A 133402-nucleotide genomic window follows, 5' to 3' on the forward strand; every position below is an offset into this window, starting at 1 on the left:
CACAGGTCCCAGATTGTCGGGAGAGTGAGATAAGCAAGGTTGAGAGGTTGTGAGAGCCAAAAAAGAAAAAGGGTTTGTGAGATAGAGTGTATAGAGCCGCAGCGTTCTTTCTATTGCACTTGTTTTTCCTTTTGCAGTAGTAGTGAATGATGGCTTCTGACAACTTTGGTGCAACCAGCTATTCCACGTTTCGATGGTCACTATGATCATTGGAGCATGTTGATGGAGAACTTCTAAAGATCAAAGAGTATTGGCAGATTGTTGAAGTTGGAGTAGGAGAACCAGCAGCAGGCACCGTGCTAACGGACCAGCAGAGAACTAATGTTGAAGGGCAGCCGTTAAAAGATAATTATCTCTTCCAAGCTATTGATCGCTCAATCTTGGAAACCATTCTTTGCAAGAACACTACCAAGCATATTGAGGATTCCATAAAGAAGAAGTACCAAGGATCGGCGAGGGCAAAGAGGCAGCAGCTTCAAGCACTTCGTTCGGAGTTTGAAATGCTTCGAATGAAATTAGGAGAGTCGGTTACAGATTATTTTTCAAGAACGATGGCAATCGTCAACAAGATGCGGATCCACTGCGACAAGACGGAGGACGTCGCCATTATTGAGAAGATTCTTCGATCCATGACACCAAAATTTAATTTTGTTGTCTGTTCTATAGAAGAACCTAATGATATTGATGAACTTTCAATTGATGAATTACAAAGTTCTTTATTGGTTCATGAGCATAAAATTATTCATCAGGAGAAAGAGGAGCAAGCATTGAAGGTCTCAACTGAAAATCACTCGACACAAAAGTAGTGCAGATAGAGGATGAGGTAGAGGCAGAGGCAGAGGAAACAATGATTGTGGAAACCAACAACAACACCAACACCAAGATAATCAATTTCAAGGAAGAGGAAGAGGACGAGGAGGCCACCACTCAACTACTTACAAACCAAAGTTAGCAGACAAGTCTAATGTTGAGTGCTACAAATGTCATAGGTATGGCCACTATCAGTCAGAATGTCGAACTAATTTGTCCAAAATACATGGTGAAAAATCTAATTTTATAGAGAAGGAAGATGTGGTATCCTTGTTGATGGTTTTTCATGCAAAGGAGGAAACCAACAAGAACTTATGGTACATAGATACAGGCTGTAGCAATCATATGAGTGGAGACAAGTCGTCATTTTGTGATTTGAATGAGTCCTTTCATGATAATATGAAGTTTGGTGACAATTCTAGAATATCTGTCATGGGAAAAGGAAAGGTAACAATCCAAATCAGGAAAAGTACTATTCAGACTATCTCTAATGTTTTTGTTTGCTCCATATTTGAAAACAAACTTGCTTAGCATTGGCCAGCTTTAAGAAAAGGGATATAAAATCTCTATTAAAGATGGAGTATGTCGAATTTAAGATGCAAAATTGGGCTTATCGCTCATGAGTCAACATGACGACAAATCGAATGTTTTCGCTTTATCTCCACAACACTACCCATTCATGCTTCTGAGCGAAATTGAAGGATGTGGTATGGCTATGGCACTTTCGCTATGGGCATCTGAATTTTGGTGGATTAAAAACACTACAACAAAAGAACATGGTAACGAGTCTTCCTCAAATTACAGCTTCCTCTCAAGTTTGTGCAGAATGTGTTGTTAGCAAGCAACACTGTAATCAATTTCCACAAGGAAAATCATAGAGCGCAAAGAAGGCATTAGAGCTGGTTCATTCCGACCTTTGTGGGCCAATAAATCCATCTTCTAATGGAGGTAAAAGATGCTTAATCATCTTCATTGGTGATTTTAGTCGAAAAACATGGATGTATTTTATGCAAGAGAAATCTGAAGCTTTTGCAGCCTTTAAAAATTATAAAGTGCTTGTTGAGAAAGAAGTTGGTAGCCCAATAAAAATACTTCACAATGATCGGGGTGGAGAATACAACTCACAAGAATTTGCAAATTTTTGTGAATCCCATGGAATCAAGAGGCAACTTATAGCAGTATGCACGCCTCAACAAAACGGTGTTTGCGAGAGGAAGAATCGTACAATCCTAAATATGGTGCGAAGCATTTTGTCAAGGAGTGGCATTCCAAAAAGTTTATGGCCTGAAGCGGTTAATTAGAGCATTCATATATTGAACAGAAGTCTCACACTTGCTGTTCAAAATATGACACCAGAGGAAGCATGGAGCGGACGAAAACCGATTGTAGGTCATTTCAGAATTTTTGGGTGTATTGCTTATGCCCATATTCCAGATGAGAAGAGGAGAAAGCTAGATAACAAGGGAGAAAAATGCATTTTTCTTGGTGTTAGTGATCAATCAAAAGCTTATAAGTTATACAATCCTAGCACCAAGAAAATCATTATCAGTTGTGATGCGTTTTTCGATGAAGAAGGAATCTGGTCATGGAATGAAAATGGTGTTAAACAACATATTCCAACAGATTTTGATGGTGTTGAGAAAAGGCAGCAGCCTATGGAGAATGTACAAGAACTAGAAGCCACTCAAAATGTTCTAGTAGCTGCTCAAAGCCTACTTGTAGCTGAATTAGATGAAGAACAAAGGCCTCAACATGTTTGAAGGAGACCCACATGGATGACTGATTATTAGGTAACGGGAATTGACCAATCTAAGGACCCACTTACACATTTTGCTCTGTTTTCAGATTGTGATCCTACCAAGCGGTTGTCAAAGAATCAAAATGGCGGAAGGCGATGGATGATGAAATTGCAGCCATTGAAAGGAACAACACTTGGGAGTTGACTAATCTTCCAAAAAAGGACACAAAACAATTGGTGTCAAGTGGGTGTACAAGACAAAGTTGAAGGAGAATGGCGAAGTCGACAAATACAAGGCGCACTTAGTAGCTAAAGGCTATAAGCAAAAGTTTGGTGTCGACTACAAAAAAGTGTTTGCTTCTGTTGCAAGGCATGATACAATCAGATTAGTGATCGCATTGGCAGCACAATATTCATGGCCTATCTTTCAGCTGGACGTGAAATCGGCTTTCGTACATGGAGACTTGGAAGAACAGGTATTTATTGATCAACCTCCTAGTTATGTTAAGATTGGAGATGAGCATAAGGTATATAAATTAAAAAAGGCACTATATGGACTAAAACAAACTCCAAGAGCTTGGTATAGTCGTATAGATGCTTATTTTTCTGAGGAGGGATTTTAAAAATGTCCATATGAGCATACACTTTTTACAAAGATTGGAGATGGAGGAAAAATGCTCATTGTTTGTTTATATGTGGATGATTTGATTTACACTGGAAATGATAGGGCCATGTTTGAAAAACTTAAGGAGTCCATGATGATTGAATTTGATATGTCTGATCTTGGAATGATGCATTATTTTCTTGGCATAGAAGTAGTGCAATCCTCTGCCGGTGCTGTTATTTCTCAAAAGAATTATGTGCAAGAAGTTCTAGATAGGTTTCAAATGAAGAATTGCAATCCTGTTAGCACACCTACTGAAATAGGTCTAAAGCTTGTTAGAGATCCTGAAGGAAGAAAGGTTGATAGCACTCTTTACAAGCAAATTGTGGGGAGCTTGATGTATTTGACAGCAGCAAGGCCAGAAATAATGTATGTTGTAAGTCTGATTAGCAGGTACATGGAGTGCCCAAAAGCGATTCATCTCTTGACTGCAAAAAGAATTTTTCGATACTTGCAAGGTACTGCTAATTATGGGCTGTTCTACCAGAAGGGTGAAAAGTCAGATTTGTTTGGCTTTACAGACAGTGATTATGCCGGAGACATAGATGATAGAAAGAGCACATCTGGTTATGTTTTTATGATGGGCTCAGGAGCAGTTTCATGGTCATCAAGGAAGCAATCAATTGTAACTTTATCAACTACGGAAGTCGAGTTTGTAGCAGCAACGGCGTGTGCTTGCCAAGCAATTTGGTTGCGAAAAATTCTTGAGGAGCTTCGTTTCAAGCAAGAATGGCCTACTCCCATTTATTGTGATAGCAGTTCAGCAATAAAGCTCTCCAAAAATCCTATTTTAGATAGAAGAAGCAAGCATATTGATGTAAAATATCATTTCTTGAGGAATCTCACAAGAGAAGAAATGATTGATCTCATCTATTGCATGAGTGAAGACCAAGTTGCTGACATACTCATAAAGCCCCTCAAATTGATTGCGTTTCAGAAGCTCAGGAAGCTGCTTGGTGTTCGTACTTTGGAGAGTTCAATTTGAGGGAGGGTGCAATTGCAACTAATCTTCATTAAACTGATGTTTCAAACATTCAGTTTAAGGGAGGGATTGTTGGAAGTATTTACTAAATATTTATTTTGGTATTTAGTTGAATATTGTCCTAGTCTTCAGGTGGTAGTGGAGTCTTGTTGCATGTATTTACCGAGTCTTTCGGTTTGTTATTTTGTTTGTACGTTGGGCACTTATCTAGGAGTTAGTGGCTGCATATTTCTACTTTTATGCATATAGCCGTTGGGCATTAGCTCTATATCTAGAGTAGCTAGTTGAGTTAATAATTGGAGCAGAATGTAATAGAAGATTAGTTCATTGTCTCTTATCTTGTTTGTCTTTTTATTTTTCTCATTCAAGATACATAACAAGTAAATGGCAAATAACAGCAGAAAACTGTAGTTGCCCTAATTAATGCTACATACATTTTTGTACAGGTAGATGATAATTGTTTGCAAACAGACCCTAAATAAGCTCAAAAGTTGCACTTCTCCACCTGGTGCAGTTTACTCTTTGTAGACTTCACCTTGTCATCGAGGTGACACTTTCTTATAAATTGGATAGCAACAGTGTCAAGGCTCATTATAACTTAGAAATATTAAACTAAAGGGATTGTTAGGTTATGACATTAACCTGGAGATGTTTCCCAAGCCTCCATTGCAGTTCATCTGATATATTCTTCCTGCCTATATGCTCTTAGATCCAAAGTTCTCTTCCCTTGATCATAAACTAAGCTGCTCTTACCCGGTAAAAGCTTGATGAAATATTGACTTTCTAATCATACGAAAGTTGCAAGAGTCACACCATGAAGCTTGATAATTTTCAATTATAATAGCTGACTACCGTGGGATATTTGAGATGTAGTGAGGTACATTAGATCATTAAATTATAATAGCTGCTCAAGATGTGTGAAGTTTGATGAGAGATTCTCTATATGCACATCAACCACGCTGAAAAACTTTTCGGATGCAGGAAAGCGAGGGCAGCCGAACCAGTTTAGGCAAGGTACTCAATGTTTGGCAAGAACCTGGAGAAAATTCATATGGCATACTCCAAATTCTTGAGTACAGACCATAGGCTGCGAAATCAGTGCAATTAAAAGCATTGGATCTTCTGCATCAATTGAAGGGCGATAGTAAGGTTCCAAGCCCTTCAAACCGAATATTTTTATAAAGCTACAATCGATGCTTGGAATTGTAGGTACAAGTAAATTTTGTCTGGGAGTGTATCGCATATTAAAAACCAAACTCAATGGAGTGGTTCCATGTAATTAATCATTTTCCAAGTAAAGGAATTAGCTAAAATGTCGAATTCCAAGTGGCACTTTGATTTTTTTTTTTTTGAACAATTTGATGAGGTGGAATCCAGGTACGCCCACTTCGAACCACAAAAATTAAAAAAAATAATTCAAAAAAAATCAGACCCAGCCTTTTTTTTCTTTTTTTTTTTTTTGGTACAACAATGGTTCACACTTTACGAGTGTGGATGCGATCAACAAAATTCGAAAATAACAAAGCAGAAAAGACTCCGACACTATATCGCGCTCCCTCCAAACAAAACCTTCAGGATGGTGAGCTGCATAGAAAATGATTCAATCAGCTGCACAATCCGTTTTCCTGTATACGTGTGTAGTCTGATGGGTACCACACTTCTACAAGAGTCCGCGAATGTCAAGAAGCAACGGCCTGCTCTCGTCTGCACATCTCTAACCCCTGATCCAATCAATCACTATGGTCGAGTCGTCCTCGAAGATGATGTGGTCCGCACCAAGTGTCCGTCGGGCATAGGATATGTCCTCTCAGGTGGCTCTAAGCTCAGCAAACACCACCGAAGAATCGAAAATCTGTTGGCCCTTCATCGCCAATAGTCTGGAGTCATGATCTCTATCTCTAATGACGAAGTCTATGCCTTCACCTCCGGCCTTTTGGATCCTATCCAGGCCTAACTTGAAAAAGGGAACCCCTGATTGGCCCAAACCCACCAGGTCATGGGGTGCATCGGACAGCCTAATTCCCTTCCAAGACTTCTTCTGGCCCCCTGCTGGCCTCTCGCTTCACCCTATCAAAGGCACCGCCAGAAAACCCGGCATCTTCTCCATTCGATGGCCCTCGCCGCTGTCCGTCTCGACGACGCCGCTCTTCGCTGCACGTATGTTTTTTCTTTCAAGCATCCATGCAGAACAGTGCCTGACGGACGACCCATCCCGCACCGCAGCCTTTTCGACGCCGGACACACCCCCGCGACTGGCATCACCCGTGACGAGGGCCGTCTTCTCTGCCCACCTCCTTCCCCTATGGTGCCGAGGTCTGTCCGCTCCCATGTGTTCGCTGATGGGAGGCGGAAGGCTTCCGTGGAAGTCTCGGGCTCGCCCAAGACCACCGCGGTCAGGCGATCCATCCCCTGGGAGCGCGGATGGGAGCAGCCCCGCGAGGCTGCGCGATCAGGGAAAGGTTGCTCGGCTGGAGATGGGCCGGACGGAGCTTAGGTGCGGGTGACATGGAACGGATGGTGGGAGCATCGGAGGGATTCACCTCCAATGCCTCTCGGCATGGCGGTGATGCCCGCGAGGAGGAGGATGGCTCTTTTGGCTTCATGGAGTTTATTGTGGGCTGATGGCTCGTCTGAGTAAGCTTCTGAACCCCCCCTATCCCCCTTTTATAAGCATGAATTTGAAAGTTCCAGAAAGAACAGGAGTTTAATGTCTCAGTTAATTCTGCATAGCCGGTGCATTGTATTTCGAGGTTTTAAAAAGAACATCGATCTAATGTCTAGTTCAAATCTATTCAACCATTGCATGAATTCGAAGGTTCGAGAGGGTGTGTCTCATTTAATTTCTTTTAGCCATTGCATGATTTTGAAGGTTCGAGAAAGACCACAGGTCTAATATCTAATTCAATTCTATTCAACTGTTGTATGAATTTGAGAGAGAGCATGTTTAGTGTCTCATTTAATTCCTGTCAACCATTGCATGATTTTGAAGGTTCGAGATAGCGTGAGTTCAAGTCTCTCATTCAATTCTATTCAACCCTTGCATGAATTCAAAAGTTTAAGAAATAGCATCGGTCTAATGTTTAATTCAATTCATTTTAATTGCTGCATGAATTCGAAGGTTCGTGAGAGTGCAGGTCTAGGGTCTCATTCAATTCCTTTTAACCATTGCATGATTTTGGAGGTTCGAGAAAGAGCATGAGTCTCAATGTCTCATTTAATTTTGTATAACGGTCGCATAAATTTGAAGGTTCGACAATCGCTAGAACTTTGTTTTATTTAATTTCATATAACCATTGCATGAATTCGAAGAAAGAGCCCAAATCTAAGGGTCTAATTAATTACTCATAACTGTTGCATGAATTTGAAGGTTTGAGAACGAGCACAGGTACAAGTATCTCACTTAATTCGTTATGACCCGTTACATGAGTCTGAAAGTTCGAGAAAGAGCACAAGTTTAGGTCTCTCAATTAATTCCATTAAATCTTTGCATGAATGTGAAGGTTTTAGGAGGAGCATGGGTCTAAATGTCTTATTTAATTTTTTTATAACTATTGTATGAATTTAAAGGTTTGAGAAAGGAGTCGAGATCCTCTCCAATCTAGGGTTGGATGTGTGAGTGCCAGTCATCCAATCACGGCCGTCCATATATGGCACAATGACCATTACTGAGTGGACCCCATGGTATGATGTTCATGTGCTGTGTAGGGCCCACTCAATCATGGCCATATCACCACATGCAAATGGCTGTGATTGGCCGACATGCCCTCTCCAGTCCATAGTGGATTATAGAGTATGTGAACTCTTGAAAAAAGGGGACAACTATTGCATGAATTCAAAGGTTTGAGAAAGAGTGTGACCATTGCATGAATTCAAAGGTTCGAGAAAGAGTGTGACCGTTGCATGAATTCAAAGGTTCGAGAAAGAGTGTGACCGTTGCATGAATTCGAAGATTCGAGAAAGAACACGAGTTTAAATGTCTCATTTAATTCCCTATAACAGTTTTATGAATTTGAATTTTCGACAAAGAGCATGAATCTAGTGTCATGGCATGTATTTTGAAGGTTCAAGAAAGAGCACAAGCCTGATATCTTATTTAATTCCGTAAAAACTATTGCATGAATTCAAATGTTCGAGAGAGACCTGAAATTTGATATGGCATTGACGTTGTGAACAAAACATGATCTCAAAAGAGGACTTGAATTCATTCAGTTCATATTGATGAAGTTGGGGGAAATGGACACATATGAAGACACATGCTTGTTGTAGACAATTGTAGAAAGTATTGTGACCATGTAAAGTGAAAAATATTTTTCTTATTTTGTTTCTCATTAAATATTATTAATAGGATATATCTAAAAAAATATTGAATGATATACATAATTTTATGAGACATAGGCCAGATGTTCCATTAAGTGCATAACTTATCGTAAATCTTTAGCTAAGTGTGTGAATTTGAAGTTTGAATGGTAACTTATATATGGCTTTTCTTTGCTCTTATGTGTCATAAATTTGTGTTTGATTGAGAATTGAAGTATTATGTGCCAATGCATGTTAGCCTTGCACTAGCATTGCAGTAGCATGTCTTGTTATTCCATGCCAGTGCTTGGCACACTTAGTCCATGCTAGCATGACAACATGCCAAGTGCTAGAGCACAAGCTGTACCATTCTACTGTTCCGTGCTTGTATGGTTTTGGCACGATATCTATACCAACTGGCACTTAAATTCATGGTCTTAAAAGAGCGAAGCCAAGTGTACATGACTCTCACCATTGCGGGGTCTAGGGAGGGTCATGTGTATGCAACCTTAACCTCATGTGCAAAGAGGCTATTCCGTGTTCCGAAACCATGACCTCCAGGTCTTGATTGATGATAATGGACTAATGCTTAAAGGTGTATGGTGCCTACCATTCTTTGAGAATTATTCATGTGAAATATATTAGTGTAAAGATAACACGTTGATGAGGGGACCATGCTATTGTATAAGACTATCCTCCTCCAAATGATTTTGTTAGAAACTTAGAATCATACAAAACATGTATACTTAAGTTAACAAATATTATAATGGTAAGTCCTTGAAAGTGTTTAAAGTAAACAACTTTAAGCTATGTATCTCCAATTGGCTGTAGTGAGAATTTCATCAGAGTAATAGCAGCATTTGTTCCAGTGGAAAGGTTTTCATTTATGATAATTTATATGTATTAAAGCATTAGAGTTTTTGGAGAATCTAGATAAACCAGAAGGCATTATCACCTACTCAATATAAGCCTCATTTAATCCTAATACTTTTTTTGTATGTTGCGTTCTAAGATAATATTTTCCGCTCCACCTTTTAGGAAAAACAAAAATCTAAGAAATTGCTGGTGCAACACATCTGCTGTATTGCCTTAAAAACTAGATTTATGAACCTAGAAGTGAACTTCCAGATTAACCTCCTGTCAGAACACAACTGTCATCAGTACTTCTAGGGGTTAATCATGTTGGTGTTACACCTGGACTCATAAGTCCTCTAGCAAAGCTTGTGTTAGCCATATCTCCACTTTAAAGCCCATTGCAGTCCTCAGTGCTAATTTCGTGTTAAGACAAGCTTGCAAGGTATATAATCAGTATAATGGTGTCATCACAATAGAGGTTATCTGCCAATGTGTCATCTGATGATGCAACCTCTGACAATGAAAGATTTCAATATTTAAACAAATCTACCTCGTAATAATACATTCATAAGAAACAGACAAACAACCCCTGTTTTCTGTACTTCTTAAAATTGGGAAGTGAAGCATATGATGCAGTTAGTCTCATTGTGGAGCTTATACAGTAGGAAGGCAAATTGCAGATGCAAACATTTGTGATCAAGTCAATATACTTCTACCTCATGATAATTTGTGTCGTATGTGTACATGTTTTGTTAGTTTAGGTACTAGTGGTAGTGCTTACAAGGATTCATTGCTTTATATTGATATGGTTCCTGCAACTTTTATGTTGTGTTTCCATAAATATTCCAAATATGCATAGAGATAGAAAATGAGCTGATGTTGATACCTTTTTATATAGTTCTTAAATTATCCTTATCAGTTTATGCTAAAAAATACTGATCAGAATTGTTATCAATCAGTAGTGCGTACACCACATGTTCCTTCTTTTTGGTAGGTCAGCACATAGGCTAGAAATAAGCTACACAATGGGGGTAGACATTCCTGAGCTTGGTCCAATGGGCCATTAAGTATAGAGGCTATTGTCGTGTCACTTGTGCCAGCAAATCTTGTGCATCCATCCACCCAGTTTAGCAGCACCAACAATGATAATGAGACAGTAGCACCGCACTGGCAGTTTTAAGTCAATTAGCACTATCAACCCATCTTCCAGTCCTTTTTGTCTTTCTTAATCCTTGCCTTAACAATCTGTAGCTATTGATTTAAAAATGGAGATTGCTTTTATGTTTATGCTGACCCTTGTTATGGGAATTGCTGTATACACTGAGTTTCCAAATTAATTTGGCAGCCAACAAATTTCCAACTACTATGATTGCCTGTTGGATATATATTTCAATCTGAAGATGACTTTGTGCTCAGCCATCTCTCCAGGTTTGGGCTACACCACCTAGAACAAATTTTGCTGGATTTGCAGAGCATGGTACTACATATTCCTACAGTTTAGTGTGGATTTACCTGACCAATCAGAATCTCAACTTGCTATTTTATTCTTACAAGAGCTAATTAAAGATTGCCATTTTTCTTGCTTATCAATTCATTGCTTTGAATATCTTTGTCCAGTACTATGCAGATGAAGAATAGAAACTGGTATTTTCGCCATGCCAGGGATTCCTTAGACATGCTTTGTATGGAAAGCTTAAGGAAACTGATATAGCTGTGAAGGGCGACGAAGGAAAAGGTAGGCTTGAACATATACACTGCTCAAAAATAAACTTTACTGCTTAGAAAAGGGTTTATAAATTTTCAGACATTGAAGTAAGGTGTCATTGTAGATGGATATAATGAGGAAAACCTTTTCCTTTGATAGGTAATTATGTAGATACAAAGATATAGATTTTACATTCTCTAGAACTAGACAACAAATCTATGACATAATTGCTTTATCATGATGAACACAATGTAGAGCCTTACGTCAATGTAGTCTGGTATGTAGTGCATATTGTATGATAACAGTAATCTGTCAGTCTCAAGAAGTAACGCTATGTAGCCACACAACATTAAGTTCCCATAAAAGAGGATGTATAGCAGAGGCAGTGCCAAAGTGATACAAATGAATTACAGGCTTCCTTTTCTAGGACCAAGTTACAAATGAGGGAATCCTATTCCGAAGTATGCAGAGGACCTTAGATGGTGTTGAAATGGCACTCATGTATCAGTGTGGATAGTTTAGAGAATTCATTTAATTCAAACTCTCTTTTCTTTAATATTCTAGATTTGCCAAGAGTTTTTGCATACAAGTTATGCACAGGCAGATGAATGGGTTTCAACCATGTCAAGCTGCCACCCTTTTTCATCTGGGCATGGTACCGGCATCAGTGGCAGAAGTACCAATATATGTTTTGGCTTCGTTTGTAAATATTGATGATGTATACTATGTACAACTCTGAAAGTCAATGTCTTTACGAGAGAATAAGAAATAAAAATCAAGCATCAAATCGAGTACTAACAGATAGGTATCCTCCAGCCTGCTAAACAAGCAGTTCTCTGGTAGTGAACATGATTTCTATCAATGAAGACTTGGCAGATTAGATTGTATTCACTGGATGAGGTTTAAAATTGGGGTTTGATCCCAAGTTCCCAACTATCGACCCCAAATTGTGCTGGCCTAGGACTTGGATCTGCACTCTAAAACCATCTTAAGCAAAGGACAGTGCTTGAATGAGGCTGGGAAGCTGGGATCTTAGGCATGGATGGTACGGAACAGATGTGTATGGCATCTAAAAGATCCACTCCAGTGGTTCTGAGCACGTTGATGGCCACAAGGGGCATGGTGGACACTCTTGGCTTCATAGGGTTTATCACAGGGCAGATAGCTCAGTTAGATAACCTATCTTAGCCCTCAACCATCACCTTTTATGGGATTGAACTCTGTTTGTTGCCTTTACACTATGTATTGGAACTCTCGTGTAAGAGCCTGAATTCGATATCTTAACCCTCCATAGCTTTTTATAGGATTGAACTTAACTTGTTGGTTATATACATTTATGAATTGGAACATTCGCGATAGCACTTGAATTCAGCGTTTCATTTATATGCTCTGCATGATTTAGAAAGTTTCTGAAGATACTAGAATTCTTTAGTTTAGTCATAGGTAAATAGTGTTTATTCTAGACAGATCTAGAAATTACTGTGAATAAGTTAAAACGATTCCTAGCAAAAAAAAAAAAAAGTTAAAACAATGGAAATTGTATGTGTGCATGTGCATTCATTGGATAGATTTGGTACGGTATAAGTAAATATGAGTTGATTGATTTTTTCATCTGATTATTAAGGCATTAGTTGTCATTTGAATGCATATGTGGAAGTTTTAATTATTTGAAGATATCTCAACCAAAAATGGTCGAACTACTTAACAGGTAGCAATAAGGTATGTATCTAGTTATCCCCAAAAGAAGTGGCATCTCAAGGGTGCCTTTTTGAGTCTAGAAAAAAAAAACCTTAATATTCCAGCTAGTTTTGTGGGTTTGATTTTCACGTAGGATTCTTTTCATGTTGTGGATTTATAGCTAAATTTTGCTTACCTTGCTAGTTTAAAGTGTATATTGTCTGCCATTTTTCTATATTTTAATTGACTGAAATTTCTCAGAGGTTAATTAACCTGTCAATCATGGGAATATGCTATTCTGCAAGACTGACATCCTCTAGTTGATTGCAATAGTAAGAAACTTGAGGATATCAAGAATTAGACGATTAAAAGGAAATGCTGATATATTGATTGCCTTCTAGCTATTAATGTCCCTAGTAGTCATCCATGAGACAGGCTGTCTATTATGGCACAGTCTTAAAAGAAAACCATAGAAAACAAACATGGGTGATGGGTTGCAGATGTCGATCCCAAGCTTGGAGGATTGCTGTTAAAGAAGCAATATGAGAAGTTATTGCAATTTTCTAATAAAAAGTATTTGGGTAGAGATGGATGCCTAATGCTTGGTAACATATCCTAATGACAAAGCTGTTTGGCCAGCAGAATTTGAACAAATTTTGCAAGAAATGTAGGTCCTTGTCTCTCAGTTTCAAGGGGTGATTCTTTCTTATATATAACAAAAGGCCAATTTTAAAGCAGATTGGCTCGCTAATCATGATCAGATTCACGGATGTCAGAACTGCTGTATAGATGGAGCCATCTGAGGACATATTTGCAAAGGATCTCGTTGTGCCCTCCGGGTTTATTATGAATGTAGTTTGTATTGTTTCCAACTACATTAACCACCAGAACTCATTTTATGCACTTAAAGCGAAAGACATCTACCATCACAGGAATCACTGGATGCCATTTGTTGCAAAAGTTAATACTAGTCGGATGGAAGGCACTGAACCCCTATGACTGTCTGTTCTGTAGCCTCTCTTTTTTGGGGGAAAAAGGTACATGATACCTGTAGATGCCCCTGTGCTCAAGTATATCTTCCAATAGATGTCTGTTTTTCTTGGTTTGCAAAACACAATACTTGTTTTGTTCGGGCTGCTGTCATGCGCACACTAACGATTCTCTTGCCATATGGTAAGAGAAGCAATAAATGTTATGAGATATAGGTCCTGCAGTCCATTTGGATTGTTTTAAATATACGCATTCAAGAGAGAGAGAGACTGCGACTCCGCGTCTCTCTCTCTCTTATTATTTGCACGCAATTCTCTTACCATGTGGTAAATGAGGATTGGTGCAAATTTTGGAATTTGTTGCCAATACATGAGGTTAATTGATTAGTTGATAACTTGGTATAGAGTTGCCAAATCAGCAATTCAGGACGTAGCGAACTTCCATGGTTCAGCAATTTTCCTTTTCAGGAAGGATCCAATCCCAAAAGATCAATTAATCTACCCCCTGTAATCCAGTAGTAGCCAGGTAGCCTTTTTGGTTGGAACAACTTGGAATATTAGTTGACTAGTGTCAAATATGTACAATTCGATAAATAGATGACCGAATGTTGAAATATCTAGACATTGGCACCCCACTAATTTGCATAAAATTGGTGGGACTTTTGAGATGAAAAGGGAGCGGATGACCAGCTCTAAGGACACATGTTTTGTCCATCATGATAGGGTGTGTTCCCCAAACTATGGAACCTACGTTGCATCTTTCGGCCCCTCCGGAGACCCATGACATGCTACAATTTGGAGACGATTGGTACCTTGCTACTCTTGCAGAGACCACACAGGATGAAACAACATTGCAGGCCACACCTTAAATGGAGGCCGTGGGTAACCCCCAATATATCATGGAGATGATGAACTTTGCACCACTGCCAGCCAAATGTTCCTCGAGCAGGAATAGCGAGATCAATGAAAGACAACAGGAAACTGTTGCTCAACTGTAAAGCTGGGATCCCAAACATTACGGATGTCCAGAGAACACTACATCCAGCACGAGAAAAATGTAGTCACAACTCCAGTCCCTCCCACAAATTCAAACTAGAGAATTATATAAATGGGCACCCAATACAAACTCTAGATCTCTTGATACATAACATTATACGATGCATAAGCAGTAAAAAAGCTATCCAGTAACTTATTCACAATAGATTTCCTTCAACTTATCAGCGGCATATAGAGTCAGTAAAAGATAGATTAAAAGTAGAAGAATGTGATGACGAAACCCAAAAGCTTCAACCGAACCAAAGAATGCTTCTAAATGTGGTGAGAGTAACATTTTAGGCTCCATGAGATCCTGCTGCTATGAAAGAACCGTGGGAATGCTCATCCAGTTCCACCTCATAACTCCTCACAAACCAAACGGATGCTCGTTTGGTAAGTCAAATTACACTGGATGAAGCCTGCCTGAAGTAAATCAAGTCCTGTAGCAATGTGGCGTAGCAAGCATTACTCTGAGGTATTTCTGCTGTACAGCACTAGAATAATTGTAATATGCTTCACATGAAGCAATCAGATCCACCAAAGAGATTGAGAAGATTCTTATCAAGGCTGATATCTCAGATATGCAGAGTACATACAAGAAAGTCATCCACACAACTACTGACTGATCTACCACAGCTGTTATGGACTCCGCCAACTGGTCACAGCTTTTTGGGGAGGTTATAAGTTTTCTTAAGAAACCTTGTGGCAGCCTCATCATTCCTGTAGCATAAGACGCGCAATATTGTATTTGCCTCAGTTGGGCTCCAATGCCCCGAAGTAGGCGGCAATGGGAACCTCGATTTGGCTGCAGAACCATATGCCTCTGCCATCATACGTTTGAACCGCTCGACGAGGCTTTCTGAATCAGTGCGAAATAGGGGTAGCACATTTCTCACTTGGGTTGAAGCCTTCTCAACCAATTCCTCTGGCAACCCATCACCATCAGCCAAGTACAAGGCTTTGAGAGACCTGAAATCTTCCTCTATTATCTGAGAATCTTGGCGAGAGAGAGCACGAGATGGGCCACCCGCAAGAAGCACTAGCAAAAACCCATCAAAAGAAGCTTTCATTAATGCTGTTATCACACGATTTCGCACTCTGTCATGCACGGTGGTTGATATCATCTCGAGAATAGGGTCAAGTTCTTTCAGTAAAGTATCTATTCTTGAAGAAGCAGTCTCACCAACATATAAGCCATCCCACAGAACATGACTTAGATCATGGAAGATCACCTTGTATGCTGTTGTCTCACACAGTTGCTGAATCCCTTCTTGACAAGCGACTAGAGAAATCTCAAACTTGATTTCCAATCCATTAGATATATCTGCTTGGGCAGATTCAACATTTCTTAAACAAGTTCTTATTTTCTTCTCCAGATTATCCAGCTCTGTTCGGATATGGTGAAGTGTATTCATACGTACGCATAGCTGTGGCAAGCCAAAAGAATCACCTCCATTCATTGATCTGACTTGTGATCTCCTTTTCTGTAAGGTTTGTGATTTCTCTTTTTTCTTCCACAACTTTGAACCAACCTCACATCTGGTTAATGCTGGCAGTGCAGGGATAAAAGTATTGCGTGTTCCTAGAAATTAAAAGTAGAATTAGTGACAAAATATAATGACATTGACACCTCATAAAGTTATCCAGTTTCAGGTTTCAAACTTACCACAGCCGGACTTTGCCTTAGATATGTAATGTTGCAGACTTCTGTCCAGTCCAATCATCAAGTCTGGAAGCAAGGCTGGGTGCATTGCTATAGGCAGTTGAAAGAAGGCATCTAAGGTCTCATCAATTATTCGTAGAACTTCAATTGCAGAAGGAGCGCAATTCTCTCTATTTGCCCTAGGGTTCCAAACCTATGGAAAAATGATCCAAAAAAAAAAAACATTGGCAACTGAATGCAAGAAAATATACCTTTTTGCAGAATAGGTAACTGCTTAAAAGGACGCGGGGGAAACCTTTGCAAGTACAATGATGTGTGTATTAGTTACAGGGCTACACTTTGCTTCGAAATAGAGAGCACTCCATGCTTGAATTACAAGATTTACCAGGGACTTATGAAATGCATAAATTCAAGAAGACGAATTTGAGAGATATGATATACACAGTGCACCTTTACATTCATTACAACGTGCGTGCCTGACCGTTGTTTGGATACAAAGCTGACTTTTGGTGTCAATCTAGATGCAAAGTAGAAGATCATCCAAATTCCGAAAACAGTAGTTGATGGAATATATGCATACTTATATGAAAAAAGAAGACAAATCACGTAAGATCCATGAGATGTAATTCAGACCATATAATGGGTTATTCGACTAATCTGTCAAGATTTATACACCATATACACCCAAGCACGGAATCATGACCACATTCCTCATAGTACTTAAGTTCAGTTAATGTTCCACGTAGTTTGGCAGTCAGACATGGTAGTTAGGGCACCGGAGTGCTTCCCAGAAGATTTGAAGAATTCAACAACTGCTTGCAAGCAACACTAGCCTCAGCCATGTAGAACAGTCAAAGTAACAGAGGTGTCTGATCCCAGTGGGAGCCATCAAAGTTAAGATTGTACTCATTTCTTCAAGATTTAGTATATTATGGAAATTAAGATGAGAGTTCCACTCAAACAAATCTAGTGTTTTAAAAGATGGTTGCAGTATGCGGGTAGTCAGAGGGCCCCATGTGGACCGCATATGCAGGTATAAGTGGTTATTATTTTTCAACTACTTAAAAATAAACATACTAAAAATATAACAATACAACAAAAATTATAGTAATTTTTTTCTGGATGGATAATAATAATATTAATAAGAATAATCACTAACACTTAGCACTTATTTCTTAATGCCTAATCTCTAATAATAATAAATATTTTAACATTAATAAAACCTATATCAAGCCCACCTGAAAACTATATCAAACCTAACCATTAGCTTGAATCGGCTTCCGTTGCTCAGGCCCATATAAGAGTGAGCTGTATATGTGGCTCCAAAATGTTAAAATGGCTCACATATTAGTTGTACAAATACACTACTAAGTAGGTCATATATGTGTTTGCACATTACTAAGCGGACCAACTTGTTGGTTCATTTATAGCATGACCACATAAAGGAAATGCCATAAGATCAAGGGACCACAAGCATAATCGGGAGCACATGCAACAGTATGCACTACATTTTAAAACAGTGAGAATCTTGAACAAATCAATAACAGATGGGAGTTGATAGGTCTAACACCAGTAACTTTATAAGACGACATAAACCATGTAAATGGAAACACCAGGAAATAAGCATCCATTAACATGCATGCATTTCTAGTGCAAATCCTGGCCAAGGCTCAGCAGCCAGTGACCATGTACAACATATGGCCTAGTTCTACATCTAAGTTGACTCAGCTAAAAGAAGGTTTCACCATTTAGTTTCCATGAGTTGTTTCCAATCAAATGATGACAAAAGGAAAGCCAATCGACCTTCTAAGACTCAGAATTACTTTTACTTGAGTCGTCAAAAGACTAACATGATTGTAGCTCCACAGTCAGAAACAAGATCAAGAAAATTAAACAAAATAATCAAACAAAAATAAGAACTAAGCAATCTCTAACTTGACCCAAGGTACGCCTCCTAACAAATCATTTTTAATAAGATATAAGATTCAACTATCTGATAATTTAATATACAGAACCATTGATAGGATAGAAACCAACATCTTGGTATTTCTTATTTCAGCATTGATCTTTTGTTCTTCTTCTGAGAACAACAGTGGCAGTGCCACCTTATCAGAGTCAAGCTTGGAATGTCTCCAAATTAAAGCACTAAGGACAGAGGTGCCAATTGGCAGAGCAGAAAGACCCATAGCTCAACATTAACAAAAGGCAGTTATTAAAAGGACACTTGAGGAGGTGATCAATAAGCAGGTGCAGGTTTAAGTTTCAAGAGAATTTCCAAAGCATCAACATTACCTTGGTTAAAAGTTTCCTACTACAAAGGTCCAGTGCCTTAGTGTAATATTATTAACCACATAAGTGTGCAAGAGAGTTGACAATGACATAATGCAGCTAAAGGGGGCATTAGGCCCGTTTGGAAGAGCTTTTGGTGGGCTAGATAATACTTTTTGACCCTCCAAAAGTACTTTTGGATGGAATAGAAGTGTTTGGTAAAAAATATCAGAAAGCTATTTTAGTTTTGCTAGAAAGCTAAAACATCTTTTTGGGAGAAGCTCCAAAATGGAGCTTCTTCGAAAAAAAACTTTTAGTATGCGTCGGAAAGCTGCTTTGATTTATAAATTTTTTTTCTTTTTGGACCAAAATACCCATAATAAAATTTTATAATTATAGAAAATGTCTCTTTATATTATAGATATTTGCAGGAGTTCCAACAAAGAAAACAAGAAACCCAAAAATTAGTTCCTAAAAATATTATATTAATAAAATATTAATATATAATGATAATAATTATATTAATTTATTCCTTTATTATTGTATTATACTATAAATATAATATAATATTATATTATATCATAATACATTGATATGTTATGTTATATAATATCAAATTATGTTATATTATTATGCTATAGTATACAATATTATATTAAAATATTATAATAATATTATATTACATTATAGTATTATTATACTATATCATATATTTTTATATTAATATCTATTATATTTTATTATGCTCTGTTGTATAATACTATGCAATATCCTTTATGGTCATTTTGTCATACCAAAAGTACTTTCTTAGTTTGTTTACCAAACATATATTAAAATTCTACGGCATTTTAAAAATATAGTTACCAGACATATATACTTCAAAAAGCTCTAATTCCGAAAGCTCTACTGCCAACAGCTCTGTCAAACAGGGCCTTAGTAACCATCTATGAAGCATGGAACCAGATAGGAGATACGGATACTACACAATACCAATACGCTAATAAGACAAATCTTGAAATTGTAGGATAAAATATGGCTACGTGTATGTATGTATGTAATCACATATGTATACATACATATGTGTATATATACACACATATATATATATATGTGTGGATACATATATAGATAAATGTATATACATATACATATATATATATAGATATATAGATAATGCACATACATATATGTATATATATACATATATATACATACATATATACAAATAGATACAATATATGTGTATTTATATTATACACACACACACACATGCACATACATAGACATAAATACATATATATGTATATAAAAAAACATCCACAAAGCATATTAGGCTATCAAAATAATATAGTGCACACTTTGTACCAAGGTTCACTGTTTCGATACGAACCATGTACCAGTACCATCCTATTACAATGACAGTATGCTCGGTATGGTATCCAATTCGGCATACCAAATGACGATATGCCCTCCATACCGCATACCGGTTTGGTACCGGTACAGCTAGTGCGCATTAGAACCAACCGGTACAGCAAACCTTGCTTTGTACAGTAGCATAACTTTTGCAAGCTCATCATTCAATGTTTTTTTCTTGAGAGAAAAAATCCATACTAAATATTTTAAAATTCTCATAGACTACAAAGCTTAACCCACCCCTCATTTAAATGCATAAGTGAAGTATCTAAAGTGTGCCCGTGAAGTATCTAGAATACTTCGAAAAAAATTGAAAATTAGGATACTTAATACAAATCGGACATATATCCGAGAATATCTGGTATCCGATGCAGCTACAATATGGACAGAACATGTGATTTAGGTATCGATGCTTCCTAGGTAACCATAGATGTGACACCTGGCCATAAAGATAAGCTGCTTGTGGTCACAATAAGTCTCACCCGTGAAGAAATGATGGAGGACGTTGGCAGCAGCCATTGAAGACCTATAAAAGGCATCCTAAGGCTGGTCCTAATGCTTAAGCCTTGATTTGGAATGTGTTGGATGACATGGGACCCTCTTGGAACCTTGCTTAGGGTCAACTAGTCATTATAGAATCTTAATTTTATGGTTTTCAGCAGTACTATAATGCTTGTTCAGTATTATGAACGTTTTCTTAAGTTTTTAGAGTCAAAATTATTTTTGTAATTTTTCAAATTTTCTAGGCATGGGCTGTCATAGGGGTCATGGCTCGTATAGGTCTATTTATGTTTCGAGGCCTTATTTATGGTCTTTAGTGGGATCTTATTAGTCAATTACAACTTTGTTATTTGAAATCCAAATCCTAGTAGTAGGAGAATTAGAACTCTATAAATACGGCTGTAATCTCTCATTATGAAGGCAATAAAAAATTTCAGAGATTTTTTTCTAAGCAATTATACTTTCTTTTAGAGTTGTGTGATGCAATTCTAACCCGAAGTGTGATGCCTGCGAGATTCCAGGACTCCTAGAAAATCTGCCTCTTTTCTTCTTCTTTTTCTTTAGTTAGAGCACCCTAAAACCTCAAATTCAGATCTGATTCCATCCCCACTGAACTCTGGCAACCAAAAGCAACAAACCCATACACATCCATCAATCAATTAGCCTTCAGATTCACCAAACAAACAAAAGTTTTATCCCGTTTTTCTTGTTCCAGCTCACATAAAGCCCTCAAAACTTCATCTTTTTGACCCTATTTTGCACCCAAATCCTTCCCATCCATATACCAACATAAAACCTAGCTTCTCACACAAATTTCCTACCTTTTTAGCCCAAAACAACCCATTAAGCATCCTTGATTTTCCCTAATCAAGGCTGTCCTACACCAAGATAACTAGCAAACAATAGGAGATCATGTAAATATCTAATACAGTGCAGTTGGCAAACTAAAATTACATTTTCTAAGTGTAATGATGCCACCTAGCAGCAAGCATTGCTTTTGTAAAAGTTGACCAACACGGAAGAAGGCATACTGGCAGTTGGAGTGGCAAAATAAAGCCACAAGATGATGCCAAAACCCACATACAAACCACATTTATTGGAGACCGGACACTATTAGTTGCCTCGTATGTGGTGAAAAATAACTTAGATTTCATGACAAATATCTCTCAAGAAAGGAACCAAGTTGGACATCCATCGCAGAAGAAGTTGGCTGGATCATGAGTCAATGGAAATGTGAGCTGCTACCATAAACGGTTGCATATGTTTGCTATAAAAATGGAAAATGAAAACATAGTCTCAAGGAATCTAAACAAGCAGGTAAATAGAAGTGAATAAACTAGGACTATTACTAAAAGATACCAGAATTTGTGGCATGGGGGAAGATCAACATAGAAGCAAAGAAGCATGACCATGATCACACAAGAATGCTGGAAGGTCCAAAGGCTTGGATCCAATTGAAAATTAAATTTCTTTGACCGTGTCCCAAATTTGAAAATAAAATTTCAGAATAGAAAAGATACAAAAAATGATTAGATCCACAACATATTGCAAACCCCAATCCAAGTCAATGATTTTCTTTATAAAGTCAAAAATAAAAATATCATAAAAATCTAAAACTAATCTGAAACTATGGCTGCCTACAGGAACCAGCCAAATAAGCACCTCTCCTTCTATACAGTGTCATCATCAACATTTAAAGTCATACCGACACTAATTTCACCTTTTACGTCTTTTAAAATTTGACTGTCATTTTTAACTTACAATCATACACCACAGCCAAGCCACTAGACTAGCGGTATTAGTTCAATCATAAAGGTGTCCACTAAATGGCTATCAATCATAGATACAAGGCTAGGGACAATTATGGATAGAACTTTTGTCCAGGTCAAGCATTATTATTCAAGCTCAGGTTAGGCAGATTTTCAAAATCATTGTTGGGCTTGACCCAGGCTCGTGATGGTGTAACAAAAATGAGACCAATTAGCTTCCTTAGTTGTTTCTCTTATTGACTACTACAAAAACAATCATTCAATTGGAACTTTTAATGGATGCAAGCATGACAGGTTATTTCATCATAAGTTCACTCAAAAGTGGCATCTGGTAATATTGGCAATACTAAGACTAAAGTTTGATGGGATCTCTCTTTGCCAGGCAGGCCTTCCAGATGAAGAGAATACTAGCAAATCTCAACATCTTCGTGACATCAGTCATAAGGAAGAGCAAGGTTCTTGTGTTTTTACTACAAACCAATCTTCTTCTTGGCAATTCCATGATATTTGCTAAAGGAGTCAGATAAAATACCTTTCTCCAGGGCCACCAAACCATACTGCTTGCCATCAATTATAAAAGTAATCGTAGATACATCTTACGATGCAATGAGAACCTTCCTGGATTACCAGGCAAAAGTGGAAACCTTTCAAAAGGTCGTACGAGAACTCAAAAAAGTTGATGTTGAAAGTCATATACAAGACTGTGGAGTGATTGATTAAAACCCCTATTTGATTTTGATGAACTCAAAGCATTTGAGTATATCTTATGTTTACTAATGAATTCAATTAAGTGTTTCAGTGAAAATCGTGTCTAAGTGTTTCTAGACTTGGTTCAAGATATTTTGGATAAGGTATGAAGTCAGTTTGAACCAAAGTCTGAGACTTGAGTCGACTCCAGGATATTACGAGTCGACTCCAAGCGTATCAGAATCACTGGCACGGGCTCGAGTCGACTCCAGACCAGTACGAGTCGACTCCGACTGAGAACAGACAGACGAACAGAAAGCATCAACTCAAAACCTGTCAGCGAGTCGACTCCTGAAGTGCGCGAGTCGACTCCGATGCTTACCGAGTCGACTCCGGAGTAATATGAGTCGACTCTAAGAAGCTACAGACAGAAAAGTCAGAGAGCGTTTTTTTTCGACCCTGAGATTCGAGTCGACTCCTGTGGAACGCGAGTCGACTCCGATGGTTGGCAGGTCGACTCCAAAGAAAGTGAGAGTCGACTCTCAGTGGAACACAAGGCAAAAGTCAGAGAACCGTTTTCGGACTCTGAGATTCGAGTCGACTCCCGCAATACGCGAGTCGATTCCAAGACAGCGCGACCCAAAAAGACAGAAGATCAATTTGTTGTCTCTGAGAGCCGAGTCGACTCCCAGACAGCTCGAGTCGACTCCAAGGCAACGGTACACCAAAAAGGCAGAAGACTAAGTTTCGGAAACTGAGAGTCGAGTCGACTCCGGGGAAGTTCGAGTCGACTCCAAGACTGGACGAGCCAAAAGACAGAAGATCGGGAGTTCGGGCTCTGAGCGCCGAGTCGACTCCCAGGACTGTCGAGTCGACTCGAGCGGACCAAATTGAAAAGTTGATCTACGGATTTCATGGGAGGAGCCGACTCCGAAAATGCCAAGTCAGCTCCAGAAGTTGGCGAGTCGACTCCAGGTCAAGACGAGTCGACTCCCAGTCGAAGAAGCTACTTTAATTCAAATCCGGAACAGTTGCCGAGTCGACTCCAGAAAAGCATGAGTCGACTCCCGCTACAGCCGAGTCGACTCCTGATCGCGCGAGTCGACTCCGACCCCAACGGACACATTGTCAGGTTGTGCAGAGTGTGCAGAACGGGCAGAAAAAGGTGTCTAACGGCTAGTTTCCGTGGGGGATGGCTTAAATAGCCACAGAGGACTGTAGCAAGGCAGAGAACTACCATTCCATTCAAAGAGATCAAGCATTTATTCTCTGCAAACTTGCTTTCAACGAAAAAGAAGGAAGAGCGCCATTAACTCCATCCAACAACCTCTTCCCAGCATTGAAAGAAGTCTCCTCCTGCATTCAAGTCGATCAGACGTTCCAGAGGAGACTCAAAGTTCAAGAAGCCTTATTCTACTCCAACGCAAAAGTGTTTGAGGGCTCTTAACTTCTCTCTAGTTTATATTGTAGCAAATCTGCTTTTTAAGAAGCTCAGTTTTTCTGTTTGTTTCTTATTCTTTCCATATTGTCTTTGCTTGATTCAATCGGGGGATTGAATCAAGGGTGTAGAGGTTGGTCGGTGAGCCGAGTGTAAAACCAACGTGTAAGGGTTCGATTGTGATCCCGGGAAAACAATCGGGGTTGGTTCTAGTCGGTGAGCCTGGAAAAACCGACCGAGTTCGTTGTGAGCTCGTAAAACAACAAGTTTGGTTGTGAGCTTGGAAAACAACCGGCTGTAATCCAAGGGGTTATAGTGAATTCCCAAGTGAGACTTGGGGAGTGGACGTAGGAGCAAGGGTTAGCTCCGAACCACTATAAAATTCTTGTGTTTGTGATTGTTTGTCTCTTTCTTTTACTCTCATTTCATTCACAACACACAGCAATCAATTAGTCATCTTGGTAAAGCATTAATTAGTCATCCACAACGTTTTAATTGCAAAATTATTTTAAAACCCAATTCACCCCCCCTCTTGGGTTGTCTATCTGGGCAACAAGTGGTATCAGAGCCTAAACTCTTCTACCCTAAGAGTAAAAGATCGAAATGACAACCCCATTTGGATCTTCCCACATTGAGGGTCAGTCCACCCAAAGACCCCCATTCTTTAATGGATCCGATTACTCATATTGGAAGGCTAGGATGAGAATATTCATCCAAGCCCAAGACTATGAGATGTGGACCATTGTATCAAATGGACCATACATCCCATCCATCTATGTAAAGGGGGTCACTGTACCCAAACTAGAAAAGGATTGGGATGAACATGACATGAGAAAGGCACAACTCAATTCTAAAGCAATGAATGTGCTTTACTGTGCATTAGATAGGAATAAATTCAATAGAGTCTCTACTTGCAATTCTGCAAAAGAGATTTGGGACAGACTTGAAGTGACCCATGAGGGCACGAATCAAGTCAAAGAATCCAAAATAAATATATTAGTTCATAAGTATGAACTATTTAAGATGGATTCTAATGAGACAATCACTAGCATGTTCACTAGGTTTACTGACATTGTCAATGGCCTAAAAAGCCTTGGCAAAAACTATACTAACAGTGATCTTGTCAGAAAAATTCTTCGCTGTCTACCAAGGTCATGGGAAGCCAAGGTGACGGCAATCCAAGAAGCTAAGGACTTGAACAAACTTCCACTTGAAGAGCTCCTTGGATCCCTAATGACTCACGAGCTAACAATGAAGCAGCACAGCGAAGAAGAGTCCTCCCATAAGAAAAAGGTAATAGCTCTTAAATCTACATCATCTAACAAGGACTTATCTTGCAGTAGCAGCAGTGAAGAAGAGGATCATGAGGGAGATGATGATGAGGCTCTTCTTGTGCGCAAATTCAGAAAATTCATCAACCACAAGAAGTCCTATCATCAAAGGAGAGGCCCCTCAAATTCCTATCGCAAGGATAAAGGTAAGGAAAGGGAAAATGAGGGGATTGGTTGCTATGAGTGCAAAAAGCCGGGACACATCAGAGCTGAGTTAAAAAAAAAATCAGATTTAGAGGTGGAAATCTCGAAGAGAATAATTCTAGTTAGCCCTTGACTTAACTTCCGTTTGAAAGAACTTCCTTATGTTAACAAAGTGGTCCCTTACTAAAGAAGAGCAGCAAGTACAAGAAGAAGAAAGCCCTTGTCACCACCTTATCGGACTCCGACGCATCATCTTCATCATCGGATGAAGAACAAGAAGAAAAGGCCAATTTCTGCTTCATGGCCAATGAAAATGAGGTAACGTCCGAAACGCATCTAGATTTTACATTTGATGAATTGTATGATGCATTTAATGAATTAATGATAGAATATAAGGCTATAAACCTTAAGAACAAAGAGCTAAAGCTAGCTAATCAATCTTACTTACATAAATACGATAAATTAGTTAAGGATAAGGACTCTATCACTAAAGAAAATTTAGAACTTAAGACAAGCAATCAACTCTTAACTCAAAAGACCAATACCTTGAGTAAAGATAGTGAAATACTAACTAAGGAAATTTCAGAACTTAAAAACAATAAACAAATCTTAAACGAGAATGTCATAAAAGATTTAAACATTCTAAAAACCGAAAAACAAACTCTAACTAAAGAACTTGAAAAGTACAAACCTTTGGTTGAAAAATTTACATATAGTTCAGAAAAACTGAATATGATACTTAATAGTCAACGAGCCGTATTTAATAGAGCGGGTTTAGGATATAAACCTAAAAATAAGCAAAAACTTCTTAGTAACTTCTTTGTTAAAGCTGGAGAAAGCAAAACTAAGAAAGTAACCTGCGTTTGTTGTGGAACTGTAGGACATAAAGCAAACATATGTGACTATAGAAAAAGAAAAACTAAAAGAAAAATTAAAAGGGTATGGGTTCCAAAAGAAACCAATATGACTAACCATGAAGGACCCAAGAAAACTTGGGTACCTAAGATTATATGATCTGCTTGTGTAGGAGTGTCTTGCAGCCAAGGTCAACAAAAATTGCTGGTATTTGGACAGTGGCTGCTCAAGACACATGACGGGTGACAAGGATCAATTCTTCACCCTTGAAGCTAAGAAGGGAGGTGCTGTGACTTTTGGAGACAACAACCAAGGTCACATCATTGGTATAGGTAAAGTACAAATTACCCCTTCTACTTTTATTGATAATGTTCGATATGTTGATGGTCTTAAGCATAATTTATTAAGCATTAGTCAATTATGTGATAGAGGCTATGATGTTTAGTTTTTAAAGGAATAAGACGTGGGAATGTGTATGTTGTAGACCTTGAGGATCTTGCCAAACACAACCCATGCTTAGTTGTTAATGAAACTAAGGACAATGATGCTAGTTGGTTATGGCACCGTAAGTTAGGTCATGCAAGCATGGACACAATATCCAAACTAGTTAAAAGAGATTCTGTGATAGGTTTGCCAAAATTAAAATTTGAAAAGAATAAAATTTGTGAAGCATGTCAATTTGGCAAACAATCAAGGAACTCCTTTAAATCTATAAATCGTGTCTCAACTTCTAGACCTCTAGAACTACTACACATGGACCTATTCGGACCAACTAGAACCACAAGCCTAGGTGGAAATAAATATGGTCTAGTTATTGTAGATGATTATTCTAGATACACTTGGGTCATGTTCTTAACTCATAAGGATCAAGCTTTTTCAGTTTTCAAGAAATTTCATAAAGAAGTAACCAATGCTAGGGATACTTCAGTAATAGCTATTAGAAGTGACCATGGTACCGAATTTGAAAATTATTTATTTGAAGAATTTTGTAGTAAAAAGGGGATAACACAACTTTTCTGCACCTAGGACACCACAACAAAATGGAGTTGTGGAGAGGAAAAATAGAACTCTAGAGGAAATGGCTAGAACTATGTTATGTGAAAGTAACCTCCCTAAGTACTTATGGGGAGAAGCCATTAATACTTCCTGTCATATACTAAATAGAGTTTTATTAAGACCTATTATAAAGAAAACACCTTATGAACTTTGGAAAAATAGAAAACCAAAGGTAAACTATTTTCATGTCTTTGGATGTAGGTGTTTTGTTCATAATAATGGAAAAGATAATCTAGGAAAATTTGACTCAAAATCTGATGTGGCTATATTCTTGGGGTACTCTACAACTAGCAAAGCCTATAGAGTCTTTAATAAAAGAACCTTAGTTATAGAAGAATCTATACATGTTGTATTTGATGATTCTAGTGACATCTCTTCTAGCAAGAGAGTTAATTTTGATGATGATGCTGAAATTCTTGAAGAAAAGATAGATGAGATGACATTACAAGATGATAATCAAAAATTAATTGAAGGTGCATCATCAAGCCAAGAGGCTATTGTGGATCATGGGCTAACTAAAGCTTGGAGGTATGCTCACGGGCATCCTAAGGAACTAATTCTAGATGATCCATCTCAACCTATTAGGACTAGAGCATCCCTTAGGAACTTAAACAATCATCTAGCTTTCGTTTCACATTTTGAGCCCAAACACATAGAAGAAGCTGAAAAAGATGTAAATTGGATAAATGCAATGCAAGAAGAATTAAACCAATTTACTAGAAACAAAGTATGGAATCTAGTTGAAAGACCTACTGAATATTCAATTATAGGTACCAAATAGATTTATAAAAATAAACTTGATGAAAATGGTATTGTAATAAGGAATAAGGCTAGACTAGTAGCAAAGGGTTATAATCAAGAAGAAGGTATAGATTTTGATGAAACCTTTGCTCCGGTAGCTAGACTTGAAGCAATTAGACTTTTATTAGCTTTTGCATGCTCTAAGGACTTTAAATTATTTCAAATGGATGTAAAAAGTGCATTTTTAAATGGGTATATTAATGAGGAGGTATATGTAGAACAACCTCCTGGTTTTGAAAATCATCAATACCCTAATCATGTTTATAAATTGAACAAAGCACTTTATGGTTTGAAACAAGCACCTAGAGCATGGTATGAGAGACTTAGCAAATTCCTATTAGAACATGAGTTCTCTAGGGGTAATGTAGATACAACACTGTTTCTGAAAAGGCAAAACAAAGATATGTTATTAGTACAGATTTATGTTGATGATATTATTTTCGGTGCTACTAACAATCGCCTCTGCGAAGAATTTGCTGATTTGATGCAGAGTGAATTTGAAATGAGCATGATGGGAGAGCTGAATTACTTCCTTGGACTTCAAATCAAACAATCTGAAGAAGGCATCTTCATCAGTCAAGCCAAATACATCAAGGAGATGCTCAAGAAGTTTGATATGGAGGGAAACAAATCAATCAGCACCCCCATGAGCTCATCATGCAAATTAGACCAAGATGAATCAGGTAAATCTGTAGATCAGAAGCTATATAGAGGTATGATAGGATCTTTGTTGTATTTAACTGCAAGTAGACCTGATATCATGTTTAGTATTTGCATGTGTGCAAGATATCAGTCTAATCCTAAAGAATCTCATCTAATTGCAGTCAAAAGAATCTTTAAATACCTAATAGGAACCAAGAATATAGGTTTATGGTATTCTAAAGAATCTAGCCTAAAATTAATAGGATACACAGATTCAGACTTTGCTGGATGTAAACTTGATAGAAAAAGTACCAGCGGGTCTTGTCAATTTCTAGGAGAAAACCTAATCTCATGGTTTAGCAAGAAACAAAACTCGGTTGCTTTATCTACTGCTGAAGCTGAATATGTTGCAGCCGGGAGTTGTTGTGCTCAAATCTTGTGGATCAAACAACAATTAGAAGATTATGGCATTAAACAAAACAAAATTCCCATTAATTGTGATAATACAAGTGCCATTAATCTAACTAAAAATCCAATTCAGCATTCAAGAACTAAACATATTGAGATAAGACATCACTTCATAAGAGATCATGTACTGAATGGTGATGTGACACTTCAATTTGTTTGTACTGATGATCAATTAGCTGACATTTTTACAAAACCCTTAAGTGAAGAGAGATTTAGTGTGCTTAGGAGGGGATTAGGAGTGATTGATCCATCCTAGTGGTAGTTTCCACTAGATTCATTGATTTTGATGATTAGATTGTGGTTAAAATAGAGTTTCTTTTCAATGATCATCAAATCAGATCATAATTTAGTGATTTTTCCTCATTCGGCACGAACATAGCATGATTTTTAGGTGCGTGCCAAAGTTCGAGACGACTCGAGTAAGTTTCAGAGTCGGCTCGTAAGGGGGAGTCGACTCGGACATTTACGGGAGTCGACTCGAGATCAATGGCCGCAGAGGGTGAGTCGACTCGCATACAGTCGGGAGTCGACTCAAGGTCAATAGGCGCATAAGGAGAGTCGACTCGCGACTCAGAGGAGTCGACTCGCAGTCGGGATCCGACTTTTTAACCCTAGCTCCATCGTTTTCAAAACATTTCTATTCTTCACCGCCACTGTTCACAAGCCCTAGAGCCGACTCCTAGGTCGTCCCCGGTCGTCCCCAAGCTTTTTCCGTCGACCTTTTCACCGTCCATTAGGGCTTTTCCTCCCATTCTAGGTCACTATGCCTCGTAAAGCCGTTGTCCGGAAGAGGTCCCAACCCGAGGCCGGTCCCGAGAGGCGCTCCAAGGCTCGGCACGATCCCGCGAGGTCACAACCTCCGGCTCGTTCCCCGCCGAGGGCAGTTCCCGCGAGGCCGTGCGCCGGGAAGGCGGTCTCCACCGGGAGATACGTCGATTTCGACTATCTCTCCCGGGAGGGCTTCACCATAGGTGAGAGATTGCGTGTCCAGGGCTTAGAGTATTTCCTTATATTAGATCTTCCCACTTACCCTGGATTAGTTAGAGAGTTTTACGGTACCGTCCATCGGAGAGATGGGGGTATAGAGGGCACGGTAGCCGGTGTCCCTTTGTTCATTTCGGAGGATATCATTGCCCACATCCTCCACCTTCCACAAGTAGGGGTGGCTCCCACACACCTCGAGGATAGGACTGAGGCCCTTACGGCCATACTAGGATATCCTCCTCAGTCCCCCTTAGACGAGGTATCCGCTAGCTCACTTCCAGTTGAGGTGCGGATCCTCCTGAGCATCCTGTCTAGGTCCTTGTTCCCTAAGACCGGGAGATTTGATTTTGTATCTGAGAGAGACCTAGCTCTCATGTTCTACATCCTCCAGGACACCCCAATCAACTTTCCCAAGATGATGTATAGGTATCTATGTGAGCCACTAGATAGACCTAGGCTCACCCTACCCTACGGTATGATGTTCACTCTTTTGTTTAGGGAGGCCGAGATTCCCATTCCTGAGGGGGAACCCTCTAAGGCATTGCGATGGACTGATCGCATGCGTCCGGGGACCCTACACAGGATGGGGTTTCGGAAGGTAGAGGGGACCTGGGTTAGGAAGTCTTCCACCTCCACATATACCACCAGACATTCCCCTAGTCCTGAGCCAGATTCTGACTATCCTGACTTTCCCTCCACTTCTGCTCCTACCACCTCAGCCGGACCCTCCTCCTCAGCTCCACCACCCATGGAGGTCCGGATCGCTCCTGAGCAGCTCCTGGAGTTGCGGCAAGAGATTGTCCGAGACCTGCGAGATGATCTGCTTAGGGAGCTCCGAGGTTCAGTGCCTGCTCCCTCTCCTGCACCCACATCTTCTGAGTTGGTCCCTTCCTTGACAGCCGTGACAGACATGACGGCCCATGTACGGGAAGAGATCTACAATGTCCGGAGCTTGATCCAGGCCCAGTTCTCCAGTATGAGCGAGGTCACGAGCACCACTCGGATGATGCGCGATGACATCCGGAAGGACATGAGCACCACTACTCAGGGGGCCGAGCGCTTGTCGAATGTGCTCATCGACAAGCTGGACGCACTTCAGAAGTCGGTGACCGAGCTCTCCACTACAAATAGCAGGGCCACTTCGTCCATTATCTCTCAGCTCGGGCATGTTACAGATGCGGTCACCCTCCTCATGGAGCAGAACAGATTGAGAGGAGGAGCCACATCCTCGAGAGGAGGAGTTACATCCTCGAGGAGACCTTAGCTGTTTTTGTGTTGACATGTATTGTTTTGCTTTCCTTATTGTATTCTCAAATGTATTTACATACAAATCAATACAATGAGTAGCCATATTTTCTGCAATTCTGTGCCATTTGATCTATGATTGATTGTGTGTTCTGATTACCTCCTTTTTGATACGATGACAAAAAGGGAGAGAAATATTTAATAGATATGTAAATGGAATCAACATAAAAGGAATCAAAATGAAAATTAAAACATAATTTGTTCTTAGTGGATTTGGTACCTCGAGGCTCATTATCTCTCTGTTGGGGCTCCTAATGGAGTAATCTCCAGAATCTATTCAAGGGATATTCGGAGATTAATTGAATCCAACTCAAGAACAAATTGACAGATTTTCCCTCTAAAAACCAAAAATTCAGTTCAAAAACTTCAATGCATTAAAAGGAAATTCAGAGAATCAAAACAAAGTAGAATGCATATGTTGAGGGGGAGAATCTGAATTTTTTAAGAAAGCTAAGTCATTAATTATACATATAAGCCAAACAATTGATTGCATAATATGAAGGCTTATATAATTCCAAATGAAAGGGGGAGCTTTAACTCCAAAATTTATTGCTTCACACCTTTCAAGCTTGGATATATTAAATTACCAGACATTTGAATTCATTTATGGATTTTATTTCCTTGTTTATTGAGCAATTCACTTTACATATACTCAAAGTTTTGTCATCATCAAAAAGGGGGAGATTGTGGAGTGATTGATTAAAACCCCTATTTGATTTTGATGAGCTCAAAGCATTTGAGTATATCTTATGTTTACTAATGAATTCTGTTGGGGGAAAAACCCCAAGTCATACATCCACGGAGGCGCTCGGCCGAAGTACGCCGACCGGAAAGCCGCTCGGCCGAAGAGCGCCGACCGGAAAGCCGCTCGGCCAAGGAGTGCCGGCCAGAAAGCTGCTCGGCCAAAGGATGCCGACCAGGAAGGCGCTCGACTAGAGGGCGCCGACCAGAGTGCGCGCCAAGAGGTGCCCAACCAAAATAAGCTGCTCGGTTAGAAAGTGCCGACCAAAGACAGCGCCGAGGCGCTCTGCTAGAAGGTGCTCGCCTAAAGGGCGCCGACCAGGAGTGCTCAAAGCAGCCCCGCCACAGGGCGCCCCATTGGGCGACCAGCTCGGCTCGGCACCCTTGCCGAGCCGATGCCTTAACCAAATGTTCAACTTCCACCTAAAGTCCAAGGGACTTGACAACTCCTACGGCTTGCGACCTGCCACTATCTCCAAGCCATCAAGGCATAAGATCTCCGCAGGCGTTCGGCACGACCTGCCATTAATGCATGAGACTCCCTCAAGTCTCCGATGCACTCAGGCATTTAATGAACACGGCCCAAGACGATCTCCGGATCACTGAACCATCAGAGCGCATGGCTCTACCTGACCGCCGGTTCATTCGGTAATAAATGCACTTACCATCCACAGACCCCAGGCCCGCTACGGCCGGCGGTTCAACCACTCCAACAGGTCCGATCGACCGTGACAACTCCCTGATTCCGGTCTGATTCGGCCCCGTTCTCCACTACGCCATAAATGGGCCAAATCGTGCCTAATTATTACAGACAGGGACAAATCCCCCGGTTACCTCCCAGGTAACGTAATCCCCTCCTATAAAAGGGAACCTGGGAGAACCAAGGGGAGGAGAACAAAAAACGAAAACAGATCCCCGGGACTGAACCCGCCGGGAAGCACAGACGCAATTGAGGACATCATCCTCTTCGTCTTCTTTATCTTATCCAAATGTTCTTGCTGTCTTCTCCATATACTCTCTTCCCTGCTTTCTCCACATACTTGCCCCCTCTGACTTAGGCATCGGAGGGCCGGCGCCGGGGAGCCCGGCCACCGGTTTTCCTTGCAGGACTTGCACACCCCCCGCAGCGGAGGACGCAGCCGGCCGGCGCACCGCCGTCCGCCCCCTGTAGCAGCGAAGCTCCTCCTTCCCCGGCTTCGCGGCGGCCCCCGGGTCCAATTTCCAGCAACAGTTGGCGCTAGAGGAAGGGACCGAGTTCGCTACCATGAAGCTAAGAAGCAAAGGGGCTTCCAACGCCTCTCGACGTCCTCCACCAAGCCCAGAATGTTCCGTTCGAAACTCACCACCCCCGGTTGAGCCAGCACCTCAAGTTCAACCGGAACAATTTGACGCCCTGGTGCAGCAAGTGCAGGCGTTGGCTACCGCCGTCCAAAGCTTGCAACCCAGGGGCATCCCAGCAGCACCGCCTCCCCCGGCTCCAGTTCAACCGGAGCCCCCTACAAGCGGGCTTCCTCTTCGAGGTCAGGACTCTCAAGTCCAGGCCTCCCTCTGGAGAGAGCACCCAGTCAGAGATCACGGAGGCTGGCCACAGCCTTCAGAAGCTGAGTCGGTTCCAGGGCAACCTGCACCCGGAGGAACCGCTGTAGCGATCCTCCAGAATGATGAACTCGACAAGAAGGTCGAAAAGCTGGAGCGCCAAATCCAGGCACTCCACGGGAGAAAATCGGGACGTAACGGCGACTTCGAGTTCAATACGAAGTCGCCCTTCTCCCAGGAGATTGAAGATGAACCGGTTCCCCTCCGGTTCAAGATGCCCCAGGTGGAGCCTTACAACGGCAAGGCTGATCCCTTTGACCACCTGGAGAGTTACCGGGTCTTAATGGCCCTACAAGGAGCCTCGGAAGCCATGATGTGCAAGGCTTTCCCGGCGACACTCCGAGGACCAGCCCGGCTTTGGTTCACCAGGCTGAAGCCAAGTACTGTCTCCTCCTTTGAGCAGCTCGGCAGACAGTTCGCCGGCAACTTCGCCGCTAGCCAGCCCCAGCGGCGGACATCCGACTCCCTCCTCGACATCAAACAAAAGGAGGGAGAATCCTTCAAGGAGTACTTGGACCGGTTCACCGCCGCAACATGGGAAGTCCGGGAGCTTGACCAGTCAATCGCCATGTCGGCGCTGAAGACTGGAGCCCGGTCCTACAGATTCCTCTTCTCGATTGAGAAGAATTTCCCAGCGGACCTCACCGAAATGTTCGCTCGGGCGCGGAAGTATGCCAAGGCAGAAGAGGCCGTGGCAGTTAGGCGGGGTGGAACCGAGCAGAACCCCAAGAAAAGACGCCGCGAGGAGCGCGGCCGACCCAGAAGCCCGTCTCCACGACGAGCTAAGAATCCGCCCCGCCCGAAGAGTCCACTCCGGTTGAGAGGACCGCCGCAGCAGAGGTCACTCCGCCCGAGGTTCCCACTGCAGGCCCGTGCACCTGAAGGGAGGTATGAAGAGTATACTCCCCTCAATGCTCCTCGGGCTGAAATCCTCATGGAGATTGAGAGTCGGGATTGCATCCGGCTCCCCCCTCCAAAGCCAGACACCAGAATCCGGCGTGATCTCCGGAAGTATTGCCGTTTTCACCGGGATCACGGCCATGATACCGAGGATTGTTATCAGCTCCGAAATGAGATCGAAGCACTCATTCGCCGAGGGGTGCTCGATCGGTTTGTGCAAGGCCGGCGTGAAGGGAAGAAGCCAGCCGAAGGAGCAGCACAGCCTGAAGGTTCCAATGCCAACAGGCCCATCGCCGGCGTCATCAACACTATCCGAGGAGGGACCTCGGCTGGGAAAACCTCAGGGGAAGGAGCCTCCTCGAAGCGCCCGCGCACCTCTGAAGCCATCTCCTTCTCAGATGACGATCTAGAGGGAGTCGAAACTCCCCATGATGATGCCATGGTCATCTCCATGATCATAAATAAATTTGATGTAAAACGCATCCTGGTTGATAATGGAAGCTCGGCGAATATTTTGTATTTTGATGCTTATTGTAAAATGGGGATGACAAAAGAACAGCTACGGAGGATGAATGCTCCGCTAGTTGGATTCACTGGGGATTCAGTCCCAGTAGAGGGCGAGATCGACCTTCTGGTCACAGCTGGGCTCGCCCCTCGTGAAAGTACCGTGGGTATGAGCTTCCTTGTGATACGCCTGCCCTCGGTTTACAACGCCATCCTTGGAAGGCCAGGACTCAACGCCCTCCGAGCAGCGGTCTCAACTCACCACCTGCTGATGCGATTCCCCACCAGCCAGGGAGTCGGTGAAGTTCGAGGAGACCAAATGGTGGCAAGGCGATGCTACCTAGCGACCCACGAGGCAAGACGACCAGCCGAGGTGCCCGCCCCAACGACTGACCAGCCCTCAACTGAAGTTAAGGAGGCACGAGTCAACCCCCAGAAAGAGCGGGTAGAGCCTGGTGAGTTGTTAATTCAAGTTCCCTTACGAGAGAACTCTCCTGAGCTAACCGTGCAGGTCGGCTCCGGCCTTGACGAGCACGCGAGGAGTCGCCTCGTCGACTTCCTACGGGACAATATGGATGTCTTCGCCTGGTCGCCTGTAGACATGCCGGGGATAGACCCGGAGGTCATGGTCCACCGGCTTCAGGTGAAGCCGACCTGCAAGCCCGTGCGACAAAAGAAGCGAGGCGCCGCCCCTGAACGACAACGAGCAGCAGCCGAGGAGGTCGGCAAGCTCCTTGAAGCCGGCTTCATCCGGGAGATATCCTACCCGGAATGGCTCGCCAATGTGGTCCTCGTCAAAAAAGCTAGCGGAAAGTGGCGTATGTGCGTGGACTACACCGACCTGAATAAAGCCTGCCCGAAGGACAGCTTTCCACTTCCCAGCATCGACCAGCTCGTGGACTCCACCTCGGGTCACAAGCTGCTGGCATTCATAGACGCCTTTTCCGGATATAACCAGATCCGCATGGCGCCAGAAGACGAGGAAAAGACAGCCTTCATCACCGACGGGGGAACCTACTGCTACAAAGTGATGCCATTCGGTCTAAAAAATGCCGGGGCGACTTATCAAAGGCTGGTCAGCCGGATCTTCAAAGACCAAATAGGCCGAAACATGGAGGTCTACGTGGATGACATGCTGGTGAAAAGCAAGGCGGCGCAAGACCACATAGCCGACCTCAACGAAGCATTCTCCACACTCCGAAAGTACCAGATGAAGCTCAACCCAGCTAAATGTGCATTCGGGGTCACCTCCGGCAAATTCCTCGGCTTTATCATTACACAACGAGGAATCGAGGCCAATCCAGAGAAGATCCGAGCCCTCCAAAGGATGACGCCTCCCAGGACGGTCAAGGAGGTACAGCGGCTCACGGGCCGAGTGGCAGCCCTCGGGAGGTTTATCTCCCGCTCAGCCGAGCGCTGCCTTCCATTCTTTGCAGCCCTCAAAAAGCCGAAGAACTTTTTGTGGTCGGACGAGTGCCAGCAATCTTTTGAAGAGCTCAAGCACCTGCTGGCTTCCCCTCCCTACTCACGAAGCCTCAACAGGGTGAGCTTCTCTACTTGTATTTAGCTGTCTCCCCTGTAGCAGTAAGCTCGGTCCTGGTCCGAGAGGAGGGGAAACTTCAGAAACCGGTGTATTACACCAGCCGGGTCTTAAGGGATGCTGAGACCCGATACTCCAAGCTTGAGAAGACCGCCTATGCTTTGGTCATCTCAGCTCGGAGGCTCCGACCCTACTTCCAAGCTCACACAGTGGCTGTGCTGACTGACCAGCCGATCAAGCAGATCCTGCAGAGATCAGATCGTGCGGGTCGGATCACTAAATGGGCCATTGAGCTCGGGGAATTCGACATTGAGTACCGGCCCAGACAGGCGATCAAAGCACAAGCACTCACAGACTTTATAGCCGAGTGCACCATACCAGATGAGGTCGAGCCTGAACCCGAGCCACCGCTGGAGCGGACCCCGAGTTTTACATGGGCTCTACATGTCGATGGCTCTTCAAACTCGGGGGGTGGTGGAGCAGGATTTATTCTCACCAGCCCGGAGGGGGTGGTCGCCGAGCAGGCCCTGCGCCTCGAGTTTCCTGCTTCCAATAACATGGCGGAGTATGAAGCGCTCGTCGCCGGGCTTAAGCTAGCCAAAGAGCTAGGAGTGAAGGACTTGAAGGCCTTCAGTGATTCTCAGCTCGTCGTCAACCAAATTGTGGGCGACTTCGAAGCCAGAGACCCGACCATGCAGAAGTATCTCCAGAAGGTACGGGATCTCGCCTCGACCTTGGACTCTTTCCACATTCAACATATTGCCAGGTCGGAGAATCTCAGGGCCGACCAGCTATCAAAGCTGGCGTCCTCTCGCATGAGCGAGCTTCCCAAAGAGGCAGTCCTGGAATATCTCCAAAAGCCCAGCACAGACGAGCCCGAGCAGACCCTCTGCACCGAGCTCGAGCCAAGCTGGATGGATGGACTCATCAGCTATCTGCAAGACGAAACCCTCCCTGCTGATGTACGAGAGGCTCGCCGAATCAAGCGCCTCGCCACCCGATACATACTATACGAGGGAAAGCTCTATCGGAAATCCTTCACCTCTCCCCTTCTCAGATGCCTTCGCCCAACGGAAGCTAATTATGCCCTGCGCGAAGTCCACGAAGGAATTTGTGGAAACCATCTGGGAGGACGAGCCTTGGCCCATAAAATTCTGCGCCAAGGATATTATTGGCCGACACTCCAGAAGGATGCTATGGATTTCGTCCAAAGATGCGACCGGTGCCAAAGGAACGCCAATGTTCAGCGCCGGCCCTCGGCTCCTTTGACTTCTATCAGCTCCCCTTGGCCTTTTGCCCAGTGGGGAATTGACATCCTCGGGCCATTTCCTCTGGCCACCGGGCAAAGGAAGTTCCTGGTCGTCTCCATCGACTACTTTACTAAGTGGGTGGAAGCTGAGCCCCTCGCCCGGATCACCGAGCAGAAGATGCGGGATTTCGTTTGGAAGTCCATCATTTGCAGATTTGGGCTCCCCCGCATCCTTATCTCTGACAACGGTCGCCAGTTCGACAACATCCATTTCAGAGAGTTCTGCTCCGAGCTTGGCATTGATCACCGCTTCACCTCGGTCGCGCATCCTCAGACAAACGGAGAAACCGAGGTAACAAATCGTACTATTTTGCAGGGTCTCAAAACCAGGCTCGACAAATCCAAAGGACAATGGGTCGAAGACCTACACAATGTCCTGTGGGCTTACCGGACTACGTTCCGCGTCCCCACCGGCGAGACTCCCTTCAACCTGACATATGGGACGGAGGCCGTCATTCCACTAGAGATTGGGCTCCCCTCTCCAAGAGTCGAGCACCACGATGCTAGCTCCAACTCTTCGCAGCTCAGAGGCAACCTCGACCTGATCGAGGAAACTAGGGAGGTCGCCCGAGTGCGTATGGCGAGGTACCAACAAAAGACAGCTCAGTACTACAACGCCAGGGTCAAAGTCAAATCTTTCAGACCAGGGGACCTTGTCCTAAGAAGAGCTGAAACCTCCCGACCAACTGAGCGAGGAAAGCTGGCCCCGAATTGGGAGGGACCATACCGAGTCACGCGCATTCGCCGACCCGGAGCTTATCAATTGGAGTCTCTAGATGGGACTCCCATTCCGCGGAGCTGGAGCTCTGAAAATCTCCGCGTGTACCACCAGTAGAACCCTAAGGGGTCCCTCATTATTCAACCATTAAATTTCATTCTATGAATTTCACTCTATGAATTTCATTTCACGATAAACTGATGGTTTGCGAACTTATTCCGAGCTCACCAATTTTCTTGATTAACTCATGGCATCAGGTTTATTCTTCCCTAACCACGGTTGGGATGCCCTGATACCTCGGGATGATGGAGTACCTGCGTGGACTCCCTAAAGATGTCCATGAGTTTATGGTGCGCTCTCCATCAACGAGCTCGGCTCATTCTCCTACCTTGGCCACGGTCAGGATGCCCCGAGACGTCGGGATGCCCCGGTTATCGGAAAGCTCGAGGCGTCGAGATATGAGTAGCGGTCCTCTGACCGGACGAGCTCGGGTCGTGCTCCATCGACTATTGAGTAGCGGTCCTCTCTGACCGGACGAGCTCGGCTCGTGCTCCATCGATTATTGAGTAGCGGTCCTCTCTGACCGGACGAGCTCGGCTCGTGCTCCATCGATTATTGAGTAGCGGTCCTCTGACCGGACGAGCTCGGCTCGTGCTCCATCGATTATTGAGTAGCGGTCCTCTCTGACCGGACGAGCTCGGCTCGTGCTCCATCGATTATTGAGTAGCGGTCCTCTCTGACCGGACGAGCTCGGCTCGTGCTCCATCGACTATTGAGTAGCGGTCCTCTCTGACCGGACGAGCTCGGCTCGTGCTCCATCGATTATTGAGTAGCGGTCCTCTCTGACCGGACGAGCTCGGCTCGTGCTCCATCGATTATTGAGTAGCGGTCCTCTGACCGGACGAGCTCGGCTCGTGCTCCATCGATTATTGAGTAGCGGTCCTCTGACCGGACGAGCTCGGCTCGTGCTCCATCGATTATTGAGTAGCGGTCCTCTGACCGGACGAGCTCGGCTCGTGCTCCATCGATTATTGAGTAGCGGTCCTCTCTGACCGGACGAGCTCGGCTCGTGCTCCATCGATTATTGAGTAGCGGTCCTCTCTGACCGGACGAGCTCGGCTCGTGCTCCATCGACTATTGAGTAGCGGTCCTCTCTGACCGGACGAGCTCGGCTCGTGCTCCATCGATTATTGAGTAGCGGTCCTCTCTGACCGGACGAGCTCGGCTCGTGCTCCATCGATTATTGAGTAGCGGTCCTCTGACCGGACGAGCTCGGCTCGTGCTCCATCGATTATTGAGTAGCGGTCCTCTGACCGGACGAGCTCGGCTCGTGCTCCATCGATTATTGAGTAGCGGTCCTCTGACCGGACGAGCTCGGCTCGTGCTCCATCGATTATTGAGTAGCGGTCCTCTCTGACCGGACGAGCTCGGCCCGTGCTCCATCGATTATTGAGTAGCGGTCCTCTCTGACCGGACGAGCTCGGCCCGTGCTCCATCGATTATTGAGTAGCGGTCCTCTCTGACCGGACGAGCTCGGCTCGTGCTCCATCGATTGTTGAATAGCGGTCCTCTGACCGGACGAGCTCGGCTCGTGCTCCTACCCCGACCTCGGCCGGGATGCCTCGAGACGTTGAGATGCCCCGGTTCATCGGGATGCCCCGATACGTTGGGATGTTGTCTTTATTGGCCAAACGAGCTCGGCTCATTCTTTACCAGCTTCAACCAACGAGCTCGGCTCGTTCCTTCATCGATGGATTTCTCTGTCGACGCCCTCCAAAAACGGAGTCCGAGCAGAGAAGCGTCTTCAGTCGCCTCGGCGCCAGGACGCACACGGTACAAGGTACCCATTTATTTAATGTTTTTTACATTATCTATTCTGCTTCTGGATTTCTCTGCCGACGTCCTCGAAGAACGGAGTCCGAGCAGAGAAGCGTCTTCAGTCGCCTCGGCGCAAGGACGCACACGGTACAAGGTACCCATTTATTTAATGTTTTTTACATTATCTATTCTGCTTCTGGATTTCTCTGCCGACGTCCTCGAAGAACGGAGTCCGAGCAGAGAAGCGTCTTCAGTCGCCTCGGCGCAAGGACGCACACGGTACAAGGTACCCATTTATTTAATGTTTTTTACATTATCTATTCTGCTTCTGGATTTCTCTGCCGATGTCCTCGAAGAACGGAGTCCGAGCAGAGAAGCGTCTTCAGTCGCCTCGGCGCAAGGACGCACACGGTACAAGGTACCCATTTATTTAATGTTTTTTACATTATCTATTCTGCTTCTGGATTTCTCTGCCGACGTCCTCGAAGAACGGAGTCCGAGCAGAGAAGCGTCTTCAGTCGCCTCGGCGCAAGGACGCACACGGTACAAGGTACCCATTTATTTAATGTTTTTTACATTATCTATTCTGCTATTGGATTTCTCTGTCGACGCCCTCCAAAAACGGAGTCCGAGCAGAGAAGCGTCTTCAGTCGCCTCGGCGCCAGGACGCACACGGTACAAGGTACCTATTTATTTAATGTCTTTACATTACCTATTATTGGATTTCTCTGCCGACGTCCTCGAAGAACGGAGTCCGAGTAGAGAAGCGTCTTCAGTCGCCTCGGCGCAAGGACGCACACGGTACAAGGTACCCATTTATTTAATGTTTTTTACATTATCTATTCTGCTTTTGGATTTCTGTCGACGCCCTCCAAAAACGGAGTCCGAGCAGAGAAGCGTCTTCAGTCGCCTCGGCGCCAGGACGCACACGGTACAAGGTACCTATTTATTTAATGTCTTTACATTACCTATTATTGGATTTCTCTGCCGACGTCCTCGAAGAACGGAGTCCGAGTAGAGAAGCGTCTTCAGTCGCCTCGGCGCAAGGACGCACACGGTACAAGGTACCCATTTATTTAATGTTTTTTACATTATCTATTCTGCTTTTGGATTTCTGTCGACGCCCTCCAAAAACGGAGTCCGAGCAGAGAAGCGTCTTCAGTCGCCTCGGCGCCAGGACGCACACGGTACAAGGTACCTATTTATTTAATGTCTTTACATTACCTATTATTGGATTTCTCTGCCGACGTCCTCGAAGAACGGAGTCCGAGTAGAGAAGCGTCTTCAGTCGCCTCGGCGCAAGGACGCACACGGTACAAGGTACCCATTTATTTAATGTTTTTTACATTATCTATTCTGCTTTTGGATTTCTGTCGACGCCCTCCAAAAACGGAGTCCGAGCAGAGAAGCGTCTTCAGTCGCCTCGGCGCAAGGACGCACACGGTACAAGGTACCCATTTATTTAATGTTTTTTACATTATCTATTCTGCTTTTGGATTTCTCTGCCGACGTCCTCGAAGAACGGAGTCCGAGCAGAGAAGCGTCTTCAGTCGCCTCGGCGCAAGGACGCACACGGTACAAGGTACCCATTTATTTAATGTTTTTTACATTATCTATTCTGCTTTTGGATTTCTCTGTCGACGCCCTCCAAGAACGGAGCTCGAGCAGAGAAGCGTCTTCAGTCGCCTCGGCGCAAGGACGCATATGGTACAAGGTACCCATTCATTTAATGCTTCTACATGGTCTTGGATTTTTCTCTGCCGATGTCCTCAAGGAACGGACGCCGAGCAGAGGAGCGTCTTCAATCGCCTCGGCGAAGGAGTGCTCATGACACCAGCGTATTATTACACTAAGTCCGGTGAATTCCCGTCACGAGTTGACGAGCATTCGACCCATTCGTTGGAAACGAATCTGGTCCGCCCCGGCAATGCGAGGGTCGAAGTTCACTAATTACGCAAAAATTTTAAGTCCTAGAGACCGCCTTAGGGCTCGGTCGAATTCTGGACTGAGCTCGGAACGGAAAGACTTTCCGAGCCTAAATCCTTGGTATAAGCACAAGCGTTGCTATACCACTGGTTGAAGGACCGAGCAATGGAGCTCGGCAAGCCAAACTCAAACTCAAACCCTATGGCGGAAAAGCTGAGGCCCTAGAGCCCATATCCTCGGAACCTAAAACGGATCCGAGCAGAAAAACTTTAGGCTACGACAGACGAGTTTTCAAAAAAGAAATGTATATTCATTTCAAAAAGGCACCTCGAAGCGTTCGATAACTCAAAACGCGCAGTAAATCGAAATTTTCGGAATTCGTAATGACCCAATTAAAGCTACTTCCCGCGCTCCAGCTGGTAGCCAACTGGAACTCGGAAGTCGGGGGGTAGTATTGGGGGAAAAACCCCAAGTCATACATCCACGGAGGCGCTCGGCCGAAGTACGCCGACCGGAAAGCCGCTCGGCCGAAGAGCGCCGACCGGAAAGCCGCTCGGCCAAGGAGTGCCGGCCAGAAAGCTGCTCGGCCAAAGGATGCCGACCAGGAAGGCGCTCGACTAGAGGGCGCCGACCAGAGTGCGCGCCAAGAGGTGCCCAACCAAAATAAGCTGCTCGGTTAGAAAGTGCCGACCAAAGACAGCGCCGAGGCGCTCTGCTAGAAGGTGCTCGCCTAAAGGGCGCCGACCAGGAATGCTCAAAGCAGCCCCGCCACAGGGCGCCCCATTGGGCGACCAGCTCGGCTCGGCACCCTTGCCGAGCCGATGCCTTAACCAAATGTTCAACTTCCACCTAAAGTCCAAGGGACTTGACAACTCCTACGGCTTGCGACCTGCCACTATCTCCAAGCCATCAAGGCATAAGATCTCCGCAGGCGTTCGGCACGACCTGCCATTAATGCATGAGACTCCCTCAAGTCTCCGATGCACTCAGGCATTTAATGAACACGGCCCAAGACGATCTCCGGATCACTGAACCATCAGAGCGCATGGCTCTACCTGACCGCCGGTTCATTCGGTAATAAATGCACTTACCATCCACAGACCCCAGGCCCGCTACGGCCGGCGGTTCAACCACTCCAACAGGTCCGATCGACCGTGACAACTCCCTGGTTCCGGTCTGATTCGGCCCCGTTCTCCACTACGCCATAAATGGGCCAAATCGTGCCCAATTATTACAGACAGGGACAAATCCCCCGGTTACCTCCCAGGTAACGTAATCCCCTCCTATAAAAGGGAACCTGGGAGAACCAAGGGGAGGAGAACAAAAAACGAAAACAGATCCCCGGGACTGAACCCGCCGGAAGCACAGACGCAATTGAGGACATCATCCTCTTCGTCTTCTTTATCTTATCCAAATGTTCTTGCTGTCTTCTCCATATACTCTCTTCCCTGCTCTCTCCACATACTTGCCCCCTCTGACTTAGGCATCGGAGGGCCGGCGCCGGGGAGCCCGGCCACCGGTTTTCCTTGCAGGACTTGCACACCCCCCGCAGCGGAGGACGCAGCCGGCCGGCGCACCGCCGTCCGCCCCCTGTAGCAGCGGAGCTCCTCCTTCCCCGGCTTCGCGGCGGCCCCCGGGTCCAATTTCCAGCAACAAATTCAATTAAGTGTTTCAGTGAAAATCGTGTCTAAGTGTTTCTAGACTTGGTTCAAGATATTTTGGATAAGGTATGAAGTCAGTTTGAACCAAAGTCTGAGACTTGAGTCGACTCCAGGATATTACGAGTCGACTCCAAGCGTATCAGAATCACTGGCGGGCTCGAGTCGACTCCAGACCAGTACGAGTCGACTCCGACTGAGAACAGACAGACGAACAGAAAGCATCAACTCAAAACCTGTCAGCGAGTCGACTCCTGAAGTGCGCGAGTCGACTCCGATGCTTACCGAGTCGACTCTGGAGTAATATGAGTCGACTCCAAGAAGCTACAGACAGAAAAGTCAGAGAGCATTTTTTTTCGACCCTGAGATTCGAGTCGACTCCTGTGGAACGCGAGTCGACTCCGATGGTTGGCAGGTCGACTCCAAAGAAAGTGAGAGTCGACTCTCAGTGGAACACAAGGCAAAAGTCAGAGAACCGTTTTCGGACTCTGAGATTCGAGTCGACTCCCGCAATACGCGAGTCGACTCCAAGACAGCGCGACCCAAAAAGACAGAAGATCAATTTGTTGTCTCTGAGAGCCGAGTCGACTCCCAGACAGCTCGAGTCGACTCCAAGGCAGCGGTACACCAAAAAGGCAGAAGACTAAGTTTCGGAAACTAAGAGCCGAGTCGACTCCGGGGAAGTTCGAGTCGACTCCAAGACTGGACGAGCCAAAAGACAGAAGATCGGGAGTTCGGGCTCTGAGCGCCGAGTCGACTCCCAGGACTGTCGAGTCGACTCGAGCGGACCAAATTGAAAAGTTGATCTACGGATTTCATGGGAGGAGCCGACTCCGAAAATGCCAAGTCAGCTCCAGAAGTTGGCGAGTCGACTCCAGGTCAAGACGAGTCGACTCCCAGTCGAAGAAGCTACTTTAATTCAAATCCGGAACAGTTGCCGAGTCGACTCCAGAAAAGCATGAGTCGACTCCCGCTACAGCCGAGTCGACTCCTGATCGCGCGAGTCGACTCCGACCCCAACGGACACATTGTCAGGTTGTGCAGAGTGTGCAGAACGGGCAGAAAAAGGTGTCTAACGGCTAGTTTCCGTGGGGGATGGCTTAAATAGCCACAGAGGACTGTAGCAAGGCAGAGAACTACCATTCCATTCAAAGAGATCAAGCATTTATTCTCTGCAAACTTGCTTTCAACGAAAAAGAAGGAAGAGCGCCATTAACTGCATCCAACAACCTCTTCCCAGCATTGAAAGAAGTCTCCTCCTGCATTCAAGTCGATCAGACGTTCCAGAGGAGACTCAAAGTTCAAGAAGCCTTATTCTACTCCAACGCAAAAGTGTTTGAGGGCTCTTAACTTCTCTCTAGTTTATATTGTAGCAAATCTGCTTTTTAAGAAGCTCAGTTTTTCTGTTTGTTTCTTATTCTTTCCATATTGTCTTTGCTTGATTCAATCGGGGGATTGAATCAAGGGTGTAGAGGTTGGTTGGTGAGCCGAGTGTAAAACCAACGTGTAAGGGTTCGATTGTGATCCCGGGAAAACAATCGGGTTGGTTCTAGTCGGTGAGCCTGGAAAAACCGACCGAGTTCGTTGTGAGCTCGTAAAACAACAAGTTTGGTTGTGAGCTTGGAAAACAACCGGCTGTAATCCAAGGGGTTATAGTGAATTCCCAAGTGAGACTTGGGGAGTGGACGTAGGAGCAAGGGTTAGCTCCGAACCACTATAAAATCCTTGTGTTTGTGATTGTTTGTCTCTTTCTTTTTCTCTCATTTCATTCACAACACACAGCAATCAATTAGTCATCTTGGTAAAGCATTAATTAGTCATCCACAACGTTTTAATTGCAAAATTATTTTAAAACCCAATTCACCCCCCCTCTTGGGTTGTCTATCTAGGCAACAAAGACTAAATTACCTTCATTCATTTTTCTTATTCCGACTAACAAAATTTTAAGGTATCACAGATAATTGATCCAGTAATAGTGTTTTTTATAAAATAGTGATTCTTTTTAAAGATAATTATGAAATAAGCTCCAGCGTATAATTTGAATTCTTCTGCATTTTAATCATATATAATCATAGATTTCTAAATCATAAATAATATGAAATGAATAGCATTGCAAGGATTTTTCATGGTGTTATATTGAATATGTAATGAATAATTATGAAAAGATTAGCAATTCCACAATTAAGTTTAACGGCAACATTCAGTGATGAAGTTTAAAGGCAGCCAACAATCTGAATGTATGTAGACATTGTGCTTAATGTGTGGAACAAGAAAAAAGTAAATTAATGATAGAGGCAGAAGATTTTAAATGCAACCAGCAGGCCAGATGATATGTACAAAAACTACGCATTAAGGCATTTGCATATGTCCAGTAAGTAAGAAGAGAAATTACAAATAAAGCCAACAGAAGCAAACCTCTTGCTGTAAGTTCCGGTCGACCCACTCCTTCAGTCTGTCTACTCTTGTCTTTATCCAAGTTTTCACAAGATTAGCGATTGCAGATTCAGCCTCATAAGGAGGCATCTCTCGGATCAATGACTTACCACCATCATCACTATCAACGGAATCTTCAACAGCAATATGTACAAGATCTTTCTCTAATTTGTCTGCAGCTTTAAGCACTTGGACTGCATCTGGTGTCAGTTCCGCGACACCAGTTATAAACTGCTTAAGTTCATTACCATAACACGAATGGAGGGTAGCAACAGCAACACCTGCAGACAGAGGATGCCACTTCTTCAATATAGGACTGAATAACGTTTTTTCCTTGCTTGCTAGATCACCAATGTCCTTTGCAAGGATGGCAAGAACTGGAGCTGGAGTACTCTGATTTTTTGTTGATCGCCTGCTTGAGTCTGCTTGTTCCATTCTCTGCATCAAAACACTGATTGACTATCCCCAATTGGGTTGGCAGTGATATAAAAACATCCAATATAATCCAGTTAAAGGAATAAAGTTTCTCCAACAACAGGTAAATAGGCCATTTGTGTGTGTGTGTGTGTAATCTGCAGTCAACTATCAATAAATATAAATCCCCAAATAAATAATTACCATTATCATTCAATGAACTAATATTCATGACCTAATCAGTATAATTCAGTTTTTATGATTAATTTGGAGTATAGTAACCTTAACCTTAAACAATATGATGATACAAGCTTTTCTTTGGCTTAAAAAGAATTAACTGGTACAATTCTAATCCACTCTTCTAAGAGTCATGAAAGCATGTGCAAATAGTACAGTAGACAGAGTTAAAAAGGGCCATTCAGAGTTTAATTTGCAGTTGAAGAGGAGTTACCTGAGCAAAAGCAGTCCGGAGTGAGGACCGAATGTATGTATCAATCCTGCTGCGAGCTACATCAGTTTCTTCTCTCCTCTTACGACGATACTCTTGTGAAATATCTTCCATTAGTATCTTGGCAGCCGATACTCCTAAAGAAACAATACTTTGCATGGATTCAATATTACTAGGATCAAAGGTATCATGGTAAGCAAGAAGTCTCTTCTCTGTCCATCCCATTATCGAGCTCAATGTTGAACTCAATATCTTAGAATAAGCTGAATCTTTTGTTGCTTTGGCATCCTTAGCAACTTCAGCTAACTGATTATCAGCTGCAAACAGTAGATCAATGTCAACTTGACCAGTTGTAACAAAACGGTGAAATAAAGCCCAAGTAAAGCAGAGATTATGATGCATCTGATTTATCCCTAGGATAGTCCAAGTCTTCTTTATCAATTCTAGAACCTCATCAATTTCGTCGATTATTGATCCTTCCTCGCTGTTATCAAAACAAGCTTCTAGCAGCATTTGGTACAGATGGAGATTCAGTGGAAAACCATCTGCCCAATGGCATGTATCTGAAGCAAATCCGTCAGAAGCTTTGCATGCCAGGGCCATCACAGCACTGCGTAGAACCTGCATTGACTCTGAATTTCTTCCCGTTTCAAGTGGTCCCTCTGAAGCTCCGCATATGATTTGTCTTAGCCGCTGAGCTGAAACATCTGATTTTTGTAATGGACGAAAAGGGTGTAAGAGTAATCCAGCCTCGAGAATCTTTAAGTTCCTAAGCTGCCAGGTTTCGTATTCTTGTTGATCAGGAAAGTCAGTAGCCTTGAACTGCTGCAATAACTCCAGTGGCAAAACCATGGACTCCATGCGTCTCCCAAGCTGTTATTTGGGGAAGAGGAAAAAAATGCCGCTGTCAAAACACAATGACTTTCTTCTTTTTCTTATTTTTTGCAATGTAAATATCTTGAAAGAAACAAATCATTATATTACTAGCATTGATGCGCCAGGCAAGTAAAATCAAAAGACAGAGTTATTCTAAGGGCCCTACTGTTTCTTTAAATGTGAAACAGAAAACCAGATTCACATGATCAAATGATGACGACCAGCATTTTTCCATGACAATCTAGTACTGAATTACCCCAAGGGATCTCAATTTTCAAAGAAACAGCAGATTGGGTAGCTTCTCATGTTGCCAATCACTCTGGGATAGTGTTCTGGAAGTCTTTTTCTTCTATTCCCAGGCAGTTTCATGACATTTTGAACTCAGATTCTGGTAATTGTATATATAGTAGGGCTGTATAATAGTAACCACACACCCCCACCCACCCCAACCAAACCAAAAAAAAAAGAAGAGGAAAGTCTAAGCATTGGAAGTGAAATTTTATTGCAAAGAATTAAATAGACAGGTTAGGCTTAAGTTATTGCATAATGGTTTATAGCAATTACAATAAACCATACTTGAGTGGAACATTTTAGCATTTCAATCTGTAGACTGGTGGATAAACACCCGAATTAACACATTCTTTTGATCGCAGCACTGTAAAAAGCTATAGAAACCTCTAATAACATAGCATCACAAGATTTTGTTCGCAGTTTACAAGCCCAATTACCACTCAACAGTTAAGTCGGCTGCAGGATATAAGTTACCAACTGAGTTGAGACTCACTATACTAATAAGGTTAGCGTGGAATCAGCATCACCACTAGGATTTCAACAAAATGAAAGATCAGTAATCAACATAAGATTGGTTTATAGTTAAAAAGTAGAGGGGAACCCAAAAAAGATTTGCCCCTTGACCACCACAGACAAGATTAATCAAAGCCGGAAAATAGTTAATTTAGGTCGCAAATAAGAACATGAATAAGAACTTTAAGAAAAACAACCCCCATAATGCAGCGCCAGATAAAATGGATATTTGGGAGCGAAGAGAATAATTATTTGGCGGCTTAAAAATTTAACTGCAATGAAGAATATAGCTAGAAGTGTCGACAAAATAAAAATAACTCCGCAGATTAAAATCTTGAGCAAAGTTAGTTGGTAAATTTAATGAAAAATAATAACAGGTCACCTTTTTTATAAATGATCTTCTTAATTAAAGAATTCAGATATGCTTCTACCACACATCAAGCATTATGTTACATAATAATACAAAAGAAACACCCAAAAAAAAAAGGAAAAATACAGTTGAACCGAAAACCCTAAAAATTTCAGAGCTGACCTGACTCGCGGCAGCCCGGAGCAGTCCCCGCCGGATCCGGGAGTCCGCCTGCTCGGACATCCCCATCTGCACCCTCATCAGCTCTCCGACGGTAGTCGGGCGCTTGGAGCCCTTGGACGGGCTGCTCTCCTTGCCGGGGCTCTTCTTCGACGACTTGATCCCGAGTGCCTTCTTCATCTTACTGGCCGCCGTTGAGGTGAGCGAGCGCTGGAGAGACGAGGAGGAGGAGGAGAGCGTCGACGAGGACGCCGGCGAGGACAGCGATCGGTCGGCGGAGGGCGGTGTGCGCTCGGACTGGGGAATGTAGGTGAGGGGCTTGCCGCCGGTGGAGCGGCAGGCCGCGACGAAGATCTCGTAGGCGGTCTCTCGGAGCTCCGGATCTAGGAGGCCGCAGCCCAACTGGCCGTAGGGGGAGGGGAGATCAGCGGCGGTCATGGCGGCGGTGGACGAAAGCCTCAGGGAGCTGCCGTTCGTCTCTCGCTTGGAGTCCCCCAGGGCTCCCTTCTCTCTAAAGAGCCGAGCCATCTCCGCCGGTAATTCTCTCTTCTCTTTTTTATTTATTTTTCTTCTCTTCTCCTCCTCAAGGATGGTGGTGGGGTTGGTTGAGCCCTGAGAGAGAGAGAGAGAAAGAGAGAGAGAGGAGGGCTACAGGAGTTTCGAGAGAGAGAGGAAAAAAAGAGAAACAGAGGAAGAGGACGGGGGTAGGAGATGAAAGAGAAAGAAGGACAACAACGGGGAGTTGGATGACAGCAGAACGGGATCTTGGTTGTTTCCTTTTCTTTTCCAATCCCTTTACTTTCCTGCGATTGTTACTGTAGAGGACTCGCTTTGAAATAATCGAGTCTTTCGCGTGTGAGTATAGGTTTAGGTGAATCTATGTATATATAAAGACCAGAGGTTAATGCTATTAATAATACCCTTTGCAATTTTAGTAATGGTTTTTTTATTAAAAAAATTAAAAAAAAAAAAAAGCAACACGAGGACTTTCAAGACAGTCATACTATTCTCATCTAAGTACACTTAACTGCAGAGTTCTAATAAAATTCGGTGCATTAGTATTGGTATGATTGACCATTTTTGCACTTTTAGTGATGCTTTTTTTGGCTCTGAATATGGATAATTGGTATATGGGATTAGAACTGAAGATTGTGTAATTGATAGAATGTGTTGTTACAATTACCATGTCGTTGTCAATTTATAATTGAAAACAATATCTTTGATTGATTCACAATCCTAATTCTACAAAGAAGCATTCCATCTGGCAAGCCTAAGTATGGCATAAAATTTACTGGTCGCAAATTTATGGTGAATGCTTATATGTTGATCATTCGTTGATGGATAATTAGGACTTATTCTTTATAATTTTTCATACTCAATTGTGCACACTCGTTTATTAGTTCATGCCACAACATTTCGGTTGCTCATGACAAACTTTAGGAAAAACGAACAAATAGATACGGATTTAAGTTTTCCTCCCTATCGAATCTGTTGAATTATGTTCCTGAAAGGAACTTGAGCGAAGAATGTCAGTTCTCTTGAAAGACATTCTAGTGGAAACGTGCAAGCATGGATGAAATCCTCCAGTGGCAAGAAGCATTTGATCAATTTTGCAAGAAAAATGAAAGTCCCTGGGTAACTTTTAGGCAAAAAAACAATAGAGATTTGTAGGTGGGAAAAGAAAAGTTGACTCGTGACTAATATGGATTTGATCTTCTTGTCTCGACACAATATTATAGGTTACAAAATTTAGCCAAAGTTATTCTCAAATGCTTGAAGAAAAGACAATCCTATGAATCCAGATTAGATTAAAAATCTTTAGCATCCATAGCCTCTTGACCACCCTTGTTCCCTTAGAGGTGTTATGCATGGCAAGAAGGAAATAGACAGGGGCGAACTCATGAATTCAGTGAACAAGTTTTGATGTCTATTAGTGCCAAAGGCTTTTGTCCAAATTATCTCATATATCAAGCCTGTAAATGATTGTCAGAAAGCTACAGTTTTGTCCCCTTTTCGCTTTTTGGTATTCCAGGGGAGGAGACCAAGGCATGCCTACAACTAAACAAAGGAGAAAATCATGAACTAAATCATCAACATTAAAAAATAAACCATATTTCTGTAAGAAAATATAAAATATATAAATAAATCTATCTTATTCTATAAGTTTAAGTTTTTGGGACAAGTGGTAATTTCAATCTGGTATCAAAGCAGAGATCTTGAGTATCCTATCTCCGCACTCTTTAACTTTATTATTAAAAACTTTCACATGTTAGGCCTATCCATTAAAAAAAAATTCGATTCACATGTGAGGAAAAGTGTAAGAAAATATAAACTATATAAATAAATCTATCTCATCCTAACAAGTGGTAATTTTAATAATTCCTAACTGATTTGGAAGACTATGAAATATGGACCCCCTTCCTATCATCAGGAATATATATATATATATATATATATATATATATATATATATATATATATATATATGTAGTCATTAGTGATCAAGAATTCAATAGTAGCAGTTTGGGTGGTCAGTGTTAGAGAAGCCTGCCGATTTCAAGACTTTGAAGACATGGTCGGCCGTCAGCCTTGGAAACGTTCTGAGTGAATTGGTCCTCGTGCCGAGTTTTTTTGCAGCGTCCACTGCAGCACGGATTACAGCAGGGTGAAGTTTGTCCATTTGCCTAAGGGTAAGGTTCATGTGTGGACAAAAGAGTAGATGCCCTCAAATGGTGATTTGGACGGTGGACCCACTCAAACGCAAGGAACATGCGAGCTCTTGGCCAAAGTGGGGCAATTAAAAAAAAAAACAGCCCATTTGGTACATGAAAGTGATCCCGTGGTTAAGGTGAATAAGATGAGTCATATTAGCCGAGTCGAGTGAAACCTGACACATGGATTCTCTTTTTCGCCTTTTTATTTCCCTCTTCCTTTCCGTACTCTGTTTGATTGGCTCGTTAATTGAGCTCTATGGTCGGGACAAAGAGCCTAACGTTTGGTCGAGGCATAAAGCGGGGCAAATTAGAGCCCCACCGCATGATGGGCAGCAAAATTAATGGCTCTCTATTCCAAATGCTACAATGATGGGGCTTATGGTCCCAAGCCCCATCAAGCTCTTGCATCGCTTTTTGGCGTCCGCCCTTAAAGACTGTACCAATTTGTAGGTAACATTTGCTGAATTTATGTTTTTCAACACCATAGAATTCTAGATTAGCCATGGAAATCATGGGCTCAATCTAGTAGAATCAATCTCACAATGAAGAACAATGAAAATAAACTAAATTGATTCAATTCCAATAATCAAAGAACAAAATAGAAAAATAAATCTAGTAGGAGATCATGAGGATCTCTTATTAGCCTAATCTAATAAGAGATTGATTTATCTTTTATTAGCTCAAGTCAAAGATTCTAGATCTAAGACCCAGCTTAGATGGTGAACCTTGCGTCCGAAACTTATTTAAAAGAGAGGAAGGGTCTACTCTAAACCCAGATAAGAGCATGTGATGTTCTTCTGTCTATGATTGGATACCAGGAGGGCGAATTCGCATCCGAGGGACATGGAATGAATCCTGGCGTGCACTTGGCACGTGTGCGCCTTGAATTATGTGAATATTAGGTATGTCACATGCGATTCTACGTGCTAAGTTTGATAACTTATTTTAAGGCTTGATAATATGAGATGAGAAAGGATAATATTTGGGAGTTGGTGAAGGATATAAATCAGAGGTGTGGCATCCAATAGATGGGATGTATTGTGAGGTACGCCTTTGAACCAATAAATTGACTCTTTTATCCTGGTGGGCGGCCGTTCTCCACTCGATTCCTGATCGCAAGGTGACCTCAGCCATCCTTGGTCGTTGTCGATTCGGTTTCCACTAATCTATCTGGAATCCTAGATATAAAACCTTGGACATATATTTAAACTAGATTTATGGTTTTTTGGTAACCTTGTGATAACCAAGTTTGTGGTTTCTTTCACTAATGCAACCAAAGAGTTGCAATGATGCATTTAAATAAATCTAAAATGTCATCGTGATCTATTCGGGCATCTTTTCATCAGACCAACTGGACTCGAGAGTAGGGGTGGCAAAATATGACCCGACCCGCCAACCCGACCCGTGTTCGACCCGCCATAAACAGGTTTGGGTTTGGCCTAAACAGGTTCGGGTCGTAAACAGGTCGACCCGTTTAACCTGTTTATTAATTGGATCGGATACGGATTTTAGATGTCTAACCCGTTTAAACCGTTTAACCCGTTTAACTGTTGGTCAGGTTAAACAGGTCTAAACAGGTTAAACGGGTTAAACAGGTTAAACGGGTTAAACAGGTTAAACAGGTCTAAACAGGTTAAACGGGTCTAAACAGGTCTAAACAGGTCGAGTTGGGCAGGTTAAACAGGTTGGGTTGGACAGATTAAACAGGTCTAAACAGGTTAAACGGGTCAGGTTGGGCAAACAGGTTAAACAGGTCGGGTCGGGTTGGGTAAACAGGTTAAATGGGTCGGGTCGGGTTACCTGTTTAATAAACAGGTCAGGTTCAGGTTTGCAATTCTTGACCCGTTTAATAAACAGGTCGGGTTCAGATTTATAGTTTTCTGACCCGACCTGTATTTGACCCGACCTGTTTATGCCTGACCCGACCCGATTGCCACCCCTACTCGAGAGACAAGAGGTTGGCGGGTAAGTGGTGGCACTTTTTTAACAAAACGGCATCAGCTCCCGTCCATTCAAGGTGCTTCCACATTTGGAGGATAGCAACAGGGATGATGTCTGAGGCATACGTATACCAAACACAGCCTCAGGATGGATCGGGTCAAATATGGATCGAATACTGAGGCAAAAATTTATCAATACAAATTCTATTTATTTATTAAACATATCAAAATTTAAATTTTAGATTTGATATATTTATTAAATAGGTAATATAATTTGACATGCACAGCTAATTTACCCTACAAATCGAACCAAGTTAAATGTATTAAATAAGTTAAGTAGATTTTTAATAGATAAAATGAATTTAAATAGATTAAATAGATTAAGCAGATTGTGTTCGATATGATAGAAGTAGGTTAAATAAGTTTAAACAGGGCAAGACAGATTTAATGAATCAAAGATTTAAATCTAAATTCAATCCGTTTAATAAATATGTCTAGATAGTCTGATTTGTTTATAATTTTAATTTATTTATATCAAATCTAAATTTGTTTTAAATTGATTGTTTATGGATCCAATTGATTGATTGGATCATCACTCGTGGAGTTATTTAGGTTAACCATCATTTCATTTCTAGAGATTGGAGATCGACTGATGCCCAATGTCATTTTGTTTTCCTTTTTACTTTTTCTCAAAAAAGGCACAATTGAAAACAACTTAACAAACAAACAGGTAAGCCAGGTTTTAAATATTTCAACGAGACATGCAAATGTAAATAAATTAACAAGAAAGTGCTAACGCACCGCATGGGTTGTGTATTGCACCCTTGAGAATCATGGCTGCTTGGTAAAACAGTAGGGCATTCTGATGGGGAAAAAGTGGACCACCCAACACATATGATTAAAGCACCCGAGTCTGACGGCGAGCGTGACCTTGGTAAGTATGGCCTCGGCAGGCATGATCTCGGCAAGTGTGATCTCGGTAGGCATGACCTCAGCAGGCGTGGTCTCGGCTGAGCAAAGCCCGATTGACCTCGAGGCCAAGGAAGACCTAGTCAGAAGCTGAGACCAACCCCAACTCCACCAACAGTCAAGCTGGTCTACCTAAAGAAGGGCTCACCAAAATTCTCCATATTCGGGATTAAATCCCGCAGTCTCCGCCACAACGGCTGTCAATATTTGAATCCAAGCAATCTCAACCGATTGCCGGCTAACCTAAAATTCCGTGCCATCTAAGGTAATTTATTTAATCCAAGATTTGCGTAATCACATCTGATTGTGAGTAACCGCTACACCCCCTCCTATAAAGAGGGGGGACTCCGGGGAGAGAGGTATCTTCTTCCATCGCCAGAAAACATCTTTCCATTAAAATATCTCAAGATTCCTCTCTGACTTAAGCATTGGAGGGCCTTCACCGGATACCCCGGCCCACGCTTCTTGCAGGTCCGCTGGAAACAGCCGTTTGCCACCGCACTGCAGCAGAAGCTCCTCCTCCTTGGTTCGCGGTCACCCTCGGGTCTGATTTCCAGCAACACATTCCATGCATTATGTGCTTTTTTGGGCATGATACAATGGCCATGCTATGAATTATCTATCCTTATCCACTGTTAAAGATGAAAGGAATGAAGACTGAGAAGAGGAGAAAGTTCAGGAGAAGAAAGGGAAAAAGCTTGGGAAGAAACAGAGTTGTATTTAATTCAATTCTTTTCTGTATACATTGCTCTGTTTAAATAGAGCGGGAGTAACTGATTAACTATAGTAACTAATTAAAGTTTAACTAATTGAAAACTGTTATAACAACTAATCCAGCTGTTAATCTTTAACTAATCCTCTTATCCACATTAATAGAAATAATAGAATTTTCTTAGTTTTTGTTTGTTAGTCACTGTTTGTATCAGAGTTCCTGTGTGTGCCAGAGAGAGAAAGAGCTTCAGCTATTTTAACACTCCCCCTCAAGATGGAGTATGTATATTATGCACACTTATCTTGGATAGTAATGAATGAAACAAAGGATCACTAACTGCTTTAGTAAAAATGTCAGCTAGCTGATTTTGAGAAGGTACATGTAAAGTATGGATAACTCCTTCTCGAATTTTGTCTCTGACAAGATGGCAATCCAACTCTATATACTTTGTTCTTTTATGAAAAATTGGATTGGCAGCAATATGTAGAGCACCTGATTATCACAAAACAAAATTGCTGGCCTATTATGTTTTACTTCCAAATCTGCAAGTAAGTATAACAACCATTGAATTTCAAAAGTAGCTGAGGCCATTACTCTATATTCTGCTTCGGCTGATGACCTTGATACTGTATTTTATTTCTTAGATTTTCAACACACCAATGCATTTCCCAAAAATGCACAATACCCTGTTATTGACATCCTTGTATCTGGACAACTTGCCCAATCTGAATCTGAGAATACTTTTAGATGAAGATCATTGGAGGCTGGAAAGAAAATCCCTAGTGTTGGTGTGCCTTTAATATATCTAAGAGTTATGTGAGCTGCATTCAAGTGAGGCTGCCTTGGTTGATCCAAAAACTGACTTAATGCTTGAACAGCAAATGACAAATCAGGTCTAGTGATAGTGAGATAAAGTAACCTGCCAACTAATCGTCTATATGTTGTTAGATCTTTTAACAATTCTCCAGAAGATCTGTCAAGCTTCATGTTTTGCTCTATTGGGGTTTTGGCTGCAACATCCTCAGTGAAACCAATAGACTGATATTCCTTTTGTAGACCTGGCTACTTCTTAGCCCAGAAAATATTTCAAAATCCCTAAATCTTTAATTTTAAATTGATGATCAAGTGCAGATTTGAGAGCATTGATTTCTTCTGGATCATTTCCAGCTAGTATAATATGATCAACATATACTAAAAGAGCAATAAATGAATTAGCCTTTGATTTGGTAAACAATGTGTAATCTGCTTTAGACTGCTTAAAAGCTTGCTGAATTAAGAAATCAGAGAATTTAGCAAACTATTGTCGTGATGCTTGCTTCAAACCATGCAATGATTTATTCAGCTTACAAACTACTTGTGATGATGAAGACTCCCCCTTGCTGCCAAATCCAGGAGGCATTTTCATATAAATCTCTTCATTTAAGTCACTATGTAAAAATGCATTATTAACATCAAGTTGTTGCAAATGCCAATTTCGAGCTGCAGCTACTGCCAACAAGGTTCTAACAGAGGTAAGTTTAGCTACTGGAGAGAAAGTGTCAAAGTAATCAAAGCCTTCTATTTGAGTGTAACCTTTAGCAACCAAACGAGCCTTCAATCCTTCCATAGTACCATCTGATTTAAGTTTTATTTTGTAAACCCATTTGCAGTCTATGAGATGTTTCCCCAGTGATAAAGAAGTGAGAGTCCATGTGTTGTTCTCTTCTAAAGCTTGAATTTCTTTAGCCATAGCCTCACACCATTCAGGTTTCTTAGCAGCTTGTTCAAAAGAAGTAGGTTCCTCAATATTGGAAAGACTGAGTGTGTAGGCAAAATGAGAAGGAAAAAATTTGTCATATCCAAGATATTGAGAAATATCATGAGGATTACCTGAATTATAGGGAATTGTGCTGCTGGAATTGACTGGCTTGTAAGATGAGGCGGTTAATTGACAATGATAATTTTGAAGATAAAAAGGTTTCTTTCGTATCCAAGTTGACCTTCTAGGAGGAGGAATAGAAGAAGAAAAAATGGATTGTTCTGTGGCTTGTTCTGTATAGGTAACATTAGGATGGGAATTAACAGAAGAATGATTGATAGAAGAAGAAACTACTTCGGGAATAGGATGTGGGAAAACAAAAGCATTGGTATCATCAAAATGAACAGATTTAATACGAAACACATCTTCATGAAAAATGACGTCACGACTAATGAACACAGAATGGTTTTCAAGATCAAAGACCTTATATCCCTTAATTGCATAAGGATAGCCAATAAAGATGCACTTGTGAGCTCTTGAATCAAATTTAGATTTAGCTTGGTTTAATGAAGAGGCAAAGCACAAACAATCAAAAGTTCTAATATGGTTGTAGTTTGGTTTTTGTGCAAACAAAAGTTCAAAAAGTATTTTACCTTTAAGTAATTGACTCGGAGGGTCTATTTATAAGATAAGTAGCAGTAAGAATGCATTCTCCCCAAAATTTGAGAGGTAAGCTTGCTTGAAATCTAAGGGCTCGAGCAACATTTAACAAATATTGATGTTTTCTCTCCACAATTCCATTCTGTTGTGGAGTTTCAACACATGTTCTCTGATGAATTATCCCTTTCAAAAGAAAGAATTCTCTAAGGTTAAACTCTGAACCATTGTCAGATCTAACACTCTTAATTTTGTGGTTAAATTGAGTTTCAACTAGAGTGAAAAAGGACATAATTGTGGACGTGTTTGTGCTTTGGACCTCAGCAAATAAACCCATGTAGATCTGCTATAGTCATCAACTATAGTTAAAAAGTATTTAGAACCATCAAGTGCTGAAACATTAAATGGTCCCCATAAGTTACAATGTATCAAATCAAATGGAGATGTAGACTTTATTGTACTGAATTTGAAAGGTAATCTATATTGTTTTGCAAGAGGACAAACATCACATTGATGTATATGATGCACATTTATTTCAGGTATATCATTCTGCAGAAAATGCAATTTGGTAGATGAAGGATGTCCTAATCTATAATGCCAAATGTCTGAGATTATATTGAAGACATTATTCACTAGATGTTTAGAGGAACTATTTGAATCAACCATCAAGTAAAATAGTCCACCTCTTTCTTTAGCAAGTCCAATCATTCTCCATGAGCACAGGTCCTGAATAAAACAGAGTCCAAGGGAAAAAATTAGGCAGCAGTTCATATGTTTCAGTAGAGAACTAACTGAAATGAGGTTGAAGGAGAAGGATGGCACACAAAGAACATTGTGTAGGGTGATATGCTCAGACAATTCAACATCCCCTATATGAGTAACAGCAACTGAACTTCCATTTGGAAGCTTCACAAATCTGGAAATAGTGGCAGTAATTTTGCTAAGAAAGGAGATAGAACAGACCATATGATCTATGGCTCTAGTATTTAACACCCAAACAGATGCATCATGGTTGAGAGAAATGGTGCAGATCATAGAGTTTTTACCTACCAAATTTGCTAGAGATTGATCCTAAGAATTTGAGGTGCTACCTGGCTGAAAAACAGAAGACTGCATCTTATCATCTGATGCTTGAACCAGAGCAAGCAATTGTTGATACTGTTCTCGAGTAAAAGGAAATTCTGAAGAGTGTGATGCATCATAAGACCCTTTAGCTGAGGTGGAAACCATTCAAGGATGTTGTGAGATATCAAAAACTCTCTTTGAAGCCGTTTGTGGGTACTGTGAAACATCAGAACCATAGATTTGCTGGTTCTGCTAAAGCTGCACTTGATTAGCTGCACTTGAAGCAGAGTTCCTTGACTTTGCTTTGTATCCAGGTGGATATCCATGAACTTTATAGCATCTATCAATTGTGTGTCCCAAAATACCACAATGACTGCAAAGAGTTCTTTTCCTTCTATTACCAGATCTATTAAAGTTTCTTGTAGAAACATTGTTTGAATGTATGGAAGCATTCAAACTTCTCCCAAGCATAGCAACAAAATCTAAATTCTGTGCAATGGTAGCAGAAACTTCTCTCTACTTTTCTTTTTGTAAAATCAATGAAAACACTTTATTAATTGATAGGAGTGGATCAATCAGGAGTATTTGTCCTCTAATATGAGAGAACGATTTATTTAGTCCCATAAGAAACTGAATCACATATTCTTCTTGCTGATAACGTGCAAGGTTATTTGTGGCTCCACATGAACAGATAGGAAGTGATCTGTAACTTCCTAATTCATCCCATAAAGATTTGAGTTTAGTGAAGTAGGAACTAACCGAAGTATTGTTCTGATTCAAGGATGAAATTGTTTTCTTTAGCTGAAAAATTCGGGGGGCCATTGGTTTGAGAAAATCTCTCATTGAGATCGAGCCATATTCCATGCGCACTGTCAATGTAAAGTATGCTTGCTCCTATCTCCTTAGAAACAGAATTCAAAATCCATGAGCTTACCATGTGATTACATCTCTTCCAGGCTGAGTAGAGAGAATTTTCTAAGCTTGGTATGGTTGCAGATCCATCGATGAAGCATATCTTGTTCTTGGCACTGAGTGCCATCTCCATGGATCGGCTCCAAGATGCATAGTTATCACCAATCAGAACCTGGGATACCAGCATAGCTCCAGGACTGTCACCATGACGAAGATAGTATGGGTTTTCCATATTATCTTCTCCCGAATTGAACAGAGGATTGGCATTTGAACCATGAGGAGCATCGGAAGATTGCTCTGATACCATGTTAAAGATGAAAGGAATGAAGACTGAGAAGAGGAGAAAGTTCGGGAAAGCAAGGGGAAAAGCTTGGGAAGAAACAGAGTTGTATTCAATTCAATTCTCTTCCGTATACATTGCTCTGTTTAAATAGAGCGGGAGCAACTGATTAACTGTAGTAACTAATTACAGTTTAACTAATTGAAAACTGTTATAACAACTAATCCAGCTGTTAATCTTTAACTAATTCTCTTATCCACATTAACAGAAATAACAAAATTCTCTTGGTTTTTGTTTGTCAGCCACCGTTTGTATCAGAGTTCCTGTGTGTGCCAGAGAGAGAAAGAGCTTTAGCCATTTTAACATCCACTTCAGTGCTTCAATTTCTCAGAATTATTGTAATAAACATGTTATCAGAGACAACCTTGACCAATAAGAATGGCATCAAATTGCATAGTTGTGATCATCATGCGTGCATAGATAAGGATTTGTTATTGATGCCAAAGGTTGCTTTGTATTCTTTTCTGGCCTTGGCTTTTTTTTTGCTCTTTTTAATGTATAAAGAAAGCAACTTGATAGAGAAAAAAAGAAAAGCGAAACTTAGGTATATGTTTAATCCGATGTCAACTATTCACTCGGTAAATCTTAGGTATTTGTACAAAACCAAAAAATCCAAATAGAACCTTTAGACAACTCTTCTTAGGTGAGATCTTGGGTTATTATGGATAGTATCAAAGCAAATCCAGCCCATATAAAATAGAGGATATTGTAATGCTGAGCCAATCGCGGTATTTATAATTAGATTTTGGATCTTTAGCTTAGTAAAGATATCAGAGCTTAAATGAGAAAAGTATAAGAGCACCATGCAGGTGTCTGTTTAGTCTTACATTAATTATGCGCTAGATAGATTTTGGGTACTTATAAAAAGCCAAAGAATCCAAATAATAACTTTATCGATTAGTTTTTTTGAGCAAGGTCCTAGATCATTGTAGAAATAATTGGGTAGACCTTTTTGTTGCAAGAAAATTCGACTAATACGTGCAAAAGGGGCCATATATGGCACTTTTTTGCACCTTAATTTGAAATTAAACCAAACCTCCTAAGTTTTTATTTTTTTAAAAAAAGAAAATAAACTCCTAAAGTCTTTACTTTAAAGTGCTATGCGTTATGCACTTCCTAGAGCATGATGTGTCTCATGCTGCATTAGATGAGTTACCTAAATGAACAATCCTTACAACCACATCCAGATGTATTATTTTAAGTTTCAAGGGAGAAAAAGAAGCCCAAGCTGAACCAACCTTTAATAATCTGGGCTTGCAATGTCAAGGGGTTATTAAAGTTTTTCTCGAGGTCAATTATGTGTTTAAGTGCTTATGGGTTATCTAGATAAGTTAAATTTAATTTTTTTTAGAGACAAATTAAAAATGAAGAGCAGAGCTCCACCCACTTTATTAGAGTGTGGGGTCAGTGTAAGATAGGATTTGTTAAAATCCAGTTGGATGATAACGGTTAAAAAAGGAAGAGCAGAGCTCCATCCATTTTATTTCTCTATTTCATCATATTTGGTACATTTTAGAGGTTATATATACTTGTGTACAGACTCCATACAAAAAAAAAATAATGTAAGCTGATATAGGATCACACTAACAATGAAAAATATTACCGACTGATACAACTTATTATATGATCCCTAAAATCATTCTAACAAGATTATGCTAATAAAAAAAATAATATAGGTTGATATAGAATCACACTAATAAAGAAAAATATTATGTGCGATGTAGGTTGTTACGTAATTCCTAAAATTATACTAACAACATAAAGGGATAAACGAGTCCAAAAATGTGAATGGAGGATGCAAATGCAAATTCACTTTGATAATTATCATGTCAGGAGGATGGGTCATAGTGAATTTTCTACAATTTATCTTTAATATATATATTTTTTTAATTTGAGTTCATTTTTCATTAATCAAACATCTTGACTTTTTTAATTTCAAAAAATACACTTTCAAATGCTAGCAAAATCCAACAAAATAACTAAATGTCTACAATTGGGATTTGTACAGGTCTACTAAATTTTGTTTTTATGAAATCTACCAATTAAACAAATTTAGCAATCAAACAGCTCTAGGTGAAACTTTCATTTCTTCCTCTCTTTTTTTCTCTCAAAACTAAAAAAATATATATTTCATTAATTCTGTGTATTTTAAAATTCACACATACACGCCTGCTTCCATGAATAAGTGGAGGCTTCTAGTGCAACCCCACTTTTTAGTGGCCGCGTTCTCGTTTCGTTCCAACCAGCACATCCTTTAAAGCGTGACGCGACGTTGGAACCTGGAGCCGTTGCGCATCCGGGAGGGACGCGTCAACGACTCAACGGTGCGCGGAGGCAGCCAACACCGTTAAAGCGTGGTCATGACAGCTCGACTCTTAAAGCAATTTTAACGGCTCCGCTGACGGTTCATGATGAGAAAAAACGACAAAAAGACGTAAAATAAAATAACTGGCGGTACTCCGCCATCGCCGCCGTCATATAATCGCCGATAGGTGACAGAAATTAGATTTACTTTACGATACGAGCAGTTGTGTCCCAGGGTCTACCATTGTGTTTGTTCTCGTGCCGAAGCCGAAGAACGTTTTCCAAGCTCTGGACTACATCGAGGAAGAGCTCGTGGAGAGATGGGCGTGGACTGGGCGGCGATGGAGATGGTCTTCTCGCTGGAATTCTGGCGGATGGCCGTTGTTTGGACCCTCTCGCTCCTCTTCTCCTACTTCCAACTCCTCCGCCTGTCCCCGTCCTTCCCTCGCCGCCGCTTCACCCCTGAGCCGGCCTCCAAGGTCAAGCGCCCCATATGCGTCGTAACCGGCGTAAGGCCTTCCCTCCCCACTTCAGCTCTTTTCCTCGCTGTCTTCGAACGAAAGAGAAGTGCTTTGAGTCGAATCGAATCTTGATTTGAGTTTATTTTGATCTTCGTCGGCTTTGCAGGCGACGTCGGGATTGGGCGCGGCCGCGGCGAAAGCCCTAGCCGGCGAAGGCTATCACGTTGTTCTAGGTAAGGATCTTGGAAATTTTTTCTCCTTCATGCATTTTCGCGGACAGTTGGAGTGCAAGTGGTTTCCTGTAGTGTTTGAGCTTTAGCGTATTTATTTACTCTTCCTGTGCTGAAAATTTATGCAGTACTTATGATGATGAAGCCTTGAATTTGCATCTAATCGAAACCAGTCGATTGTATATTCACTTTTAGTTCTTGTATATTTACTCTGTCTGTTGGCTTGAGTCAAATTGAGTGAACAAGCTGCAATTTACTTTTGATACAATTCCTGACTATCAGAAATTTTTAATGCTAGGAATGATGCCTTTAGTGATATTTTTATCAACCTATATTGCACGATTTTGATGCATGGTCCAAACTTTGTGGCTTTGTACATTGTTTTGCAATATTCTTACATAATCAAATGGACAATTATACAGCTGAATGACCTTTTCACAATATGACATCAGAATGAATTTTTAGCATCCTTTAAGTTGCTTGCTTGGAAAGAGAAAGATGTCTGTTCATGTATTTGCATGTCACTAATAACGAGCCAAAGAGTTGGAAATAAGTTTCTTAAAGAATAGCTTGTTTTGTCATATTAAAGGTATGTGGAAGTTCTGATTAGGTATGTAGAAAGACCTGAATTCTATCTTGAAGATGAAGCGTTTATTTTAAATCTGTGGCAAACCCTGCTGAAATAATTAAAAGATTCTTATCAGGTAGAGTGCTTTCTTTGTCAGCTTCAGTGCTTCTTAGAAATGCTATCATTGTTTGTGCTTAGAAGTTAGCAGAATCTTCTATAGTCAGCAGAGTCTCTTTCACTTCTTTACTTATTATCTTTGTTTAGAACACTGGTTTTGCCGTAAGTTTTTCTGTAATTCCACCATGCCTTGATGGAAATATAGCATGAAAATACTATGTGGTCTCCAACCAATTGATTTTGATTCTCAATCCTGGGTAGATCTAGTTGGTCTTCTTTTCGCCTTAATTTCTAAGCTCTCATACTAAAAATTTGTTTACGAGAATAAGAAATTTTTTATCTCCTTTCGAAGTGCATGTTTTATACCTATGATTTAACTAAAGTTTTTCATCTGCCAGCTGGGCGTTGCCCTCAACTTCTATCTAAGGTACTACTTGGAGTTAGAGCATCCGCCTTTTGTAATTCAATGCCCATCCTTGTTTTTTATTGTTTCTTCAAATGTCTTCAAATGTTGAACAGATCATTGAAGAGATCAAGCAGCAACATGGAGATGCCCATCTAAATGCATTTCAGGTTGACTTGTCATCCATTCATTCCATTATGAAGTTTGAAAGTTCTTTAAAGCAGTGGCTTTTGGATTCCTATCTGCATCCTTCAATACAACTCCTGATAAATAATGCTGGAATGTTAGCAAAATCACTTCGAGTTACTGCTGATGGATTTGACCAGTAATCCCTCAGTTCCCTTTTGAAGATGCTTTTTACCATGATGTCATATAATAAATCATACTATTGTCGTGTCTTCATCCATGCAAATTCTTTAGATTTTCCTTTATTTGATTTAGAATATTTTCATGTAAGTCAAACATTTCATCTGCAAGAATAATTCTTAACTTATTCAGCAAAAAGAAATGTAGAACTAGCTATAATATTGCCAATTAATGTTGGAAGCTAGACTTATCCCATTTTTTCTGGTCAACAGAGAAGAATAAATAGAAGTTCATTCGAGTGCAAGCCCTTAAATTAGTCACCTCGGCTTGCTGAATGATGTACTCACCGCTAGTTATGTCCATGCGTGTTAGCTGTTCATTATAATTCCCGTAATAAGAAAAATTAGAGACTTTTTTTCCAATTATTTATGTGAGTTTCCATCTTAACATTTTTGAGCCCAGCAAACAGCATCAATAGCCTATAGATTTGAAAGTAACCGAGCAGCTTGCGAGATAACAGCAGTGTGATAGGACAATCTTTAAATCCAAGAATCATGTGCTGCTTTCCTGTTTGCATTTCAGGATGTTGGAGACAAACTACATTGGAGCATTTGCTTTGACCAATCTTCTTATGCCACTACTCAAGAGCAGCCCTGTGCCCTCTCGGATAGTTAATGTGACATCTTTTACACATCGATGTGGTGAGCAAAAATTTAAATCATTAAATATGCAGTTAAACAAAATATGTCCTTCTCCTGAAAATTTATTTGTTTGCATGATTGTAACAGAATATGGTAAATATGAATCCTTATTATAGGCTGAAGCTTCTTATTTTTGTAGCCAATAATATGATTTTAAGTCTTCTACTCACCCTTTCAATCATTTGAAACCTTGTTCATATTTTTGTTGGCTTCTCTTTTATTTTTCCTTTTTCTTGTGTGTTTTCTGTTGCATGTGTGTTTTTCTTTTTCGCACGGGAGGGGTTGGGATTGCATAGTTACTGGTGTTGTATTTTTTTGACTGAAATAGTTATTGGTGCTGTATTGACATATAAATTGGAACCCCTTATTGCTTTTCGGGTTCCTATCCAATGGAATGACAAACAGTGATCAGAGTCCAAAATTAAAGCTCTGCAACTGCATAGCAGTATTAAATACTAACTGCTGCATTTCTGTTTTCCATTCGTAGCATCTGATGTTGGTGTTGATAAGGAAACACTGGCTAGGAAAAATCTCTGTTGCTTGTCAACCTCAAAAAGGTATCCTTTGGCTGCTACTTATGAGTATTCAAAACGTAAGTTTGTTCTTGTAGAAAGAGAAGTCAATTGGAGAAAAAAGGAGTCAAATTTAAATATTTTCTTGTTTCTAACCAATATTTATACATTTAACAGTGTGCTTACTGTTATTCTCATATGAGCTACATCGGCAGCTTTGCGTGATGGATCCAACTTCTACCGTCTCTGTCATGTATGTATCTGTAAAGTTTGAAAGAAATGTTGATATTTTCTTTTTTGTGTAGCTATCTCTTGAAATGATTAAAATGCATGTACGTGTGCAAGTGTAGCTTAGGTTAGTGAATTGGGTAAACCTAGAAAAGGCACTCATATCATACTTAAAACACTTCTATCATACACCAAACTTATTCTGTTTATATAGTTTTCAAACTTACACTAGCTCACTAAACGATTTCTCATTCATGTTGCCCTTCTGAGTGAAACCATCATTAGAACAAGGATCCACGAGGGCTCTCAGGTTGTTGCTTAGTATGACAAAAGGCTAACATAATATCTAATTTTGTAGCAAGTGCGCAACTATGCTGCAGTAAATAGTGGAGAATATTAATTTTATTGCAACATCAGAGCTATGAATATCACATCATATTTTGATATGTAGAGTGTTACAACATATACTGTCCTGACTACTGTTTTAGTGAAGATAACAAGTTGTGTTCAAATATTTTAGCCCTGCAGATCCTGGAGTAGTAGAAACCAACATCATGCGGGAACTTCCTCCATGTCTCTCCCAACTAGCTTTTATGGTTCTTAGATTCCTGCATCTTTTGCAATCTCCTGAATGTGGAGTTGGCTCTATTCTTGATGCAGCCTTGGCACCACCTGTAAGCTTTCTTCATTTGATTTATCTGCTTCCAGTAATTCAATGCTATTTCAGTATCACAGAAAATGTGGCAAGTGCTTATGGTGTCGTCTTTTTTTTTTTTTCCTCTGTTGTCTCAGGAGGCTTCAGGGAAGTATTTCTTTGGCGGGAAGGGCAGGACAATCAAGTCCTCTTCGCTTTCCTACGATGCGAGACTTGCAGAGAGACTGTGGTCAGCTTCTTTAATGCTGCTTCAAGAAGCAAAATGCCGAGTGCCTGAATCAGCAAACACTTGATGAAATTTACGGACATTCAGGTTTTCATGGAGGATGCTTCTAATCATGTAGTCAAATCAACCACAATATCGTGTGTTCATGGCTTTAGTTTCTAAGTGTCGAATGAACGCTTATATGGGTGTTCATAATAAGCATTCATCATATTCCTTTCTCCCTCTCTCTTTTGTCATGATCAACAATGCAGAAGGCAAGGCATGTTCTGTTACCGCATTTCACCACTCAAATCACATTGGAGAGCTTATCTTGGATAATCTAGAAATTTCAAAAGCTAATAACTTATATTTTGAAATAAGCTTGGTTCCAAAGTTTATCATATTTGTTGGTAGTCAAGGGACCAATGCAGGCACCTTTGGAAATCTAGCAAGTGAGACCCAGGCTTGGCCTCTCTCTAATAAAAGACTTGCCAGATGAAACCCATAAGCAGTCCCTTATCCAAAAAGTACAACAAAAAAAGAAGAAAAAAAGCAAGCAACTACTCGGAACGAGTTTGTTCTTTGTTTAAGAGAAAGTTAGGCCCGAGACCTAATAACTTCAACTTTTGGCATAAAATTAAAATTATTGCTAATTTCGGGTTGAGAACACAGTATATGTCTGAATTAAGAAGTTAATACAAACAGGTTAAGAGCGTTAAATAATGGGTTTGTTATTATTAATGCATGTAGCAAGCAGGTTTTACGTGGTAAGTCCGCAATTTGCATGGATACATCTGCCGGTTATCGGCATTTAAGGGTTAAAGAATACCTAGAAAGGCTATTTCCGAGCACAGAAACTGACCGGAAGAACATGTGCAGGCCAGTCATTCGATCCACATTATTATGCTAACCCCCCCCAAAAAAAGGTTAGATATTATTAAATTACTTAACGAATTACAAGACAATCTCCAAAGAGAACTTCACTGAGCTCTGATCATTATGAAGGAAAGGATGAGATGCAACTATCGATCCTTTCTGCTCATCAACTGGAGGACACAACTTTGAAATTTTATGGAACAGAAAGGGAAACACACAGTACATCATGTATTGCGAAAGTAATAGAAGAACTAAAATTTGCTCGCAAATTTTTAAATGAATTGATTATGTTTAATTAATTTGGACATCGAGTTCCTCCACCACTTCGTCTGTGCATCTGTGGGAAAAATAAAGAAAGAAGAGATCAGCTACTGTAAGATGTGCCAACAAGGAGTTGAAGATTATCATAAGTTGACTAGGTAACTAAAAAAATAATCATATTCTGGAGCAAATGGAGGGGAACATCTTAGGTATAAGGATATTCTCTAAGGTTGTGAGTTGAGATTGGCCTAAAAATCAAGTAGAGGCCAGACTTAAAAATATCAGCAGCCCAAGCTGCAAAATAACGAGGAGGATAAGAAGAAACATATTGCTACTGGTTCTCACCTGATTGCTAAAGAAAAATTGTCCATCATCACTTTTGATCTGAATAAACAGCATCAACATCATCAAGTTCAAGTAACTTGGACATCAGTTCCTTGTTTAACTCCATCGCTTCATCATCTACCTGTCAAATCACAGGGCACAAGGAGCTTCAGGTGGAAAATTGGATCTCAAAAAGATTTGATCGGATTACTTTTAGGGAGAAAAATAAGGAAAGTTGAAATTTATCCACATAATAAAGTATACATAGAAGACATTTACATGATATGCAGTGTATCAATGTGAACTTTCAGAGTATTATGACTGCTTAACTTCCTTGATGTGATGCTACTGGCCACTCTGCATACATCTAGCAGCATGGCAGGTTATATGTGGCACATGAATTCAGGTCATTTACACATGTACCATATGACTTAACAGTGGTAACAAGAAGTCAACAACAATTTACAGAACCAAATCTGAAAGAATAAAATAATAAGCCTGCTAAAGATGCCTAGAGCAAAAGTTCAAGTGCGAATAAGGTTTACATGCGCCAGCCAAGCCAAAAGTGAAGATATTGAAGGCAACTTAAAAAATGGAAAACCACAGGATACAAATGAGAATAGCATACCTCAATGGGGTTCAGTGGCAGTAGTTCAAAACCATTGTCTGGTTCATATACTATTCCTTCATCTCGTAGTTTTGATAGTATGGTGGAGTAGTTTTCAGCTTCAGTAACGATCTTATAATAGCTAAAAAAAAAAGAATTACTTTTCAGAACACTTGCCGAAGTAGTTTGATGTATCAAATGATTTTACTACTATTAGATACCAAATAAAGTTAACAATGTCCCAGTCTAAATATAAAAGGATGACGCAATATGGTACTTTAATTTGCAAGAAGCAATTGCTGAAGACATACATTGTAACTGAGCATACTACTGTAATATAAAAACCCATTTAGTGCATGCCGCTATGAGTATTTTACAATCTATTATCATACCAGCTAAAAGGATGCCAGATGCCTCATATAAGCATCGTACATTAGTCTCAATGTCTTTTATATGTTGTCAGAGACTCTCGTAAGAACAAGACTGATAAGTTTCCAACAATGACACTGCATGTCAGAAGTCAGATCACAAGTTTTGCTTCCTCTTCTGGCACTAGTTAGCTGATACAACTTATAAGTGGGAGTAATCTGCAAACAGCAATATCCATCATTGCATGGTAATCTCAACTCTCTCACGTTCATCAATTTGATTCATAACAATGAAAAAGATCATCAAATATCAACATCACAGGGTTGATACTTGATAACCTTCTGGAGGCAGCACTCCTTTCAAACAATGGCGTGGATGGCTGAGAAAACTGGTGCATCCACTTACATTCTTTAGAACACAGTAGCACTTATGTTAGTTCTCTTGGACTCGTACATTTCTTTATCAAGGCTTGCTGATAGGCTGAAAATATAATCTAACAGGATAACAATGTGAAATTTTACTTCTGACTGAGGATATTGTTGTGTTGCTGTGAAGTCCTAGACTTCTGTAACTTCCTTTAATATCATTATCTGGCCCTTGGTTTTATATCCATCGTGAACATTTTTTACTGTTAGATCACTTTGGATAACAATATGTTACACCAGACTGGCAAAAGATAACTATATAACAGGAAAAAAAGTCCTAAAAATAGAACATCATTTGACTAAATTTTGCGCAGAAAATTACCTTTCTGCACTATCTTCCTCTGAGTCATTATCATAAATTGTTGGCTCAATAACATCTTCAGCACCAGCATCTAAGGCAACAGCAAGCAGCTGATCTTTATCAGCATCAGTTGCCTTTATATTCACAACCCGGGCACGCCTAAACTTGAATAAAATAGACCCTGGATCAGCCAGCTTAGCTCCACAGTCCTTCACGACTCCTCTGACAGCAGCCACTGATCTGGTTATTTTATCAGTCAGAACTTCAACTACCATACCAACCCCGCCAAAACCATACACCTGAGTCATTGTGTCTAGCATGAATTCCAAATGCAAAATCAAATTTTCAACCCATAAAACTGCACTGCCAAGCCTACCTCATAGAATTTCTCAATATAAGTCTCCTGTCCCTTTTCAGATGCTTTTTTGATGTTGCGCTCCACAATTTCCTTGGGTACATCAAGCTCTCTAGCTTTCTCCAGTATGACAGCTAAAATTGTGTTTGATGATGGATTTGGGCCTCCTTTCTTCACGCTGTATGATTTAATCATAAAAAACAGCACATTGATGCCAGAATGATTTCACAAAGATGAGATGGTACAGAATAGGGAAAAAAAGATTCATTGTTGTACAATTTACACTTGAATGACACGCCACAGGTACACAAGAATCGGAACATTGAGCAGGAAGCAACATGGGTCATGTAACATCTGATGAAACATTCATTTAACATTGTGAAACATATCATGAAATCAGTGCCATAGCCCTCATTGGAGTCACCACCAACTGGTTTGTCATGCAGAAAATAAAATCATTTATGGCTTGAGTACAAGTGAGTTCAACATTCTTCAGAGTTCAGTCCCAAAATCTATTGTCACATTACAAATACTAGACAAGGAAGAATAACTATTAGAAGTTTAACAAAAATCAACGAGAATTTGAGATGTCATGAACAAATCTTGTTGTTGTCTAACATCTAAGGAATACTCAAAGAATAAAGTCGAAATCAAGTACCAGGTACAAATGTCAAATATGCCTCTTGGTCATCAATCAAATTATCACCTATATGCCATAAGGAGTCTGTATCATGAGCTGGCATCTATAGTAATCTTTTATTAAATAGAAAGTTACCTAATTGACATATTAATCATATCAAGTTACACTTTAATCTGCTGCAGCAGAGACATCATCTGCCACTTTTGCATGTATTGTATTCAAAATATCCAGGAGCACAAGCATGGTTGTTAACTTGGATCCTCCAATGAGTCAAATTCTACACCAAAATGTAACCTACAAATGGAAAAAGAAAAATTAGGGTGCCAAGAAAGTTCAATTTATTTTTCTTTTAGCATAAGACTTAAATGGTCAGAGAATATTCCATCCAGTGAGAAAAGAATATCAGGTTGTAGAAATCTTCACTTGAAGAAAGTATTTTGAGATAGTAGGTGGTTTATGATATCCCCACTTTTTACAGAACATGGTTCATTTATCTGCTTTTTCTTTAATATATACTATGTTTTCCCCTTCCACTTTTCAACTCTACCCCCAAACTTGCAAAGCTAATTTTCAGCTGCAAAAGAAATATTATGGTGCATGAAACAATGTTTCAGTTCTTTGATGTATAATTTGCACCTTGAAGATGAATGCAGTCTCCTAAGTCCTAACCTTAACATTTTGTTCTTTCTTTCTTGTGTAGATTCTTTCCTAACTCATGGAAAGCTTGGAAGACTGCTTCTCAGTTGCATGACCACAAACCATGGGTTTAATAAGGTCGATTTCTCTTCAGTTACTTTCCCCTATGGGTTTCTTGATGAGCTTCTCTCTTGCCCATGGCTACCATGAAATAAATTCTGCACCAACTTAATGAAAATTGCATTTTGTTGAACTCGGTTATTAAAAAGTTCTCATGTACGATTGATCTTTTAATCCATAATGCGGACTTCGTATCAGTGCAATAAGAACTGCATTTAACTCTGCAGTTCAAAAAAGGTACTCTTGTTCACTATACTGGCAGATTCATACCTAATAACTTATGGGACTCCTACAGGCAATGCTTTTAAAATATTCCATGCCAGGATGTATGACAAATATAATCTGTGCTGTCGATAAGGGCATTCTACTAAATTTATAGTTGCATACAATACCCAGATAAAACTATAATTGGTTCTAAGGATCACTAATGATCATCAACAATTTATCTCAAACTTTATAAGCTTTATGAACTTACGCAGCAACAATTTCTTTTCCAATTTTTCCATTGCGTTTCATCTTCTTCAAATTCTGAGCATCCTGCATGCAAGTCACACTCAAAGATATGAGCAAATAAAGTTCCCAGAAAGGATTCTGTGATCACATCAAAAGGTATCATTACCTTAGTCAAAACTTGGCTAGAAATACCACGCAAGGAGGCAATAAACAGCGAACAGCGTGTCAAAACACACATGTTTGACAATAAACAAATATATAAAGCATAACTAAGAACATCTAAGTATGGAACAGACATAACAAATTGCCAAAATCCACTATGATAGTTGTGATATTTCACATCAACAACTTGAGTGAATTTTCTTTCAACACTTCCGAGAATTAGATAGAAAATACATCATCCCTTGGTCAGGAACATAGCTCACAGCAGCTTCCTTTGATAAACATACAACTCAAACAGAATTTTCGGTTGCTATTGATGCGTACATGAAATTTTTTTTGAAGCAACTGCCAGCGAAACCACATGAAAATTAATCTCTACAAGTACTTTCGACAACAAGTTTTCATGTTTAATGCGGTAAGTTTATCGGTAATACGTAATATACTCGGACATTAAGATGAACAGATCTTATTACTGCACGGAGGCGAATGAATTGACCTAAGCTACCTCTACTTCTATCTACATTTGCATCAAGTGAAGCAATTCAATAATTAAAACAACAATCCACGAACTCCGAGAAAAGGGCGAAAAAGCTCGCACCTTTCTTCCAGCGATCTTGGAAGAACGCCGTCCCATACATACAGGAGGAGATGTCCATATCCTTCTAAATCTCAGGACGTCACTCACCGTTTCTTTCTTCTCGAATAAACCAAACCCTGACAAAGAGAGAGAGAGGTGGAACAAGGAACACAAAAGCAACTGCGCTTAAGAATTTTATTCTAGGAAGGGGAAAGGGAACCAAAATGGTTTAGTGGGAGACGTACTCTGGAGTGTTGAGGGGTTCTTGAGGGACGAGAGGGAGGAGGAGAAGCCACGGGAGAGTGAGACCCTGCGGAGAAATGCTCCTAAAGTCCTCGCGGTGGAAGCCATCCCGGTCTCCTCCCGCTCGGTGAATATAGTTATGGTGTTCGATGAAATGCCCCGCCCAGGCACCGTGGCTGGGTTCGGGCTCGAGAATTTAGACCGGGCAAAGCCGTAAAGCGTCCCCGGCGCCGTCTTGAAGTTGGACCTAAATAAGTCGCTGGTGCAGCGCATTCGTGGATCTACGGAAGGAATAAATAGGTCCCGCATAATGCTTCAGACACACATCTTAAAGCTTGCTTTCCATGCGTTGTATAAATACTCCTAAATTTAAATAATATCTGGTTTTGGTCATCGTCTCTTCAAACTTAGTAAATACATTCAGTTCTTTTCACCATATATGAACATTTAATTAGTTTAAATAACAAATAGAAATTGGTATCTTTATAATGTATATAAACATTAAATCTAAACTTACCTTAATTTTCAAAATAGTAACAACTTTTTTTATCTGTCTGATTGCACCCTATATGTTAAAATTTTCCATCTCTTTTTTTTTATTATATTGAAACGGATATATCACATGTAGCGGGTACGAATATATCCAAAAAATTAAAAGATAACAAATTTCAGAATGCACCGGAAAGTCTCCTCTCTCTCAGCCATAAGAAATCCCCAGAGTGGTTAGCCACATAAGAAGCTACCTAATCTGCTGTCCTATCTCCTTTCCACTCATCCGGCCATTTTCCTTAATTAGCAGTTTTAAATATATGTCTCACTTTTTCTCATTTTAAAAAAAATTCATAGAGCCCAAAAAAAGCTCTCAATTAATTAAAACTACAGTATTGCAAGCAAGACCATGGGACAAATTTAGGGGATAGATTAACTGTTATGATAATATGGATGTTCAGCTAGATAAATCAGGAAGAGGCATTTTTCAAAATAAATTAAGATATAAAACCAAAAAGTTTGGCTGCTCTTTCATATTCGGCTCTTCTTCTGTTCTCTTTCTCCATGTTGAAATGTTTTCTTGTGTAAATCAAGCCTGAAACCTTTAATGGTGTCCCCCTTCCTCAAACTCCCTTTTAGCTCTTATTTCGATCCCATAATCCTTCTTGCATCCGAGGAGAATGCTGGATCACCAAAATTGGCACCGTTGTCACGAACTCTGAGCATGATAGGCCTATCCTCATGGACCCCACCTCCATGCAATCTCTCCCAAGCAACCATGCCATGCCGATCTATCTTGCCTTATCTTTCCTAATCTCTAAATTAGCCATATAATCAAGTATTATAATGTAGGGTGCTAGAATTCTTCATCTTTTTACACCTAAAATATTACAAGCATATTTTTCTTGTATTTCCAACTAAAATAATTTTTATTATCATCGTCATTTTTATCCTAGTGCTTTTGTTAGATGGGCTGCTGAAATAAACTTCTTATCCTTTTCACAATGCCACTTTGCAATTATATATAGACTATCCTCTCCAATTTTTTTTTTCCGATCGAATGCAAATTCATTTCTTCTTTTCTTTACTTTATGTTGATGTAGCTTCTTTGGTCCTTGCATCCAAATCCTATTGTTTCTCGTGTATTCTTTAGAAAATAGATTTTGTGTTCTCCTCCAAGGCATACCAAAGGAATTGACATCGCATCAATAACCATGCCCATTGGCTCAAACAGTAAGTATTCTTAATTCCTTCATTTTTTTTCTTTTATTAAATTTCATCCTATTTCTCTTTTCCCTTTTTATTATGATGAGGTCATCTATTTATCTTTTAATATATTTTTATTAAATCTATTGTCATTGGAACCTGTCTTCCTAATTTTCTTTCAATATCTTATTATAGTATCTTTTTTATTTGATTAAACTTGTAAGAAGAATTTTCTTCTCTTTCTCACTCAATTCTTTATCTTATGTTAACAACTCTTTTTCTGTCTTTCTCCGCAGCTTAATCCTTATTTTTATCATGCTATGTGCAGGAAGTGGTTTTATATTTCCCCTTTGTCGTTACAGCTAATTTCATTATATTCTGGTTTTTTTCTTTTTTCTTTATCGGATCTTGACTTATCCATTCAGCCTATTTAAGGTCTACTTAAATTTAGACCTGATAAATATAGATATTAGACCTGTTAAATAATTAGATCGAATTATGATCTAATCCAGTCAACCTATTTAATATCTACTTAACATGTTTAAAACCTGTCTGACCCATTTTGTGTTATTTAACTTAATCTGCTTAACCTATTTAACTTTTTTACATCTATTTAATCCGTTAAAAACTCACTTAATCTATTTAACTTGTCTAACCTAATTTTATATATTTAGTAAAGGCTGGATTGGTTAAGATCCGGTCTACTTGTTTAATAAATAGATCTAATTTATATATAAATTTTTGACTTATTAAATACGGGTTAATAAATTTTTAACCCAATTCGTATTGACATGACCCGTGTCTGATATGATCCAATCCAGATTGCCACCTTTAGCCAACATATGTGATTCTAAGCTCGTATTTCCTACGTAGTTGAGATAGCAATTTCTAATGTGTCAAGGCCGTATCATATATAGCTCTGAAACCCCTCTGATTTTTTATTTCTTCTTTGAATATAGTAATAAACTTGCTCCTCTTTTGAAAGAAAAGAGCTTTTCACATAATTTTCCTTACAAGCAAACATATCTTAAGCTAATTTCAAAGAGTGATAGTTAATTGTTCGAACTTTGAATAGGTGACCTCGTTGTAGAAAGATCATGGGATTCTATTTATATTAATTGAACTGTAGGAATTTGGTTTAAAGTTCATGTTAATAGAAGAAGATCCTAATAAAAATCTTGTAACTCCCATGTAAGAGCCGTTAGGCAGGCCCGAAACCTCATCCCAGTCAACTACCACCGGATGTAACGAGACAACGCGGGTCCCACTGATGCTACGCTCCGCCCAACCCCTCTCTGGTACACCCCAGAACCCTTTTACGTCAACCAACCCCATCGAAACGACAAAAAACTTAAGCCCGCATTCCCGTCGAGAAAAGAGTTTAGATCCGACACTTCGAAACATTTCCCCGCTCGCTAGAATTCCTGAGGACCACCACAACCAACGCAAAATAGAAATAGTACACGTGGCAAATCGGAACCAATGACCGCCTCCATCCGACCGTCCGCAGTGCGCCCAGAACTCTCCAGCTCTCTCTAGCACCTTCCAGTGTCCCCGCGGTCCCTCCCCTTGTGGACGCATGGCGATTCCTCTCCCCTCCTCTTTATATTCCCGCCTCACTCCCCTTATGCCGCCACACAGAACCGAAGAAGAAGAAATAACATACCGCTATCTCTATTCCTGACCCAATCCCAGAATAAATAAAATTATCCCTCATAGTTCTTTGTTCTTTCTTTTTGTGATACGGCGGAGCCATGAATCCGGATAAGTTCACCCACAAGACCAACGAGGCAATCATCGCCGCCCACGAGCTCGCCATCAACAATGGCCACGCCCAGATCACCCCTCTCCACCTAGCTGTCGCTCTCGTCGGTGACACCGCCGGCCTTTTCCGGCAGGCCATCTCCAACGCCTCCGGCGGCGCTGGCGACTCCAGCGTCGCCTCGATAGAGAGTGTACTCAACCGCGCCCTCAAGAAGATTCCCTCCCAGCACCCGCCGCCGGACGAGGTCCCGGCCTCCACCTCTCTCATCAAGGTCATCCGCCGCGCCCAGTCCTCCCAGAAGTCTCGCGGAGACACCCACCTCGCTGTCGACCAGCTCATTCTTGGCCTCCTCGAGGACTCCCAGATCTCCGACTGCCTCAAGGAGGCCGGCGTCAGCGCCGCCCGCGTACGCTCCGAGGTCGAAAAGCTTCGGGGCAAGGAGGGCAAGAAGGTGGAGAGCGCCTCCGGCGACACCAACTTCCAGGCGCTCAAGACCTACGGCCGGGATTTGGTCGAACAGGCGGGGAAGCTCGACCCGGTGATCGGCCGGGACGAGGAGATCCGCCGCGTAATCCGGATTCTATCGCGCCGGACCAAGAACAACCCCGTCCTTATTGGCGAGCCAGGCGTCGGCAAGACGGCTGTCGTGGAGGGCCTCGCCCAGAGGATTGTCAGGGGCGACGTCCCGAGTAACCTACTAGATGTTCGACTCGTGGCCCTGGACATGGGGGCCCTCGTTGCGGGCGCCAAGTATCGGGGTGAATTCGAGGAGCGAGTCAAGGCTGTGCTCAAAGAGGTGGAGGAGGCTGAAGGCAGGGTCATCCTCTTCATTGATGAGATCCACCTTGTGCTTGGCGCTGGACGCACTGAGGGCTCCATGGATGCTGCGAATCTATTCAAGCCGATGCTTGCTAGAGGTCAACTCCGGTGCATTGGAGCGACAACGCTGGAGGAGTATAGGAAGTATGTGGAGAAAGATGCTGCCTTCGAACGAAGGTTCCAGCAAGTCTATGTGGCTGAGCCCAGTGTGGCGGACACCATTAGCATACTTCGAGGATTGAAGGAGAAGTACGAGGGGCACCATGGTGTTCGGATTCAGGACCGGGCTCTTGTGGTCGCCGCCCAGCTCTCCTCTCGATACATTTCAGGTAACTTGAGGGCTTCTTGTTCTAGGTTATGGTATAGTAAAAATTTAATCTTTCTAGTTAATATAGCATAGTTAATTCTCATCTTGACTTGGCTTTGTTAGGATTTTTTTTTTTTCCGATTCTAGTCTTTTTTCCCCCTTCTAAATTGAGTTTTTTTTGGCGCTGCAAAATTTAATCTTTCAAATTAATTTGACGTAGAATAGAATTAATCTCATTAGTTCTAGTTTAGGAAAATTTAATCTTTTGCATACATGAAGCATAATAATTGTCGCTACAACTTTGATTCTGAGGATGGTTTTCTTTTTGCTCTGCGAAGGCCGACACCTGCCTGATAAGGCCATTGATTTGGTCGATGAGGCTTGTGCCAATGTGAGGGTGCAGCTTGATAGCCAGCCAGAGGAAATTGATAACTTGGAAAGGAAGAGAATTCAATTGGAGGTCGAATTGCATGCGCTTGAGAAGGAGAAGGATAAAGCCAGCAAAGCACGGCTGTTAGAGGTGGGTAATTTATTGTTAACTCTGTTCGGGCCTCTTTTTGTGACTTCATGCAAAACGATGTCTCTGTTTAGATGGCATTGATGAGTCTCCTAACAATGTGGATGGTATGGGTGGCTAATTTCAGGTTAGGAAGGAACTGGATGATCTGAGGGATAAGCTACAGCCACTCATGATGAAGTACAGGAAGGAGAAGGAAAGAGTCGATGAGATTCGAAGATTGAAGCAGCGCCGCGAGGAGCTTCTCTTTACTTTACAGGAGGCAGAGAGGAGAATGGATTTGGCACGCGTTGCAGACCTACGATATGGAGCCCTGCAAGAGATTGATGCTGCTATTGCAAGGCTTGAAGGGGATAGTGATGAGAACTTGATGTTAACCGAAACAGTGGGGCCTGAACAAGTTGCAGAGGTATGTGTCTTGAGGGTACTTTGATGGATCTGATACGAGAGTTTTTATGGTATTTGTTGTATTGCTCGCTAACGAGAGTTCGGTTTAGGTTGTGAGCCGATGGACTGGCATTCCAGTGACCAGGCTGGGCCAAAATGAGAAGGAAAGGCTGATAGGCCTTGCAGAGAGGTTACACAAGAGAGTCGTAGGCCAGGACCGGGCAGTTGATGCGGTGGCGGAGGCTGTGTTGAGGTCGAGGGCTGGTCTAGGCCGGCCGCAGCAACCGACGGGCTCCTTCCTCTTCTTAGGTCCCACTGGTGTTGGTAAAACAGAGCTTGCGAAAGCTCTTGCCGAGCAGCTCTTTGATGATGAGAACCTCCTGATTCGCATTGATATGTCTGAGTACATGGAGCAGCATTCGGTTGCCAGACTCATTGGTGCACCACCAGGGTAAGTATTTCTTGTGCAGCGGACCTCGTTTCTTCCTTACCGTTGCCATAGCTGGAGCCTGGATGCTCATATTGAGGATTTTTCAGGTATGTCGGCCATGAGGAGGGTGGACAGCTGACAGAGGCTGTGAGGAGGCGGCCATACAGTGTCATCTTGTTCGATGAAGTGGAAAAGGCGCATGTTGCTGTGTTCAATACCCTTCTTCAAGTCCTCGACGACGGAAGGTTGACCGATGGCCAAGGGAGGAAGGTGGACTTCACCAACACGGTCGTTATCTTGACTTCGAATCTTGGGGCAGAACATCTCCTTGCAGGAATGGTAGGCCAATCTTCGATGCAGATTGCACGAGAACGAGTCATGCAGGAAGTATGTAATCGAGGCATTCTGATTCTTGTTTTGAGCTGCGCGATGTTCGATATCGGTTCTAATGGCGGACAAATTGTTCATGTCATGTTTGCAGGTGAGGAGGCATTTCAGGCCTGAGCTGCTTAATCGGTTGGATGAGATAGTGATATTTGATCCTCTATCGCATGAGCAACTTAGGAAGGTTGCCAGGCTCCAGATGAAGGATGTTGCTGTCCGTCTTGCAGAAAGGGGCATTGCTCTAGCTGTATCTGATGCTGCTTTGGATGTCGTTCTAGCTGAATCATATGACCCTGTAAGCACCCATTTCAACTCTTGCATCCATTTGACACTCATGATTTTGCTGTTTTATAGAGGATTTGGGGACTGATTGGAATGTGCCTCTTGGGCTTTTCAGGTATACGGTGCAAGACCGATCAGGAGATGGTTAGAGAAGAGAGTGGTGACTCAGCTGTCCAAGATGCTCATACGGGAAGAGATTGATGAGAACTCCACCGTGTACATTGATGCAGCTGTCGGGAAGAAGGAGCTGACATATAGGGTGGAGAAGAATGGAGGGCTTGTGAATGCTGCTACTGGGCAAAAGTCAGATATCCTAATTGAGATCCCGAGCAGGGCGATCAGCAGTGATGCAGCCCAGGCCGTGAAGAAGGTGAAATTAGTGGAAGATGGGGAGGATGTTGACATGGACGAGGAGTAAGTAGGTCTAAAGTTTTTTTTTTTTTTTTTTTTTTTTTTTTTTTTTTTTTTTTTTTGCTTTGGCTTGTTGCTTGATCAAAGTGGGTAGAAGGGGTGCTGGTGACCTATGACAAGCCTTTGCATTTTGAGATGGCGATCTGTTGTAAGTGCGACGATTTGCTTGTTTGTAGTTTTGTATGCGTATGATCAAATGTGTCATCCTGGTTTTTTATGTTGTGTTCTCTTGAGCCCCTTCTCATGATAGGGAGAGGGATCAAAATTTGGATGGAAATTACTGATCTGGTCGTTGTCAAAGCGATTTGGTTTGTCGATTTAGATTTTGGCTCAAGACTCTTCGACGATTTTAACCTGCTTGCCTTTGTGGTGAATGTTACGATGGATGGGTGCTAAGTACCGGGGCGCCAGAAGAAAGCAAGAATAACGAACGGGTACAGGGTGCCAGCATGGGTAGTGTACTACTTGTAGGTTGTGGCATTAGATGGTCGCCACCCTCAAGTATATATACGTGCTTAAAGCTCTTTGATATCATGAAGGCTACTCTATTTTAATCTAATGTCACTTGCGCCGGAGCTTAGGCCCCCGAGTAGACCCAGCTCTCGTGGAATTGTGACGAGGATTGTAACGAGGGTGGACACTTTGGATAAGAGCTGCTACCGGCCGAGCAAGCGTTCACGGTATGGAGGATCAAATTATGGGCGAGAGAGAGAGAGAGAGAGAGAGAGACTTGGTTGGATATTGTTAGCAGCAAATGAGGACATCAACCACCGAGGTGGTAGCACAATGAGAATGAGGCTTTGATTTCACCGAAGTAGCCCTGGTTCGAAACGCACCCATGGATGGGGGGATATGAGTAAAAAATGCTCTACCAGCATCGAACACTCTCTAGCGGAGAGGGAGCCCAATAGGGTTGCTATGCAGGCGAGGTTCTTCTTACCTCCTTCTTCCCTTTTTCTAAGCACAAAAAAAAGAAAAAAAGAGAGGATATCAAAATATTAGCCCATTGGAGTGGTACAATTGAGATGAAATGAAGACGACAATTCATGAGCTGACATCTCAATCCAACTTGCCTGTGAAGTTAAGCAAGTTGAGGCTCGGCATTTCTAGGTTATACATAGTTCGACATGGTTTGATTTGTTATTAAATCGGACAGATTCAGGTTAGAGTTATCATCTATTAAACTTATGCTGGCTGATTTAGACATAATGAATCTATGTAAATTATTTGAGACCTATTTAACTTTTGTAGAATCAATTTAACTTCATCCGACATGTTTATTAAATGGATTATATGGCTCCGGTTGAGTTACTTATTTAATAATGAGGTTAGATTTGATTTTGCATTTTTGATCTATTTAACAAATAGGATTATATTGGGTTGGTTTGACCAATTCGGGCTAACTCAACCTATTTGCCACCTTAAGGTGAATGATTTAGAGTGGAGGCGAAACTTTTTTTTCACTTTATTTGATTTTTATTGAAAGTTACAAATGCCCCTACTAAGAAATAAATGATTTCTATAATTTTTTTAAAAAAAATTAGCTGATCCTAGCCATCCATATTATCTTACACGCATCACACGTGCCTAAAGAAAGAGGTAAGAAGGAGAAATCCATACTACATTAGTTTAGAGAATAAACGCGAGACTAAACAACTATTTCAATGGACAATATTCCATACAATGGACCGTCAAGATCTCCAACGGAAGTACAATTTATACCCTACTAGATTAGATCTTCAGCTACAATGAACAGCAGGTGTTCGGTCTTATTTCCCAACCAAAATCTACACCTTGGTCTTTCAGTCACCTACGCAAGCACTTGCGGGCTGCAAAGGCGCATAGTTTGGAGTATGATTCCTAACGTTGTTTCCTCACACCTTCCACTGCTGGCAATTGAGAATTTCAATGTAATTGCAGCGGCAAGGGAGCAGAAAGGTGGAATAGAGTTTAGAGTGAATCGAGATATAAGAGAGATTCCATCTTTTTTCCTTGATAACAGCCTCATGGATCTTGGCTTTACTGGATCCCCTTCTATCTGGTGTAATAACAGATCAGGAATGGCAAGGTTGTGAGAGAGATTTGATAGAGCTATGGTGACGCAGTGAAAGCGTTGAAGACTAGATTCAACCAACGTTGAACCAAGAAAATTCAGAAAACTCAGAGTTTTCAGAAACTCTCTGAAACAGATTTTTTTTATTGACGGCTCAATGCCTCTCTAAAACGTGACAGCTCTTTTATAGGCCACTCCATACCCTAAACATTATTAACAGGGTTTACAGAAATACCATGCTGAATTAGAGTCCTAGCAAAAGTAGAACTCTGAAATAGGAAGCTGGAACAAACTAAGAAACAGAAACTAAATAGGAACTCTAAAACAGAAACAGAAAATATTCAGCAAATATTCAGCTAACAGAAATAAAAATTATTCAGCCTCATCCTCTTCCAGATTCCCTTGGACTGACATACGCTTCCGGAGTCTTTTGATCCTTCATCTCATTCGAACGATCAGCGATGATCTCCTGTTCTGCATTAGTCCCCTCCACTTGAGAGCAACTCGCCCTCGAGTTAATGTCTGGATACAGGGGTGCCCCTTGACAGTGATATTCATACAGATCTGAAACATTAAAAGTCTTCGAAATTTCCATATCATCAGGTAGATCAATGACATAGGCATTGTTGCTGATCTTCTTCAACACTCTGTAGGGACCATATTTCTTCGGTTTGAGCTTGTTGTAAGTGCCAGTTGGAAATCTCTCTTTACGTAAGAACACCATCACCATATCCCCTTTTTGGAACTCTTTATGCCGACGATGCTTGTCTGCAGCTGCCTTATATTTAGCGTTAGTCTCCTCCAATCTTTGCTTAACTTCTGCTTGAACAGATTGGACCTGATCCGCCATATTCTCCGCTGCCATATTTCGTATCAGATTTTTGGGCAGGCGTACTAGATCAACAGCATGTCTGGGCTGTTTCAAGTAAACCAGTGAGAAAGGGGATCTACCGGTAGCACTATGAACGGCGTTGTTGTATGCAAATTCAGCTTGAGGTAAAGCATGATCCCACAGTTTTGGTTTATCCCCACATATGCTGCGAATTAAATTTCCAAGTGTTCTATTCACCACCTCCGTTTGGCCGTCCGTTTGAGGGTGTGCTGTGCTGCTGAATTTCAAGGAGGTGTCAAACATCTTCTATAGAGTAATCCAAAAATGGCTTAGAAATTTTGAGTCCCTGTCAGAAGTAATAGATAGTGGAACTTCATGTAACCAAACAATCTCTCGGAAGAACAATCTCGCAATATGGGAGGCATCGGATGTCTTCTTGCAAGGGATGAAATGGGCCATCTTCGAGAACCTGCCGACCACCACAAACACAGAGTCGATCCCTCACTGTGTACGTGGAAGTCCAAGCACAAAATCCATAGATAGATCTTCCCAAATATCATTAGGAATAGGTAAGGGAGTGTAGAGACCTGTATTTTGTGCTTGCCCCTTTGCTGTTTGACAAACATAGCACTTTCTCACTAGGTTTCCCACATCCCTCTTCAGTTGGGGCCAGAAGTACCTCTCTTCTAGAAGTGCCACGGTCTTATCTCTTCCCAAATGGCCGCTGAGACCACCTCCATGCAAGTCTCGAATAAGTTTCTCCCTCAAGGAGACTCTGGGGATACACAGGCGATTTCCCTTAAATAAATATCCCTCATAAACATGAAAATCACCTGTAGGTGGCTTCGCTAAGCATGCCGCCCATACGTCCTTAAAGTCTTCATCTTCTGCATATAGTTCCTTCAGACATTCGAATCCAACAACCTCTTGACTCACGGTCACCAACAACACAGCCCTACGGCTCAATGCATCAGCCACCTGGTTTAAAGCTCCTGATTTATGCCGAATGACGAAAGAGAACTTCTGCAAATATGTAGACCACCGAACATGCATGTTGCTCAGATGCTTCTGGCTATTCAAAAACTTCAATGTTTGGTGATCAGTATACAGGATAAATTCCCTCTGTACCAAGTAATGCTCCCAGTGCTTCAAGGCTCTTACAACTGCATAAAACTCTTGATCATATGTGGACCACTTCCGCCTGGCATCACTAAGTTTTTCACTAAAAAATGCAACAGGCCTCCCATCCTGGGACAGAACAGCCCCAATCCCCACTCCACAAGCATCACATTCTACTTCGAAGAGTTTGTCAAAACTCGGCAAAACCAACATAGGTGCACTGCATAATTTCTCTTTAATCAAAGAAAAACTCTTTTCTGCTTCTTCTCCCCAGTTAAACTTCCCCTTCTTCAGACATTCAGTAATCGGTGCAACAATAGTGCTGAAATTTCTGATAAACCTCCTGTAGAAGGTTGCTAACCCGTGAAAGCTACGTACCTCAGTCACTGTCTTTGGAGTAGGCCATTCGCGGATGGCCTTCACCTTTTCTTCATCAACATGAATACCATCAAAACGCTTTCACTGCGTCAATTGCTCTGATACCAATTGACGCAGTGAAAGCGTTGAAGATTGGTATTCATGTTGATGAAGAAAAGGTGAAGGCCATCCGCGAATGGCCTACTCCAAAGACAGTGACTGAGGTACGTAGCTTTCACGGGTTAGCAACCTTCACCACATAGCCCAAAAATAGCAACCTGCTTGTTAGGAAATGGCACTTCTTCAAATTAATGAATAGCTTGTTTTTTTCCAGCACCTCCAATACTTCTCTCAAGTGGGTCAAATGTTCCAATTCATCTTTGCTATAAATCAAGATATCATCGAAATAGACGACAACAAACCGTCCAATGAAAGGCTTCAGTACCTGATTCATCAACCGCATGAAGGTGCTCGGTGCGTTGGACAACCCAAAAGGCATAACTAGCCACTCGTACAACCCTTCCTTAGTTTTAAAAGCGATCTTCCACTCATCGCCAGGCCGAATTCTGATTTGGTGATACCCGCTCCTCAAGTCGATTTTGGAGAACACTTTAGATCCTGCCAACATATCCAACATATCATCCAAGCGAGGTATGGGAAACCTGTACCTTACTGTGATTTTGTTTATGGATCGGCTGTCTACACACATCCGCCAACTTCCATCCTTCTTTGGTGTTAGTAAGGCCGGAACAGCACAAGGACTCATGCTTTCTCGAATAAATCCTTTCCTCAGTAACTCCTCTATCTTTTCTCTTAAAACTTCACCTTCCTTTGGGCTCATGCGGTAATGAGGGAGGTTTGGCAGACTTGCTCTAGGTATCAAATCTATGTGATGCTGAATATCCCTCATAGGTGGCAATTGATTGGGTAAATCTTCAGCTACCAACTCCTTAAACTCTTCGAGTAACTGTTGAACTTCTCGGGGCGCTTCCTTCCCTTCTTCCTTTTCTGAATTTACAACCAAAGCTTTGACCACTACCACGTGAACCTCCTGAGACCCCTTCGCTGCCGCCTCAAAGTCGTTTTCAGATCTGGACAGAGTTAGGAAAGATTTCCCTTCCATCCCAGCGGCTTTGGAAATTTTGTTAGACTCTTTTGTAGGGACTATAGCAATGTTATGGCCCTCCCAGGTAAACAAATATACATTATCTCTAGCTTTATAAGTTGCATCTACATCATATTGCCAGGGCCTTCCCAACAACACATGACTGGCATCCATGTCGATCACGTCACAGACAACTTCATCTCTATAATGCTTTCCAATCGAGATAGGCACCTTACAAACTTCAGTCACTTTAACCTTTGGACCCTTCTCCACCCAACCAATAAAATAAGGCGAAGGGTGTGCTTCAGTTGCCAGTCTCAAGTGATCCACTAACCTCTTTGCCACGAAGTTATCACAACTGCCGTTATCAATAATAAGGTTACAAATCTTCTTGTTGATGGTGCATAAAGACTGAAAAATGTCGTGTCGCTGTGGAAGTTCCTCTTGTTTGGCTGAACATAGGACTCGCTGTAGAACTAAGTTAATTCGTTCCCCTTGAGTTTCTTCCCCAACCTCATACACACCATTGTCATAGACTAGCTGCTCTTCTTCTTCCTCGGACTCTTCTTCGGGTTCAATCAAGTTCACGGGCTTTCTCGCTGGACACTCGTTAGAACGGTGCCCAGGCTTACCGCACCTGTAACACTTCACCGACGTGGCTCTAGCATATGGATTTGAATTCTTGGGTGGTTCCTTGCTGCTAGATCCTGCTAGTTGTCTCTCCTTGGCGCCTACGCTGCTATTGCCATCTTTGCTCCATGCACCAACATGGTCAGACTGGTTTGGGTTTGAAAGCTGCGACACTCTTCCCTTTCCCGGAAAGTTACCAGCATCAACATTACTTCTAAATGAATATTCAGGTCTTCCCCCTGTGTTTTCTAGCAGTTCCGCTTTCAACGCCATGTTATGAGCTTCTTCTACAGACCACAGCACCTGCTGCCCAATCTTCTCACGAATTTTGGGCCTCAAACCATTCAAATATCTTGCTACTCGCTGTGGCTCAGTTTCATTCAGATTATTTCGTGCAGAAAGTCTGAAAAATTCAGTGGTATAATCAAATACAGACTTACTTCCTTGGGCACAGTTCTGATACATTTGAAATAAGTATTGTTCATAGTCAGGTGGCAAAAACCTTTCCATAAGCAATTGTTTCATCTTCCTCCAAGTGCGAACTAGTGCCTTTCCTTGGCGGTCCCTGTTTCTCTGTAGGGTATCCCACCAAACAGCTGCGCCGCCTTTCAGTCTGAAAGCCACGAGCTTCACCATACGCCCCTCAGATACTTCCATCATCTCAAAAAACCTCTCCACTTCAGACACCCAATCAAGAAATTCTTCAATATGCATATTCCCATTGAAAGTAGGAATATCCGTTTTTAATCTGTACTCGTCATATCTTCTGTACCGTCCACCCTGCTGGCCATGCTCGCAGACTTCTTCTTCTTCATCAGATTCGTCTTCCTCGTATGGACGCCGTTGACGGAAGCAGGTATTGCGCTCCTCATCGCGCCCCTCATGCCTACCACCCTGCTGGCCTCGGGCGAAACCTCCGACTCCTAATCCATGGGTGTTTCGGTTGCGGTTGGCGTTGAGTCCCATGCCGGCGAGCAACTCACGGATTTCCGCCATCTGCCGACGTTGTTTCGCCATGAACTGCCTCTGTTCCTCAATCGCCGCCCATATAGCCTTTGCCCACGAGCAACGTCGTTGGGATTGCTTCCTTTGCCTCCGTTATTGGCCATCAAGCCAGGCAAATCCTTGCTCTGATACGAATTGACGCAGTGAAAGCGTTGAAGATTGGATTCAACCAACGTTGAACCAGGAAAATTCAGAAAACTCAGAGTTTTCAGAAACTCTCTGAAACAGATTTTTTTTATTGACGGCTCAATGCCTCTCTAAAACGTGACAGCCCTTTTATAGGCCACTCCATACCCTAAACATTATTAACAGGGTTTACAGAAATACCCTGCTGAATTAGAGTCCTAGCTAAAGTAGAACTCTGAAATAGGAAGCTGGAACAAACTAAGAAACAGAAACTAAATAGGAACTCTAAAACAGAAACAGAAAATATTCAGCTAACAGAAATAAAAATTATTCAGCCTCATCCTCTTCCAGATTCCCTTGGACTGACATATGCTTCCGGAGTCTTTTGATCCTTTATCTCATTTGAACGATCAGCGATGATCTCCTGTTCTGCATCATATGGCAACTGGATCTTGGATGAACTTGCTCCCTAAAGCTGAGGTTCTGCGCCTTCTGAGAGCCAGCCGGGTCAGTTCATTGCCCAATTATGCTCAAGCTCGATCCAAAATTTTTCAGCAGTGTCCTCATTCTGTTTCGAGAAGATGTGAATATTTCATAATGGTTTTAAAGTAGTAGTTTGACAAGGATGGTGCAGAGTTGGTAACGACTCTTCCATCATCAAGACTTTTAGGGGGGAAAATGGACCACCCCACAAATACAATCAGAGCATCCGAATCCGATGATAGGCATGATCCCGGCAAGCATGATCTCGACATGCACGACCTCAGCATGCATGAGCTCAGAAGGCTGCCGAGCTTAGAAGACCGAGCATAGAAGGCTGCCGACCTCAGAAGGCCGACTTTGTCGTCCACATGCTGCGGCCATACCCTGCAGCAGCCTCACCGCACCATGCTTTGCTTGCCGGCCATGCTACGACATATCATCCAGGGACCATACCCTGCTACGACTGTCAATAATTAAATGCGCACGATCTCCATGGACCTCCAGCCAGCCCAAAATCTCAGGCCATCCACGGCAACTCGTTGACTTACTCAATCTCGTCCAGTCATCCACGACAACTCATTAATTCACACAATCACGCCCAATCATGACAGTAACCCATTAATTCGTCCAGTCACATTACAGGTAACTCTGACACCTCTCCTATAAAAGGAAAACTCCCTCTCCTCAGGGGAGGCGGGACTTCTGGCTTTGGACTTTACATGCCATCTCTCTCTTTCTCCACAAAGGCCCCCTCTGATTTAAGCATCGGAGGGACGGCACCGGGAACCCCGGCCACCGGCTTTTTGCAGGTCCCCCGGAGGACGTAGCTCGCCGACGTACCACCCGCACTGGAGCTCCCTCTCATCAGCCAGTGGTCACCCTCGGGTCCAATTTTCAACAACAGTTGGCGCTAGAGGAAGGGACCGAGTTGTGACCATGAAGCTAAGGAGTAAAGGAGCCTCTAACGCCTTCCGGCATCGCGCACCAAGTCCTAGACACTCAGTTCAGAACCCATCACCAAGGCCTCCGACGGATCCAATCCTTCAAGTCCAACCAGAGCAGTTCAACCTGTTTGTCCAACAAGTCCAAGCACTCACTGCGGCCGTTCAAGGCCTACAGCAAGTAGAAGACCATCCTTTATTCCCTCCTCACGAGAATGAGTCCTCAGGACGCCGCTCGCAACGTCATTTTTCTATAGAGCGTTGCCACCACCGAAGCTTCCACCGAGCTCGACCCCCAAGCCGGGAGGGCTTGTCGCACATCCATTATCCTGAGAGCTCGTGCCGAAGCCTGATGCCTCGAGAACGGGAGCACCTATCTGAGGCGGGGTCTGCCCCATGCCAAGCTGCAATAGGAGCCCCACCCGAGCTCGACAGAAAAGTCGAGGACTTGGAGCGGCAGATACAGATGCTTCGAGACCGAGGCCCGAAGCGAGATGTCGACCTTGACTTTACAACAGAGTCTCCATTCCCTCAATGGATCATGGATGAGTCAATCCTCCAGAGATTCAAGATGCCACAAATTGAGCCATAAGATGGCTCATCTGATCCTCTGGATCATTTGGAAAGCTATAAGGCCCTTATGACACTCCAAGGAGCCACAGACGCTCTACTCTGCAAAACCTTCCCGGCGACTCTCCGCAAGGTAGCTCGTTTTTGGTTCTCCGGACTAAAGCCCAGCTCGATTCTCTCCTTTGAACAGCTGGGCAGGCAGCTCGCCACCCATTTTGCCGCTAGCCGGCGTCAGCACCAGACCTCAGACTCCCTCTTTGCCATCAAGCAGAAGGAGGAAAATCCTTAAAAGACTACATCAATCGCTTTACCTCGGCTACATGGGAGGTTCGCGATCTCGACCAGTCAATCACCATATCGGCATTGAAGACTGGAGCTTGGTCCTACAAATTTCTCTTCTCCATCGAGAAGAGCTTCCCCGGCGACTTTCTTGAAATGTTTGCCCGAGCTCGCAAGTACGCCAAGGCTGAGAAAGCCATGTCCTCTCGGGGGGAGGCAGCTGAACGACCTGCCAAGATGCAGAAGAAGCGCCAGGAGGAGCACTCCCAACCAAGAAGCAGATTCCCCTAGCATGAGAAAGAGCCTCCTTAGCCCAAGAGCTTAACTTGCCTGAGGTCTCCCCTCCAAAAGTTTCAGACATGCTCTCCCATCACATCCACCCGAGTAGAGATCCTCATAGAGATTGAGGGTTAGGGCTACCTCCAACCTCCATTGAGGATGCGATCGATAGAGTCACGAAAGCACTCGAAAAAGTACTGCCACTTTCACCGAGATCGCGGCCATGATATGGAGGATTGCTACGAGCTCCATGATGAGATCGAGGCACTTGTCCGTCGAGGTCGGTTGAGTTGTTTTGTCCATGATCATGTCTACAGGAGAGAGCCTGAGGAACAAAACTCAGTGCCACATGAGGAGCGGAACGACAACTGACCTCTCGCGAGCATCATCAATACCATTAGAGGGCGGGCGAGTAGAGGCACCTGAAACATCGAGCTCGGAAGAAGAAGCTTCCTCAAAACATCCGTGCACTGTGAAAGTCGTTTCCTTTTCTGATGAAGACCAAAAAGGTGTTAAGCCCTCTTTATGACAATGCTGTAGCTATTTCCTTCATCATTGCAAGGCTTTAAAAAGGATTTTAGTACATAATGGAAGCTCGGATGATACCTTATTTTGTAATGCCTTCCAAAGGATGAGCACTCCTCCAGCCAGATTCATAGGAGATTCCACCCCAAGAAAGTAGTATAAAGTTAAACCTTCTTATGGCTCACATCAGCTCGGCCTACAACGCAACTCTTGGCCAACCAAGGCAACAACGAGATCAGGTCCAGCCTGTCCAAAGAAAATGCTCTTGGGTAGCCATGGATCCTGCATAATCATAGCTCCTCGAGCTCGAGGGGTAGCAGCGCGGCACAGAGCTCAACGCGTGCCGCCTAACGGCCTCCATCGACTCCCAGCCGGTGCCGAGCCAAGTCCTGAGGGACCTCGAAGCTCGGGAGCTGTTAATATGTCTCCAAAAAGTACCTCCATCTCCAACATCGCCCTCCCTCATCTATGTTCTCGAGCTGATGCTTACCTCTGAGCTGAACTCTTCTATTCTCGAGCTTATCTAAGCACTCGAGCTCTTCCGTTCTCAAGCTCATCTAAGTGATCGAGCCCTTCCGTTATGCTCATCTAAGTGCTCGACGACATTTCGACGTCATTTCAACGCTATTTCGACGACATTCGACGCCATTTTGACGCCACTTTGATGCCATTTCGATGACATTCGACGCCACTTCGACACCATTTCGACGACATTCGACAACATTCGACATCAGTTTGACGCCATTTCGATGACATTCGACGCCATTATGATGACATTCGACGCCATTTCGACGCCACTTCGACGACATTCGACGTCAGTTCGACGCCACTTCGACGCCATTTCGCCGACATTCGACGCCATTGCGACGACATTCGACGTTATTTCGACGCCACTTTGCTGTCATTTCGACGACATTCGATGCCTCTTACAACGACGCACCCCGATCTGAGTGGGGACACCCTGCTGAGTGGGCCACAAGCCAAAGAAGGCCGCAGAAGTCGACCTCAGAGCAGAGACGCTTAGCTCTGCTTGGATAGCTCGGCTTAAGGCCGTTAGCTCCGACTGCACGAGAGGTACACCCTACTTGGCATATACATCTCCATAGATATTTGACTGTATTACAGGACGATTGACGACTCGACTACATTCTTCGCCCGAGCCAAAAAGCAGCTCGAACTCAAAAGTCAGAGGATAGTATTGGGGAAAAAATAGACCACCCCACAAATACAATTAGAGCACCCGAATCCGATGACAGGCATGACCCCGGCAAGCATGATCTCGACATGCACGACCTCAGCATGCATGAGCTCAGAAGGCTGCCGAGCTTAGAAGGCCGAGCATAGAAGGCTGCCGAGCTTAGAATACTGAGCTCGAAAGGCTGCCGACCTTAGAAGGCCGACTTTGTCGTCCACATGCTGCGGCCATGCCCTGCAGCAGCCTCACCGCACCATACTTTGCTTGCCGGCCACGCCATGACATATCAACCAGGGTCCATACTCTGCTACGACTGTCAACAATTAAATGCGCACAATCTCCACGGACCTCCAACCAGCCCAAAATCTCAGGCCATCCACGGCAACTCGTTGACTCACTCAATCTTGTCCAGTCATCCACGGCAACTCATTAATTCACACGATCACGCCGAATCATGACGGTAACCCATTAATTCGTCTAGTCACATCACATATAACCCTGGCACCTCTCCTATAAAAGGAAAACTCCCTCTCCTCAGGGGAGGCGAGACTTCTGGCTTTGGACTTTACGTGCCATCTCTCTCTTTCTCCACAAAGGCCCCCTCTGACTTAAGCATCGGAGGGCCGGTGCCGGAAACTCCAGCCATCGGCTTTTTGCAGGTCCCCCGGAGGATGCAGTCCGCCGACGTACCACCCGCATCAGAACTCCCTCTCCTCAGCCAGTAGTCACCCCCGGTTCCAATTTCCAGCAACAAAGACCATAAAGCAACCGAAGGCTACAAGGAATGCCTTTGAGGCAATGGAATAGAAATGCTCGAGGCAATACATTTAGAAAAGATGAGATTGTGGGTAAGGAGGTTCAAGATCTTCAAGCAAAAAATATAGAGAGAAGGGGAGTAAGCCTGGAGAACCATAGAACTATACTTTAAAATGCAAGGAATCTTCAGGCGACAAAAATCCAGAATATTGTGGCTAAAAGAAGGTGATGCTAATACACCATTCTTCCATGGTTCCACTGTGATGCGAAGAAGGAACAGAATTTGAAGAATTTCAAAGGCAATGCCACTATTGCAAGCCTATCTGGAATTATCTATGGGGATGCGATTGGTGTTGTTAAGGAATTCTTCAATAGGGCAACAATATTTATCACTAAAAAGACCAACATGAAGGAGTGCAAAAACTATAGAATGATTAGTCTTTGCAATACCATCTACAAGATCGCAGCAAAGGTAGTTGTTTAATCGAACAAAGGGTTTGCTTGCACAAACTTGTTTTTGCAGAACAAGGGGCATTTGTTGTTGGCAGGAGCATTGCCGATAACTTGATGATTTTCTAGAAATCTATTAGCCTTGTTATCACTGCCTCAAAGCACAATCCCATCATGATTTTAAGACGAATAAGGAGAGAGTGTATGATACCGTTAAGTGGTCCTTTCTATTAGCAATTATTAACATTTTCATATCTAAGATAGATTGGCAACGTAGACGGAAGGCTAAGCGTTCACATTACATTCAAAACTTACCGTTGTCATTAGGACACTGAATAACTTCCGTTGTTTTCTATTTAAATCTTCCTAATTTGTAGTCGAGTTAAATTAGTCAATCAGCTGTTAAGAATTTTTCTATCTTGTTGGGAACTTCCACTGTATTGTCGCCTATTTAAAGGGCAAGAGAATGCCACCAAAGTGGGAGCACGGTTGGAACGGGGCTTAGATTCCATCGGAGTGACCCAAGTTCAAAACGCGCAGGCGTCGATTAAACGAGGAAATCGGATGCCTCCTGCTTGATTTATCCGATGGAGTCGCCATTTGGTCTGCCGGTACTGAGATAGCACTGGGGTGATGTACTCACACATGGGTAATAAACCTAGTAGAAGAATCCACAGGTTGGAAAATGTATGCGGAAATTTGCGGTCTGCATCGAATATTTTTTTGGTAGAAAGAGGTCCCCCCCCCCCCCCCCCCCCCCCCCCAAAAAAAAAAAGAAAAAAAAAAGAAAAAGGGCAAGAGAATAAGGACAAGGCATGAAGAACCCTTTTCCTGGCACTTGGGTGCTCTCATTGGAGGTTCTGGTTCCCTCCATGAATATTTTATGTTATCTTGCCTTCACCTTTCTTTTCCTTGTTCCTTCACAACTTTTCTAAAATAGTTAATGGAAAGTCTTCTTCTACTAGCAGGACCATGCCAAAGTTGTATCTCATGAATTTGAAAGAACTGTTCAGCCTGACATACCCAATTGAGTGGTTTTCTCCTCCATTGAAGTGGGGAAAGTCTAACTTCACAGTTTTTGGCAGGAACAAGCTGGTAAAATTATTGAGTTGAAAGCTGCCACCACCACTCGAACGCTCCCCACCATGAATTTGCATGGAGTTCTCAGCAGCGTCGTTTATGGACTGACTCGCCAGTTGGTCCATGCATACGAGTACCGAGCTTGCCGAACATCTCCATCATTTGGTTGATGATCTCCTTCTATCTGGTTGAAAGTGACTCCATGGACTTTTCTAGCTTTTCCACTCTTTGGTATGGAGATTTGCTTCTCTACAACTCTTCTAAAATAGATAAAAGAAAAGTGAAGACAAGATGACTTGAAATGCTAGCTTTAGTTACTTCGAGGGAATCAGAACCTCCAATAAGAGCATCCAACTGCTTGGAAAAAAGTTTTGCATGCCTTATGATTACTCATTCTCTTGTCCCTGCACAATGCAACGCAAGTTTCTAACAAAATAGAAAATTCTCAATAGCCGGTTGACTAATTCAACTCAACTACGAATCAAGAAATAGTTAGCACGAAAATCTAAGAACCAGGAAGATTTAAATAGAAAACAACAGAAATTATTCGGAGTTCCAATGACTAGGAAGCTGGTTTCAAGCTTCCTAGTCATATTGGAAGCTGGTTTAATTTTCCTTGTCCATCATATTGGATGAAAGTGGTCGTCTCTCCCGCTTTCCTTACGACCTCTGCTCGGCTATGCTCTCCGGATATCTTCAAGGTGCCACAGCTAACAGACAGCGGATCGTGCATCAGCCTAAACAGAATATGGAATTCTTGGTCTCATCTCCTGTTCATTTCAAAAACAGGAAGAAATGTACAACAACAGATTTGCAATTCATATGATAAAAATATAGAATAAGTACGTACTTATACTTCATCCCATGCATCTGGAGATTACACATGTTATACACAGTACAGCAATCAACGCTTGAGCATGTATTACAATCAAGTTGTTCGAACAAATCCCCCACAGAAGTGATCCCTCGACCATCTTGAAGTAGCGTACGTACACGAGTCGAAGGCCCTCCATGCAATATTGCACACATTTGTCGATTCCTATTCCCGTCTCATATTCGAGCTAAATGACGGGGCTTCCGCCCGGTACAAGCTATACAATGTGGTGCTTCGGCGACACCACCTTACAGAGCCTCTTTTGGAACCCAGCACCCGTGAAGCCCATAAGGAAGCCCATAGGGGAATCTGGCTCGTGCGATCTCCTCGAAGGTGGACCCATCCAGGACTAGCGCGTAACCTTCCCCGTTATCCGCGCTGACGATGGATATGACCACGCCTGTTAAAATGATCGAATCATCGTAAGCCGTCTGCTTTGGGTTAATTTTTTTCAAAAAACCTTGAATGAAGAAAGAAGAATGAGAGAAAAAAAAATTGTATTTCTACCTGTCTGTTAATTACAATATACAGGGGCAGCCTTTATATAGGCTATGAGGCTGACAAAGTTTGGTAAGATCGACTAAGTTTGGTACAATCGATTTATCATATAATTTTAACATCCTTCCTCAAACTCAAAACGGTAAAGTGGACATGAATTTGAGTTTGGAAGTAAGGGCTTTTAGCTTTGGGTTAATCTTTTTCCAAAAACATTGGATTAGCTAATAATAGTTGCAAGACGTCTAACTCACCGTCATCCTCCTCGGTAGCTCCAGGTTTGGCTACAAAAAAGGGCTCTGAAGGCACTGCGCCCTCGTCGTGCCAGTTCTTAGCCTTCTTCTTCACCAAATCGATCTAAAATGCACCCAAAACCAGCAAAGATTAGGTCCACAATATAGCTCGATAAATTGTTTAACTTGGCCTTATTTGTAGTTGAACCAGAGGCAAACCTTTGTAAGGGTGTTGGGGAAGTTGCACGGCCTTTGGGCCCCACAGGCATAGGCATATCTATACTTCTTGCCCAGATGGGCCGGGTTGATGCTGCACATGTCCATCCCCCTTCCGTGCTCATCTGGGTCCAGTGCTGCCTCCAGATCACCTATTGGGCTTCCATCCAAAGGTATCCGAAAACGGCCCACCCTGTTATTGCGTTGTAGCATCTCTTTTAAGGTTATAGATACTAAAAATTATTATAAAGAAAATTTATGATGTTTTTTAGGACAACCCAATCTTTGACTAAATGTCATAAATTATGATTGTCGGCAGCTTGATCAATCCTTTATGCCCCACATGATGTGCATTGCATGCATCAAAAGAGTGAATCCTTTCCATTGTTTTTAGTTATTGCAGTGAGAATTCAAATCTTGTGATGATAAAATTATAGTGCTGTTGGAGAAAATTCATTATCAGGAAAATGATTGAAAATCAGCTTGCATTTAATTCTTGAGCAAGATTCCCATGTCACATATGTATGGATTTTCGATCTGTTTATTTATGAAGAAGTATTGATATTAAAATGTCTCTTTACACTTTATAGTGATATAATCTATATAATTGCATTATATATAACAAATTAAGAGTTATATAATCGTCGTTATGACATCATCACATCAACAACAATTATTTGAAGGAACAAAAAAAAAAAAAAAGGTTTCTAGAAACTTCTTGCAGAGAATCCCAAAAAGTAGAGGAAACACCTAAATTATCGCCCTTATGGGCCTTTGTAGCAGGCTCCTATTGTTCTAATTTAGGAGGATCATGACTCGATGTGGACTAATTTGACCTCTACGAGTAAGGTTGAATGGGGTCAAGGAGCGAGATTTACTGCATCAGGAAGTCAAGTCACTAGCCAAACTTTTAGAAGCCATAACTTAGTCATATGATATGCCATCAAGATAATCTTTTATTTAAAATCAGATAACTTTTCGAGATCTACATCCTAGAGTTAACCTCTTAAGAGGTTAAAATGGATCGAAAAATTACAACGTTTGAGCCGTGAAACCGGACAGTCAAACTGAAAGTTTTTCAATCCGTGAAGAATTAGATAAAGAGAGAGATGACAAAGTTGATGTGGATGTCAAGATCTACCTCTTGCAAGATTTTTTTTAATGATTATTTTTATTAGTCATATTTATTTTTGGAGATCTAGTTTTATTCGAATTATAAGAGAAATCCGATCCAAACTATAAAAGAAAGGACATCACCACTATTATAAATAGAGTTATGTACCCTAGTTGATGAGGTATGGATCATCAATGAAAGAAAAGCGGTTGTAAATCTTACTTTTATAATTTTTTCAACTTTTTTTTATTTTTTTTTGAGAAATTCGAGTTGAGTGGATAGAAAAATTTTTGAAACACTATTCTTTTCCTTTCTTTTCTTTTTTTCTGGGGATGATATGTTAGTTTAGCATTTCTATTGCTCTAAACCATGGAACCATGAGTGAACCATAACGGGCGATACCTTCGTACATATATATCCTCATTGTTCTAACCGCCAAAAAATTGATTTATATACTAAGAAGTAAGACGGCCGGATGGCTAACCAGCTGCCACTCTTGAATGTTCTACTAATTCAATATTTCTACAAAAAAAATGACGACACAATCATTAGGGAATATACCTAGCATCCGGCAGCTCGTCTTGGCCGGCGAATGACCTCAGATTCTGAAGGCGAAGCTTGTCGAGGATCGTTGGGTCAGCGTTGTGCTCGCAGCAGTCGGCGATGATGGCTGTGACCCTACCATCCTCGTCCTGCTCCTCATATGCATTGATGAAATGGAACGTAACAAAAGGTGGCACCTCCACACTCGCCACCTAAAACATTTATCAAATCAAATCATCTAAGTTATCCTAGGACAAGATATAAACTGGACCTGTGGTCCACGAATCCAAGTTAACTAGAAATTAGAGAGTTAGAAGTGCTTACAATTTTTCCACTGGCTTTACACATGACATGCACGTAGCTACCGGAGTCTGGGTGCCACTCGAACTTGTATAGTGGAGTGGGCTCGGCCTTGAGAAGATTTTGGGCACAGTACCTTAGCGGCATCTCCGGCACCACCACGTAGTGTTCGGTCACCGGAAACGAGTGCACCCACCCAGGCGCCGGGCTTCCCCGGCAATTCACCCTACCGATCACCTTCCGCTCGTTGGTCCCCGGCGCCATTCTCACCACCGTGTACCCCGGCCTCACCAAGTCCGGCAGCAGGGTCAAAAACTCCGAGTCGGTCACGATGGGATGCGCCGAGTGGATCAGACCGCCCAAATTGTCGGTGTACTCGAACTTCCCGACAGTGTCCAGCGTGTCGGGATCGATTTGGATGGAGCCTTTGATGGTCTCGGTGAGACAGACGACTCGCCCGTCGGCAAGCTTGACGACGCCGGTGTTGGCGTTGTCGGTGAGGGACGCGCCGGAGAAAAGTCCAGCCAGCTCGCCGACGTAGGCGAGGAAGCTGTCGGGTTTGGGAGCTTCGGAGAATTCGCGATAGCAGAGGCGCTTGTGCTTCATGGCGGCTTTGTATGCCTCCGACTCGATTTGGCGGTGCCCGAAGAGGAGCCGGCCGTCGTCGAAGCGGAGGCGGACGATGGTGGCGTAGCCATCGAAGAGGTGGCGGAAGTCGTAGTCCTCTATGTTCCATAGCCCGGGCCCGTTCCTTAGGTAGGTACCGTTCTGCATGACATGGCGCCAATTTGGATAGCTAAGAATTAAATCCTTATTTCGTGGGCTATCTTTTGCTAATAAACATAATTTTAACATAGAATCCTATGACTCTGCTAGATTCCGAGTGAACGCGATAAGGGTGTCGTTGTGATTCGTGTAAGCTAAAGAGGTGCGTCATAGGTCATCTTTGGTGGTTTCTCCTTGAAGCAGACAAGAAAATGACCTGCCATTGATTCCAGCACCTCAGCTCCGGCAATATCAAAGCAAGAAATTTTGAAGCGGATTATTTGGACATCACGCAAGGTTTGTATGACACTTCTTGTCTTCTTAGTTATGTCTCCAAAAAGTGTGAAGGACGTTCCGGCTGTCTACGAACAACCATAGGCCAGAACGCCGAATAAGTTCATTACCTCGACGTTCCGCCCTCATCTTCACCTAGCTAAATTTGTGTATTAAGAGAAGCCAAGGTAGATGGTTAACTCCTACTTAATTATGCTATTAGCTTGCAGTAAGGACTTTCCACGAGAAATACGTATTAGAACAAACGAAGACATGTCACATGATACTCTACAATAGCCTCCTTCAAGAGGAGACTATATATACTAATTGATCTTTGAAAGTTTTGAAATATCGATCGATCTAATGTCAAGGGCACTAGTTTATTTTTGTAAACTCGGTTGGTTAATTAAATCAGCATCAGCGTCCTTTATTAATGATGTAGCAGTTAGCAATCCTCTTTTCTCATCCTTTGGCCCTTCACAGGACGATGCGACGCCAAACTAGCCGGGCTCGTGTCACCGGAAAGTTATGGAATGGATGCCTCAGAGGTGCGTCTACCTCAAAACCGAAGAAGGTTGACATATTGTGCAAGCATGTCTCTTATAAATCAAAAAACATATCATGATCCTTGTTATAAAAGATCCTTGTGTTCTTGGCTCAGTTTTTTGGTTTGTCCAAGTGACCTTCCAAGAAAAAAGACGTTATATATAATCGAAGGGGATGATGTTATATATCTTACCAACCAAAGTGGTATCTCTCCGTCTACCACCAGCTCCCCCTCCCACCGCTCCTGCCGGATGCTGGTCCAAGCCGCGAGCTTCCCATGGCCCCGGCGTTGGGTCTCAACGGACGGCAATGGGACGGTGATTCGTGGCTCCGTTGCGACGCTGACCTTGAGGGACTCTAATTCTCGACGTCGGCCCCTCGGAAGGATCGAATGGAGTCTCGATGGAAGGGACCGGTTCGACTCCGAGGTAGTGGAAGGGCAGATAGCAGTGGGTCGAAGGGCAGGAGAGAGCAAAATAGACGCCATGGAGACTTGGGTGGTGGACTGGTGTAGTAAAAAGGATGCAGAAAAGAGACCGCCAGGATCTACTACATGGTCGAACGAGGGGTTCGGGATTAATATATATAGCCCGCTGGCTCTCATGGGGGAATATTCTTTGCTAGATTTCTCGTGCGCTAGAGGACGAGAACCGCCTGAGGTATCCTGTATACTGTAGTTATTGAACAGATACCGTCCATACCACACACGCCAGCTATCTACATGCCCTAAACCAAGTCAGAATTATGCATGAGAAGGTTCACCAACCTACCTACCTACCTACCTAAGCATCTAAATTTTTTTAATAAATGGTGCGTACGTGATTTGGAGCCTCCTAATCTACGCATCAAGTGATTAAAAATATATAAATATAATTTAAATATATTTAGATTATTCAATTTTTTTTTATCACTTGATACATAAGCTAAAAATTTATAAATCAAATGATTTTTGGTATATAAGTAATTTAGAAGTAGTAGATCACAACCAATGACTCAAATCTTTATGACTTATATAGACTTGACCGGATTTGAGTAGAGATCCATTCAATTATAACCAATTTTAGCTCTCTCTCTCTCTCTCTACGCGCGCGCACACACATATATATTATGTTGTAATCAATATCTTTATTAGAATTATTTTTCTAGGTCACTTGGATGGTGGCATGCCAACGCCAAATAATCAAATCAATTGATACTTAGGATCGATAACAACGGACATTAGATAAGGCCGGGTATGTCTATGGTGCCTAGATTAAATATCCATTGAGGCATGAGGATGCCATGCATGCATCTCTAACAAACGATACAAAAAATTGCTAAACCAGGCATCGTGATAATAATAAAGCACATCAACCTCAAGATGATGCCATGGGTTTGAATTTAGGTGTTCTAAAATTTAGAATTACTATTGCTAGAGTGAACTTTAATGCTTAAATACAAAAATATACATATCAAGCATCTCATTTTCATGATATTTGTATAAATTTTAAAAAATAAATTTCTGGCACAAAGCAGGCTAGCTTATGCCTTTAATTACACTATTTAATTAATTTGATGGTATGGTAGCTGACTTTGGTGTTTCATGATCTCATCACATGTTTCAAATCGATGAGAGCTTCTTAGAGAGGGGTGAAACTGAGTGGTGAAAGGAATCTTGCTTGGGTTCCTTCCAGCCCAAAGTGGGAAGGGTGGGGCAAAGAAAGGCTTTCTTGCTGGGACTTTCTCGGCCCTCTGCAATGATGGTGCTGCACATCGATTGCTCACCATTTCCATTAGTTTAGTTTATTCAAAGTCAGAACTCTTCGTTGCCGTCCCTATAGATAAAATGACTTGCATTCTAGCTAGTGGACAACCCAAGCATCAAACAAGTATCCATATTATGATATTCCGAAACTTGGAAAAGCCACAGTGATCACCACCCGAACGTTCATAAGGTAAGAATTAATATGCAGGTCACCTCATGCTACATGTTATTTGGAATTTTCAAAGATATATTCCGGACCTCTATGAATAAGGTTGTGTAGAAGAAGCCACACAATCTCCTAGAGATCGACTTCAAACTGAAGTACTTGAAAAAAATGTTAGCTTAGTTCTCTCTGGAAAGAATTTAGCCTAGTGTTACATGGTGAGGATCGAGTCTTGTAACGGAAAAACGGTGTGCGGATTTTGTTTTAAGCACTTTGTAATTATAGACAACCATGATCAACAGACATTATCCCATTTATCGGCTACTAATAGTTTTATAAAAACTGTCGTGTCTCAAGTATACTACCATAGAACATAGATTACAAATAATCATTTTCAATGTAGCTAACATGTTTGTATCTTCTAATAAAAATGAGTTTTATTTGTTTTTTTCTTCCGACCCCTACTCGAGGTAACTACAATCATTACTGCCAAACTATCTTGGAATCATATATTTGATATAAGTAATAAGTTGGACGATGCATTGTTGATTATTTAAAGCGACCCAAAATCACAAGTCACAATCCCATTTAGAGAAAATTTTATGCAACTACGTTTTTCAAATATGTCATGGTCTAGCTTTGTAGTGCTATCATGGAAAACAATCTAAATTATATTAGTTTCTGACCTTTACATTTTAGGTTCTTCTTATCCGCTTTTTTTTCCTCATTGGATTTTAATTTAATGTACGACCTCAAAAACTTCTCTCAAATACAACAATTATCGACTAGTTGCAAATGATCAATCTATCTTGATGAATCACATTGAGCTTAATTATATCTCATTTGTTACACCGGTTTGTTTCTAGTTTATCGTTGTTGCATTCAAGTAGTAATCTCCTTGCCCTTTATTTCTCAAAATTTTTATTAATACAGCGTATAGCGAGTCCTCCAATAAAGTCAGCTCACGGCTTCGTAGCATTTAATCAAGCATTATACTTCATAAGCATATTTCCAGATTTCTCTTTAACAGGGACTCTTCTCAAGAAAAGTCCCATTTATCCTCCAATCTTTGTGATTATAAAACTTTTTTTCTTTAAAGAAAGTCATCAAATTGTTACCTAGTGATTGCACTTGTCTTGTTGCAACAACCTATCTTCGAAATGAGAATCAACTAGCGCATGAATAGCTCCAATAAATCTACTCAAAGCTTCATAGTGTGAAATAAACATTATCCTAGACCAGGAGCATATTTTCACATTCTCTCTCTTATAGTAGCTCTCAAAAAAGATCCCTTCTCTCGTACAATCTCCATGATTTTATCGCATTTGAAACTCTTCATGCATGGTTGGTTGATGGTTCTCCAGCTGGATATATCCTCCTCTCTTAGTTGCATTATTGTCATTGAGCTACTAGTCTTCTACCATAAATTGAATAACTGTTTATACTTTGAAGAAGTCTTTTCTTTTATCACAAACTGGCCATGGATTTTTTCCTTTGAAAGCAAAATAGTGGGAAAATCCACCACACATTTCATTGGAAGCGAAATGAGTAAAAAAAATGGAGCTGAAGAAAAATCAAGAAAACGAAGAGAAAAGTGGAAAAATAAAAATAGATAAGGGGGGGAGGAAAAGGAAGAAAAGTTCAACAACTCAAGTAGCTAGTGAGGTCTAAGTCATATCCTATCATCACAGGGAAGCAAACGGTGCTTCTGACTGGGTTGCTTACTTTACGGCTCACCACTTTGAAGGCTTTGTATGGATGGATGGTGAGGCTGTGCCATGACCTTTATGTAGTTTTTTGTTTTCTGATTTTGTTGGCCCCATCCACACTCGCTATGTATAAGCCGCCATAGTACCAAAAGAAGAAGAAGAAGAAGAAGAAGAAGATAGGCAAGAATATGAACTTGCATGCTATTACCATCCTATGCGTTATCAACACTTCATTAGTAATGCTAGCTCTAATTAGAGCAAGCATTCTCTAAGCTCCTTCTATTTTCTCCTCAATTCTTCTTGACCAAGTGATAGAGAAGTGTTCCATTCATTTGACAAGAAACATGGCAGAGTCATCCTTCCATTACGGGCCCAACAACCCTGGGGACATGGTTCATGTTTCCCAAAGCACAGTGCAAACAAGCTGTGTTCCACTTGCCCCCCTGCGGGCCCTCACTCCACAAGGCAGGGTTCTCAAGTTGCCCCACTACCACGTTAAACAAATGCCAAGTCCCGGTGGGCATCACTTTGGGCCCCAATCACCCCCATAAGTGGGAACACCAAGTAGAATACCCGGAGCTGCCATTGTGTGGCAGACAAGGCCAGGCTCCCCACATCCCAGCATCTCCCCAAATAGGCTCCTATTTTGATACACCAAGCAAGGGTGGCCACGCAATTGGTAGGGTCGAGCCATATAGCTCATCATGCACGTCATGTTTGAGGCCAAATGCCTACCATTTGCAGTCCCGATCACCGAGTGAATCCACTGCTTATTGTCGAATGCCCCTAGCTATCTTGTGTTTGAGTCAAGATACCTGAAATTAGCACATTAGAATGGTTAAAATTAATCACCACTTGTTCCAAAAGCTTAAGCTGATAGAATGAGGTAGATTTATTTATATATTTTATATTTTCTTACACTCCTTCTCACATGTAGGGGTGGCAATCGGGTCGGATCGGGTCATAAACGGGTCGGGTCACATGCAGGTCAGGTCAGAAAATCATAAACCTGAACCCGACCTGTTTATTAAACAGGTCAGAAATTACAACATGAACCTGTCATGTTTAATAAATAGGCAACCCGACCCGGCCCGTTTAACCTGTTTGCCCGACCTGACCTGTTTAATCTGTTTGCCTAACTCGACCCATTTAACCTGTTTAGACCTGTTTAACCTGCCCAACCCGACCTGTTTAGACATGTTTAACCTTTTTAGACCTATTTAAACTGTTTAACCCGTTTAACCCGTTTAGACCTGTTTAACATGCCCAATAGTTAAACGGGTTAAATGGGTCATACATCTAAAATCCGTATCCAACCTAATTAATAAACAGGTTAAACGGGTCGACTTGTTTATGACCCGAACCTGTTTAGACCAAACCCAAATCTATTTATGGCGGGTCGAACACGGGTCGGGTTGGCGGGTCGGGTCATATTTTGCCACCCCTACTCACATGTGGGCCAGACTTTTCTTTAATGGGTAAGCCCGGGTTAAAGAGTGTAGAGACAGGGTTCGAACTCAGAATCTCTGCTCTGATACCATGTTGAAATCACCATTTGTCCCAAACCACCACTTGTCCTAAAAGCTTAAGCTGATAAGATGAGGTATATTTATTTATATATTTTATATTTTCTTACAAGAACTTACCTATATATCTACCTTAAGATCGATCAAATTCCTAGTTGCTAAATTAGCTGAACAATCTAAGTCGGTCGCTCGATACAATTCCAGAATGACTCGTGATTCTGATTGGACAAGCATGATGGATTGATCCGCCATGTTTTTGCTGCTGAATCACAAATCGCAGACTGCATGCCATCCACAAGAATCAGGTTGAGTTTAACTAGTTGCTGTCTATGATTAACTTTCTATTCCCACGCGGAGCAAGCTGATTCCACTGTGGTCTATATGTTTCATAAGTTTGACTGTTTGTAGAATGCTGCAATGAAAGTTGTGGACCCGTTCACAGCCTTTGCTTTTGTTGATCGGTGGGAGGACAGGATGCTGAACATTCATAGCCATGGGACCCGGTGATTAGGATCACTTCATATATTTTTAGAACTTTGATTTGAATTTTCAACCACCATGCTACTTTTCCAAAGAGACATGATTACATGTCTAAGGAGTTCTGTTAAAATTCATATTAGCCACACATCGAAGTGAGCCATTTAGAGGAAATGAGACCATATGATGAGTGCAAGGCAAAAGAAAGCACCATCGATTTTAGAGTTTATGTGGGGTGCACGATGCGTGACACTTTTTTTCTAGTTTCAAATATTATGGAAGTCAATGACGGGTCCTACGTACGTATGATGTATGCCGGCCATTTGGCTTTTCATCTGTGGGGAGTCAGCAAAGGAGAGGTTAACCGATCGACAGTTTGCAACCGTGAACTTCATATGTTGTCTCAATTTCACATTCGAAACTTGGTGGTGATAGGTAGATTGTTCCCTTGCTAGATACTCCTTTCTCTCTTAGTTGCACTATAGTCTTTGGGCTGTATCTATGCTATAATACTTTCGGAATTAGGAGACGGTCAAGAGTGCAACAAAAATCATGCGAGGCGGGCACTATAGAGTAACATATAGGGCGGGCTTCCTATTTTGCTATATTTTTCACAGCGACTATCTCAAAGAAGAAATCCAAAAGTTAGAAAGTTCTCCTGCTATTGGAGTTATCAGTCCAATGACTAAAAAACCAAAAAAAAGAAAAAAAGAAAATTGCGTGTGGCATCTTCTTTTTTTTCTTCTTGTTTTCATGATATACTTGTTACCGGTACATATTACATCGCTAGATGATGCACATTAAGCAAATTAGTCATCTAGCAAGTCAATACATATATAATGCTTGATAAATTGTTGCACAGTTTTCAGAACATGATGTTCATCGATGTATAATATATAGCCAGGTGATACACATTTAATAAATTAATCATTCAGCAATCCAATACATACTTCCAAGCAAATTAATATACAATTTTCAGAATATCATATTCACTAATACATAGTACATGGGCATGTGATATACACTCGTTGATTTCTTGATAAATACTGTAAGCTTCTTAGATACATACTCAGCAGTGATCTAATACACCTTCAAATAAGTTAATACATAATTTTCACAACATACTTTTTACTAGTACACACTACATGATCAGGTGACACATACCAAGTAAATTAGTCATTTAGCAAGTTAATACACACCTTTATATAATTCAATATACAATTTTTAAAACATGGTGCTCGTCAGCATCAATACATAGTATACTGTTTTCTAGCTTTATTTAATATAAAAAATTATATACATACAATTTCTTAGATTCCATAAATTCTTAAGTGCAAAGATCTTCAAAAAGATAGAAATTTGGAGAAGGAGAAAGAGACTCGAAAAAAAGAATGAAGACCTCGTGGATGAAAGATTATGGCTTGATGAGGAAAGAAAAAGGATGTCTCACATAATTTTTCTTTCATTCTTTGTTTTCTTTTTTTTAACCATAGGACTGATAACTCTATTAATAGGGGAAGTTCTTGACTCTCACATAATTTTCTTTAAGATGGGCACTAGAGGATACATAACAAAATAAGAAACCCGCTTAATATTTCTTTCCCTAGTGCCCACCTCATATAATTTTTGTTCATCGGGAGTGGGCAGTCTATGATTTCTTCTTTTCTTAGAAGTCAGCCAAGGATGTTGTCTTGCTCACATTCCTTTCCTCTCTTTTTTTTTTTTTTGATTTGTTTTATTTTATGGTTGCGAAAGGCATCAAGTGGCCAATGACAATATGAAGAAAGTATAACCCAGCCCACCAGCTTGGGCTAATGAGCATGTAGGCAATTTCGGTCTTTCTCATTGAGGTTAATCTGTTGTCCCACCTCCATAGCATGTATTGCTTATGCCATTGGTGTTATACCGAGCCTTCGTTAAACAAGTGTCATATTAATATCATTAGTCAATGCCAATAGATGGTTATAAATTAGAGGATGGACAATGAGGAGTGGATGAACCATGATCCTTTCTATTATTATGGCCAAGGATGCCATTTCATGAACATCATTTGCGTTGTATCTAACCCTTGACGAGCAAGAATGTCAAATTTGCACCGGTCGACAAAGTTGATCGCAAATAGATGGTACAAGCTCGTTTGTTGCTTGTGGAGCTGCAACATTAGCGTAATATAGAAAGAGATGCAAGGCTTGAGCCAAGGAGACACCTTAATCTCCTTGAGCCCCTGATTCTTTTAAGAATGTTTCACAAAGCACACGCAGAAGGCATGGTTGAAGAAGAGGGTTTAATTGAAGGACTTGGTTGCAGATGATTAAGATTGCAAAGTAATCTCACAGTATGTTGATGACACAGTTGTCTTCTTGAGAGCCAACAACACTACAAGTACTAGAAGTATGTTTGTTTGGTTTGGCTATCAATTTCGTAGGGCTTGTTTGTTTCACGGAAAAAGAAGGAGAAAGTATAGTCAACGAAAAAGTAATGAGACGCCTCTTGTTTGGTTGGAGTTTTCAAAGGAGAGAAAAGAGAAAGTTGTATTTCCATAAGAATATGATTTCTACGTTTCATGAGAAAGTATTTCCCATGAAAAATATGAAAAAATTACTTTTCCGTGAGCCGGAAATCACTCAATTTTTATTTTTTTTCCCAAAAAAGCCCTTCAGCATTAAAAATGCATTAAAGACCTAATTTTTATTAAAGATATAATAAGAATTACGCATAACTTTTCTTAAAAAATGGATGGTCAACCAAACATTAGCGCTCTGAAAATTTGTCATTTTCTCATTGTTAACCAAACATGCCAAAAGTATTTTTCCAGGCATCCTCTTTTCAGAAATCTGCTTTGCAGAAATTATATTTCTAGAAGGAAAAATGCATCCCGCGAACCAAACCAGCTCATAAAGACCTTCTTCATTCTTTAGGTGTCGATGCCTCTTCTGGCAGAACCTTTTGCCAATGTTTCAATATCGGCTGGGGTACTTTCCAGAACAATACCTCATATTACCTCTATCCAGTTGCAAGTTGCAAGGAAAAGATTGGCTCGATCTTACTGACAAATTTGAAGAGGGACTTGAAGTCTGGAAATCTAAACTTCTTTCTTTTGGAGGTCGGTTAGTTATGCTGAATGCTGCTCTTTTTGCACTTACTATCTATTATTTCTCTATTTTTAAAACACCATCATGGGTTCTTAAGAGACTAGATGGTATTAGACACGCATTTGGAGGGGCCTTACTATCTATTATTTCTCTATTTTTTAAAACACCATCATGGGTTCTTAAGAAACTGGTTTGTAGAGCCAAAGATGGAGGAGGATTGGGAATTAGAAATTTTGATACCATAAAGCTTGCTTTGGTGGTAAAATGGGGCCGGATATATCACATTCGAACCTTCCATCATAAGAAAATAAAATTGAAGCCTTTTTCCAGAAGGAAAAGGAGGGAACTTTCTTCCATCTAGGTGGAAATGATAAAGTGATGCCTATACGATGAAATTGAATTCTACGAAGATCCTTGGTTAGATTTTGTATCGTCAAATTGAATTGAATTGAGAATTATATCGAACTCAAGACCTCTGCTTTAATACCATGTTAAAATCACCACTTATCCCAAAAGCTTAAGCTAATAGGATGAGATAGATTTATTTATATATTTTATATTTTCTTACATTTTTTTTTAAAAGTAACTGAGAAAGTTAGACATTTCCACCAAATTTATTAATCAAAGAAAAGAATTTTCAAAAAATAAATTAATAAATTACATAAAATGAAGAAAGGGATGATTCAGAGACCATACTGCACTAGGAATCAATGATGAGAAGGAGCTCCGCTATTCTTTACCCTCTCGGGCTTCTATTGAGTTAAAAAAAAAAAACAAAAAAGATAGCCTAAAACATTCATAGTGTGAATTATTGGTATTCACAATTTGTTTTCCAACAAATATTATTTTTATCTTTCTTGACTTGGTAGATATATTAGAAATATTTATGCAACATTCTCTCTCTCACACACGCGTATGGGCACGAACACACTTAAAGAAAAAAAAACTTGTCCACCTTATTTACAATATAATAAAATTATAATTTATATTGTTTTTTAGAAAATATTAGAAGTCTACTAGCTCATTTTCGTTAATTTCAAAACAGTAATTGTTAGATCCCAAAACCAAAAATGCATCAAAATGGCAGGTAAGCCCTAGCTCAATGCTCGTTTTTGACTTTTATCTTGTTCCCTTACACCATGATTTATTTAATATTGCTGCAACTTGATATTGGAGTTTTATTTAAATCTAGATTCTAGGTTGCTATATTTTGGCATCAAATAGTAATGTGTTCAATCAAACTTTGTCTAGCTAATATATTTTCTTGTTTATAATTTCTTTTAACCCATCATTTTTTTTCTTTTAATAATTTCATGACACATGATTTCTCTATTAAAAACCACCTATCAAGATCTTTTTAAATATAATTATTTTTCAAATATTTCATTTCTGCGTTTGAATATTTAGCTAATCTTTATTGAGTCCAACCTTTTCTGATTAAAAAACACCTACACATAATTCTTTCTGCTTTTACTTGGCAATTACTAGTCCTCTGCACAATTAAAAATTGAGTACCAAATAAGCGCCAAAGCGGATTTTTTTTTTTTGCTGAAAAAAGGGGTAGGGGGGAGGAAGGGACAAGCCCACCCCCGCGTAGCAGCCCCCACTGGGCTCCCGCCCCGCTAGGAGAATGTTCGATGCGGGAAAGCGGAATTTTTTTTGGCATCATATGCAGGGTAGGCCTTTCACAATAAGGCTTTATTACCCATTTTACCGGGCCAGGGTAAACTTTGGAGAACACAATGGATTTTCCTAAAAATATCATTAACCAAATCCTTTATGTCATCGATGGGAGAGAATCTGGGCCTGATGATTTAACCAGATGAGGGCATTCGGATCTGCTTAAAGTCCGAACTCATCAGGATCTGCTTAAAGTCCGACCCGCTAAACTTGTCAGCACCATTGGCCCGGCAATAAAGTCAGGAGATCCGCTTACCCGGGACATTGTTTAGAGGGTCGGGCCTAAATATTATGAGATCCGCTTACCCGTATCATCAGCGTATTAACGGTCGGCTCTGAAACCCCAAACCTTCCGGTCCAGTTCCGGCCTAACTGGCCCCAATTCGACCGGATCATCTCCAACACCAGCCGGTTCGACCCAAAGCCCACGCCGGCTTCCCTTCGCCTTAACTTCTAGGGTTTAAGCGCCCAGCGATGTAGCTAACTTCTGTCTTCTCTTCCTCCCGCTCGCCAAGAAAACCTAGAACCCTGGGAGGGATTTCCATTCTCCGCCATGAATTTTCGCTTCCAGAACCTCCTCGGCGCCCCGTACCGCGGCGGCAACGCCGTAGTCGCGGAGAACACTGTCCTCTACTCCCCCGTCGGCAACCGCGTCGCCGCCACCGACCTCGCCAAGTCCCAAACCGTAACCCTCCCCTTCGAGGCCTCATCCAACATTGCCCGCATCGCCGTTTCCCCGGACGGCAACTTCCTCCTCGCCGTCGACGACGCCGCTCGCGCCCTCTTCGTAAACCTCCGCCGCCGCGTGGTCCTCCACCGGATGACCTTCAAGAAGCCCGTCGCTGCTCTCCGCTTCAGCCCGGATGGCGCTCTTATCGCCGTGGGCCTCGGCAAGCTCGTTCAGATCTGGCGGTCTCCGGGTTTCCGGAAGGAGTTCTTCCCCTTCCACCTCGAGCGGACGCTTCCGGATTGCGCCGCTGCCGTGACGACTCTGGACTGGAGTCCGGACTCCAAGTACCTCCTCGTCGGGTCGAAGGATCTCACCGTGAGGCTCTTCTGTATGCAGAGATTGAAGGGTTCTCGTAAACCCTTTCTGTTTCTAGGGCACAGGGATGCCATTGTTGGTGCCTTCTTTAGGACCGAGAAGAAAACCGATAGGATTCGCAGGGTGTACACTGTATCAAGAGATGGAGCCATTTTCACCTGGAATTTGGAGGAAAGTCGAAATCTTGATGACTCCAAAGAGGATATTTCGGATCCTCCTTCTCCCGGTACACCCGAGCAGAGGCCTCCTGGAAGAATTGCCAATGAAAATTCTGTCGAATTCGAAAACAATGACATAAAACCAATGAATTTGGACGGTCTTGATGCTGAAGAATCAGAAATCTCCCTCCATAGAGCAAAATGGGAGTTGTTAAAGAAGGATTTTTTCATGCAAGCACCAGAAAAGTTAACAGCTTGTGATTACCACCAGGAGCTTGATATGGTCGTGGTTGGGTTTTCCCATGGGGTTTTCGGGCTGTATCAGATGCCAGACTTTGTCTGCATTCACTTGCTTTCTATATCTAGGGAGAAGATCACCACTGCAGTATTTAACAAGCTTGGAAACTGGTTAACATTTGGTTGTGCGAAGCTTGGGCAGCTGCTTGTATGGGAGTGGCGATCGGAGAGCTATATTCTAAAACAACAGGGTCATTATTTTGATGTGAATTGTATAGCATATTCGCCTGACTCCCAGATGCTGGCTACAGGGGCTGACGATAACAAAGTCAAGGTAACTTGCAACTTCTGCTAATCACGAACATCTTCTTTCTCTTTCTCTCAATTTATCTGATTTATCTATTTTGTTTTCTTGAGTTTACACTCTTAATTTTGTCCTTAATAACCTTATATTCATTAGATCTGCCATAAATTGACTTGATATGCTAATGACCTCTCCAATCTACTGTCTTAAGTCTGGTTCAGGGCTTCATATTCATATGTTTGTTACCGTGTATTTCATTTGTCTGTGTACATTGATATAACTCTTCGGGCTAAATTCAATTCTCTTCAGAAAGATGCAGTGTTTTAACTTTCGAAAGTTTTTTTTAAAAAAAATATTATCAATAATCAGTTAATATCCAGTCAAGACCTGTTGATTGCTGATAATTGATTGCTGGTTAACTTATGGGCTTCACCTTTTAATTAATTATGCTGTCTTATCTTTTCTGCTGTCTCACTTTGTTCAACCATTTTAATCCATACTAAGGAGGACTGGGATGTGTGATTGGATATATACATCTTTGGGTCATGGAGTTTTTTCTATTCAGGGTTTGCATGTAAAGCTCGATGTGCTTGTCCAGTGTTTGTATCACTTCAATTTCTATTTGACACTTTTTAGAAGGATTTACATCAATCAAGAGCATAATGATGGAAAACCTATAGAGATGGCATGGACAAGCATAACTTAGATTTGAGTTTAAGGTGGCCCAAAGGGGATGCATTTGAAAATTTATGTTGAAGGCCTTAGAAAAAGGTGGAGAAGAGTTAAGCTGACTTTGACATGATTGCAAGAAAGAATTCATGAATGCTTGTAGACACAGGAAGTAACCTTTATGGTTATGTTTGAATGTTGAATAGTTAACCAACCCTTGAATAACTTTAACTATTGATATTCACTTATACCTAGCTAACTAGTGAACAAAGTTATTTCATGTTTGGTTGGTACTCGCTTGACCCACCGTTAATGCCATTGTGCAGAAATTGTGGTGTTTGGTTGAAAAGGTAGTGGTTAGCTGGTCAGGAGCCCTTGTTTGTTTTCATAGACAAAAATGCCCTATGCCAGTGTGCAGAAATTGTGGTGTTTGGTTGAAAAGGTAGTGGTTAGCTAGTCAAGAGCCCCTTTCTGCTCTCATGGACAAAAATGCCCTCTTGCAATGTGTAGGGAAAATATCGAAGTACTTAACCCCTAGATATATGTCTCGCACGCATTCTTGCAACCGTAAGGGGAACATTGTTTTTTCCTATATTAACAATATGGGGCAGCATGATTTTGAATTGGCATATATAAAGCAATGCATGGTATTGTTTTCTGCCAACTGTGATGGAAATTTACCCCCATATATCCCATCCAACCCCATTTTGATAGTATACTACAACAAATAGGAAAATAATGACTTGCAATGAATTTGGAGGCATTTTAGGCTCAGAAACTTAGGTCAGCATCACGATACAAAGTGGTTGCCATTGGTTGACACTAGGGCCAAGCCGAGCATGTGCTTCTATTGGCTTTTTGATCTTCATTGCCATATAAATGTGAGAGTTCAAATTACATTTATCATGTGATAATGTAAAATAAGTGGAATGGAATATGAAAACACCGAAACATGAGCATAGACATGGAATAAATATAGGCCTTGCCATGGGCTAGAGTAGTGGCGGTCCCAAAGGATAATAATCATACATATCTAGGACATAATAGTAGATATCATTATCAACTTTAATTTGATAAGCTACATATCAACAACATGCATGCAAAGAATTAGCTAACATATCTCGGAACCAATCAGAGGACCAAAAAAATCATCCACAGATCTAATATTTCACAGCACCACACATAAGGACCATCACAAGTATAACATTCAACGCAGGCCATGTAAATCTGCCTTGGATCCATGCCAAGGAATCAGAATACATCACGGAACCTCCATATTGGCCATCAACAAAGAGGGGATATAGCCTTGCTGTAGCCTCGATGGTGGCTGACGGGAGGGTGTGGTGGCTGGGAATGGCTCAGGAAGTCTCTAGTTGGAGCTTTGCCATGCAACTTGACAAAGGATGATGCTCGAGCACCAACATGGAAAATAGTAAAAGTAAAGAGGGGAGGGGGGATAACCTTATGTCATCAACCCTTTAACTAACATCCGAACACACCTTTATAGTGATGAATGTGAGATCAGAATTGATGAAGCTATCCTAGTTATCTAAGAGGAAGTTTGATGGTTGTGATTATGGTAATGTAATGTATTGTTGCCACCCATGATTTTGCAAAAAGTATGAGAAAAAATACCAATGATGAATATTGATTGGAGAAAATACAATAGAGTATTGTTGTTTTGTCATTGCCATGGATATAAATGTTAGGGTTTCTTTTAGTGGAAGTCATGTATCCAACATTGGTCATTTGTTCTTTTGGATTATGTCTTGAAAGGTGAAACATTGCTTTATTGAGGATATATTTGTGGTAGCAAAATGGTGGTAACTTTAGAGGATAGACCTTGGCGCAACGATTAGATTGCTCCATTGTGATGATGTCATATATTCATAACATGGAAATAGCCTTCCTTCACGTGGGGTAAGGTTGTGTATATCTGACCTTTCCAGAACCTTGCTAAGGCAAGAGCCTCATTTAGGATGCATTTATGGCAATGAAATGGTTGTGACTATAGGGGGTGGCCCTGGATACAATAATAAAGTTGCTCCATTGTGATTTGGGAGTCATGGTGAAGCATGGATAATCATGCACACAGGATAAGACTGTGTACATCTGACCTTTCTCGTACCCTGCAATAGCATAAGCCTCGTGCACTAAGATGTCCTTTAATGAAATAGTGGTAACTTTACTATCAAATTGGGTTCTGATTGTGGTAATCCTAGATTACTAAGTGACGAAGTCACTAGATAAAGTTAAACAAAAATATGTTGAAGAAATTGCAGTTGAAGTACAAGCATTTTTGCAGTACCTATTTTGGTACCCATACTGAGACCATGCCGGTATAATGTCAGTATAGGTTGGTTGATGGTACCGACACTTGGTTCGCCCCTGTATTAGGTATCAATTTGCTACTATACAGTATGGTGTGCATGGTACATGTGGTACGGTCTGGTACAATGAACCATTCTCATAGATTAGTTCACAATGAATCTGTTGTGTGATACAAATGAACATGGGATTGGTACTCTGAATCGGTCATAACTTAAAAAGCACTTATAATTATATTTAGTTCCAATTATTGCATATGATACTCAAAATTCTGTGTTACCATAAGTATGACATAAATTTGCAAGTTTTTAAACTACATAGATTGGCAGGACTGGAGCTTATTTTGGATGTAATGTAGCAGCTTTATTAAAATGTAAGTATGTTTAATTAAATAAAATTCTGAATTTTACCTTAACTATTACTTGCAAGTAGTTGCAAAACATGTCCTTTTGGTATGGGGCAGCTCCACATATCTTAAAATGAGGCAACGAAGTTTGAGATATTTTCCTTGAGTTTTCTACTTAGATTCAATTGTTTGTGAGATGTGGGCTAGTACCAAATTTTAGTCAGGACAAACTTTGGCAAATGGACTAACCATGACTTTGGGAAGATCGATTGATATTGGCTAAACTTTAGCAGCTTAGAAGCAACGGTCAAAGATTTTCGTAAAATTGGAAAAGGCCCAGCCCCAGAGAATGTTAATTTTCAAGGTTATGGTGGAGCAAGCTTATAATGCAAGTGCTTGTTGAAGGAAGTTTTTGGGTGCATTTAGGCTAAACTATTGTTGACAAGTCTACTTTAGTCTAGGTCGGCTTGGGAAGGATATTGAATCATTAGGAATTTCTTTTGTGTTGGTTTGATAAATATCCACATTGAGTTTTAAAGTAATATAAATTTCACTAGTTTCCTGAAGTCTTTGGTTATCTTTTTATAGGAAAGCATTTCAATATGGTTTTTAGTCATGTTTAGAGTTAAGAGTTTCTAAAATTATTCAACATAAATTTGAATTCATACTTCATTTCTTGTAAACAATCAATCTTTGTATTTGAGCTTCAATGCAAACTGAGGATTTGGGCCTTTTAATTACATTTGATGCTGATTACTGATTTTTAATCATTAATGAGAAAATGTTTGACCTGGTTCCTTCCTCAAGATCAAAGATGAAAAAAGTTACATCTATGATCAGTTTTTGTAGAAAAATTATGCATAGAGTAGCTATGTTTGGCTATTTATTATCATTTGCTCTTGTAGATTCATTTATACTTTTTCTATGAACTTTCACATACCTTGCATGTTTATTCATTACAGGTGTGGACAGTTTCATCTGGGTTTTGTTTCATAACATTTTCTGAGCACACTAATGCTGTTACTGCAGTCCATTTTATGGCCAATAACCATTGTCTTCTGAGTGCATCTCTAGATGGGACTGTTCGTGCCTGGGATTTATTTCGTTATCGGAACTTCAAAACATTTACTACTCCTTCTCCCAGGCAGTTTGTATCTTTAACATCAGACCCAAGCGGTGAGGTGATCTGTGCTGGAACTCTTGATTCTTTTGAGGTATGTGTCACTAAAGCATATACATCTCTTCATAGAGTTGATGCTTTTTAGCGTTATTGTTTATCTTCTTAACAATGTTATATATATATATATATTCAGATATTTGTTTGGTCAATGAAGACTGGCCGTTTGTTGGATGTCCTTGGCGGTCATGAGGGACCAGTTCATGGTTTAATGTTTTCACCTACAAATGTAAGTTTTTTTCTGTGTTATAATATGTTTTCGTTTTTCTTTTTGGGATATAGTTTTCTAATATGTGTGGATATTTTAAAGTGGTTTGCATCTTGATATAACTCTAACCTTCCACGAGCAGGTTACAATGCTAAAAAGTGCAGCCTTATTTTGTTTTGTCCAATTGTTTTCTCCATTTTTTTCTGTTTCATGACAATAAATTTTGCATGCATTTGCTGTTGATAATGGCACTTATTTAATTGGATCTTTATTTTATAAGCAAAATTACAATTCTGCACTTCCACTTTTTATATTGAAAAGCTCCATGGTGTTTTACTTTTTAGGCTGTTCTGGCTTCGTCTTCATGGGACAAAACTGTTCGATTGTGGGATGTTTTTGAAGGGAAAGGTGCAGTAGAAACATTTCCACACACACATGATGTTCTTACTGTAGTATATCGTCCAGATGGAAAGCAGCTGGCTTGCAGCACATTAGATGGTCAAATTCAGTTCTGGGATCCTATAGATGGCCTTTTGATGTGCACAATTGAGGGCCGCAGGGACATTGCTGGTGGACGTCTCATGTCAGATAGGAGATCAGCTGCTAATTCAAGTTCAGGAAAGTATTTTACAACTTTGTGCTATTCAGCTGATGGAAGCTATATTCTAGCTGGAGGGAGTAGCAAATACATTTGCATGTATGATGTTGCAGACCAGGTCAGGCATCACAATTTTTTTGATCTTATTTATTGTAACCATGGCCTGATCTGACATTTTTATTGATTCAGCAGTTTATCTCAGAGTTCACAATCTTATATTTTGGTCTTTGGTCGATTACAAACACCAGAAAATGGTGCAGTTTTGTACTGAAATTCTGGCAAAAAAGAGGGTCCCACTAGCTAAGAAGATAGGCAAGCATCTATTTATATTTTATCCAAAGTACATAAAAGAATGCATAAGCAAATAAAACCACTAATAGTTATTTGATTATGAATTTAGATGTTTGTTTGCAAATATCGATACCACAAGTTTCTCGATAGTAAATAAATTTTAGAACATGACAGTGTGTGTGAACAATTAGGAATAATAACTTGTTACTAAAAAGCATACAAAACTTAAATCATATTAGACATGATATAACTTTATACTATAGCATAGAACTGCAGATGCATCTATGGATAATTATATGCTATTCCATTTAAAATGTCTCCACTTTATTATTTTTTTGTTAACAATATGAAATCTTGATACAATCATGTATAATTTTGTTCTTGGGTTTGAATGCAACAAATTTATAAAAACTTCTAATGAAAAGTAGGGAAATGTTACCTTAGTCTTCTTTATTATGCACATCCCGTCATCCTATTTGCAAGATCTGCTAAATTTGGTGAAATTGAGGTTTAGTTTGATTCTAATAGGAATCTCTCTCTCTCTCTCTCTCAAGTGTTCATCATTGTTTCTTTTGGATCACTACATGCAAAGAAGAATGATCTACATCTGATGTCAAACCCTGTTCCATAACTTGTCCTTGGTCTTGTTCAAGGATTCACATCTTTATGGTAATGGCACATCCTAGCAATATTATACTGTTCTAACAATAGAACAGTAGCTAGGGTGCCTCCAAGATATTGGTTCTCATAAGGGCTAGGATGTCTTGACTGTCCTAGCTGGTATCGGCCAAGAAGGATCAAGATAGTTGCATCTCTACATTTGGGGTCTTGGGAAGCAATTTTTTTCTCTCTTCATTCTTGTTCTCAGTGGTTGTTTCGGTACATCATAATCTATCCAGGAACATGTGCTAGTACCATATGGACTCAGGACTGCACAGGAACATGTGCTATATCGGGATTTTAATCCTCAGTTCAGCTCTTGCTAATGTATTTTTGTTACCAAACATGCAATTTCACTGACCTTTCTAGACATATCATCGTTAAGTTTTAGACTTTCATGACACAAGTTTGATACTTACATACTTATGCTGCCATTATTACAAAGTAAATTGAAGTCAACTCAAATCAACTAAGCCTTAATCCCAACATAGTTGGGTTTGGCTGCATGAATCTTTTTCCCCTATTCCGCTCGATTTAGAACCATAATTTCTGAGAGATGTTGAGATGTCAAGGCTTTCCTTTCTGTCCAGCCTACCTCTACTACTATGTCCTTCTACATATATCAAATCACTCCTTCGTACTGGTACATCCCTCAGTTTATGTTGTACATGTCCAAGCCTTCTAAGTCATTCTTCTCCCAATTTGTCCTCAATTAGTACTACCTCTACCTTTTTATAGATGACCTATTTTCATATTCTATCTTTTCTTGTATTACTATACATCCATCTCAATATTCTCACTTTGGCCACATTTTTGTTGGGCACATCTTGTTTTTAAACTGCCCAATTTCGATACCATAAAACGTCGGTTGCGTGATTGTCCTATAAAATTTTCTCTTCAACATGGCAGTATTCTATGGATGCATAATGTCTTAATTGATTGAGGTAGAAGGAATTTGGCAATAGTTAGCTATGAGGAGTAATCTTGTAACCAAGCTAGCATGTCAAACCATGATTTTTTTAAAATCATCATCATCCGTGTAAGAATCTACAACCTTTATCTATCCATATGGGTTCTACTTGATATGGTTTAATTAAGGAAATCATACAATTATACAAAGATAGTTCTCATTTTTTTGGAAGTCTTGGAGAAATGATAATTTTCTACTTTAATCCAATTTGAATTCTTTTAGCAATAGATTATTCTACCTCCAGCAATTTTTGTAATGCTTACTAGTGCAATATAATGATATATGCTGAACAATTTTTACATTTTTTCTGAGCTAAGAATCTTATTGCTGTTTATACATACATGCCAGGTATTGCTTAGGAGATATCAAATTACTCGCAATCTCTCCCTGGATGGAGTTCTTGATTTTTTGAATTCTAAGAGGATGACAGATGCTGGTCCATTAGATTTGATTGATGATGAGAATAGTGATGTTGAAGAAGGGATTGATCGACAAACACGTGAGAAGATAGGACATGATTTACCTGGATCGATGCCCAATCGTGGGCGGCCTGTTGTTCGCACAAAATGTGTGAGAATTGCACCAACAGGAAGATGTTGGGCAGCTGCAACTACTGAGGGTGTTCTTGTGTACTCTTTCGACGAGTCCTTCGTATTTGACCCCACCGACCTTGACATAGATGTTACTCCTGAGGTGCCAATCTGTTTGGCTGTTTGTGTACTTGCTTCCATTTTATCTATTTAGTGCTGCATTTCATTAATCTGGGGACTAACATATCTTGTCCAAGTGATTATATAGGTGGTGGATGAAGCTCTTGCGGAGGACCAACCACAGAGAGCATTATTACTCAGTCTCCGCCTGAATGAAGATTCTCTAATTAAAAAGTGCATATTTGCTGTGAATCCATCAGATATACCAACTGTTTCTTCATCCATACCTTTCAAATATTTGCAGAGGTTAATTGAAGCATTTGCTGATCTTTTAGAAAGCTGTCCGCATCTGGAATTCATTCTTCAGTGGAGTCAGGTTCAATTAACTTTTATATACTATATGAAAATTAAGCTGTTCAAATTATGGTATACTTGCATTCACATATCTAAATGACTAATATACATTGCAGGAGCTATGTAAGGCTCATGGTCATTTCATCCAGCAGAATTCCAGAAGCCTGCTTCCAGCACTAAGGTCCTTGCAGAAGGCAATCACAAAACTGCATCAGGATCTGACAGATACATGTTCTTCCAATGAGTATTTACTCCGATATCTATGTTCTTCAGGCACCAAGGGCTGATGGATGGTTATTCATGCTGGCCCATTCGTAGGTATATCTTTGGGTGAAATTTAAGGCTTCTAACTTTCTGGTCAATATAAATGTTTGATTAGAATCTTCCTTTAGCGGTAGACGTTGCATAAATTCACAATGGATTTTTCTAGGTTTTGGATGCTCTAAATTTCTCAGGCTGACCTTTTTTCCCATTATTGATATATTACTTTGTGTTCGCATTTTAAGTTAAAACAAAATTACGTTGTGCTTTGTTCGGATTTTTTTTGAAATTTGGCTTATTTTGTCAGCATTCTGACTTGTAATCCTTGTGATACCATTTAATTTTGCAATTTAATCTCCCCAAGACTAAGGTTCCACTATATTTGTCTGCTGGTTTCCGAGCTTAGGTGACAAAATTGCAAAAAACGAATTTATCAATGAAATAAAAATAAAAACACGCTCCCATCCACCCACACTTTCTGAGCTGTCATATAAACCGGGATATTTCTATTCATTCTTTTTTGGTACATGATATTTCTACTCACTGATTCCTGTTGACTAACCTGAATGTGTTTTTCCCTTCTTGCGTTAGAGACTCATATGGATTAAAGACCAAGTCCTGCCTCTTCTATGCTTTGACATCTGGTATTACGAGATCGAGACCATGATCTGACACTTATATGCCATACCATCATTTTGGCGGCTGTTAGCTGAAATTCTTCCTGTCAGATTCATCAGAGCAGATGGCCTGGTAATATGACATCCTTGATGCATGAAATCCTGAAATGTCGGACTGGGGGTGGCTAGTGAATTTCTGCTTCCCTCAGCAACCTGGATTCCAGAAAATTTGATGTTTCCAACGTCCCAAATTCAATTAACAATGTGGTCAACAATTATTCACTGGATTAATTTCCTAGAATGAGTGAGTTGTTTCAGAAAATTAAGGAAAATTATTATCTATATATGCATTTTATTTTTGATGACTGGGTCCCTAAGAGCGAGATCATGATGGCTTTGATTTGGATGATGTCTGCATATTTCTGTGCTATGTAGACTACAATTTGTATCTATAGTTTGATGAAAGTGCAGAAAGCAACATGCTAATATGGGTTATTTTATAAATCCAGATATGTTTATTGCCATGAGTTTCAAAGTTTTGCCGTGCTAACATTTAGTAGTGAATTGCTGAATAATAAACAAGTCTTGTAAAAATGTGTAATTTACTCTATATGAACGGAAAGTGTGTAATGCCTTCAGTCCTGCTGTTGTACTGATCTGCATCTCCCACCCAAAATAAAGAGGAGCAGGGCGTGATAATGATCTTGTTGAACTTTTTTGGCCAAAGATATGATGTAAATTTACAAATACTTAATCAGTTCGTCGATACTGATAACTGTGTCTACAAATCTACCAAGAATTAAGGAGCATTGACCAAGTTTGGCGGGAAGACAGATTTTTCGTTTTACTTAAAGAGCTCTTCAATGGTCGAATGGTATGGCACCTAATCTGGAAAAAATAAAGAACCAACTGTAATTTGCATCATGGATTGAGAACAATCTCTGCAGTACACAATTCTTCACTAGTGAGACTACTAAAAAACAGATGGATTGTTTCAGAATATGATTCCAAGTGCGCCTTACGCCTATGTTGTGTATGAGTGCAACAATGAATTGAAGACTGACCAGCCTTGGATTTGAGTTCAAGACATGGAAGTCGAATACGAACTACTTCCGCAGCTAGATGGCTCAAGAAATGGATTGCTTAGAAATTTATGTACCGGCAAGTCACTTGGCTATTTTATGGAGGGGGAGTTGCATTTTATTATTATTTTTGCCAGTGATAAGCGTTTTTTTCTCTTGGATGCCATCCAGGTGATTAGTTCGCTGTGTCCAGTGATATCTTTGCGTGGAGAAACCATGACGAGTCAAAGTGCAGCATACTGGTGTCGGACCTTTGTGTGATTGAGAGGATTCCGGGGTGATAGAGATACACCAGGAGAACTACCGGCGTTTCTATTTTGACCCAGGATAATGAATTCAGCCAACCAACCAGGGAACGCCAATTTATAGTGAGTAATCAACAAGATCTCTCGTTGCATTTTGACGACTCACCATAATCTTGAAGATGGCAGGCTAAAGATGCTATTCTGGTATATATAGCATTAAATCTGGGGAATCACTAGCATGGATGATTGACATGTGAGATGGTGTTTCTTGAATGGCTGAAGAATCTCCAATGCCTAGAAAGATACTGATTTATTATATTATTTCTATGTTTCATGGATTTACAGAGATGACAAAGGCCAGGTCTCCTCATGGATGCATGCCCTGTTAGGTCTAGGGCCACAGGATGGGTTTGCAGAGATGACAACCGGATATCCAGCTCTACAACCCCAAGGCATTGGTGTTTTAATGATGCCACCATGATGGTGAACAAGTTATGCCAGTTCTGGTACGCATGCTGCAGGGATAGCTAAAAAAATTCTGCTTTTCAGGAGCTCTGATTCCAGTCGTGGTACAATTTTTCTTTTTTTTTTTTGGAGAAAAAGGAACAACGAGAGTTCCACCTGCTGCAAGTGGCATGTATTTTGGGCCACAGAATAAGACGTACAATAAGCAGACCGTAAATATTTCCAGATAATCAAACTAGTCAGCAACCAGTCTGAGTTAAAGAAGGTGCATATCTGGCATTATAGATTGGGTTCTAGCTGCTAAATGGGCGATTCAAGTTTTCAACAGTTGTTTCCAAGCAGGCTGCCATAACAAGTTTGAGCTTGCAGGCTTGTACACAATTGGGTACGTGCTTACTGGATCTTATGCTAAATTCTTTTTCAGTTCATTTCTGGAGGGAGGGGATTGTGGATCGTTCCAATAAAGGAGAGAATGATTGATCGAGAAACAGACAATTGAAGAATAAATTGCCTCATAGTTTCGAAGATTTGAATTTGACATATTGAAATCTGAAGCAAATGCATGAAGTAGCACAATTTGGTATGTCTGCATGGAAACATGTTATCTACCAGGTCTGCCATATGGGTTTTATCAAAATATATGATCCAGTTTGCTGTAATTTTCATAGCATTGTCCAAGCTTCTTCAATCTTTGCTTTAAGCTCATCAAAAACACTTCATCCTCTGCAACTGGGATTACTGGTAGTTTGAGTCTCTATCGTGAACCCGGGTGGTCTGAATAGCCTTTCCATCGATAGAGAATCAGCTGTGGTTCTTGTTCATCCATGGTTGCACCATGAAAAGTTTGCTCATGATGAGGTCCATATATTCTTTCACCTTGAGGCCTTTAGGAGAAAAATTAAATGATGGGAGCGGAACCGTAATGGGCGCTATCTGTCTCCGAATAAGCCTTTATAAAGGGGTGCAAGACAAAAGACTGCTTATGAGGTCGTTTTCTATGCACTTGCCATTTCTCTTGATTATATTGGCATGTCTTCATTCTCTCCCTACTGAACCATGTGATTTCATTTCTATAAGCAATCGACAATTTAACTTTTAGAGCCCTCCATTTCTTCAGAGGACCATTGCTGTACCGATGGCGATTGATGTTTTGGCAGCGATAGTCTTGGTGGGCTCTCTTGTTTCCTGAAAATGCTGTGAAGACTGTGATCGCTCTAGGAGTTAGCTCACTCTTTTACGGAGAAATAGCCTCTCCCCCTTGTTCTGCTTTTCGCCACTCGGTATCTTTAGAGCTGATAGACACTCCTGTTTTCGATTCCATCGCTTTATTCTTCTTGTCTCTTAAAAAGGCTGTCAAGAGTGCAAATTGGGTTCTTGCGCCTCGTTTAGGCTCGGCGCAGGCCAAAGTCTTCTTTATGCCTTCCGGCCTCTAGGGCCGTTGTTTTTGGGCTCACTATGGGCCTCTTTGGATATGAGCCCAGTGCACCACCAGTCTCAGGGAGAGCGGCAGGGGCTTCGGCTGTTGGAAACCCGGATACTGCTCCGTGCAATCAGAGAAAGAAGAAAGGTAATCCATCTCGATATTTTGAGGGCTAACTCATAAAGCAATCATGGTAAGTTCACTTCGGAAATCAATACAATAAGATCTTTTCACTCTTTTTCTCTATCAGTCTACCCCCATAGTCTTCCGAAGGTATATTAAGAGTAGAGCTTTACTCGGACCGCAATTTCTAACATGAGAAAGGAATAGCGTAAGGTCCGACCTTTTTCATCTAAGGCGTAAATAAACTGTGAGGACCGAGGGCAAGCGGTTACATTATGGTAGTCAGCAACAACAGTTCAGTGTCAAATGAAAATATGCGCCCCAAATTATAAGAGAATTTGAGTAATCATACTTACACTTTTTATTTTTTTTATATAATAGCAACTCATACTAATCGAGCATGAGTACAATTAATAAAGTCAGAAAAAAGAAGTTACAGAAAGAGAATGGAGCAGACTCGTGACTCTTTTAGAAAATCTCTTCCAAATGATGTGTAATATAAGAGACGACCCAATCAGCAGGTCACTGCTTGTACGGCTGCCAATCACTTCTCCATTCACCCCTTAGTTCATCAATGTTACGTGGCATCCATGGATTGGTGTGATACACGAAATAAGGTACGTGCCAGTCGGGTCCGATTTGGCCATCCCACCAGTAGTGATTTTCGCACTTTGAGCAACTAAGCATAGAGATTTTTGAATTCTGCTAAAAGAACCCGGCTAGCATGGATAGAGGGAAAGGCCCCAATGCTTGGCTTCGCCTCATCAACTAAAATTTCAAGGAATGAATCAAGATTTCGGACAAGGATTTGCCGCATTAGTTATGAACCAGTTTTCCAAGCCTTCCCCAATTAGTTGTCATATAATTTTTATAGGACTGAAAGCGGATCGGATTATATCCAACTATATCCGTTTTCATATATCGGATTCTAGTCGGATTCGGATATTATAAATATCTAAAAAAATATTCAATTTATATCCATATTTAGATAAGAAACTATAAATTGTTTGATATCCGATTCGTATCCGCACTCGTTTATAACAAATATGGATATGTTTAACATCCGATTCGTATTCGTATCCGTTTAAAACTAATATAGATATTAATTTTGATATCTATTTAATATTTGTATTCATATTCGTATTCGCTAAAAAATATGTATATATATATATATATATATGAATATATTATGCGATCCATTTTCAGCCCTTACTTTCATAGTGTTAGAGGCACTCCTATAGTAGTAATTTTCTATCCTATTCTCTTGGTGTGCACCCATAATTCATTCATGGGATATCTTGTGCACACAAAATGGTGGTAACAGCAGCAGTTATTTCAGCGCTAAGACCTGGATTCAGGAGCAAGATTCTTACACGGAATACCAGATTCGGAGCTTCGTGACAGGCGGACGGTAAGATATGCTGTTCGGGATCCGGTATTCCGGTTCTGGCCATCTTCTCCCGTGGCCGCTTTCGTTCCGATCCGCTATCCGCGCGCTACGGCGCGAATCCGCGATCTATTTGACCGGCCGATCCGGTGATCGCATCGACATTTCTAAGCGCGCGTTCGCACTTTTTGTAAAGTCGCGGTACCCGGGCGTCGGCATCGGATGCGGCGCGATTCCAACGGTCTAGCGGAGCGGTGGGACCATTCACGCGTGACGACCGTTCTCTCTGATTTTTTGGCTCGCTCTCGGCCGGAGGACGTATGGGGAATTCCAACCCTGGCACTGTTCTGGGAGCTAGAATTTGGCTTGATATGACAACTATATATAGTAACATTTATATTTTGTTCATGATAGATACTTTCTATTAATAGTAAATCTTTCTATTAATAGTAACTTTTATTTTTTGTTCATGATAGATACTTTCTATTAATAGTAACGCTTTCTATTAATAGCAACTTTTATATTTTGTTCGTGATAGATACTTTCTATTAATAGTAAATCTTCCAGGGAAAGACAAATTTGGTAATATATTTATGCATATTTTTGCTGGCCCAGAGAATATTTTTCATTACGCTGCGGAAGATATTCTGTCAACAGCAATGACATTTTTGTCTATTGCTCCAAAGTCTAGTTTAATCAGAGCTCTGACGCAATTCTATAAGTTCTGAGGGCATCTTCTGCACTGCACTACTTGATTGCACTAAATTTAATTAACCATTGCAATTAAGTCCAAGGAAATTCACGCGATCAATGCTCTGCCTTCAATTTTTGATGCACTTTTTATATTTGACTGAGACAGCAACGCCAATATAAACCACGTCATGGCTTGCATAGCCCTAAAACATAAGCTGCAAGTGGATCAAGTAGATACAGGCTAGCTTGATTTGATTTGAAGGCCTTCATGCTTGACACTGTAACTGTGGGTTGGCTGTAGGTCGCAAATCTAGATTCTAAAAGTAAGTTATGTTTGTTAAAATAATCCTAGAAAAATATTATCTTTGGGATCCAGACTATTTAAATAAAAAAGTAGGCTTATGGGTGGATTGAAATCAATTAAATTCAGATCATGACAGGCATGGCAAAACCAACTTGACCATTTGCTCCCCTTACCAACTCTTGGGGCCTTGCATTAGATGGTAGCTATCAAATTGATATAAAAATTTTGTAGGCAGCACAAGCTGCCCTACCCTCAAAGGTTTAAAGAGTTCATCAGGTATTTATGATTAAAATTTTTTCATTTGTTTATTTTGAGTAATTGTAAAAAAATATAAAATATATAAATAAATCTACCTCATTCTATCAATTTAAGTTTTTAGAACAAGTGGTGATTTTAACATAGTATCAAAGCTGTCTCCACACTCTTTAATTCCATTATTAAAAAATTTCATATGTTGGGCTAACCCATTAAAGGAAAGTTTGGCCCACATATGAGAAAAAGTATAAGAAAATATAAAATATATAAATAAATTTATCTCATTCTATCAGCTTAAGCTTTTAGAATAAATAAAAAGAAAGAAAAAAAGAAATCTTCATAACTTTGAGGCATATGCAGTAGGGGCATGCAAATGGACATTAGTCGACTGATGTGATTCTCTAATAATCGATCGCTAGGATTCTCCTTTGCATGTGAAAATCTTTTTTTGAGCAAAACGGTGGCAGCAACACCCGCTCGTTTCATTAAAATAATGAAACGGGGGACACTTTGCATACAGAAGTCCCCTAGTGCTATCGTCTTTTGTGGTTCACCCATTTGAAGTTTTGAGTGGTTAACATGTTTGCATCCAAGAAGTTTCTTGGAGAAACTACACTGGATCTAAATATAATATATATTTAGAAATTACGAGTTTTGAGCCCTAAAGATAATATATCATCACTCAGGCTTTCAAGCATCTAAGGCTTTCTATATTCGACATCAATGCCTGACATTTCCCTGTAAGCTTTGTAGCCTTTTTATAAGCAATTGTGATAGTTTCCTTGCCTATTAAATGGTAACACGCAATGACGCATTGGTTACCTTTCTGCTTTGTAGCCATTTTTTAGATGAGTAAGATGGTGTAAGATTGGGACCTTCTTCTACCCCTTTGTAAAATGGTATACCCTTAAACAACACATTATTTCCATATCTTGGATTGCAGACTTCTTTTCAATAGATATTTTGACAGAGACGTTGAAGGATAAAGATGTGTTTTCGTAATAAATCTATATGCATTGCGCAACGTATATTGCCTCCTCTCCCCTCTTTAACTTCTGACAAAGATGTTTAATGATAAAGGCAAGTTTTAATTACACTCAACCGAAGTCGCTTTGCCCAATCCCACTTTATTTTCCCTTGTTCAACAAGACAAGTTAAGATAGTCTACCACCCACTAATAAACGGTGCCACCCAACTCGCAGTTGGTTTAATTTCCCTTTTAGACTCATTTAGATTTATTTTTTATGACCTACCTAGGATCTGATGTTAATAGTGTTTTAAAAGGAGCTGAAGGTGACTTGATTTATATTTTTTGATTCTCTCATATAGATTTAAATAACTCGTTCTGGTCTTCGCTAAACTTTCCTTTTCTAATTAAATTGTTTTATTTGTTACAGGTCCCGCTCATGATTAGGAGGATAGTCTGCATCAAACTATGGTCTAGTTATTCCTTTTGAAATGGCAAAGAAACAGTTGATTGCATTCGTGCATGCACAAGAGATAGGCTTAGGAGGTTGTTGCAAAGTTGCCTTGTTTTTTATTTCAGTAGCAGTGCGATCAATATTGTGACACCTGCTCCCTTTTTTTGGCACAGACAAATGTTTCATTTCTTCCTTTTTGATAGTAAGGTGATCAGAGAAGTTTTAAAAAATAACTTGGCTGCCTGAATTATGGCAGCAAAGGCATCTTAGTGGTTCACATATCAAACATCGAATATTGCTTGGTTTCTTCATCTCAGATGAGAGCTATGATGTCTTCTAACCGGTTAAAGAAATAGTATCACACTCTATTATTGTCAGGTATCTCCAAGAGGTCATGCACGCGCGCATGCGTGTGTATGCATCCTCTTTCCCTAGGAGAATTCAATGATCAAAAGCAACTACCAGTCTAGGGTTGTTCCAATGGATTACACCTCATGATATTTTATAGGGGTTGTTCCAATGGATTAGACCTTATGATATTTTATAAGGTGGAGGCCTATACTTTGTCACCATGCGATCCCAATCAACACACTAAAATTAAGAGGAACGCATGCATAATAATTGCACAGCAAATATTTTGGCTCTTCTAACTTGTAGCATCCAGTTTAGCCTCAAAAAAGAACAAGAAAACTCTCTCAAGGCTTTCAGGGTAAATCTCCTGGTAGACCATTTTTCTTGTTTACTTGTCCTCCTCCACTTCTATGCGTGCAGGGAATGTTTGTTTTATTAGCTGAGCTCTTGATTTTTATATCTGTTTTTGTTTTCAGAAGGCATAATTAATTGAGCACCGACTTTCCATAATATTAGTATAAATTTTCTTGCAGCTGATATCAGTCCAACGCATTATGCTGACTGGATCGAAAAAAGAAAACTATTCGTTGCATGCTATTCGTTGCATTACGTCGAAAAAAGAAAACTTCTTTTCGTTGCATGCCAGTATTGCATGGATCGATCTTTCATGTGGCCGGTCGCTATCCAACGCTCATGCCTCGTTGAAATATGGAGAATCTTCGATTACTTCAGATACAAAAAGGTGACGTCGTGATTTATTTATCCACACCTTTCTGCTTTCCTCAACTTCATAGGAAGCCATACATTCGAATATTTAGCACACACGATTCTAGTGAAGTTTATCGATGGGATGAAGGATCTAAAACCACAAAGCTAATGCGATTAAATTCAGTTTGCACTCCCTCTTTAAACTGATCGTGCGTAGAAAATACTGAGAACTTGGAGTATTATGATCTCCCTTTTCATCTTTTGCCTCCTAAAAAATAAAATTTAAAACCAATTAGGCCTCTTGTTAGTTGATTGATATACCAATATGCATGACTTTGCTCAATGTAATGACGGTCATTGAAATGCAAGACAGAGCATAACACCACAGCATCCGCGAGAAATTTGATTCGACACCTATTCATGTCTAAAATGTAGGACCGCTTGATCGCCAACCCTTTGATAAGATTTTCCGGAGAAAGTTGTGTGCCTAGATTGCATTTTATTTTTGAGATTTTGATATATCAGTCCTTTTCTAATCCTATCCCAAATCAATCCTTATCTCATGTCATAAAATATTTAGAACCTAAGAATTTTGTAATAAAATAGAGTAGTAGTCCCTTCTGTCTAATTAATACCTAACTCTATCCATTTCTTTATGCTAAAAACAACTGACTTTATGAATTTCTTTATGTTAAACAACAACTATAACTTTAATTCTTTTTTCTATTACTATAACACCAATTTCTTTAATAGCATTTTACCTTCTATTCCAATAGCCCTGCCTCCATCAATAGCAGCCCTTCTTCCTTCAACGGCAACCGCAGGGGTTTTTGGAATTTTGATATTTTAGTCCTTTTCTAATCCTATCCCAAATGAATCCTCATCTCATGTAAAAAAGTATGTAGAACCTAACAATTTTGTAAGTAAAATAGAGTAATCCATCCTATCTAATTATTACCTGACTCTATGAATTTCTTTATGCTAAAAACAACTGACTTTATGAATTTCTTTATGTTAAACAACAACTATAACTTTAATTCTTTTTTCTATTACTATAACACCAATTACTTTAATAGCATTTTATTTTTGGAATTTTGATATTTTAGTCCTTTTCTAATCCTATCCCAAATGAATCCTCATCTCATGTAAAAAAGTATGTAGAACCTAACAATTTTGTAAGTAAAATAGAGTAATCCATCCTATCTAATTATTACCTGACTCTATGAATTTCTTTATGCTAAAAACAACTGACTTTATGAATTTCTTTATGTTAAACAACAACTATAACTTTAATTCTTTTTTCTATTATTATAACACCAATTTCTTTAATACCATTTTATTTTTGGGATTTTGATATATTAGTCCTTTTCTAATCCTATCCCAAATGAATCCTCATCTCATGTAAAAAAATATTTAGAACCTAACAATTTTGTAAGTAAAATAGAGTAGTCCCTTCTGTCTAATTAATACCTGACTTTCTGAATTTCTTTATGCTAAAAACAACTAACTTCATGAATTTCTTTATGTTAAACAACAACTGTAACTCTAATTTTTTTTCTATTATTATAACACGGATATCTTTAATGGTCCACGTCTCCAATCTTCTTGTTTGAGATAATCATAGTACAAGAAAATTAATTCATGGTACAAGGAAATTAATGCCGTAATTGTTATTTAAGAATAAGGAAATTAATGCCATGATTGTTATTTATGGTACAAGTCATCAGTTGAATGGCAAGGACCATGCTGTATCTCAATTCCCAAAAAAAAAAATCCTATACGTCTTATTTTAACAAAATGAAGTGACGATTTGAGGTTGGGCTGAAAAAAGGGGACTGGTACATCAAAATCCTCTTTTAGGATAATCCAACCATCAAGAAAGGAGCAATACCTCCAATACAAGAGATACTGTGCATATACTTCGTTTCGGAACTTCTGATGAGAAGTTTTTTCCATCCCTTTGAAGAAATATTACTTTCTGGCTGCAGGAAAACACAAACATGGGATGATTCTTTTCAAATTGAGGAAGCTTTCATATATAGTTTTTATAAGAAAAGAAATAAATGTTATCAAAGATGATCAAGCCAAACTGTTGAAAGCAGCCAACACTACAAGAAAATACACTTTCAGCAACTAAGATTCTAGTTGCCGAATAACCATATTTGGTCGCCGAAACCTTTTCGCGACTAGCATACCCTTCGTCGCCGAACCCTAGTCACTGAAAGATTTTGGCGACCAATATTGTGTGGTCACCTAAGGTACACCAACAACGACTAACGTTTGGTTGCCGAAGAAAATTATCAGCGACCAAATCTGTTGTCGCTAATTTCAACGCCGACCAAATAGTTAGTCGTGGAACGTTTGTCTTCCGCTACCAAAAAAATAGTCACTGAATGTTTATCTTCCCCCACCAATAGTTTGGTCGCAGAATGTATTGGAATGCATTGGCAACAAACATTTTTTGGTGGCAGAAAGTATTAGCATGTATTTAATTAACAATTCAAATTTTAAGCTTAATATTTATTTTTGGGCTCATTCCAAATCCTGTACAAACAACACAGCCTATCCAATATCCATATTGCACAATACATTTGCTCATCCAAATAGAAGTATACACAATGTTGGAGAATCCATAATCATTCATTATAAATATTATCATCTATAAGTCTAAAGTCAAGCATACCTATTAACCATACATCAAAATGTTTCATCCATACTATATGTTAAGGTGATAATCATCACCAAACACATCAAAATGTATTAAAAATTCCAAAATATCTGATGTTGCTATTCATCCAAACAACCATCATGTAGACAAAAATATTCTTATACCAAAAACTAGATTCTGCTTGTAGACAACTCCACCATGATCATTTGAACAAAAGCTATCCATGTACCAGAACTAGATTTCACATGCTCATAACTCCACCATGTATCTGAGAAAGCAAAAAAGAATACACAATCAATAACCACATGTGAATAATAATAAACTAAAATTCAAGTATAAGTTCACAATGACATTTCGTTTAATTTGGTCCAAATCTCTAAATAACCTACGTAATATAAATGAGAATACATACCAACGAGTATTTGTACCACCAGTTGAATACATGGCCCCATCATGATGGATAGATGACTTGTGCGTTTGAGTTTTTTCCTTTAAGAAC

General features: G+C 41.0%; 7 protein-coding genes and 1 long non-coding RNA gene across 10 annotated transcripts; 4 read left to right on the plus strand and 4 right to left on the minus strand.

Moving 5' to 3' along the window:
- Positions 1-6176: 6176 nt before the first annotated feature.
- On the plus strand, positions 6177-16245 carry LOC120110440. 2 transcript variants are annotated; one of them, XR_005511402.1, is made up of 3 exons: positions 6177-6828; positions 10691-11080; positions 16128-16245. It is a non-coding gene; the product is annotated as an uncharacterized LOC120110440 (long non-coding RNA). The 2 variants fall into 2 exon arrangements; XR_005511403.1 differs by lacking the exon at positions 16128-16245 and adding an exon at positions 11464-12836.
- On the minus strand, positions 14794-51074 carry LOC103717855 (protein unc-13 homolog). The gene is made up of 5 exons (XM_008806394.4): positions 50294-51074; positions 48085-48954; positions 47202-47657; positions 16418-16607; positions 14794-16333 (listed from the first exon to the last, which is right to left on the minus strand). Exons 1-5 carry the CDS (start codon positions 50816-50818, stop codon positions 15411-15413), a joined length of 2964 nt encoding a protein of 987 aa, XP_008804616.2. The 5' UTR covers positions 50819-51074; the 3' UTR covers positions 14794-15410.
- A 12735-nt stretch (positions 51075-63809) lies between these two features.
- Positions 63810-68325, plus strand: LOC103717856 (dehydrogenase/reductase SDR family member on chromosome X-like). Its single transcript, XM_008806395.4, has 9 exons — positions 63810-64150; positions 64269-64335; positions 65416-65444; positions 65537-65745; positions 66309-66427; positions 66915-67019; positions 67117-67192; positions 67688-67841; positions 67960-68325. Exons 1-9 carry the CDS (start codon positions 63962-63964, stop codon positions 68113-68115), a joined length of 1104 nt encoding a protein of 367 aa, XP_008804617.2. The 5' UTR covers positions 63810-63961; the 3' UTR covers positions 68116-68325.
- Positions 68326-68928: 603 nt separating this feature from the next.
- LOC103717857 (probable transcriptional regulatory protein At2g25830) lies at positions 68929-74628 on the minus strand. Of its 2 annotated transcripts, XM_008806396.4 has the most exons (8): positions 74379-74628; positions 74155-74270; positions 73417-73478; positions 71567-71723; positions 71212-71489; positions 70117-70237; positions 69510-69630; positions 68929-69240 (listed from the first exon to the last, which is right to left on the minus strand). In XM_008806396.4, exons 1-7 carry the CDS (start codon positions 74482-74484, stop codon positions 69538-69540), a joined length of 933 nt encoding a protein of 310 aa, XP_008804618.2. In that variant the 5' UTR covers positions 74485-74628; the 3' UTR covers positions 68929-69240; positions 69510-69537. The 2 variants fall into 2 exon arrangements, with proteins under 2 accessions (XP_008804618.2, XP_038981325.1); XM_039125397.1 differs by lacking the exons at positions 73417-73478; positions 74155-74270; positions 74379-74628 and adding an exon at positions 71822-72287.
- A 3054-nt stretch (positions 74629-77682) lies between these two features.
- Positions 77683-81707, plus strand: LOC103717858 (chaperone protein ClpB1). Its single transcript, XM_008806397.4, has 7 exons — positions 77683-78984; positions 79301-79482; positions 79607-79888; positions 79977-80317; positions 80404-80683; positions 80778-80975; positions 81078-81707. The coding sequence occupies exons 1-7, from the start codon at positions 77826-77828 to the stop codon at positions 81378-81380; spliced, it is 2745 nt and encodes a 914-aa protein (XP_008804619.2). The 5' UTR covers positions 77683-77825; the 3' UTR covers positions 81381-81707.
- Positions 81708-84759: 3052 nt separating this feature from the next.
- LOC120110405 lies at positions 84760-88465 on the minus strand. The gene is made up of 2 exons (XM_039125228.1): positions 86180-88465; positions 84760-85800 (listed from the first exon to the last, which is right to left on the minus strand). The coding sequence occupies exons 1-2, from the start codon at positions 88463-88465 to the stop codon at positions 84760-84762; spliced, it is 3327 nt and encodes a 1108-aa protein (XP_038981156.1).
- Positions 88466-95968: 7503 nt separating this feature from the next.
- LOC103717867 (carotenoid cleavage dioxygenase 8 homolog B, chloroplastic-like) lies at positions 95969-101044 on the minus strand. The gene is made up of 6 exons (XM_008806408.3): positions 100711-101044; positions 98958-99701; positions 98652-98845; positions 96980-97169; positions 96782-96884; positions 95969-96432 (listed from the first exon to the last, which is right to left on the minus strand). The coding sequence occupies exons 1-6, from the start codon at positions 101002-101004 to the stop codon at positions 96281-96283; spliced, it is 1677 nt and encodes a 558-aa protein (XP_008804630.2). The 5' UTR covers positions 101005-101044; the 3' UTR covers positions 95969-96280.
- Positions 101045-111375: 10331 nt separating this feature from the next.
- Positions 111376-122303, plus strand: LOC103717859 (periodic tryptophan protein 2). Its single transcript, XM_008806398.3, has 8 exons — positions 111376-112682; positions 116958-117209; positions 117309-117401; positions 117725-118096; positions 120248-120592; positions 120698-120925; positions 121020-121221; positions 121756-122303. Exons 1-7 carry the CDS (start codon positions 111462-111464, stop codon positions 121188-121190), a joined length of 2682 nt encoding a protein of 893 aa, XP_008804620.2. The 5' UTR covers positions 111376-111461; the 3' UTR covers positions 121191-121221; positions 121756-122303.
- The last annotated feature ends 11099 nt before the right edge of the window (positions 122304-133402 follow it).

Source organism: Phoenix dactylifera, chromosome 4 (genome assembly GCF_009389715.1).
Source record: "Phoenix dactylifera cultivar Barhee BC4 chromosome 4, palm_55x_up_171113_PBpolish2nd_filt_p, whole genome shotgun sequence".
In the NCBI taxonomy this organism is placed as follows: Eukaryota; Viridiplantae; Streptophyta; class Magnoliopsida; order Arecales; family Arecaceae; genus Phoenix; species Phoenix dactylifera.

Bases quoted from the DNA above. Each gene is read 5' to 3' on its own strand.
- LOC103717858 (XM_008806397.4), top strand. From the start codon at position 77,826: ATGAATCCGGATAAGTTCACCCACAAGACCAACGAGGCAATCATCGCC. The intron at 79,483-79,606 runs GTGGGTAATTTA...GGCTAATTTCAG, and splicing joins GCAAAGCACGGCTGTTAGAG to GTTAGGAAGGAACTGGATGA. The intron at 79,889-79,976 runs GTATGTGTCTTG...AGTTCGGTTTAG, and splicing joins GGCCTGAACAAGTTGCAGAG to GTTGTGAGCCGATGGACTGG.
- LOC103717857 (XM_008806396.4), bottom strand. From the start codon at position 74,484: ATGGCTTCCACCGCGAGGACTTTAGGAGCATTTCTCCGCAGGGTCTCA. The intron at 74,271-74,378 runs GTACGTCTCCCA...TCTCTTTGTCAG, and splicing joins GAACCCCTCAACACTCCAGA to GGTTTGGTTTATTCGAGAAG. The intron at 71,724-73,416 runs GTAAGTTCATAA...TAAATCATACAG, and splicing joins GGAAAAGAAATTGTTGCTGC to CGTGAAGAAAGGAGGCCCAA.
- LOC103717855 (XM_008806394.4), bottom strand. From the start codon at position 50,818: ATGGCTCGGCTCTTTAGAGAGAAGGGAGCCCTGGGGGACTCCAAGCGA. The intron at 47,658-48,084 runs GTAACTCCTCTT...GTTTTGATGCAG, and splicing joins TCCGGACTGCTTTTGCTCAG to AGAATGGAACAAGCAGACTC. The intron at 16,334-16,417 runs GTAAGTTTGAAA...TTTAATTTCTAG, and splicing joins TAAGGCAAAGTCCGGCTGTG to GAACACGCAATACTTTTATC.
- LOC103717867 (XM_008806408.3), bottom strand. From the start codon at position 101,004: ATGGCGTCTATTTTGCTCTCTCCTGCCCTTCGACCCACTGCTATCTGC. The intron at 97,170-98,651 runs GTATATTCCCTA...ACGCAATAACAG, and splicing joins GACGAGCTGCCGGATGCTAG to GGTGGGCCGTTTTCGGATAC. The intron at 96,885-96,979 runs GTTTGCCTCTGG...GGTGCATTTTAG, and splicing joins TCCCCAACACCCTTACAAAG to ATCGATTTGGTGAAGAAGAA.
- LOC103717856 (XM_008806395.4), top strand. From the start codon at position 63,962: ATGGGCGTGGACTGGGCGGCGATGGAGATGGTCTTCTCGCTGGAATTC. The intron at 64,151-64,268 runs GTAAGGCCTTCC...TCGGCTTTGCAG, and splicing joins CCATATGCGTCGTAACCGGC to GCGACGTCGGGATTGGGCGC. The intron at 65,746-66,308 runs GTAATCCCTCAG...TTTGCATTTCAG, and splicing joins ACTGCTGATGGATTTGACCA to GATGTTGGAGACAAACTACA.
- LOC103717859 (XM_008806398.3), top strand. From the start codon at position 111,462: ATGAATTTTCGCTTCCAGAACCTCCTCGGCGCCCCGTACCGCGGCGGC. The intron at 112,683-116,957 runs GTAACTTGCAAC...TATTCATTACAG, and splicing joins CTGACGATAACAAAGTCAAG to GTGTGGACAGTTTCATCTGG. The intron at 118,097-120,247 runs GTCAGGCATCAC...CATACATGCCAG, and splicing joins TGTATGATGTTGCAGACCAG to GTATTGCTTAGGAGATATCA.
- LOC120110405 (XM_039125228.1), bottom strand. From the start codon at position 88,465: ATGGCGGAAATCCGTGAGTTGCTCGCCGGCATGGGACTCAACGCCAAC. The intron at 85,801-86,179 runs GTACTGAAGCCT...GATGAAGAAAAG, and splicing joins TCATGCGGTTGATGAATCAG to GTGAAGGCCATCCGCGAATG.